This window comes from Crinia signifera, chromosome 12 (assembly GCF_055691185.1).
Source record: "Crinia signifera chromosome 12, ASM5569118v1, whole genome shotgun sequence".
NCBI classification, from domain to species: Eukaryota; Metazoa; Chordata; class Amphibia; order Anura; family Myobatrachidae; genus Crinia; species Crinia signifera.
In genome coordinates this window covers 76,558,654-76,702,832 of record NC_139228.1, presented here as the reverse complement: position 1 = coordinate 76,702,832, position 144,179 = coordinate 76,558,654, and the positions used below count along the sequence as shown (strand labels likewise).

At 44.5% G+C, this 144,179-nt stretch overlaps 1 protein-coding gene across 1 annotated transcript; it reads left to right on the top strand.

The window, feature by feature from the left end:
• The first annotated feature begins 69,024 nt into the window (after nt 1-69,024).
• Nucleotides 69,025-136,253, top strand: LOC146049357 (prolactin-releasing peptide receptor-like). Its single transcript, XM_083165853.1, has 2 exons — nt 69,025-69,411; nt 134,076-136,253. Exon 2 carries the CDS (start codon nt 134,094-134,096, stop codon nt 135,186-135,188), a length of 1,095 nt encoding a protein of 364 aa, XP_083021979.1. The 5' UTR covers nt 69,025-69,411; nt 134,076-134,093; the 3' UTR covers nt 135,189-136,253.
• The last annotated feature ends 7,926 nt before the right edge of the window (nt 136,254-144,179 follow it).

Below are 144,179 nucleotides of genomic sequence, written 5' to 3'. Positions count from 1 at the left end.
CCCCCCGCCGTTAATGGGGGGGCGCCTCCCCCCCCCCGCCGGCCTCCCCACCCGGCCGCTGGTGCCCCCCCCCCCATCGCCGCAGGCTTACCTGTCTGCGCGTCCAGGCTCCCCTCCTAGTTTCAATTAATAATTCTATGCAGACGGACCACGATAAAATGGCCACCCCCATACCGCAGACAGTCTCAGAGAACTGTATGCTTTATGGGGCGGCCATTTTATCGTGGTCCGACTCCATAGAATTGTTCGAAGTCAGGAGGGGAGCCGGGACGCGCAAACAAGTAAGCCTGTGGGGGATGGGGAGCGGGGGCATTACTATAGCACCGCAGCCCCCCGTGAACAGCGCCCCCCCGTGACCGTGGGGGCTGCGGTGCTATAGTTACGCCACTGATTCTTACTTAGAGTTGTCTGTGTTATTGTCAGGTATAAATATGGATGAACTATAAACATAGTGGTTCTGAATAATCAATCAGGGTACCACATTTAAACAGCAAGTACTGGACAAGGAAAAGGTTCTTTATTATGCAGCACTTGTACAGTATATCTGTGTGCGACTGCGTCTCTGGGGTACATTTTCTAAAAAAAGAGAAATTAAAAGAGGGGATTCTGGGGGTTATTTAATATTTCCTGTTATTTCACGGTTTGAGTATTCAATATTCTGCCAGGGAAACGACTGGAATTCACGTCTGCAGATCCGGCTCTTTTGAAAAGCCAAATCTTCTTTCACGAAAATGTTCAAATTAGTGGCCCTTTCCACAGAAAAAGATGTGGATCTGCAGATCCGCGTCTTTTTTCGATTTATGGATTTGTCTCCTAGAATCGTAAACAAATAAACATAGAATAGATGGAATGCAAATGACAATGGACTTTGTAAAATGGACGCCATTTTGCCATGATTCGGAAACATTGAATACCCCCTCTGTCTATATTTCCCTATTGAATCCTAGAAAATGATCAACAGAATCTATGCTATGGGCAACATCACCTTGTTTTATTTTGAAAGCTTTAGGGGCCCAAGCTTTAGGGGCCCAAGCTTTAGGGGCCTATGTATTAACATTATTTTCACTAAAATAATGTGATAATGTTTTCACACCCTTTTTGCATTATTTTAGTTTCACCTAAATGTATTAACTTCGAATTGTCAGCCTTTTCGCAAATTTATCCCCACAAACTAATTATCGCGATATTTTAGTTAGTAGTTTGCATTTCACATAATTATAATGGGAAATGTGAACTACTCATATTTATTAAGCTCCAATTGTAAAATGAATTCGGAAGTGTCGCTAGTGATAATAACGCCACTCCTTTTGGGCGTTATCCATGTTTGTGTATCTACTAGTGTGAACCTACCCCTCTGAATCTATATTCAAAGTGCTACAATGTACAGGTGAAGGTTTTTTTATTTTTGGTAATACAAGTTCCGTTGTGCTCCAACGATTCAGTCATCCTTTGTACAAGTGTCACATCAAATTAATCAGCACAGTCTCCTGCTGTGTCCTATTTACATTGCATTGCAGTTAAGAAACATTTTCTGCAAAAATAAAGGTGGCCAATGCTGGCAGAGGTGCACGGAACCTGGCAGCTTGAGGGGTTCACTGCTGGGACAAAGAGCATCACATCCAACCTGTCTGCACTAATAGACCACTACTTGCAACCACTAGTCAAAAAGAAAAACAAAGCTTACCCCAAAGACTCAATGAGCTATTGGAACTACTGGACATTATCATATAGAGAGAAAACTTTACTATGGCTACCGCAGATGTTTCAACATTGTATTCAATTATACAAAAAGAACAAGGGATAGAAGTGGTAAACCACTTTTTAAATGAAACTTATTATTCAAATGAATTAAAAGAATTTGTCCTAGATGGTATTAAATTCATTCTTTGCAATACTTACTTATTCTTTAATGGCCACTATTATAAACAACAGAAAGGGACCACTATGGGCACCAGGTTTGCCCCTAGCTATGCAAACCTCTGCATGTCATACTGGGAAACGCAACCCGCTGGTCGCCAGACACTTTTTGAAAAACAAACACCATTTGTCTAGTCTAAGGTATAGACTCATCGATTGTATTCCTCCGTCCAAGAGAGGTGGTGATAGGGCCTGACTACTGTTACAAAAAGAAACATGGTGGATCCATCAATTGGACACCATCTCACCACAGGGTTTAAATGAACATTTGCTACTATCTGTGTTTCGTTAAATGATTGCTTACAGTATTGGTCATCCTCACCCGCTCTAGCGGTTAATATGTTTCAGCCCTATCGCCATTGTTACCTTTTATTGCTACTTGGTCTATTTTTCTTAATAGACTCCAGTCACTGTGTCATTATGTTATTTACTGTTACATTTTGATATGTTGATTGCAAACTGTTGGATATGCTGTTAGGATATGTAGCGGCGATTGTTTCAATTTTAAGCATCTTTGTAACTATGGTGATGGTTGTCTAGTCACGGCTGGCACGTCTGTCAATGATGACGTCAGCCGCTTTTGAATTAGGGGACAATGAATGATACGCCTCCAGCCTGTACGTGGTGATGTCTATTTAAACAGGTCAGTTTATGTTTTTTGTATTATCCTGACGACAAATTAAAGATTTGAAACGTTGATCAAACTTTGGCATCCACCTGCATTTCTTGGAGTGAGTCACAAGTGCTCCGCCATTCTCTTCTATACTGTGCTGATTCAGCTGCGGAGGCACCGACGAAGTTCACCCCTGTTTCTAAGAGTGCCGGACCCTACATCACTATATATATATATATATATATATATATATATAATATATATATATATATATATATATATATATATATATATATAGATAACAAGGTAGATCCGGCACTCCACAGTAGGTACAGCTGGTAGCTTGCCCCGGTGCCTTCCACAAACCAAAGGGTCTTCAATACAGCAGAAGCAAGGTGGCACTCGGAGACGGTATTCAATCAAAATGCTGCTTTATTGCAGGTTCAGGTGTATGCACCAACACAGTGTTTCGAGCCGCAGCTCGTCGTCAGGGTACAACCAAACAGAAATACATGTGCACAATAAATACCCCTCAGGGACCCACCCCCATACACAATAATCATCCTCACCTGTGTCAGCCGACCTGCCGCGTCCACGCTGAAGACGCCGATTGCCTGATGGAATCCGTGCGCTTCCGGGTCGCGTCATATGACGCGTTACTCATCCCGGGCGCCACTTCATGACATCAGCGCTGTCAGACGTCTCTGAACGTTGAACACGCAAGGGGCTTGCACAGGGCATAAGGTTGCTATAGCAACTGAAAAATATAAACAAACAGTGAAATCGTGAGAACATAATATAAGAAATAGACAAAAACATTTTAAAATACAGAAAAAACAATAAACATTAAACATTATGCTGCATCGCTATAACAACAATACTAATATAACGGTATGCGTACTCTGCAAACAAGATAATAATATGCATTGGGGAAACTACAAAAAACTGTGCAGCCCATGCTGCTCATTAAGTCCCCTCGTGACAGGGTGTCTAGGGCAAATATCCAGCGGGCTTCCGCTTGAAGAAGGAGCCTACCCCTGTTTCCACCCCTCGCTGGTAAAGGCACGTGATCAATAATTTTTGATCTCAGGCTAGCAACACTGTGTCCCATTAGAACACAGTGTCTAGCCACTGGTTGATCACTGGTGCCCCTAGACAATGCCTGTCTAATGGCGTGGCGATGATTCGCCATTCTCTCCTTAAATTGACATTCTGTCTTGCCCACGTAGTAAAGCCCACATGGACAAGACAGAACGTACACAACATATTTAGTGGAGCAAGTAACTGCAAACTTTATTGGGATTTTCCTGCCGGTATGGGGATGACTGATGAAATTACCCACAAGCAGAGCCCTGCAAGTGGTACATCCCACACATCTATAACAACCAGCCTGTCTGGTCAAAAAATGCACTGGTGCTGCCTTTTTGGTCAATTCGCTTATATCTAACTTTACCAACATGTCATTTAAATTCCTAGATCTTTTGTAAGCAGGCATGATCTGCATCTTATTCAAGCCTGGTAAGGCTTTGTCAGACGTGATTAGTGGCCAGTAATGTTTAACCTGTTTTGTAACCACTGGACTGTCAACAGCATATTGGTTGACCCAAGGTAATTTTTCTTGTGCTCTGATGTTCTTCACAGTGGGGTTTAAAACAGCTTCCCCAGGAATCTCTAAGACTTTCTTTTTAACCATCTCAAGATCTTTCCTTCTGTAACCACGTTGCTTGAATTTGTCCTGCATTACATTAAGGTCGGTCACAGTTTGCTCTGGGTCACTGGTGATCCGCCTTACTCTCAACATTTGAGAGAAGGGTAAGCCCTTACGCAAAGGTAGCGGATGGCAACTCTCGTGTCGCAACACTGTGTTGCGATCCGTTTCCTTTATGTGTATGGATGTGGACAATTTATTGTCAACCAAGGTCATCTTCACATCCAAAAAGTTAACTGTATGTTTACTAATAGAAAAAGTGAATTTAACCAGGCTGGCAGAGGCATTATGTTGTTCAAACAGATGTATCAATGAACTCTCAGACCCCCCCAAAAAAATGAGGAGGTCGTCGATGTACCTTAAATATAGCACTACTTCACCCTTCATAGGGCCCTGTAAAAACAGTTTGTTATCGATATCACACATATAGGCGTTAGCATACGATGGGGCCACTGGGGACCCCATCGCACAGCATAGGCGTTGTCTAAACATAAGGCTATTGAAGGTGATAATATTAATATGTATTAATATTAATAGGAACTACTTAATAGGAACTACTTCACCTTCAAGACTTGTTGATTACACATTATTACATTTATCGGTAGACTGGTTGATAAAACGTTCTTACATTTATCAGTAGACTGGTTGATTAAACGTTATTACATTTATCGGTAGACTGGTTGATTAAACGTTCTTACATTTATCAGTAGACTGGTTGATTACACGTTATTACATTTATCGGTAGACTGGTTGAGTAAACGTTCTTACATTTATCGGTAGACTGGTTGATAAAACGTTATTACATTTATCGGTAGACTGGCTGATTAAATGTTATTACATTTATCGGTAGACTGGTTGATTACACGTAATTACATTTATCGGTAGACTGGTTGATTAAAAGTTCTTACATTTATCGTTAGACTGGTTGATTAAACGTTATTACATTTATCGGTAGACTGGCTGATTAAACGTTATTACATTTATCGGTAGACTGGTTGATTAAACGTTCTTACATTTATCAGTAGACTGGTTGATTAAACATTATTACATTTATCGGTAGACTGGTTGATTAAACGTTCTTACATTTATCGGTAGACTGGTTGATTAAACGTTATTACATTTATCGGTAGACTGGTTGATTAAACGTTCTTACATTTATCAGTAGACTGGTTGTTTAACCATTATTACATTTATCGGTAGACTGGTTGATTAAACGTTCTTACATTTATCGGTAGACTGGTTGATTAAACGTTATTACATTTATCGGTAGACTGGCTGATTACATGTTATTACATTTATCGGTAGACTGGTTGAGTAAACGTTCTTACATTTATCGGTAGACTGGTTGATTAAACGTTCTTACATTTATCGGTAGACTGGTTGATTACACGTTATTACATTTATCGGTAGACTGGTTGAGTAAACGTTCTTACATTTATCGGTAGACTGGTTGATTACACGTTATTACATTTATCGGTAGACTGGTTGAGTAAACGTTCTTACATTTATCGGTAGACTGGTTGAGTAAACGTTCTTACATTTATCGGTAGACTGGTTGATTAAACGTTCTTACATTTATCGGTAGACTGGTTGATTAAACGTTCTTACATTTATCGGTAGACTGGTTGATTAAACGTTCTTACATTTATCGGTAGACTGGTTGATTACACGTTATTACATTTATCGGTAGACTGGTTGAGTAAACGTTCTTACATTTATCGGTAGACTGGTTGATAAAACGTTATTACATTTATCGGTAGACTGGCTGATTAAATGTTATTACATTTATCGGTAGACTGGTTGATTACACGTAATTACATTTATCGGTAGACTGGTTGATTAAAAGTTCTTACATTTATCGGTAGACTGGTTGATAAAACGTTATTACATTTATCGGTAGACTGGCTGATTAAACGTTATTACATTTATCGGTAGACTGGTTGATTAAACGTTCTTACATTTATCAGTAGACTGGTTGATTAAACATTATTACATTTATCGGTAGACTGGTTGATTAAACGTTCTTACATTTATCGGTAGACTGGTTGATTACATGTTCTTACATTTATCGGTAGACTGGTTGATTAAACGTTATTACATTTATCGGTAGACTGGCTGATTACACGTTATTACATTTATCGGTAGACTGGTTGATTACACGTTATTACATTTATCGGTAGATTGGTTGATTAAACGTTCTTACATTTATCGGTAGACTGGTTGATTAAACGTTCTTACATTTATCGGTAGACTGGCTGATTACACGTTATTACATTTATCGGTAGACTGGTTGATTACACGTTATTACATTTATCGGTAGACTGGTTGATTAAACGTTATTACATTTATCGGTAGACTGGTTGATTAAACGTTCTTACATTTATCGGTAGACTGGTTGATTAAACGTTCTTACATTTATCGGTAGACTGGTTGATTACACGTTATTACATTTATCGGTAGACTATTTGATTAAACGCTATTACATTTATCGGTAGACTGGCTGATTACACGCTATTACATTTATCGGTAGACTGGCTGATTACACGTTATTACATTTATCGGTAGACTGGCTGATTAAACGTTATTACATTTATCAGTAGACTGGCTGATTACACGCTATTACATTTATCGGTAGACTGGCTGATTACACGTTATTACATTTATCGGTAGACTGGCTGATTACACGTTATTACATTTATCGGTAGACTATTTGATTAAACGCTATTACATTTATCGGTAGACTGGTTGATTACACGTTATTACATTTATCGGTAGACTGGTTGATTACACGTTATTACATTTATCGGTAGACTGGTTGATTAAACGCTATTACATTTATCGGTAGACTGGTTGATTACACGTTATTACATTTATCGGTAGACTGGTTGATTACACGCTATTACATTTATCGGTAGACTGGTTGATTAAACGCTATTACATTTATCGGTAGACTGGTTGATTACACGTTATTACATTTATCGGTAGACTGGTTGATTAAACGTTCTTACATTTATCGGTAGACTGGTTGATTAAACGTTCTTACATTTATCGGTAGACTGGTTGATTACATGTTCTTACATTTATCGGTAGACTGGTTGATTAAACGTTATTACATTTATCGGTAGACTGGCTGATTACACGTTATTACATTTATCGGTAGACTGGTTGATTACACGTTATTACATTTATCGGTAGATTGGTTGATTAAACGTTCTTACATTTATCGGTAGACTGGTTGATTAAACGTTCTTACATTTATCGGTAGACTGGCTGATTACACGTTATTACATTTATCGGTAGACTGGTTGATTACACGTTATTACATTTATCGGTAGACTGGTTGATTAAACGTTATTACATTTATCGGTAGACTGGTTGATTAAACGTTCTTACATTTATCGGTAGACTGGTTGATTAAACGTTCTTACATTTATCGGTAGACTGGTTGATTACACGTTATTACATTTATCGGTAGACTATTTGATTAAACGCTAATACATTTATCGGTAGACTGGCTGATTACACGCTATTACATTTATCGGTAGACTGGCTGATTACACGTTATTACATTTATCGGTAGACTGGCTGATTAAACGTTATTACATTTATCAGTAGACTGGCTGATTACACGCTATTACATTTATCGGTAGACTGGCTGATTACACGTTATTACATTTATCGGTAGACTATTTGATTAAACGCTAATACATTTATCGGTAGACTGGCTGATTACACGCTATTACATTTATCGGTAGACTGGCTGATTACACGTTATTACATTTATCGGTAGACTGGCTGATTAAACGTTATTACATTTATCAGTAGACTGGCTGATTACACGCTATTACATTTATCGGTAGACTGGCTGATTACACGTTATTACATTTATCGGTAGACTGGCTGATTACACGTTATTACATTTATCGGTAGACTGGCTGATTACACGCTATTACATTTATCGGTAGACTGGCTGATTACACGTTATTACATTTATCGGTAGACTGGCTGATTACACGTTATTACATTTATCGGTAGACTATTTGATTAAACGCTATTACATTTATCGGTAGACTGGTTGATTACACGTTATTACATTTATCGGTAGACTGGTTGATTAAACGTTCTTACATTTATCGGTAGACTGGTTGATTAAACGTTCTTACATTTATCGGTAGACTGGTTGATTACATGTTCTTACATTTATCGGTAGACTGGTTGATTAAACGTTATTACATTTATCGGTAGACTGGCTGATTACACGTTATTACATTTATCGGTAGACTGGCTGATTACACGTTATTACATTTATCGGTAGATTGGTTGATTAAACGTTCTTACATTTATCGGTAGACTGGTTGATTAAACGTTCTTACATTTATCGGTAGACTGGCTGATTACACGTTATTACATTTATCGGTAGACTGGTTGATTACACGTTATTACATTTATCGGTAGACTGGTTGATTAAACGTTATTACATTTATCGGTAGACTGGTTGATTAAACGTTCTTACATTTATCGGTAGACTGGTTGATTAAACGTTCTTACATTTATCGGTAGACTGGTTGATTACACGTTATTACATTTATCGGTAGACTATTTGATTAAACGCTAATACATTTATCGGTAGACTGGCTGATTACACGCTATTACATTTATCGGTAGACTGGCTGATTACACGTTATTACATTTATCGGTAGACTGGCTGATTAAACGTTATTACATTTATCAGTAGACTGGCTGATTACACGCTATTACATTTATCGGTAGACTGGCTGATTACACGTTATTACATTTATCGGTAGACTGGCTGATTACACGTTATTACATTTATCGGTAGACTGGCTGATTACACGCTATTACATTTATCGGTAGACTGGCTGATTACACGTTATTACATTTATCGGTAGACTGGCTGATTACACGTTATTACATTTATCGGTAGACTATTTGATTAAACGCTATTACATTTATCGGTAGACTGGTTGATTACACGTTATTACATTTATCGGTAGACTGGTTGATTACACGTTATTACATTTATCGGTAGACTGGTTGATTAAACGCTATTACATTTATCGGTAGACTGGTTGATTACACGTTATTACATTTATCGGTAGACTGGTTGATTACACGTTATTACATTTATCGGTAGACTGGTTGATTAAACGCTATTACATTTATCGGTAGACTGGCTGATTACACGTTATTACATTTATCGGTAAATAAATGGTTGTAGTTAAGCGCTCACCCTTGGTTTTATGTTGGTGTGAATTAAGTGACAAGATGCTTGTGTTCTAAATAATGGTTTATTTGTCATCAATATATACATGCAATGTACATGAAAAAGGCAGTACAATAACAAGTAATGCAGGTTGTGGGGGTGTCTGAGATGAGTCCCGTGGGGGAAATGGGGGTGCCAGCAGGACCCTTTACCATAAGCCTGGAAGGATTATGTCTCATTCAGTTTTAAGTGCTGCAGCAGTGGCCTGCATTAAGCCCTTGCGGGTATCAGGGGTCAGCAGAACCCTTTTACCATAAACCCTTGGGCTTATGTCTTAAGGAGGCAGCTGTGTGAGTGAGGGAAGGGGGTGTGTGCCCCGTGGGCGGTCGGGTTAGGGCGGGGTAAGTCCAGAAGCACTCCAGCTGCAGAAAGAGTCAATGGTTGGATGGTGCTGGGTAGCGGCGTCCCGCTCCCAGAGATCTTACCCACTTTGTCCTTGTGCAGAGTGTGTGCAGCGGTTTGGTGCTGGGTGTCCCGGACTCGCTCCTCAGGCAGTGGTGAGAAGCGCTCACCCGGCTGCCTGTTGTGTGGATGCCGCTCCGATGGACATGAATGCGGCTACCACAGGTTCCTGACCCGGACGCTAACTTCCGGGTTAGCGTGATGACGTCACCGGGGGGAAGCTGTGCGCTCGACTCCGGACGGAGGAGACTTAGATGCTGCTGTGGTTGTGCGTGTAGGTCCAACGCGTTTCAGCCACTGTGGGCCTTTGTCAAGGATGCTGCATGCTCTGGCTTGAGTAGATTTATGCGGGATGCGGTCATCTATTAGAATGAACTTAGGTCTACAGTCATTAGGTCGACCCCACTAGGTCGACTGGCAGGAAGGTCGACCTGACTTAAGGTCAACATGGGCCAAGGTCGACATGACTTAAGGTCGAATTTGCATAAAGGTCGACATGGGGTTTTTCACTGTTTTTTGAGCCGACATGTGCCGACAGGCGGTATTTCATGCCCTACCATCCACTAGGGCATGGAGGAGGTTATTAAAGCTGTGGCGAGCGAAGCGAGCCACCGTGCCCGAAGCATTGCGAGCGAAGCGAGCAATGCGAGGGTCCGATTCTCATTGCCAACTGTGTCCATGTCGACTGTGTCGACATTCGGACAAAAAAACAGTGAAAAACCCATGTCGACCTTATGACCAGTCGACCTTCCTCATGTCGACCTTTATGCAAATTCGACCTTAGGTCATGTCGACCTTGGCCCATGTCGACCTTAAATCAGGTCGACCTTCCTGCCAGTCGACCTAGTGGGGTCGACCTACTGTAATGACTGTAGACCTAAGTTCATTCTGACAGATGTACCGATTCCATTTATGCTGGATGGGCGTGCCTGAGAATCTGGTCATGGGTTTGATTGGTCTGAGGTGTCAGCGCCTGATAGGATGCTTGTAGCTAGGTGTCACTCACAGGGGGGGGGGGGGCGGTGTTTCAATGTGTATCTGGATCGTGGGGCTGTTAACCATGTGTATGCTGGAGTTAGCCTGTCAGTTTATGCAGTGTTTGTAGAGAGGAATGTTGCTGGCATGTAGTTGGTAATGACAATGATAGATTAATATGTGCAAGTTCCTGTGGGTTGTGAATGGGGCTGTTACCTGCTGTATGTAGATAGCCTGTCAGTTTATTGGGTGTATAGGAAGAAGCACGTTGCTTAGCCTGCAGTTAGGGATGTTAATGAGCCATATGTGTAAATCTTTGTGTAGGTTGATACAATTAGAGGGTTTATGTTGAGTGGTAGAAATTACAGCGTTTCTCACATTATTAGTGTGCACTTAATAGGTTTGTCTGGGGTCAGCCTAAATGGTTGTTATGAAAATCGACGTTGAGTTCTCTAGGGGTAAGTGTCTTGATCATGTAGATCCAGAAGAGCTCTCTTTTGTTGAGAGTGTCCATATGGTTGCCTCCTCTCCAATTTTTTGGGGGGGTCTCTATTCCCATGAAGAATAGGTCCTTGGGGTTGCTATTGTGCTTGATTTTATAATGTAGAGAAACGCTGTGATTTTCATATCCTATGCGAATGTTCCTAATGTGCTCGTAGATACGTTTTTTCAGTGTGCGTGTGGTCCTCCCTATGTATTCTAGACCACAGGGGCATCTCAGAAGGTAGATAACCCCTGTGTGTTCACACGATGTTTGTTTGTGATTTTGAATGTTTTACCTATGGTTGTCTATTGTCCATGATTGGACTTTCTTGGTGGTCTTGTTGGTCATATTGTTGCAGCCTGTACATCTTCCACAGTAGTGGAAGCCTGTAGTGTGGTCGATGGTTGTCTGGGTCGATGTTCTGGGTTTAATGTGGTTATGTACCAATCTTTTTCTGATATCCGGTGCTTTGCGGTAGGTGATTTTTGGTCTGTCAGGTATTGTAAGAGTGAGGTCAGGGTCCTGTTGCAGAATGTGCCAGTGTTTCCTGAGGATGTTGTTAAATTGTTTTGCTGATTTATTGTAGGTGGTAATGAATGTAACCTCATTATTTTCTGTCTGGTTGGGTTTGGGGTTGGTTTGAAGTGTAGTGGACCTGTCGAGTGATGTGATTTCGTTTAGGGCGGTTTTGACTATGTGATGATCGTATAGTTTGTCATGGAATTGTCCCATGAGTTCTGTGCTCTGTGATATGAACTCCTCTGTCTTGGAATAATTCCATCTGATGCGTCGGAATTGTCCCTTTGGGATGTTCTGTAGCCAGGGTCTGTGAGGTGCACTGGTGTAGAGTATGTAGCTATTGACATCTACGTTTTTTCTGTAAGTCCTTGTGTGTATGGTGTTGTCTTCTATGTAGAAACTGGACCGATGTTTTACTGATGTTGGTGGTGAAAGTGAGGTTTCTGTGGTTGGTGTTTAGGTAGTGAGTGAAGTCATTCAGTGAGTCAAGTGTCCCCTTCCAAATGAAGATAATATCGTCGATGAAGTGCCACCATAGGATTAAATTGTCCTTCCAGCCATGCCCAGCCTGTATATGGTCCTCCTTCCACTTACCCATAAACAGGTTGGCATAGCTTGGTGCCACGTTTGATCCCATAGCGGTCCCGGTGGTCTGTAGGTAGTAGGTGTTGTTAAACCATGTGTAATTGTGATGTAGGATGTATTCGATTGCATTGATGATGAAGTCAGTCTGTTCTGGTGGGAGTTCTGTGTCTTTGTCTAGGAAATTTTTAGTGCTTTCTAAACCCTGGTTGTGATTAATGACCGTGTACAGTGACATGACATCGCTAGTAGCGATCCAGTAATCTGTTTCCCAGTGGACGGTTTGTAGGTGGTTGATGATGTCTGTGGTGTCCTTTATGTACGAGGGTAGTGCTTTTACATGGTCCTGAAGGAAGTTGTCTGCATATTGTGCTAGGCTGGAGGTTAGGGAATTGATGCCTGAAATGATGGGCCTTCCTGGTGGATGTGTCTGATTTTTTGGATCTTAGGGAGGTAGTAAAAGACAGGTATGATGGGGTGTTCCTGTTGTAGGAAAAGGTGTTCATGTTTGTTTATGATTCCATTATCTTTGCCTGTTTTGAGTAGTGTGTCTAGTTCTTTTTTGAAATTCTGTGTGGGGTCTCCCTTAAGTGGTTTGTAAGTGGTGGTGTCGTTAAGTAAGCGCTGTGCTTCTGATATGTAATCTTGTTGGTTCAGTACTACTATGCCACCCCCTTTATCTGCAGGTTTGATGATGAGTTGGTCATTTTTCTCCAGGTTTTTGAGTGCTTGTAGTTCTAGCTTGGTCATGTTGTTAGTGTTACACTTGATTGGTTTGTCTTTCATGCTGTCAAGATCCCTAGCAACGAGGGTCTCAAAGGTTTTGATGTGATGTGATTTCATGTGGGTTGGATAAAAAGTGGATTTGGGTCTGAGTTGTGTATGTTTGTATTTGTTGATTGTGTCTGCGTGGTTCCTAATGATGGGATTTGAATTAAAGTATTTTTTGAGTGTCAGTTTTCTGGTGAAGGATTGTAGGTCACAGTAGATGTCAAACTTGTTTGGCTTATTTGTTGGTGCAAATTTGAGTCCTTTTGAAAGTACCTGTTCTTGTACTTGTGTGAGAGGTGTGCTGCTCAAATTGAAGATGGCTGTTTTATCAGTGTTGACTTTGTTGTGCTCGTCTATGTCTGTTCTGGTGTGTGTTGCTTCTGTTTCTTTGGTGTTTTTGGAGGAGCCTCCTCTGCATCCTCTTCTGGTTTTTGTCTTTTTTTGGTGTTCTGTTGGGGTTTTGTTGACTGGGGTTTTGTAGACAGGCCAGTCTGCCTGTCTCTGTGTCTAAAAAATGTTCCCCCCATTTGGCTGTGGATGTGGAGTTCGGAACCGTAGCTGTTGTGGTGTTTTGATAATCTCGGAGTGTTGTGACCCACCCCTGGTCAAAGGACAGCCTTGCCAGGTGTTCGTATTCTGTGTCGTCTACCTCATGCACTGAAAATAAGGAATCACTCTCAAATTCTGGGTAAGTGGTGTTTAAACTGATGTTGTTTTCCTCTGTTTGCTGACTCTCGGTGATGGGTATAACGTTTGTGTTTTTGTCATGTATTGTTGGTAGGTGAGTCCTGTGTTTCTGTATAGTTTGGGAGCTGGTGTGTTTTTATGTTTATGGGAGATGTGATGTCTTTTGTTTGGGGTGTGGGGTATGAGGGTCTTGTGTTTGTGTGTTGGGTGTCCTGTGGTCGGTTTGGTGTTAAGTCTTAAGTGGCTTTTGGTCACTTTGGGTTTTAAGTCCCTGTGTATTTTGTTGATTTTGATTTAGATAATTTGGTCCTCTTTGTTTACGAGTCTCTGTTTGGTAATGTCCTCAATGTCCTTGTACCCTGGTTCCTTTGTGTAGGGTTCTATGAGTTTGTTGGTTTCTTCTATTTGTGTACTTAATGTGTTCAGCTCTGTGTCATGCTTCTCTAGAATGAGTGCAATGAGTTTATGTGAACAATCGTTTAAAGTGTCATTCCATTTGGACATAAACGTGGTGTCTGTGTTTTCTTAATGTGTAGGCCTTTTGGTATTAGATGGTTGCTGTGGTACCAGTGTAGGATGTGTCTGTCCCACCACACTCGTGTCTCTTTTTGAATCAGTGTTTTAAGGTGCCTAAAGTAGGTATGCTTGGTGTGGTGGTATTGATTTCCTCTATGGCTTTAAGAGCCTTCTGACTTCTGGTCAGCCTAATATCAGTTATCCCCATGTATATTGGGATAGTGTGCGTGGTGTTTGGGGAAATGCAGCTGGTAACCAATGGACTTAATTGGTTGGTGAATTTTGGTTATGGTTACAGCACTTTTACCTATGTATGTGGGGGCTGCTTAACAGAGTCGTCCGTGCTCAATTGAAGGGTGAAAAAGTGGCACCTTTGTACTTTAGGACAGTCACAAACATGGGGGCTAATTGAACAGAACTCGGAATGGGGTGAATTTGGTCCCATTCCGATGTTTGGGGGTCGGCGTGTGTGCAAGCACAAGCATGTATTTTGCGAATGTGCAGTCCCCTGCAACAAACGGGCCATTCGTTGCAGGAAGGGAAGGACGGGTGTGTACGGCAGCGGGAATGGGGCTGTCCCATGGGAACGCAGGTGATTTGAGAAGAAAATAAATGTCAGTTTCAACTGACTTTTATTTCTGAAGGCAGGAGAATGATTTATTTGATGATCGGCGACTATCGAATGATTTCTCCTGCTAGTGGAGACATGCAAGGGAATGTCTTAGCAAACATACCCCCTTGCATGGTATCGGGGGGATTCGGGAGAGGGCGTTCAGTGTGGTGGTGTTTCAGTGCTTGGTAAGCAGCGATCTTTGCTGCTTTCTGATCCAACGTGAATTAGGCCCATGTTTTGTTCAATCCTGGGCTGTCTGCACATCCAGCAACTGACCATGCTTTAAATCCAATCTACCTGGCTGCAGTACTAATAAACACTTACAATGCCAGGTATTTTCTCCTCGGAGGAGGAGCAGGAGCACACAGAAGCAGCAGGCAGCCCTCTCAGCCCCTCCTCCTTCTCAAGCAACGCAGAACACCACAGGAGGTGGAAAGATAGAGCGCGGGCATGCATGATGACATAAGTACATTGTGATGTTATCACGTCAAAAGCAGTCATCATTATAAGTAGAGATCAGTGGTCCGGATTCCACGGAATCCGAACCACTCCAAACATAGTCGGCCCGAGTGCCTGCGGCAGAATGCGGGAAGCTGGCGTCGGATTCTCGTGAGACGCCGAGTCTATAAAATCTTGGCGTCCTGCGAATTCGACGCCATTTCACAGTCACGCTTCCTGCTGCGCACAGCTATGCTGTCCATGCTGGTGGCGGGCTTCTGGGGCTGTGCACTGGGGTGTTTTAAAGTGTAGCTGGGGTTGTTGTGCAGAGGGGTGCAGAGACTGCAGAGGGGTGCTGTGCAGTACACAGTCAGACAGAGGGGTGTTGTGTGCCGCAGTGCATGCAGAGTCAGACTATAGAGGGGTTTGGCATTGGGGTGTTTAACATAACTTGAACTTGTCTTGTACTTGTCATCATCAATCACTCAGAGTCATTAGTGTGCAGAGGGGTACTGTGCAGTCAGACAGAGGGGTGTTGTACAGTGCAGAGTAGATAGAGGGATGTTGTGTGCAGTGCATGCAGACTGCAGAGGGGTTTGGTACTGGGGTGTTTAACTTAAACTTGAACTTGTTCTTGTTGTCATCAATCACCAGGTAATCATTACATTAGTGTGCAGTGGAGTGTTGTGCAGACTGCAGAGGGTGCTGTGCAGTGCAGACAGAGGGGTGTTGTGAACTTGTGCAGTGCAGACTATACACCATATACTGTCAGAAGAAGCAGAAGAAGTTTATTGTGTGATTGTTCTGCCTCCATGGTCCAAGCAGTGTTATCCAAGGGCCGTGTGTGTGATTGTTCTGAGTCCAAGCAGCATTATACAAGCTGCGCATTAAAAACAAATTAAATTTAAAAAATCCTAATCAATATTTCTCATCCTTATTCATTCTTTGTGTGTAGTGCACCCATATATACTGTCAGAAGGTGTGTGGTTGTTTTCAGTCCAAGCAGCATTGTCCAAGCTGCGCAGTAGGAACAAATTTAAAAAATCCCAATCAATTTTCCTTATCTTCTTTGGCCTTTTTTTAGATCTGATCGCAGTACAAATTTGTTTGGAAAATGGGCAAAACCATGTGCACTGCAGGTGGGGCAGATGTAACATGTGCAGAAAGAGTTAGATTTGTGTGAGTTATTTTGTTTCTGTGCAGGGTAAATACTGGCTGCATTATTTTTACACTGCAATTTAGATTTCAGTTTCAACACACCCCACCCACATTTAACTTTCTCTGCACATGTTACATCTGCCCCACCTGCAGTGCACATGGTTTTGCCCATTTTCCAAACAAATTTGTACTGCAATCAGATCTGAATAAGGGCCTATGTGTGTAGTGTACCTATAGTACAGTATATACTGTTATAAGGTGGGTGTGTGATTGTTCGGCCTCCAAGCAGCGTTATACAAGCTGTGCATTAAAAACTAATTTTATTTATTAAAGTAAAAAAAATCACTTTTTTTTGCCATTATGTGTTTTCTGGGGCCTAGTTTTTCAAACTGCCATTCTGTCTGCCGCTGCAGTGCCACTCCTAGATGAGCCACGTGTCTGTGCCGCACACTTGTGTGGCTTAGCATAGTTATCCAGCTACCTCGGTGCAACCTTTTTCCCTAAAAACAATATTGTGAGGTGTAAAGTGGTTAAAAATGTTCTGGAACACCCGTCAGGGTTGCCCGCTTTCTCCTTTAATTTTCGCACTGGCAGTTGAGCCTCTGGCTGAATGTATTAGACGTGAAGAAGATATTAAGGGCCCAGTAATTGGCAATACGCCCCACAAAATTAGCCTTTTCGCCGATGATGTTCTATTACTTATTCTGGACCCTGTAAACTCTCTCCCTGCCCTTCACAAAGTGTTACAGGAATACGCAGAAGTCTCATTTTATAAACTGAACACCAGTAAAACAGAGGCCCTCCCTCTGGGTTTCCCACCTGAAATTGTGACTGACTTGAAAGTACGTTACAATTATTCATGTCAGACCCGTTCATTGAGAAATTTAGGAATCAATTTGACCCCTGAAAAACACATTTTAGAGTGTAATTATAATCCCCTACTGAAAGCCTTTGCGGAGCTGACTGGAGACTGGATGCTGCATGATATTTCTTGGCTTGGGAGAATTGCGGCGGCAAAAATGGTCCTCTTGCCAAAACTAATGTATTTGTTTAGATCTATCCCGAGACCCCGCACTAGCTATCTATTCAACAAATTTAACCAACTCCTTGCTAAATACATCTGGAAGGGGGCCAAACCTAAGATCGCTAAAAATATTCTGCTTGGATCTAAAATAGATGGGGGAGTGGCATACCCAGACATCGAAAGCTATTTCGCTTCATGTATGTTGAACCAGACCAGAGACTGGTTCGAAGATAAAGACCACAAACCATGGGTAGCTCTGGAAAGTTCTTACTCCCATCCTATGCCTATTTCAGACCTCCTTTGGCTTCCTCCTTCCTCAACACGGAAATGTACAGCCCTCTGCAAGTCTATAAAAGTAACCATGGACATCTGGCATAAAATTATAGCTTTGGTAGAAGGAGCAAATCTCCCAGCCCCCTTCCTGTCACTAGGGGCCTTGAAGTCCTATATCCTCAACATACCACTAGATAGATGGATTTCACGAGGAGTGAAGACAGTGGGGGATCTATATGCCGGGGATACCTTGATGTCCTTCGAGTCCATCCAGAATAATTTTAATATCCCTAAGCAGGATTTCTTTATCTACTTACAGCTACGGAACTGGCTACAAGCACATATACCTATTTCCAAAAAAAAACATCTTTCCCTGCTTATCTTAAAATAAAGGCGAGCGCCCTCTCTCATAAAGGAGGCATTTCTTGGTGGTACTCACACTCACTTACCATTAAAAATAAACCAAAATTGACCTCTCAAACTTTATGGGAAAGGGACCTGAAAAGACCCTTAGCTGATGGAGATTGGGATAATGTATTTAAATCCTGTTTTAGGATCTCTCGCTGTATTAACCACTCAGAAATGTTTTTTTAAACTCATTCACAGGGCCTACTTCACCCCAGAGAGGCTGCATAGGATTTGGCCAGAAACGTCTAACTTATGCTTGAGAAACTGTGGAAACGTTGGAGATATTTTCCATATCTTTTGGTCCTGCCCGCTCTTGCAGCCTCTCTGGAAGGAGGTGTTTTAAATGCTGAGCTCAATTATAAATCAATCAATCCCCCCTGACCCAGCTATAGCATTACTTCATATTTTCCCACCATATTTTTCGGCTGCTGATAGATACATAGTAGGTCATGTCTTTATTGCCACTAAGGCAATTATTGCCAAACTGTGGAAAACTAACACAATCCCCCCTATAGAGTCTATACACAATAAAATCCACAGCCACTATCTGTATGAGACTTCCGGGGCTGCTTATTCCTCGTCCCCAAACTCGTTGGTCATGAAATGGCTGGGATGGTCCCTTTATAATGATAAGATGGGTAACACGACCATCTACAGCAACCCTCCTGACTTAACTATACTTGGTTCCCCATGATTATGTGCCTCTTCAATGCTTATAGATTTAGATGTTATGTGTAGTTTCAGACCACCATATTTTGATATTGATACGATGTCTGGTTTACAGTGAAATGGGAGATAACTGTTATTTTCCAAAGTGCTGTTCTGTATTTCTGTTCCCCCATTCCCTTTTCTTTCTTTTGTATCCCCTTTTTTATTTGGACAAAAACTTTATAATAAAAACCTAATGCTAAAAAAAAAATGTTCTGGAAAGGGCAGGAAATGAATGTTATTGAGGTTAATGTTGCTCTAGAAAAAAAAAACGCAAAAATTACGTGATTTGGGCGTTTTTTGACAATTTAAAAAAAAATCCAAATCCACATCTTTTCACCGCCTTTCAACAAAGCCAAATCCAAATCTCGGCGACTAATCCAAATCCAAATCTTCGACCCCGGTGCTCATCCCTAATTATAAGGTGCTATAGCTGGGCGGAGCACCAGACTGTCTGTCGTGTCTTTCCACTGTCCAGTCCATCCCACCAGCCAGTGGTGTAACAATAGCCCCGCAGATCCTGCGGTGGCGGGGAGGCGCTTACAAAGTGTGGGTGCCGGGTGTGTGTGTCTGAGGGGCTATTGTTACCCGCTGTTGCCTGCCACATCTGTCTGCCACATCTGTCTCCGCCGGCTCTGAGTCCTGCTAATAAAAAGTGCCACACAAAAAATGGCTTCCCTCATATAGCAGAAAGTTTTTGAAGATGCTAGAGGAGGCAGCATTCTTAAAAACGGTCTGCTGTATGGGGGCAGCCATTTTTTGTGTGCCATTTTTCATTAGCAACAGGAGCCAGGAGAGCCGGGACGAGACCGCAGACAAGGCCGGCGGTGGAGGAGGGAGGGGTAAGGTGGGGAAGTTAACTCTACTTGGGGGGGGGGGGGAAGGGGGAGAGGGAGGGGGGCTTGCTGCAAACATTTTTGGCAGGGGGGAGAAAAATGTATAGTTACACCACTGCCATCAGCGCAACACTGCGGGGCGTGGCCACATTCTGGGCAGCAGACACAGCAGCATCATGGCACTGTGACTTTGTGAGTGACAGTGGCAGCGGGCATAATGTGGCGGTGGGGGGGTGCCAGGAGGATGCATTAGGGTGTGTCTGTGCACACATGGCACACCCTGTGCACACGCCTCTGCCCCTGACATCTTTAGCATATCACCCTTTAAGCCTTTTTTTGTCTAATCTGTCCTCATAGCTCAAGGACTCCGTCCCCTTTATGAGCTTAGTTGTCTTTCTTTGTACTTTGTCCAGTACTATTCTGAATTCTACAGTAGATGAGGTCTAAGCATTGCCTGGTATAGTGGCAAAATTACTATTCTACAGTATGTATTGTATTGCAGCTGAGAACAATAGGATAGTCATGGCTAGCCATCCTGGGCCATGGCCTAAGGAAGATAGATGAGATGGGCTCCTACTGTATATGCACAGAGTATGTTATGTCTATGGAGCTTCTAATCTCTTGCAACAACCATATTTAAACATTATATATTACTATGTATAATATATCAATATTAGTCCCCCAACATTGTTAGAAAATGTGATTAATATGTAGGTTGACTATAGGGTTGAAATTCTAATGATAACTGTAGAGCAGGGGTGGGGAACCTCAGGCCTGGGGGCCGTATGCGGGTCTGAGTGGCCCTCCCACCCGCATGACGGCTTTGCTGGGAGTCAAGTACAGGGGAATTCCTCTTAATCAGCAGCAGCCGGAGACTGTCAGTCCTATTCAGCGGCAGCCGTAGACTGTCAGTCCTATTCCGCGGCAGCCGTAGACTGTCAGTCCTATTCCGCGGCAGCCGGAGACTGTCAGTCCTATTCAGCGGCAGCCGGAGACTGTCAGTCCTATTCAGCGGCAGCCGTCGGAGACTGTCAGTCCTATTCAGCGGCAGCCGTCGGAGACTGTCAGTCCTATTCAGCGGCAGCCGGAGACTGTCAGTCCTATTCAGCGGCAGCCGGAGACTGTCAGTCCTATTCAGCGGCAGCCGTCGGAGACTGTCAGTCCTATTCAGCGGCAGCCGGAGACTGTCAGTCCTATTCAGCGGCAGCCGGAGACTGTCAGTCCTATTCAGCGGCAGCCGGAGACTGCCAGTCCTATTCAGCAGGAGCCGACGGAGACTGTCAGTCCTATTCAGCGGCAGCCGGAGACTGTCAGTCCTATTCAGTGGCAGCCGGAGACTGTCAGTCCTATTCAGCGGCAGCAGCCGGAGACTGTCAGTCCTATTCAGCGGCAGCAGCCGGAGACTGTCAGTCCTATTCAGCAGCAGCCGGAGACTGTCAGTCCTATTCAGCGGCAGCTGGAGACTGTCAGTCCTATTCAGCGGCAGCCTGAGACTGTCAGTCCTATTCAGCAGGAGCCGCCGGAGACTGTCAGTCCTATTCAGCGGCAGCCGGAGACTGTCAGTCCTATTCAGCGGCAGCCGGAGACTGTCAGTCCTATTCAGCGGCAGCCGGAGACTGTCAGTCCTATTCAGCGGCAGCCGTCGGAGACTGTCAGTCCTATTCAGCGGCAGCCGGAGACTGTCAGTCCTATTCAGCGGCAGCCGGAGACTGTCAGTCCTATTTAGCGGCAGCCGGAGACTGTCAGTCCTATTCAGCGGCAGCTGGAGACTGTCAGTCCTATTCAGCGGCAGCCGTAGACTGTCAGTCCTATTCCGCGGCAGCCGGAGACTGTCAGTCCTATTCAGCGGCAGCCGGAGACTGTCAGTTCTATTCAGCGGCAGCCGTCGGAGACTGTCAGTCCTATTCAGCGGCAGCCGTCGGAGACTGTCAGTCCTATTCAGCGGCAGCCGGAGACTGTCAGTCCTATTCAGCGGCAGCCGGAGACTGTCAGTCCTATTCAGCGGCAGCCGGAGACTGTCAGTCCTATTCAGCGGCAGCCGGAGACTGCCAGTCCTATTCAGCAGGAGCCGACGGAGACTGTCAGTCCTATTCAGCGGCAGCCGGAGACTGTCAGTCCTATTCAGTGGCAGCCGGAGACTGTCAGTCCTATTCAGCGGCAGCAGCCGGAGACTGTCAGTCCTATTCAGCGGCAGCAGCCGGAGACTGTCAGTCCTATTCAGCAGCAGCCGGAGACTGTCAGTCCTATTCAGCGGCAGCTGGAGACTGTCAGTCCTATTCAGCGGCAGCCGGAGACTGTCAGTCCTATTCAGCAGGAGCCGCCGGAGACTGTCAGTCCTATTCAGCGGCAGCCGGAGACTGTCAGTCCTATTCAGCGGCAGCCGGAGACTGTCAGTCCTATTCAGCGGCAGCCGGAGACTGTCAGTCCTATTCAGCGGCAGCCGTCGGAGACTGTCAGTCCTATTCAGCGGCAGCCGGAGACTGTCAGTCCTATTCAGCGGCAGCCGGAGACTGTCAGTCCTATTTAGCGGCAGCCGGAGACTGTCAGTCCTATTCAGCGGCAGCTGGAGACTGTCAGTCCTATTCAGCGGCAGCCGTAGACTGTCAGTCCTATTCCGCGGCAGCCGGAGACTGTCAGTCCTATTCAGCGGCAGCCGGAGACTGTCAGTTCTATTCAGCGGCAGCCGTCGGAGACTGTCAGTCCTATTCAGCGGCAGCCGTCGGAGACTGTCAGTCCTATTCAGCGGCAGCCGGAGACTGTCAGTCCTATTCAGCGGCAGCCGGAGACTGTCAGTCCTATTCAGCGGCAGCCGGAGACTGCCAGTCCTATTCAGCAGGAGCCGACTGAGACTGTCAGTCCTATTCAGCGGCAGCCGGAGACTGTCAGTCCTATTCAGTGGCAGCCGGAGACTGTCAGTCCTATTCAGCGGCAGCAGCCGGAGACTGTCAGTCCTATTCAGCGGCAGCAGCCGGAGACTGTCAGTCCTATTCAGCAGCAGCCGGAGACTGTCAGTCCTATTCAGCGGCAGCTGGAGACTGTCAGTCCTATTCAGCGGCAGCCGGAGACTGTCAGTCCTATTCAGCAGGAGCCGCCGGAGACTGTCAGTCCTATTCAGCGGCAGCCGGAGACTGTCAGTCCTATTCAGCGGCAGCCGGAGACTGTCAGTCCTATTCAGCGGCAGCCGGAGACTGTCAGTCCTATTCAGCGGCAGCCGTCGGAGACTGTCAGTCCTATTCAGCGGCAGCCGGAGACTGTCAGTCCTATTCAGCGGCAGCCGGAGACTGTCAGTCCTATTTAGCGGCAGCCGGAGACTGTCAGTCCTATTCAGCGGCAGCCGGAGACTGTCAGTCCTATTCAGCGGCAGCCGGAGACTGTCAGTCCTATTCAGCGGCAGCCGGAGACTGTCAGTCCTATTCAGTGGCAGCTGCCGGAGCGTGGGGCGGCCGCAGCAGGACAATTTGTAAGAGAAATTTTTACATATGGCCCCTGAAGGATTTTTTCCTCATACAAACGGCCCTTGGCACAAAAAAGGTTCCCCACCCCTGCTGTAGAGGGCATAGGTGCTCATAGCCTACATTTTACCTTTCCACATTGCTTTTTTATCCTTTTTTTTAAGACCTTTAAATGTGTTCCTTTTTAATTTGTGTACTTCACAAATGTTAAACTAATTAATAAGCTGTGCTATTTTTCATAAATCATTAAATGCAGCAGGTAAATACTGTAATTATACTTTTTGTATTGAGGGAAATCAGCAGTAATTTCCATGTTTAATCATTCACATAATTGAACAGTTGTATGTGTAGTACAGTCTTGCTGTAATACTGGAATATCCATGTATTAAAAAGCTGTTACTATGCTGTTACTATGCTGTTACATGTTGTACATATGTTGTGAGATCTGGTCAAAAATAAGATTCAGTATTTCCATGTTAATCTTTCTATAAATGACATTTTTTATGATGAGCACACTCTAGGTTTATATAAACATCTATAATTAGTCTGTCTTTGTGACTCAGATTAGTCTTTACAAAATATTAATGCAATAAATACACATTGTAAGCTTAAGCCAACCATAAAATAGACTTGGTAAGAAATTAGCTTTCTTCATGTGGAACTCGGTACAGCGAGTATAGAGGAGGAGCGGGGGTGGTTAGGGGGCGGTCACCTCTGACCTGGTCGGGACGGGGGATGGGGTGTGCGGGCAACGCTTACCTGACTCCACGGGGGTCAAGGCTACAAAGTGCCACCCTCCAGTGGCCGGCGCCCCAGGCAAATGCCTAGAGCTGCCTAGCGGTGGTGCCGGCCCTGCTTATATTAAGGAGTAGCACTACTGCAGGTGGGGCAGATGTAACATGTGCAGAGAGAGTATAGATGTGATGGATTATATTATTTCTGTGCAGGGTAAATATTGGCTGATTTATTTTTGCACCGCAATTTACATTTCAGTTTGAACACAACCCACCCAAATCTAACTCTCTCTGCACAAGTTACATTTGCCCCACCATGCAGTGCAACATGGTTTTGTCCATTTGCTAACAAAATGTGCCCTGCGATCAGGTTTGAATTTGACCTAAGGTCCGCCTATTGGAGGCGCATAGAAAAACTTCATCGCTAATGTATCAAGGAAACTGTATGTTATTATTTCAGGACTTCTCCTACATGGTAGCTAACAAGAGACAAGAGTTCTCCCCTATTTGCAAACATCTCCCCATTTTCCGTTACTATATCCAGCCATACCATCACAGGCGTCCTATGATGTCAAGCCATACGTCTTCAACTCAAAGATCATCACCTAACATGGCTGACACGGACTTAGCCACAGGGATTATTCTTGGTACAGTATCATATTTTCCATCTACCTTACATTCAGGTTTTATAAGATCATTTTATTTATCTTGCCGTTATTGTTATCTTTATGTGACCAGAATGTCTTCATCACATAATATGAATGCTTAATATGTCAAAATGATGTACAGTATATTTATTGCTTTAAATCATTTATAGTTCATTGCCTACTGTTTCTTATTTACTTTTCCAGTGATTTTGCCCTTCTCCCCAGTATTTCTTATCAGGTTACTGTATTATATTGATTTCCCACTGTTTCTTGCAACATTACAAATATAACAGTTCTACTTACGGTTCCAATGGAATATTGCTAAATGTCAGATTTATTTATTACACAGTAAAGTAGTGCACGTTAAACATTGCCCACATAACAGCCCCTCCAGTATTATTAATATTTTCTGCCCCCCTGTCTTCTAATTACAATTTCTGCGCCCCTCGCCTCAGTGATAAATACAGCACCCACTCCACACAGTAGTAAATCATACTTGCCTACCCTCCCGCTTTTAGCGGGAGGCTCCCGGATTTTACGGGAGCCCCCCGCTGCCCCGCAAGCCCCCTCTTACCTCCCGTTTTTTTTGGAGCCCCTCCCATGAAAGACAGACTGCGCATTCGCGCATCTTGAAATGGTGGGGTCGGACCCTCGGGGAATACATCACAGCCGGCGTCGCGAGCTGAGAGGAAGTCGGGAGTAGGAGCGAGTGAGACCTCAGCTGACAGCCAGGGCTCTGCACTGCTGCGGCTGGCCCCGCCCACCACACTCAGAGCAGCAGCCAGGCTCCCAGGGCCGGTGCAAGGCACCGGAGCGCCCCAGGCGAGTCGGGGTGGGGGCGCCCCGGTGCCGGGGGGGGGGGTGTGTACCTGTCCTGCGGCTGTGTTTATAAAGCTTGCGGCAGCAGCGGGGGGTCCCTGCAGTCAAGAAATAACGAGCGCTATCCACCTGGCTACGCGGAAGCACTTCTGTTGTGAAAACACTGGCCGCACGGCGCACGCTGATTGGCTGAATGTGAGCCAATCAGCGTGCGGCCAGTGTTTCCACAACAGAAGCGCTTCCGCATAGCCAGGCGGATAGCGCTCGTTATTTCTTGACTGCAGGGACCCCCCGCTGCCGCCGCAAGCTTTATATACACAGCCGCAGGACAGGTACCCCGCGGCACGGGGGGGGGGGGGGGGGGAATGCCGCCCTCCAGTGGCCGGCGCCCTAGGCAAATGCCTAGATTTGCCTAGTGGTGGCGCCGGCCCTGCAGGCTCCGTGTATCAGGGGCACATGCCCTGCTCCTGCCTCTTCCTGCTCCTAAGCCTGCCTTCAGTAAGCTCAGCTGCCTGCTCCACTACACTACCGGGTCCCTGCACCTGCACAGGAGGGAGAACACAGCCAGGTGAGAGCTGTATCTCCTGGGGCAGTGGGGGCTGTATAAAATGTTTGTGTGTGTGTTATTTAGGAGTTGGCTGTAATTTAAAACAGAGGTTCTAATGGCTTTAATGGTTTAATAATGGCTCTACTATGATTTTCGGGGGATGTGTAATACTGTATAAGTGTGTGTGTGTAATGTAACAGCAGTGTGTGTGTGTGTGTACTGGCTGTAATATGGTGTGCTGTGTATAATTTAATATAATGGTGTGTGTGTGTGTGTTTGTAATGTAATCGCAGTGTGTGTGTACTGGCTGTAATATGGAGTGCTGTGTATAATTTAATATAACGGTGTGTGTGTGTGTTCGTAATGTAATCGCAGTGTGTGTGTACTGGCTGTAATATGGAGTGCTGTGTATAATTTAATATAACGGTGTGTGTGTGTGTTCGTAATGTAATAGCAGTGTGTGTGTACTGGCTTTAATATGGAGTGCTGTGTATAATTTAATATTATGCGTGTTATGTTATGTGGCAGTGTGTGTATGGGGGAGCTGTGCATAATGCAGGACTCGACAAACCCCGGGGCCAGGTCGCCATGGCGACCAGACCCTGCTGGTGACCAGATTTGCCAGGCAGCAGATCACGCTGGGCAGAGTGGTGGTTTGTGTTAATGCAACAGCCGGGCAGAGTCAGAGACAATCCACCTGGCTACGGCATGTGTCAGATCAAGTCCGCAGTGTGGAGATGGCTTGTGACCAATCGGAGCTCGCGCTTCGGGAGCCAAGCAGGAGCAACAGTGGTGGGTCCTGACTGGCTGTCGGACCACATGCTCCAATTGGCCCTAAAGGCGCCTTGAGTTTTGAAATAGCCAATGCCGCAGACCTGATCTGATACAGCCAGAGCCAGGTGGATCGTCCCCCACTCTGCCCGGCTTTTGTCATTACCGCGCATTGTAACGGTGGGGAGGGAGAGAGACGGAAGAGGAGGAGGGGTAATCCCTCATGGCAGATAGCATGTTACCCCTGGCAAATAGCATGCAACCCCTGGCAAATAGCATGCAACCCCTGGCAAATAGCTTGCAACCCCTGGCAAATAGCATGCAACCCCTGGCAAAGAGCATGCAACCCCTGGCATCAAGCAAGTGGTATAATATGTAATGTGTGGCATGTATAATAGGCATTGCGGTGTAATTTTTTGCGCGCCTTCCTGGCTCCTACATTTTGAAACATTTGACAAGCCCTGGTGTAATGTAATAGCGTGTATGTACTGGGTGTAATATGGGGGAATGTGTGTAATGTAATATAGTGGTGTATACTGACTGCAATATGAGGGGAGGGTTGTGGTGTAGATGTGTATTACACATATTTGTTTTCTTTCACATGTTTAGTGCAGTGTTACAGGAAGCAACATCCGTAACTGAATCAGGCCCAAAGTGTTCCAGAGTTTTCTTCTGCCACTGCAGGAAAACCCCATAGTGGCCATAGGTGCGCCCATAGGTGAAATTAGACACGCTCTCTTGGCGGAGCATGACACACCCTCTCAGTGACACGTTGCGTTCTTTTAGCAGCTCAAATCTCCCTGAAACTAGTTTTCAAAAGTAGGCAAGTATGTAGTAAATACAGCACCCAGGCCTCCAGTGTTAGGAGGTATGTATGCAACATATTGTGTCAGGGGAATTACAGTGTGTGGCGTAATGTGTCAAGGTCATTTTTCGATTATTATGCAGATTCCTTTTTTATTTTTATTTTAGTAGCTCTTTAGGTGGTTTATTTTGTTTAGAGCAGCTCACGCTCCAAAAAAGGTTGGAGACCACTGTCCTAGGAGATACACTATTCATTTGTGGTAGAAGGAAATTATATCACTTTAAAAACATATGATATCTGAATCTAATATGATTAAACTGCTCACTTAGACAACTCTTGTTTAACCAGTATCAAGTTAATATTTATACAAAGGTGGATCAATAAATACCTGTGTTAAGAATGAAGACGAAAGATTTTCACAAAAATATTTATTTATTTTTTTAACATAGGGCGGGATGTACTAAAGGGAAAATGCGGTAAATCGGGGGTTTTACCGCATTTTCCTATTTACCATCACCCACCCAGAGGGTGGCGATACCCTATAGAAGCCTATGGGCTTCTATCGCCGACCCGACGTCTGCGCGCCCCTCCCCCCCTCCCGTCCTCCTGATCTCCTCCCCCAGCAGGTGTCACAGCCGGGAGGACATCCGGCTGCAGGGGGGAGGAGGAAACGCAGGGGGACACTGGCAGCCGCCGGGATGTGACGGAGACCCCCGCAGACCACATCAAAGGTATCGCGGGGGTCTCCGTCACCGCAACCCGATGCTAGCTGCATATGTTAGTACATATGCGGCAGCATCACGGCGGCTGCCAGGTGAAGGGCGGCGATGTATATTAATACATCTCGCCCATAATCTCCTATCGCGGCAATACACTTTCCCAACATTCCTGCCATTTCTTTAAACCCTCTAAAAAATATGATTGGTCAGACTCACGTAGGCTTCTGTCTCAGCGATGACCTCCTTAAGCAGAATTTTTTCCCTGCGAGCCACGTTTTCAGGTTAGGGAACAGAAAGAAGTCGCAGGAGCCAAGTTGGGCAAGTACGGTGGATGCGGCAACAATTCATAGCGCAATGCATGCAATTTGGCCGCAACAATTCCAGATGAGGGAGCTGGTGAATTGTCGTGGTGGAAAAAAAAAAAACACCGTAACTATCAATCAATCTGAAATTCGATATGGCGTTGATTGTAAGACGGTAGTGCATGATAGTAATACCAACTTTCCTCAGCAACGCCACCTGTCTTCAAACACAGGTACTTATTAATAAACTTGTATATATAGAATCACAAATCTGCGTACACAACACCATTTCAGCATAATAAACTGTATACATATGCATGGCTACTTGCAATTTCTTGTCTACTGTATTTTCCATATGCTGTTAATCGATTACTTGATAAAATGTTTTCTCAGTGTATGAAATACCTGTCTACTTATGATTTAGTCTCCTGTTAAGTAAGGAACCCCAACTGTTCTTTAAAATAGGACTAGTTTAGTGCAATCAAATATGATTTTCTAAACAGCGCACAGCTAAACTAAGTGATTTATAATCTCATAGCAACTGCTTCAAAATAAAAATATATCTCTTCCCATGGGGAACAATGCATATTCGCTAATTATGATAAATCGTAACGGAGGAGTTATAGTTTTTTTTTTTTATATAACAGAGAAACTATTCAGAGATATGGTAAGTCAAGGGATGTATGACTTCCACTAAGTAATACAATCACAGCATATTCACATTTCAGGAAGTTTTAGCCCAATCCATAAATTGCCATAGGAACAGAAAATGAAGGATGTTAGAGATCATCACCTGCTAGGGTCTTGCAAAGCGAAATCTTTTTGAAGTTTTGCGGCCTTGTTTATTGAGGCTCTCTCCAGAAAGAGTATGAAAGCCTCTGAAGTGCTTTGTGCTGCCTCAACCTCTGTAAACTGCTGGGAATCTTCAAGATAAAAATCCAGCCTTTGCTTTCTGTTTTATGGCTGTATCTAGATTTAACCTATAGGGCACCCTAAGGTGAACTGGGGGTTATGACTAAAATCCATTATTTTTGTTCTCAAGTTGCTCACCAAGTTCAAGGGCTGGCAACTCAGTGCCCTCATAAAATATTTTCAAGATGATCTTTTTTGCTGTCCTGCTACTGACATTGCTGAGTGGCCTTTAATCTTATGCTATCTTTTCTCATAAAACGGAATGGGATTGATCTCATTTGTTACCATTGAAAGCTGAATAATATATAGTTGTGTTTTAACATGAAAGAAACAACACGTACAAAAGCCAAGAAATACACAGATTCTGCTAGTGATGAACAGATTGCTTGGTTTACCGCAGGTCAAAAATGGAGATAACAATCCATAAAGTCATATTATCTTATTGCATTTTCATTAAAATGAGCCTTAGTGACCTTAGCAGGTGTAGGTAACGAATGTCTCTCAATTAATTAAATAGTTCTGAATTTAAGGCATATCGATGCTTTTATCACTTGCCAATTAACTCAAATGAATGAAGCAAACTAGACGTGTTCTTCTAGAGTGCTGCAGGTCTTAATTGGCAAACATTTGGAGATTGAGGTCACAAATAAATACAATGAGGACAACGTTTCAATAATCTCACTATTGGCAACAACTTCTAAATGAGCATAAACCATGAAAGAAACAGGTTTTAAAGTAGAGCTTCAGTAAAATGACATCATGTGTTATTTGTGCATTGCTTTTATATGATGCTATGGGGTTTATTCTGGTTCGGGCGGCTGGGCCGTAAGCGTACGTTCCGTTTTTTTTTTTGATCTGCGCATGCGTACCTTCCGCAATGCGCAGGCGCGACCACTCCACAACGCTCACGGACGGTTGTTTCCGTGCGAAAAAACCTGTCCGCAAGAGTACGGTCATTGTGGGCGGCATAGGGGCGTGTTGAGGGGAGCTGCCGAAATAATGAAGAAAACTGGGCGTAAACATCAGCGTACACGGGGGTGTGCACAAAAAATGTACGCTGCTACAACCGCTCGATCGGCGAAAGCAACTTTCATTTTGGACACAAAACAGGCGGCCGCCACGCCACCTCCAGACCACCCCTACAGATATCGCATGAGAGCGGACGCCTGGGTCTGCTAATTAACGCTGATTACTACTCAAACACATACACCTGAATGTAATAAGCAATGCTGCAGCCTATTAAGTCCAAACCATTATTTCACTACCTGCAAGCCACACACAGCCCACAAACACATTGGAAGCATATCTTTCTACGCTTCTCTACATGTAAAGGTTGGTTTCATTTTAGTTAAGATTCTTTTTAAGACCTGCTTATATATGTCAAGGTAGTTATTTGGTAACCATTAACACACATTCAGTAAGTGTTTTCATATACTTTAAACAGCAGCACACTCAATCTACACAAGTCGACAAGTGTCAACGTTTTCACTCGAATACAAACAATTTTTTTTTTCATTTTGATAAAAATACATAAAACAATAATTGAATAACAATTAGAATAAATCATTTAATTGTCTTAATCATAGTTGAAAGGCTAGATTATGAGGGCCATATATGTGAAGGGTATGCCAGCGTGCACGGACGTACGCTAACTCTCACGATCGGTGACATACGCTGAGTTTTCCATTGAAAACAGGCGAGACCCGTCCGTACAAGGGGGCGAACGCTCAGATAGCCGCAACATGTCCTGTCCGTAAACGGTGGCGTACGCTCTGTTGTACGCCAGTTGTTGGTGTATAAGCTGTGATCCGTCCGTGTACGGTGGCGTACGCTCAAGTGTACGCCACTCCCCTTTGTCGGTGTTTGTGCCCGTCCGTATGCGGATGTTTTGTGGGTGGACTTTCGCTCAACGTACGCTGATACTGAACGTACGGACGTTTGGCCGCCGCAACCAGAATAAGGCCCTATATTTGTAAGAACGTCTAACCCAGAAAATTCCAGAGTTGCATTATGAGTTGGTCTGCGTCTTAGGAATTTTCAGTGAATAAGTTGGGTTTATATGTGCTCTCTGTGTGTTAGACCAGTCTTGAGAAAGACAGAATGTATACAGTATAGTGGCACCTTATGGGTTCATGGATTACACACAAAAGGTGTACACAATATCTTTATAACACCACACAATATACAATACAGACAACAATCAAACTAGGGGTCTGGGTAAGATTTGTATGGAAACCCAATGGTTTATGTACAAATGTGATAGTGGGGTAACTGCACTCATGCAGGACCCATTCTGCATATCTGCAGTAGGAATCCTGCATGATCGCTCACAGTACCCCAATAATTAAAGAGTGATTGAAGTGCTGTGGCGTTTTGGGGTAAAGCAGTAATCAGGAACATTCTACAAAATGAGAGCGGGTCAACTTCACTTGTAGGAACGCTTAGGCCAGTGTCGGCATCATCACACGCACACATAGTCAGCAGCGGGTTTCATCAACCACCATGAAATGTAATAGGGTGCGGTTTTTTAGTTGTCTACAAAATGGCACCATTTTGCACATGTCACATTTGTGATCTGTGGCGGAAAATTGAAATTAATAATAATATGGGGTGTGATTTTTTTATACAAAGTTCGAATTCACATGCAATGTATGGCAATTTTTAGTAACGGAAAACTGTTTTTTTTTAGGGGGTATGCAGATTAAAGCGGAAATGTAAAAAAAAATGGCATGGGGTCCGCCCCACCCCCAAAAGCCCATGCTCTTTGAGTCAGTACTGGTTCCCCAAATATGGGGTAAAAAATCATGGGGATCCCCCAAATTTAATAAATCAGCACCAGGATCTTGGACCGGTCCTAGTTCCCAAAAAACTGGGGGGCCCCCATATTTTAGAATCGGCACCGGGCTCCAACAGCCAGCTGCGTCATGCCACAGCCGGGGAATATTTTATGCAGTGTCCCCCATCCAAACCATGATCCCCTTGGCTGGTCAGCCCTGGATGGGGTACCTGGGGGAGAAGGGACCCCGCAATAAAGGGTCCCCCCCCAAGCTTTACTCTTTCAGGGCTGAAGCCTGGGGCTGTCCCCACCACCCCTTGGTTGTCAAAGTCGAACTAAAAGTCTCGGCAGGCCTCCCCCGCATGCTGGGCCTTGGTGAACCACAAGTCCCAGAATGTGGGGCATTAATGGGCCCGCTGGTTCTTGTAGTTCTACTATGAGAACACTGTAGAAAAAAGGACACACACATAGTACAGTAAAACTATGTACAGTAATATACACGCCTAAACCCGCACTTAACATACTTCCAGCGATGGAGCGGCTCCTCTCCCATCTGAACTCCGATTCCCAGTGACCTCCATCACACAGTGGTGTAACAATGCTGCTGCAGAACCCACGGTGGCTCGGGGAAGCCAACACTGGTAGGGTCTGTGGTGTGCACAAAAAAGCCTGAACTGTTTCTGAGGGAGGGAGAAGACAGCCTGGCGGGTAGCCCTTCCATTGATTAGGGCTATACACAGCGCCTATTGGCAGTCCTGCAGCCCATAGGTACAAACCGACACTGGTCTTAACAGTATTTTTCAGCTTTCGGCAGCTGCCTAGCGGCTCTAGAATCTGAGGGGCACTGCTGAGTCTGTTAAACTTAGGGGATAATTCAGATCTTATCGCATGGGCACAAATTTGCAGCCGCCAGTGGACGGTTAAGATACCACCTGCTAGAGTGAAATCAAACATTGCGAATTAATGTGTATGGCTGTAAATCTAATCACAGCCTAGCAAATGTATCCAAAACCCATTAAAACAGGCTCAATATGAAATTATTTTTACTCGTGGTGCAATGAGAACAGGCATATCCGGCCTGGAGGTGACATCACACACCCTCCCCTAATACAGGTATATCCGGCCTGGTGCTGAAGTCACACACCCTCCCCTAATACATGCATATCCAGCCTGGAGGTGACATCACACACCCTCCCCAAATACAAGCATATCTGGCCTGGAGGTGACATCACACACCCTCCCCTAATACAGGTATATCCGGCCTGGTGCTGAAGTCACACACCCTCCCCAAATACAGGCATCTCCGGCCTGGAGGTGACATCACACACCCTCCCCTAATACAGGTATATCCGGCCTGGTGCTGAAGTCACACACCCTCCCCAAATACAGGCATCTCCGGCCTGGAGGTGACATCACACACCCTCCCCTAATACAGGTATATCCGGCCTGGTGCTGAAGTCACACACCCTCCCCTAATACAGGCATATCCGGCCTGGAGGTGACATCACACACCCTCCCCAAATACAGGCATCTCCGGCCTGGAGGTGACTTCACACACCCTCCCCAAATACAGGCATATCCGGCCTGGAGGTGACGTCACACACCCTCCCCTAATACAGGCATATCCGGCCTGGAGGTGACATCACACACCATCCCCAAATACAGGCATATCCGGCCTGGAGGTGACATCACACAACCTCCCCAAATACAGGCATATCCGGCCTGGAGGTGACGTCACACACCCTCCCCTAATACAGGTATATCCGGCCTGGTGCTGACATCACACACCCTCCCCTAATACAGGCATATCCGGCCTGGTGCTGATGTCACACACCCTCCCCTAATACAGGTATATTCGGCATGGTGCTGACGTCACACACCCTCCCCTAATACAGGCCTGGTGCTGACATCACACACCCTCCCCTAACACAGGCATATCCAGCCTGGTGCTGACGTCACACACCCTCCCCTAATACAGGCATATCCGGCCTGAAGCTGACATCACACACCCTCCCCTAATACATGTATATCTGGCCTGGCGCTGACATCACACACCCTCCCCTAATACAGGTATATCCGGCCTGGAGGTGACATCACACACCCTCCCCTAATACAGGCATATCCAGCCTGAAGCTGACATCACACACCCTCCCCTAATACATGTATTTCTGGCCTGGCGCTGACATCACACACCCTCCCCTAATACAGGTATATCCGGCCTGGTGCTGACATCACACACCCTCCCCTAATACAGGCATATCCGGCCTGGTGCTGACATCACACACCCTCCCCTAATACAGGTATATCCGGCCTGGTGCTGACATCACACACCCTCCCCTAATACAGGCATATCCGGCCTGGTGCTGATGTCACACACCCTCCCCTAATACAGGTATATCCGGCATGTTGCTGACATCACACACCCTCCCCTAATACAGGCATATGCAGCCTGGTGCTGACATCACACACCCTCCCCTAATACAGGCATATCCGGCCTGAAGCTGACATCACACACCCTCCCCTAATACATGTATATCTGGCCTGGCGCTGACATCACACACCCTCCCCTAATACAGGTATATCCGGCCTGGAGGTGACATCACACACCCTCCCCTAATACAGGCATATCCGGCATGGAGCTGACATCACATTTTCATTTTCCTTGGCACCCGCACTAAACTAAGATGCCATCTCTACACTTTCCCCTGAGGTTCTGGAAGGTTGGTATTGGTGTGTGGTAGTGGCGGTGGGAGCAGTAAGTTGAAGTTTTGCTTGGGGCGCTGAAAAACCTTGTAGCAGCCCTGCTGCCAACTATGGGCCTTATTCAGATCTGATCGCAGGGCACATTGTGTTTGCAAATGGACAAAACCATGTGCACTGCAGGTGGGGCTGATATATGTGCAGAGAGAGTTAGAGATTTTGGTGGCTGTGTTTCAACTGAAATCTAAATTGTGGTGTAAAAATAAACAAGCCAGTAACAAAAGAACTCACTTAAATCGAAAAATCTTTTGCACAAGTTACATTTGCCCCACCTGGTTTTGTGCATTTGCTAACAAAATGTGCCATGTAATCAGGTCTGAATTAGGCCCTATGACCAGAAATCTTGGGGCCCGGTACCTTGATATCTCTGCCCCCAACACCACCACCACAAAGACACACCCAGATTTTTATTACATTGAATGTGTTTTTATTATGAGATTAAAATTGATCATTAATATTCGCTATGCAATATAACAGGGCAGAGAGGAGGGCGCAGCATTGTGCGTTGTATGGTTCGCTGGGTTGTGTGATGTCACTTAATGCATTGGTAGTGGGAGTCGGACAGGTGACCAGAACAAGGGGGGTTACTGGATTGGGGTCCATGTAATTTTCCTTCCAGGAACCCAGGTGGGCAGGCAGCACCTTTATAAACTATTGCTAGGGCTGTCTCGGATATGCATATTCTTAGACCTCCTCTTGGTCAGTAGGAAACCCCCATGGGTTGGAGGCATATGCAACCCATGGGGGTTCCTACTGACCAAGAGGAGATCTAAGAATACGCATATCAGAGACAGCGCAATTGTGTACACCTTTCTGGCTATATTGTTTCATATAGGATTGGTAACCCTTGGTGTTCACAGTGTGGCAGTTTTTGGGCGCAATCATATCTTTACTATTCATTGTTTACTATTGCTAGGGCTGCACTACCGCAGCCATGCTTACAGCCCCTGAGCCCCTCAGAGTCTCACAAGTTTGGGGCCTGGTACGAGTGTCCCCTTTGACCCCCCCCTTCACCTGTTCTGTCTATGACCACCACACCAGACTGCTCTCTTTGTCTAAATTCCTGCCATACGGGGTCTGCTTTTGCCAGCTGGAATCTTCTTTAGTGCCATGGGATCTGCTGAGAGACCAGCATCAATGGACCCTTAAGTGGTGGTGGCCTGTGACAGACTGTAGTTTAAAACTGCCCCATTCTTAATCTTGCCCTGGCAGCACATGTACCAAATACAATCATAAAGTAATTTTTCTCGATCAGGATTCATTTAATCATAAAAGGTTAAATAGTAACGTAAAGGTTAATTTAGGAACATTTTTTACAGGGCCTAATTAAGGGTTCCAGGAGCCCTTGGCTAACACAAAAGTGGCGGCCCCCATTTCCCCACCACCAATATTCCCCACTGCTCTTTTTCAGCTCTTAGGGCCAGATTCTCTAAGCTTCAAAAGTGATAAAATGGAGAGTGATAAACAGCCAGCCAATCAGCTCCTACCTGCCATGTCACAGACTGTGTTTGAAAAATGTCAGACAGGAGCTGATTGGCTGGATGTTTATCACTCTCCATTTTATCACTTTTGAAGCTTAGAGAATCTGGCCCAAAATCTGTAACAGGCTCGTACCTAAAATCCATTCATATTGCCACTTACTGCCCTAGCAATGCTGGCAATGGTGGCAGAGGCATCAATCACAGCCTGTCTCAGTGACGCTGACAATCCCAGCAGGCACTGTTGCTCCCACAGGGGTATATTGTATAAGTTACCGTCAGTTGGGATTTTGACAGTCGTTTCTCCGACACCGGAATCCTGACTGCCAGGAGTCCTACAGAGGGTGAGTGCATTGAAGCCCCTTGCGGGCTCGGTGTTGAGCTGCACTCGCCAACATTCTATTCTCCCTCTATGGAGGTCGTGGACCCACATAATGAAAAATAGCCTGTGTAAGTCGGGATTCCGATGTCTGAGAAACAACCACCTGAGTCCCGACTGTTGGTCATTTATCCAGCACCCCTCCTACAATTCCCAGGGGGAGGTCTCAGGAGATCTTGCTGGGCCCCAACTCCAGTGGCACCAGAAAGCGCTTCCATCCCAGCGTAATCTATTGTGCCGGAGCTGTGCCCCCCTACCCCTGCCAGGACCCAGCGCCCTATAGCTGCAGCCTGTTGGTTAACCAGACCCTGATTTTTTATACCATATCGCTGAAACAAAGTGCCCTAAAGTGAGCTAAACTGTGACGTTATGTTTTATTTTTATATGTTTTACTCTCTCCGCCCAAAACTAGAAACTAAAAAAAGGTGCAAACTAATTTCCTATTATAACACACGAGGCAGATAAATGTAAATTCAGGTGAAATATCTGCATTACTGTCTGCAGTAACTAACTGAAATTATTCTCAATGAAATGAAGTAAAGAGGAGCTTAGTCTCAGCTATTCCTTTGCAGAGACCGGAACGGTATTGGTGTGTCAGTAACCATGGAAACCGTAAGTGCAATCTGCAGTTCTATGATGATTACCAATGTTCCTGCATAAGGTTAATTTTTCACGACAAATGTGTCAAATGGCCGCACAAGTGTGTTCTCAGGCTTCCATGGATCAGTTAAACACGGCATTTCTATTTCAGTACAAAGAGTTAAACTGTCCTTCTTCTGTAAATGTGCAAAGTAGCCAAACAAATGACAGACCTGAGCGAATGGGTCAGAACTGTCTAATCCACTTGTTCTGCCTACACAAGGCGGTGTAGTCATATTGTACATCGCGCACAAGCATCCAAGTTGTTCTGAGTGGCTGCAGATGGCCATCGAACATTGATGATTTAAAAATGATCGATGGTCTATGATCAATGTTATATACTGTTGCCATCGATGGGGGAGAATCAGATTGGTTTCCACCATCAATGATGCACAAGCAGATCGTTTTTTTCTTGACACGGAGTTTAGCTCTGGCCCAGACACTCCCACAAAGCCCCGCCCCTGGGCTCTCAGAGCCTACAGAATTGTAAATCAGGGGTGATCATCGGTGTATGAATCTATGGAGATGGTTTCACACCATCGAGATTACCTATCAATAGTACCATTGATGGTGACCATCGATGGGTAACCCACTGATGGCCATCCCGACTACACTTTCATGCCGTCTGGCACAGGCTGGTGATTGGCACAATGGGAGATGCTCAGATGAGAGTGGCTCCAGAATGGATCTTACTGTAGATAATATGTTATTGATAAGTGACCTGCATTTATCCTGTATGGTTATAAAGAAATTGTGGGTGAAAAGATTATTCCAACAACCCCTGCCCAGCCCTTTGGATAAATCAAGCAGAGAAGCAAATGTTATCTCCTTCCCCTCTACTTCTATAAAAATTGTCCTAAGTACTGTATGTGATCTTAGGCACGGAGGTCTGGTAAATGTCATCTCAGGCCAGGAAGATGTCAGGAAAGTCATTTCCTTAGAAATCCAGAACCAAACCTTATCAGAGATAAGAATCAGGAGACACCAAGGGGGGTCCCTCTTATATAAACCAGATCCCCCTCAATTACTTAGGTGTCAGGGTTTTGTTTGTTGAAAGCTAATTGCATAGCTTCAAAGGAAAGGTAATTAGCCAGCCCCTGCGGGAATGACCAGGAGTCCCCATTGTACAGTTAAGATTCCGGAGGTGGAGGCTATGAGGAAGAGCAGTTTGCAGATTTTAAATACGTGACTCACACAAGAAAAATTGTTCATTATCCTTGGAATGAGATGGGTCAGATACTGTACCTGTCCCTCTGATGTCCTAGTACCAGGAGAGATTCCACTCCATCCCACTGTCTCCTGTTAAGCTTAATTGGATTGGTGGGTTTCTATATCCCGATTTTTATTCATTATTTTCTTGTTTTTACCTCTGACTTTTAACTTGTATCAAAATATCTTTTATTTTTTTTCTTGTAACAAGCCTTGTAGTGTTTTAACTTAAATTAAAAATCATAATTTAGCTCCGGTATTTGTTGTCAATCCAGCTCAAGTCTCTGAAAAATTTGCCAGGGCGCTACCATGTAATTAATAATTTTTGGGTGTCAGCAGAACCATATCTGCCGTGGACTAAGCCCAGAACAGGTACTGTGGTTGGTGGCATTATATCCGCTAAAATAGGAGCTCGCTTGGGTATCCAGTAACAGTGTCACGTGGCAGGGATTTACAGATTGGTGTATCTGGGGAATCGCCGCGCCTAGGATTGTGACAAACTGGTGGCCAGCAGTGGGATATTTCAAAAAGTAATTTTTGTTTTATTTGGATAACTTAAGTGAATGCAATTCACTAGATACCAGAACTCAAGGCTTATGTAGCAGTAAAAGTCACAGAAAAAGCATTTTCTGTTCCCCATCCCTGTTTTATTATTTTGGAGAAATAACTACAACAGAATAGCAGCTATTTATAAGAAGCTTGAGAAGAAAAAGCTTATGGTGCTATGCTAGAAGAAGGATCTGTCCAGCAAGGGGCAGACCAAGTAACAGATGATCCAAGCCCTGATCGAAGGAGACCAGCAGCAAGTAGCTGGGGGGTGTCCATTGACTTCCAGGTCTGATGTGGTGGATCAATCGGGTTCCGGAACAGAGGAAGAGGAGCAGCTGACATTGCAGATTGTGGAGACTGACCGACATGGATCGGACACTTCCGATGCTTTTAGTGCCAGCTCTGCCATGGACCTGTATATGCAAGAGGCTCTGAAATATTGGAAAGAGCCCAACACAGCTACAATACTGCAGCTTCTGGTGAAGTTCAAGGACCTAGAGGAGGCTGAAAGGAAAGCTGCCTGAGAGGCAGCCATTGCCAAGGACAAAGCCGACTGCCAGCCAGGGGCTGGCTGGCAACTTTTAGCCTAGGGGGCAAGTCCAGAGCACTGGCCCATAATCAGCCAAGTCACCGCCGGAAGGAATGCTTTTGCGCGCCGAAAAATTAGGGGCGTGGCCTATAATAAGGGGCGTTGCCTGTACCATGATTGTATTGTGTACCTGCAGATTGCACATTTTAGCGAACCTTGTAATACCCATTACACATAAAGCCACATGCCGTAATGCCAATTACACATTATGCTGAACACCATGATGCCAGTTACACATTACGCCCAACACTGCGATGCTAATTACTCAATACACCGCACACTGTGATGCTAATTACACATTATGCTGCACACCTTGATGCCCATTACACCCCATACTGTGATGGCAATTACCCAATGCTCCCCACACCGTAATGTCCATTACGCCCCATACCATGATGCCCATTACACCGCACAATGTGATGTCCACAGTGCCAGATATGCCCCCACAGTGCAAGATATTCCGCCACAGTACCAAATACACATATGCCCCCACAGTGCCAGACACAAATGCCGCCACAGTGCCAGATATTCTGCCACAGTGCCAAATACGCATATTCCTCCACAGTGCCAGATATGCCCCCAGAGTGCCAGAGACACATATGCCCCCACAGTGCCAGAGACACATATTCCCCCACAGTGCCAAAGACACATATGCCCCCACAGTGCCAGATATGCCCCCACAGTGCCAGAGACACATATTCCCCCACAGTGCCAAAGACACATATGCCCCCACAGTGCCAGATATGCCCCCACAGTGCCAGAGACACATATGCCCCCACAGTGCCAGAGACACATATGCCCCCTCAGTGCCAGAGACACATATTCCCCCACAGTGCCAAAGACACATATGCCCCCACAGTGCCAGATATGCCCCCACAGTGCCAGAGACACATATGCCCCCACAGTGCCAGAGACACATATGCCCCACAGTGCCAAATACACATATGCCCCCACAGTGCCAGACACATATGCCCCCACAGTGCCAGATACACATATGTCCCCACAGTGCCAGATACACATATGCCCCCACAGTGCCAGATACACATATGCCCCCACAGTGCCAAATACACATATGCCCCACAGTGCCAGATACACATATGCCCCCACAGTGCCAAATACACATATGCCCCCACAGTGCCAGATACACATATGCCCCCACAGTGCCAAATACACATATGCCCCACTGTGCCAGATACACATATGCCCCCACAGTGCCAAATACATATATGCCCCCACAGTGCCAGATATGCCCCCCACAGTGCCAGATACACATATGCCCCCACACAGTGCCAGATATGCCCCCACACAGTGCCAGATATGCCCCCACACAGTGCCAGATATGCCCCCACACAGTGCCAGATATGCCCCCACAGTGACAGAAACACATATGCTGGGGTGAGGGAGGGGGGGGGGGAGAGCGCTTACCCACTCGCTAGCTGCGGGCCGTGCTGCGGCTGGATCAGCTTCTCCAGCCCTCCTGCGCTGGCCGCGGCTTCCAGAACACGGCCGCGGCTACAGGAAAATGGCCGCCGGCCTCCTGCACTGAGAACATGTCCTCAGTGCAGGGGGCCGGCGGCCATTTTCCTGTAGCCGCGGCCGTGTTCTGTAAGCCGCGGCCAGTGCAGGAGGGCTGGAGAAGCTGATCCAGCCGCAGCACGGCCCGCAGCCAGTGGGTGGGTAAGCGGCCCGGGGGGCATATGGCACTCTGCCCCCCGGCCCAGCCCGCCCCTGCTGCCAGCTCCAGTTGGAGCTAGCTAAACTGGTTCACCAGCCAGTGGCCATAGACACAAATCCCCATCGAGCATGTCAAGATCAATTCCCAGTGAATTGACTTTTGAAAGGACTTGCAGACAATTTCAGTTGGATGCCAGTCTGTGGACCAGTTATTTAACCCCTGCTCTATGAGGAAAAGCATTGAATGCATTCACTAACCTCAGGGAAGTGAATAGGGATTATGCTGAAATTAAAAAAGCATTGCTGTCACAGTTTAACATCACTCCAGAAGAGTACAGGCACAAATTCACGAGAGTAAACCCGCACTGCCTATGATACTTGCTGGACTGTCTGCACAGTTAAAAACCTTCCTGCAACAATGACTGGATGGAGTGCAGGTGACAGACTTTGCTGCGTTAAAGGACCTCATCCTGCAGGAGTAATTCATCTCCCTGTGCCCAGCAGACATCAAAGAATGGGTCCCAGATCGAGACCCGGATTCGACAGAGGAGGCCACTAGCTTTGCGGACAAATACAAATATGTTGATACAGCGCTAGTTTGAGAAGAGATCAATTAAATTGGATATCAGAGCCTCTTCTTTTCCCCTAGGGAATACTTTTTGTTTGAGCCTTGCAGACAAGTATGCTGCTACCCGGATCGCCACTACAAAGAAGAGTTGGGGACCACTGGGGCAGCCAGCCTGGAAAGAAAAGCGACCCGGAGGAGCCGTTATATCACCCATTCCTGCAGCAGTGGCACTCATCTCATCTCAAGTTAAGAGGGTGGGGGAAAGCCAGTTTGGTCCCCGAGCCATTGGTGTTATGTGTGTGATGACCCCGGGCACATCGGTGTTAATTTCCGAGTGAAGAAGAAGCTGGCACCCTCCCCTGCAGGGAGCCAACCAGTGACCCCAGGATGGAGACAGCGAGAATCTGAAATCTGTGGTCATAGGAAAGCAGGTAACTGGGGCTATGAGATACGGGGGGGGGGGGGGCAGATTTGACTTTGGTCCATCCCATCTTAGTGGACCCGGAGAACTTTATTCCCTTAAAAACAATTGCCGTACATGTTGTTGGGGGAATCCACTCGGAAGTAGCCATGGCCCGAGTATAATTAGACTGGGGAGTGGACCGAGGTTTCAGGGAGGTGGGTGCGCTGCCCCTTTTGCCCACAAACGTGTTGCTTGGGACTGACTTGGGCCGAAAGCATGTCACGTATGTAACTGAACCTGATGTTAATGATGCAATGTTGCCACCCTGCCCAGCTAAGCCCATTTTCTCCACAAGAACTTGGTGATGCAGATATTATGCCCCTGTCTAATTGTAAGCCAGCAGGAATGATCCCATGCATTGTTGAAAATGCACATGTTAACTGGAAAATATCTGAGGACGATCCACCAGGTCGTTATAATGGTGTTAATATTGAACATGTGATACTGTATCTTGTACTACTGTGGGGAATGTTGTACCATGTATAAAGAGTGACCCGGTGGGTCCTGTATGCACTGCAGATTAGGGATGTGCACCGGCCACTTTTCCCGTCTTGGGTTCTGATTACCTTCAGGTTTGGGGTTCTAATGGGTTTTGCCAAAACACCCCCTAAGCATTTTGGGTTGTTGGTTCCGATTTTTTTTTTCAAAAAGCATAAAAACTGCTAAAATCGCAGAATTTAATTTTTTTTTTGCTCCTACGCTATTATTAACCTCAATATAATTCATTTCCACTAATTTCCAGTTTATTCTGAACACCTCACATCTCATAATATTGTTTTTAGGGCAAAAGGTTGCATCGAGGTAGCTGGATAACTATGCTAAGCCACACAAGTGTGCGGCACAAACACGTGGCTCATCTAGGAGTGGCACTGCAGCGGCAGACAGGATGGCAGTTTAAAAAACTAGGCCCCAATAAGACCCCTATCTGGCTTGATCGTGTTTACGATGATGTAGCCAAGGAGCAGTGGGCGTTTTGTGCAGCACTGATTTGTTCTGCAAGTGTGCAACTGTTTTTATCAGTTTAATATCTAATAGGACCCTTATCTGGCTTGATTTTGTTGTTATTATTAATACATTTAATCTGATTGCTAAACTGTAGGATTATTACCAGACATCTATCAAAACATTGCCTAATGGGTGGAGGGGAGGGAGGAAATTAATTTGGTAGCAAATGAAAAAGAGTTCCCCCACCTCTCTAGGACCACTTTTACCCCTGGGTTGGAGCTGTATATCAGTTCAAAAACAGGTGGCTTCCTTCCTAATCGTACATGTTCAATTTAATACCCAATAAGACCCCTATCTGGCAGATCGTGTTTACAATGTGCAGCCGAGGATCGTGTTAACAATGTGCAGCCGAGGAGCACGGTGGCCAGAATGTATTCCTCTGACTTTAACTTTAACAGACTGACCACCCTCGTATCCTGGCAAAACATATGGAGGGCTTCATCCACAAGAGCGACATGCTTTGCGGAATCGCTACGCTCCTCCTTCATTTCTCCAGCTGCTTCTGCAACAGCCTTTTCAGGGGAATCACCTGACTAATGCTGGCAGTATCGGAACTGACTTCACGTGTGGCCTGTTCAAACGGCTGGAAAACCTTGCACAACACGGAAATCAGCCTCCACTGCGCTTGAGTCAGATGCAGCCCTGCTCCTCTGCCTATGTCGTAGGTGGCCGTGTAGGCTTCAATGGCCTTTTGCTGCTCCTCCATCCTCTGCAGCATATAGAGGGTGGAGTTCCAGCGCATCACCACCTCTTTTTTAAGCTGATGGCAGGGCAGGTTGAGGAGTTTTCGCTCCCGCTCCAGCCTGCGGTAGGCAGTGGCAGAATGCCGAAAGTGTCTGCAAAATTTGTGGGCCACCGCAAGCATCTACTGCATGCCCCTGTCACTTTTGATGAAATGCTGCACCACCAAATTTATTGTGTGGGCAAAACATGGCACGTGCTGGAAATTGCCCATGTTTAATGCCCGCACAATGTTACTGGCATTGCCCGACACCAGAAATCCCCAGGAGAGTCTAAGGGGGGGGGGGGAAGGGGAGGTAAGCCACTGGTAGATGATCTCCCTCAGTTTCTCTAAGAGGTTTTTGGCGTTAAGCGTCTTCCTGAAACCAGTGATACACAGCGTAGCCTGCCTTGGAAGGAGCTGGTGTGCAGGAGATGCTGCTGCTGCGGAAGGCGATGCATATACCCAGTGGGCTGTCACAGTCATATAGTCCTTAGTTTGCCCTGATCCACTTGTCCACATGTCCGTAGTTAAATGGACAGTGGGTACAGCCACATTTTCCAGGGTACTGAGGACACTTTTTCTGACATCCCTTTACATCGCAGGTATCGCCTGCCTAGTGACGTGAAATCTAGATGGGATTTAGTACCGGGGACACAATACCTCCATCAACCGTCTGAATCCCACTCCACTGATGGCTGACACCGGATGCACGTCTAACACCAACATAGCTGTCAAGGCTGCAGTTATCCGCTTTGCCATAGGATGACTGCTGTCGTATTTCGTCCTCATGGCAAACAACTGTTGGACGGTCAACTGCTCAGTGACTTATGACTTCCCCTCTGGGATGATGACCGACTCTCAGCAGCAGCAGTAGGCATAGCGCTGCAGGATCCTCCGGAGGAATCTCGGATAGAAGAGGAGTCAGTCATGCTGGTGCCATGGCCTGCAGGACTCCCCCTGATCCGGATCAAGGAGGAATTTGACGAGGAGGGAGTTGGTGGTGTGCTTTTTAGGTGCTTGGCTCCAATAGGAGGACCAAGGGATTTAGGTGTCCCTGGACTGCTAGCTGCAGTTCCTGAACTAAACATTGATTTATGAAGGTTCTTCAGGTGACGTATAAGGGAGGATGTCCCTAGGTGGGCAAGATCCTTACCCCTGCTTATTGGAGCTTTACATAAGCTACATATGGCAATACATATGTTGTCCGGATTCGAAAAAAAAAATTCCAGACCGTAGAGGTGGATTTATTGGTCCTCTGCCCAGGCATGACGATGGGCTTTTTCATCCCATGGACAACAACTGGTGCCTCATTTTCCCCTGGGGCCTCATTTAAGCAAACCAACTCTGCATCCTCCTCCTCAACTTCCTCCTCAGCACCAGCTACATCAATATCCTCCTCCTGGTGTACAACATCACCTTCATTATTAAAATCTGGAACTAGACTGTGGGTGATCCTTCCAGCATATGCAGAGGGCGTACTGCAAATGATGAAAGGAGCCACCTCTTCACGTACAGTGATGGGAAGGTCTGGCATCACAACCACCGACACCTTGGGGATTTGGGTTATGTCTTTAGAAGGCAGAGTTGTTTTCTGAGTTTTTTTAGTCAGTGTCAGCCTAACTCTCTTAAATTTATTATAGGGCGGGGGGAGAGGAGGAGGACTTTGTTCGTCATGTGAAGCTGAACCACAAGTCATGCACTTAGGCCATGGCCTTAGCCGTTCCTTGCCACTCCATGTTGTAAATGGCATATTGGCAAGTTTACGATTTACATTTGCTTTTTCGAATCCTTTTACCGAACTTTGGTTTCGATTTTACATCCCCTCTGCTTTCACACTGGGCATCGGCCTTGGCAGATGACGTTGATGGCATTTCATCATCTACAGTATGTCATGACTAGTGGCAGCAGCTTCAGCTTCCACTATGAGGAAGTGGATCCTCATCTTTCCCTATTTGTTTATCCTCCATATTTTAGATCTCCATTATTTCTGTGGAGTTATGTCACAGGACAGCACCACTGGAGTGCAATTACATGCACCAGTAGGTAAGCACCAGCAGGCAGGTATTACACAGGCACCAGATGGTTGATACGGCAGTACTAGGCACCAGATGGTAGATACGGCAGTACTAGGCACCAGACAGGTAGATACGGCAGTACTAGGCACCAGATGGTAGATACACACCCTCCCCCAACCCACTCCTAGAATGGAGTGATGATGGCGGGTGCGGGAGCCGCTATTTAAAGCTTGGCAAGAATCCAGTGCCGGGCGATGATGTTTTGCCCGCGCCCGGATCCAAGTCAGACGGGAAGCTCCGAGCGCTCTGCTTGGATCCGGGCTCGGATTAATGACGTTCATGTGGGCTTGGAACTGGGAAATCCGAGCCCGCACATCCCAACTGCAGATATGTCAGATAGGGATGTGGCCAGGGTAACACTGGATGAAGGGTCTGTGTAGGCAGCTGTGGTCACTACTCGCTCCCAGCATAGGGACAGAGCGTCCAATGCTGCAGCTTCCCACTCAAACCGCCCTCCAACAGAACTTTGTGTCAAAAGAGTTAGGAAAAACACAAGAAAAAGAAAGCCATTGTGGTTTGCAAAAGAAGTAGCAAGTTGGCCTTTAAGAAATTTAAGCAGACGCAGAAGAATGAGGACAAAGAGTTGTATCTTGTTAGACATAAGGAGGCTAAGAAGGTAATCAGATGTGCAAAAGCACAGGCTGAAGAGAAAATGGCCCAGTCAGTGGGTAAAGGGGGGAAAACTTTTTTTAGGTATATAAGTGAAAGGAGAAAAACAAAAAGTGGAATAATTAGACTGAAGACAGAGAGTGGAAGTTTTCTTGAGGGGGGCAATGTAATAGCAGATAATAATAATAATTATTTCTGCTCAGTATTCACTGCTGAAAGAGAGGGGAAGGGGCCACAGTTAAGTTGCAAGTATAGTCAGAAAACTGAGGGAGAGACAAGTACATTTACAGAGGAGAAAGTCCTCACAGAACTCTCAAAACTGAAAGTGGATAAATCAATGGGGCCAGATGGGATACATCCAAGGATACTTAAAGAGCTTAAAGGGGAGCTGGTAAAACCAATAACAGAATTATTCAACCAGTCACTAGCTACTGGAGTAATCCCAGAGGACTGGAAAACAGTGAATATAGTCCCACTGCACAAAAGTGGAAGCAAGGAAGAGGTAAGCGACTATCGACCAGTGAGCCTTACATCAGTAGTAGGGAAATTGATGGAAACACTCTTAAAACAAAGAGTTGTAGAATATCTCAAAACCAGCAATTTACAGGATCCAAAAAAGCATGGGTTTACTAGGGGAAGATCATGTCAAACAAATCTTATTGACTTTTTTGACTGGGTGACTAAAGTAATAGATCAAGGTGGGGCTGTAGACGTAGCTTATCTAGACTTTAGTAAAGCTTTGGACTCTGTCCCACATCGCAGACTGTTAAATAAACTTGAAAGCTTGGGATTGGATTCTAAGATAGTTGAATGGATAAGAGCATGGTTGCAGGACAGAAAACAGAGAGTTGTAGTAAACGGAGTACAGTCAAAGGAGGGAAAGGTTACAAGTGGAGTACCCCAGGGATCTGTACTTGGACCGGTGCTTTTTAATATCTTTATTGGTGATATTGCAAATGGAATTGAGGGTAAAATGTGCCTTTTTGCAGATGACACAAAGGTATGCAACAGGGTAGACACACCAGGAGGGGTAAAACAAATGATTGAGGATCTAGGTAGATTAGAGAAATGGTCAAGAGAATGGCAACTACAGATTAATGACAAAAAATGCAAAATCATGCACTTGGGTCTCAGAAATCCAAAGACTCAATATAGTATAAATGGCACTATAATGGAAACTACTGAGGAAGAGAGGGATCTAGGTGTCACTATTTCAGGGGACTTAAAAGCAGGTAGGCAATGTAACAAAGCAATGAAGAAGGCAAGTCAGATGCTTGGTTGCATAGGGAGAGGTATCAGCAGTAGAAAGAAAGAAGTAATAATGCCACTGTATAGGTCATTGGTACGACCTCACCTAGAGTATTGTGTTCAGTTCTGGAGGCCATATCTCCAGAAGGATATAAATACATTAGAGACTGTACAAAGAAGAGCAACTAAAATGGTGCATGGCCTACATCACAAAACGTACCAGGAAAGACTAAAAGATCTAAATATGTATACTTTAGAGCAGAGAAGGGAAAGGGGGGACATGATAGAAACTTTCAAATATATCAAGGGTTTTAATAAGGTACAGGTGGGAGACATTCTTAACAGGAAGAGGAGCAACAGAACACGAGGACATGCACTGAAACTAGAGGGAGGAAGATTCAGGGGAAATGTGAGGAAGAATTTTTTCACAGAAAGAGTAGTAGATAAGTGGAATAGCCTACCATCAGAGGTGGTAGACGCAAATACAGTAGTACAATTTAAACATGCTTGGGATAAGCATATTGATATCCTTACAAAAAAATAAGGATCAAATATGGTTTGAGGTAACATGTTTAAAAAAAGGGGCAGACTAGATGGGCCAAGTGGTTCTTATCTGCCATCAAATTCTATGTTTCTATGTTTCCTTCCAGCAACCACACAACCACAGACACTTAGCAGGAGTCCACTCCTCACCCAGAGGGCTCAATAGAAAGTGGATCTTTCAAGGATGAATTGATAATGGATCCCTATCTTGTGAGTCTTAGGACTGTAGCAGCATTTCAAGATTCAGACAGTCCCCAGGGTACTCCCAGGCTATACTGGGAGAATGGTTGTTTGTATAGAGAATATGGTGTCCACAACACCCCACCAAGGCAAGTTATGGAACGTCAGCTGGTAATACCCCAACGTTATCGGGAGGGTCTGCTTAAGGTAGCCCATGAAATTCCCCTTTCCAGGCACCTAGGGGTTAAAAAGACTGGGGCTCACATGCATAAGTTCCACTGACCAGGTATGATGAAAGATATAGACAGGTACTGTCGGATCTTCCATACCTGCCAGATAGTTGGGGAAGTCTGGGGATGTGGGCAAGGGCCCCCTCATTCCTTTCCCTGTGATATCGGAACACTTTAAGCGAATGACTGTAGATATTATAGGGCCCCTTGCAGTGCCCAGTAGCTCCGGAAAGGAGTACATTTTACAGTGGTAGATTACGCCACCCATTACCCCGAAGCTGTGGCCATTTCATCTATTAGGGCCAACAGAGTAGTAGATGCCCCTTGCTGCAGGCCCCTGTTTTCAAGTGCAGGTTCATAGTGCAAACAGACCCTCTAACTTTGGACTAGAGCTGTGCTTATTCAGATGGTTTACAATGGGGAGAAAACCCCAGTATGTTTCTAAGCCGAAAGCTACTTCTTCAGGAGGGGACCTATGCCACCATTAAGAAGGTGTGCCTCACCATAGTCTGGGCCCTCCAGAAGCTGCAGTCATTTCTGTACAGTCCCGACTTTGTTATCATTACAGATCACCACCCTTTGCGCTGGTTATATAGAGTCTCAGGTGACAATGGCAAGCTACTCTGGTGGAGCTTAATTTTGCTACAAAATAACTTCATCATTCAGCACTGACAGGGTGTGCACCATGGTCACTGCAATAGTCTGTCACATCAGGGAGATGACAGCTACCCATCCAGGCCAGATCTTGACAAGTGTCAGGGCACAGCTTGAGGTACTGTGGCCGGTTGTGCCCACTGCTCTTATGCTGATTTTAAAAGGGGGAGGTGTCATGATTAAATGCTATTCTGACACCAGAATGGGCCTAACTTTACATAATAATGTCATTAATAAGTGACCTGCATTTATCCTGTGTGGTTATGAAAATGTCCTTTGATACTTTGAGCAGAAAAAGCTCAGGCAAGCAGATGGTATCTCCTTTGTCTAGTTCTAGAAAACTTGAAAGGAACACAATTTCCCTAAGAATCCAGGAAGATACACTTCTCAGAGATAAGGCCCACAAACAGGCTGTTTTCTGACACCAGGGGTCTGTCTTACACAAACCAGATCTCCCTCAACTAGCTACAAGTGTCAGTGCAGGGCCGGCACCACCACTAGGCAGCCTTATGCATTTGCCTAGGAGGGCGGCAGTTTGGAGCACCCCCATCGGAGCATCACCTGCGCACCCCCCCTTTCCTCAGCAGAGAGGATCGGAGCAGCAGCAGGGACGCTGGCAGCAGGGGTAAGTTTCCTGCACCCGGCAAAACCCGCCCCCTCCTACCCGTAGAGCGCCGCAGCACCCATCACCCGGCACACCACCTACCTCCCAAGTGGATTGGGTACTTGTTCCGCAGCTCTCCACATCCCCCGGTAAACCCGCCCGCCTATCACCCGTGGAGCGCCGCGGCAGAGCCCAGGTCCCTAAAAGCGCTACAGCGTCCATCGCTGGTGCCGCAACACCCGTCCAAGTAGAAAATCATTGTAAGTGTATGTGAAACCTATCACCGGGTTGCACAGGTGAGAATTTCTGTTCTTTTCTTTACAGGTTTCCTGTATCAGGCTTAAAGACAATTCTTTGCCGGCTTGGAGCAATTAATTAGTTCACATAAAGTACCATACTCAATGAATACAACATAAATGATAATAAAAGAATTAGAAGATTTTATTAGTCTGGAACTGCAGGAATCTGTCCCCAGACCGAAACTTCCACTTTCTTTCTTTCAGATTGCGAAATCAATAACAACAAATATCTTACCTTACTGCTACAAAGTAACAAGATTATTACGAATGCACATACAATTTACGAAGATTATTACGAATGCACAACAAATATACTAATTTACTACAAAAGTTAAACAAGCAAATACAAGCATTTTATAAGAGGCCTCTTTCTATACCTTTACTATAAACTATTATTGCGCTGTAATTGTGTCTCATTACAATAGTCTTGGAGTGTTCCTATTGTTACTGCAGTAACTTTTCAACTAAACGCTTAGAATTCTCAATGTCTTTTTAGTCTCTAAGGACCCAATCAAAGTTGAGAAAAAGTCACAGTCTGCAGGACATGTTCCATGTGGCATTAAGATATTTAAACTTATTCCGGATATGTTTTACCCAGCGTGAGAATGTTTTACTGTACTTTCCGGGAATATGAAGCAGCTCTAATCTAGCTTCCTGTCTCTCTCTATGAAGTAAAACTGCTACAGAAATATATGTTTCCTTCAACTGACCAGTTAACTTGTTGAGTATCCTCCAAAGACCTGGCTAGTTGTTCCTTTTCCAATATGGGTAGATATTTATATCATAAGTAGAGATCACTGGCTTTACATTCTGCATATACAATCTCATCGGAAGGAATGAGTCTTTAATCTCCTTTGTAATACTTGTAATCCTACTGAGTCCTGTTATATATCAACGTCTTTACAATGCCTTCACTGTGCACAGACTCATTTACTATTAATTCCCTTCTAAGCACTGAACTTAAGGTGGTATAAGTTGATAACTCTCCTGTTCACTATTGCTGCTGCAGGAATTATCAATTCAGCCTGTCTCTGATAGCAGAAGTATGAATTACTGTACTGACACAGGTTTTCTTCCCTCCTGCTTTCCCTCTAGCTGTCAGTCAACCTCTCTGTGAAGACTTTTAGCCTGGCTTTAATCTGTATGGGGGCTGATCAAAATCTGCAATAGGCTGCTCTGGGGGCTGGTTCAGCACTTACCACTCCCCTCACAGCACTGTCTGCATCCCCGATGACTCTGTTGCCGCCTCCGTGCAGCCTCCCTGAATGGCGCCGCCTCTCTATGATGATGCGGCCTGCCTCTGGATCTTCCATGAAGTGCCTGCCGGAGGTCTCCGATCAGCTGCTTAAGGAGCCGCCCGCCTCCTAGATGACGCGGCTTGCTCCTATCAGCGTCTCCTGCACTTGCCCGCTGAGCTAGATGCGCTCCTGCGGACACCGCTGATGTCTCCGCTGCCAATCACCTCAGCCCCTCAGCGATGACGCAGCTGATCTCCTGGGCTTCTCTGCCGGGAACTTCAACTAAAGTCAGCACCGGAGGTCTCCGTGTGGATGCTGGACATGCTGGTAAGTATCGTTCTCACCCCAGCACCGCTGTCCGCTCCCGCTATGCTGCGTTACTCTGCATTCACCATTTCCTCAGGACACTGCGCCCTGTCAGCACCGCTATCCGTCTCCTTTAGGCTGCGCAGCTCTGCACTTAACCCTTTCCTGAGGGGAACTGCGCCACTGGTAACGGCTTTTTCTACTTATATCTTTGTCCTCGTGCACCCATTCTGCCCGCTCTGCCCTCGAGCAGAAAAACTTTATTTATATGTTCCTGTCAGCATGTCTGTTGGTGCTCCCCTGACAGAGGGGACAATGGGACAGTCTTTGCATCAAAGTTCACTGAGCCTCTCAGTAGAACTCGTCCACTTCCCTCTGAGAGGGGTCCCAGTCCATAATAGTAGTAATAAAAGTCTTTATTCTTTCTATGAAAGTCTCTATCGCCTTCTGTAAAGGCACAGCATATATACTGCACAACCCTTAATGTCCCCTATGGGGATGGCACATAACACAAATAGATATGGAATATTACACCAGGAATGACTAGCATGGCATCCTATGCATGTAGAACATCAATATATATACAATCATCACATTTTTCCCCGGTAAAACATTGCATGTCCTCAGGCAATGGACTTTATACATTTTTAAACATCAATATACTACATATATATATATTTCAAACATTGCAAATCATTACATGCCTTTGAATCAAGAGAATTTACATCTTTATCATAAACCCTTATTTACTTTAAACAAGTTTTGATTAGTCTCTGAATCGGAGGGGTTTCACCCCTTGGGGACTTCTAATGAGTACACCTTCTTTTTGGACGAATGGGCCACGTTCCTCGGCCTCTCTTCTTTTCTCTGCAAGGAGTATTTCTCTAAGGCGCTTAAGATATACTGGGTCTTGCATAGGATGGTAGGGGACTTGTGGTATTGCGTCTTCTTCTGTACAATCCTGGTATGGCTCAAGTTGGTTTCTGTGTACTATCTTAAGAACTTGGTGGTCATCTCCATCTCTTTCTTCCACTACTTTCTCGGCCAGTTCATGTCGATGCTCGTGTTCGTTCACCCCATAGGTCTGTATAACTTCTGTCTCCTCGGGGAGGGTGTCAAGCTCCTGATTCGCTGCTCTGTTTCCCCTATCAAAAGGTTGCCGGTGGAATAATGGCGGTGGACTTCGGCACTGGATGGGTCTCTGCGGAGGGAACACTTCTTCCACTCTCTCATCTTCACTTGCTTGGTCTGTATTTATGCCTTTTCCACGAGATTCGGCAGCATCCTCTAATTTTGGCTGGTAAGACCATCTGCGGGACTGACGTCTGTTGGGAGCAAACCGGCTTCCTTTAACTGGTACACCGCCAGGGCCCATCACGTTGGCTGCCTCAGCACCCTTCTCTCCTTCTACCACATCAAATTCAACCATCTCGCCCTCTCCAACACTGCACAGAGATTTCTGAGGGTTGTTTCTCTTTATGGCCGTCTGATGGACAAAGACATCCTCTTTTGTATCATTCCTGTTGATGAAGCCATACCTCTTCCGGACATTAAACCACGTGACAGTTCCTTGTACCTGAGTAGCCAGCACTCTCTTCTCTACCTGGCTTCTCCGGCCATAGATAGTGTGCTGCATAATTCGGTTCAGAGTCTGAGATAGGCTGTACGATTTTTGTGTCAGTGTCGAGATTAGTTCTTCCGGGCAATTTCTTAGGACATTCATTCCAATAATTATGGGCGGTAACCATTGTTCTTTAACGGCCGTAATTAAACATCCTTGATTGAGGAGATGAGCTTGTCCTATCTTGATCTCAGCTTCAAAGTATCCGCAACACTCGATACGTTGTCCATTGCTGGCTAACAAATTCAACCCGGCCGGTGGTGTGGCTATGATACTTTCTTTCCTCCAATGCTTAATGAACTCATCCAATCGAATTGTAGTCACTTGTGACCCGGTATCCAACAATGCTGGTATGCTGACTCCATTCACTTGGATCTCAATGGTAGGGCAACACCCAATGAATTTTGGTATCCATTCTTGCGATGTGGGACCTTCTACTGAAGATTCTCTTGATGGTTGGTCCCGGACCTCGGGAGTTCTGTTGAAATGTTCCGTACTGCGGCAATTTCGCTCAATATGCCTGCTCCTTTGGCAACGCCTGCAGATGGGTCTTCCTTGTTCATCGAATGTATCTGTAGGAAGCCGTCGAGAGCTCCATAAAGCGTTTCTCCCATCATTTCCATAGCAGGGTTCTCTCTCCATCTGCCAGGGTCTCTGTAATGTCTGCGTCTCTTTTAAGGTTCTTAATTCTTGACAAAGATCCGTCATTCCTTGTGTCAATTCAGCAATTTGCCCTTTCATTTCTTCAATGGGGTCTTTAAAGGCAGCAGATTGAACTTGCTGAAAAACGGTTTCAACAGGTGCGTTCACGGTTCCCTTTTTGGGTTTATCGCCTAAAACCTTTACCATCAACTCCTTGAAGGCCGCAAAGCTTATAGGTGATTCTTGACGATATAACATCTTTAACTGTCCTTTGGTATTAGCATCGTAGATTCCGTCAAGAAATTGATTGGTTAAAGTTTCATCTTCTTCAATCGGTTCTCTTGGGGCACACAACTTTATATCCTGCAATGCCTCATGTAATTCTACGGCATATTCTCGTAGCATTTCGTGCGGTTGTTGCTTTCTAGAATAAAACTGTGTTTTGAGTTCTGATAAAGTCTTCGCATCGAACACTTCTGCTAACTTTTTCAATATGTCCTTTGCCGATTTCTTTTGACTTTCCGGCCACGACTTCACTTCCCTTTTTGCAAACCCCTTCAGTTGAGCCAAAAGGATCTCCACTTGTTGGTCTTCATCTAACCTATATACTTGGAACATGGTCTCGATTTGTTCCCTGAAGTCGCGAAACGCATTGGTTTCAGTCGTCCTCATATCTCCAGTATAAGTGGGAAGCCATGGCGCCCCCAAGTAATAGGGCATAGTTATCACTGCCGGTTTACGTGGCATTGAATTTATTCTAGCCGCTGCATCTCCTTGGTTCTTGTTGCCAAGCATATCTTCTTGTCTCTCCTGACTATCGTCTTGAGACATTTTGAGTGACGCTGGGTTGGGTTTTCTCCGATTTTGATATACGTATCCTGTTCGTCAGACGCCAAATGTGAAACCTATCACCGGGTTGCACAGGTGAGAATTTCTGTTCTTTTCTTTACAGGTTTCCCGTATCAGGCTTAAAGACAATTCTTTGCCGGCTTGGAGCAATTAATTAGTTCACATAAAGTACCATACTCAATGAATACAACATAAATGATAATAAAAGAATTAGAAGATTTTATTAGTCTGGAACTGCAGGAATCTGTCCCCAGACCGAAACTTCCACTTTCTTTCTTTCAGATTGCGAAATCAATAACAACAAATATCTTACCTTACTGCTACAAAGTAACAAGATTATTACGAATGCACATACAATTTACGAAGATTATTACGAATGCACAACAAATATACTAATTTACTACAAAAGTTAAACAAGCAAATACAAGCATTTTATAAGAGGCCTCTTTCTATACCTTTACTATAAACTATTATTGCGCTGTAATTGTGTCTCATTACAATAGTCTTGGAGTGTTCCTATTGTTACTGCAGTAACTTTTCAACTAAACGCTTAGAATTCTCAATGTCTTTTTAGTCTCTAAGGACCCAATCAAAGTTGAGAAAAAGTCACAGTCTGCAGGACATGTTCCATGTGGCATTAAGATATTTAAACTTATTCCGGATATGTTTTACCCAGCGTGAGAATGTTTTACTGTACTTTCCGGGAATATGAAGCAGCTCTAATCTAGCTTCCTGTCTCTCTCTATGAAGTAAAACTGCTACAGAAATATATGTTTCCTTCAACTGACCAGTTAACTTGTTGAGTATCCTCCAAAGACCTGGCTAGTTGTTCCTTTTCCAATATGGGTAGATATTTATATCATAAGTAGAGATCACTGGCTTTACATTCTGCATATACAATCTCATCGGAAGGAATGAGTCTTTAATCTCCTTTGTAATACTTGTAATCCTACTGAGTCCTGTTATATATCAACGTCTTTGCAATGCCTTCACTGTGCACAGACTCATCTCCTATATATTTGGCTACATCTGTCACTCAAAGTGGGTGTCTGTGTCTATAACGCTCTGTTCCTGGACTTTCCTCTTAATGTGTGATTGCCTTCATCTGTGCTGAACACCTTTCTGAGAAATTAACCTGTTTAAAACAGGTGATGGCAATCATACATTAAGGGGAAGTCTAGAAACAGAGCATTGTGTCCCTCCTGGAGAGGGTCATGTTGGGAGGTATGTGACAGAGAACCAGCCCAGTGAGCCCACAGACAGTGCCAGACACCCACTGCCTTCCCATGTTGCCCAGCACTGCTACTCCACAGCCACCAGGTGAGCGCCCCCCTCCCGCGATTTGCGGCAAAACCTCCCCCCCCGCGTGCCCCCCCCCTCCCGCGATTCGCGGCAAAAACACCCGCTCCCCCGCGACCCCCCCTACCGCGACTCGCAGCAAAAAGAACCCCCCCACGACCCCTCCCGCAATTCGCGGCAAACCCTCCCCCGTGACACCCCCCCCCCCCCCCGATTCGCGGAAAACCCCCCCGCGACCTCCCTCCCGCGATTCGCGGCAAAAAGAACCCCCCCGCGACCCCCCCTTGCACGATTGGCGGCACCCCCCCTGCGACCCCCCTCCCGCGATTCGCAGCACACCCCCCCCCCCGCAATTCGCAGCAGCCCCAGGATTAAATGGCACATGCAAAACACTGACATGGCTATGGTCGACAATGAAAAAGGTTGACATGAGTTTTTGAAGATTTATTTTTAATTTTTTTAATTTTTTCATATTCATTGTCATGTGTCGACATGGACACCAATGAAGTGGCACACTTATGTCAACATTTACATGTGTTGACCTTTCTGTGTTGATTTTTTTCTTGTGGCGGTTCGCGTCACACCCCCCGCAACCCCCCCTCCGGCGATTCGCGGCACCCCCCCGCGACCCCCCCCCCTCCCGCAATTCGCGGGAACCCCCATGAACCCCGCTCTCCCTCGATTTGCGGCACCCACCCCCCGCAACCCCCCCCCTCCCGCAAATCGCGGCACCCCCCGCGATTCGCGGCAGCCCCAGGATTAAATGGCACATGCAAAACACTGGCACGGCTATGGTCGACAATGAAAAAGGTTGACATGAGTTTTTGAAGATTTATTTCATTTTTTGAATGTTTTCATATTCATTGTCATGTGTCAACATGGACACCAATGAAGGGGCACACTTATGTCAACATTTACATGTGTTGACCTTTCTGTGTTGATTTTTTCTTGTGGCGATTCGCGTCACACCCCCCCGCAACCCCCCCTCCCGCGATTCGCGGCACCCCCCGTGACCCCCCACCTCCCGCAATTCGCGGCAACCCCCCACCGGAACCCCTGTGAACCCCGCCCTCCCGCGATTCGCGGCACCCAACCCCGCGACCCCCCCCTCCCGCAATTCGCGGCACCCCCCCCCGTGATTCGCGGCAGCTCCAGAATTAAATTGCACATGGAAAACACTGACATGGCTATGGTCGACAATGAAAAAGGTTGACATGAGTTTTTGAAGTTTTTTTTTTTCATTTTTTGAATGTTTTCATATTCATACTCATGTGTCGACATGGACACCAATGAAGTGCCACACTTATGTCAACATTTACATGTGTTGACCTTGCTGTGTTGATTTTTTCTTGTGGCGATTTGCGTCACACCCCCCCCCACCCCCCCACCCCACAACCCCCACTCCCGCGATTCACGGCACACACACACACACCTCCCCCGCGATTCTCGGCACCCCACCCCGTGACCCCCCCTCCCGTGATTCATGGCACACCCCCGCGACCCCCCCTCCCATGATTCGCCGCAACCCCCGCCCCGTAACCCCCCCTCCTGCGATTCGCGGCACCCACCCCCGCGACCCCCCCTCCCGCAATTCGCGGCACCCCCCACGATTCGCGGCAGCTCCAGAATTAAATTGCACATGGAAAACACTGACATGGCTATGGTCGACAATGAAAAAGGTTGACATGAGTTTTTGAAGTTTTTTTTTTCATTTTTTGAATGTTTTCATATTCATTCTCATGTGTCGACATGGACACCAATGAAGTGCCACACTTATGTCAACATTTACATGTGTTGGCCTTTCTGTGTTGATTTTTTCTTGTGGCGATTCGCGTCACACCCCCCCCCACCCCCCCCGCAACCCCCACTCCCGCGATTCACGGCACACAAAAACCCCTCGCGATTCTCGGCACCCCACCCTGTGACCCCCCCTCCCGTGATTCACGGCACACCCCCCGCGACCCCCCCTACCATGATTCGCCGCAGCCCCCGTAACCCCCCTCCCGCGATTTGCGGCAACCCACCCCACGACCCCCCTCCCGCGATTCTCTGCAATCCCTCCCCTCCCGCGATTCGCAGCATCCACCCCCCCACAACCCCCCCTCCTGCAATTCGCGGCACCCCCCGCGACCCCCCCTCCTGCAATTCGCGGCACCCTCCGCGACCCCCCCTCCCGCGATTCGCGGACACCTAAGTTGCAATACAGGGCATCTTTCATACAATTCTAACCATATTTCTCATATACAAACGTTCACAAATTAAGGGGGCGCAGCCCCTTACGACGGTGTGAAGAGCGCCCGTAGGGCGCGATGAATCACCTAGTTTACTATTAATTCCCTTCTAAGCACTGAACTTAAGGTGGTATAAGTTGATAACTCTCCTGTTCACTATTGCTGCTGCAGGAATTATCAATTCAGCCTGTCTCTGAAAGCAGAAGTACGAATTACTGTACTGACACAGGTTTTCTTCCCTCCTGCTTTCCCTCTAGCTGTCAGTCAACCTCTCTGTGAAGACTTTTAGCCTGGCTTTAATCTGTATGGGGGCTGATCAACATCTGCAATAGGCTGCTCTGGGGGCTGGTTCAGCACTTACCACTCCCCTCACAGCACTGTCTGCATCCCCGATGACTCTGTTGCCGCCTCCGTGCAGCCTCCCTGAATGGCGCCGCCTCTCTATGACGATGCGGCCTGCCTCTGGATCTTCCATGAAGTGCCTGCCGGAGGTCTCCGATCAGCTGCTTAAGGAGCCGCCCGCCTCCTAGATGACGCGGCTTGCTCCTATCAGCGTCTCCTGCACTTGCCCGCTGAGCTGGATGCGCTCCTGCGGACACCGCTGATGTCTCCGCTGCCAATCACCTCAGCCCCTCAGCGATGACGCAGCTGATCTCCTGGGCTTCTCTGCCGGGAACTTCAACTAAAGTCAGCACCGGAGGTCTCCGTGTGGACGCTGGACATGCTGGTAAGTATCGTTCTCACCCCAGCACCGCTGTCCGCTCCCGCTATGCTGCATTACTCTGCATTCACCATTTCCTCAGGACACTGCGCCCTGTCAGCACCGCTATCCGTCTCCTTTAGGCTGCGCAGCTCTGCACTTAACCCTTTCCTGAGGGGAACTGCGCCACTGGTAACGGCTTTTTCTACTTATATCTTTGTCCTCGTGCACCCATTCTGCCCGCTCTGCCCTCGAGCAGAAAAACTTTATTTATATGTTCCTGTCAGCATGTCTGTTGGTGCTCCCCTGACAGAGGGGACAATGGGACAGTCTTTGCATCAAAGTTCACTGAGCCTCTCAGTAGAACTCGTCCACTTCCCTCTGAGAGGGGTCCCAGTCCATAATAGTAGTAATAAAAGTCTTTATTCTTTCTATGAAAGTCTCTATCGCCTTCTGTGAAGGCACAGCATATATACTGCACAACCCTTAATGTCCCCTATGGGGATGGCACATAACACAAATAGATATGGAATATTACACCAGGAATGACTAGCATGGCATCCTATGCATGTAGAACATCAATATATATACAATCATCACATGTATACAATAGGAAAGACATCAATATCAATTATACCTATTGTATACACTTACAATGATGTTCTACTTTTATAGATTCATACAAGTATCAAACCCCTGATGAAGTATCATAAAGAGATGAAACGCGTTGGGTACTTGGTATGATCCCAGTCCCAAGAGAATACTTCTATTTCAAGAGTATCTCCTTTTTTATATAGGTTTTAAAATAAATGTTTTATATTTAAGAAGAAGTCTTGGTTGATAATTTTACAAAACGTGGAAAGACTGAATTCATTGTATTGTTGAATTGTATATGGGCGCTGATTATCACTATTGATTTGTGCATTGGATTGGATAATATCGAATATTAGTTAAAATCGCGTTGCATCGCATCGCATGCCATCGGGTGTATGGCATGCGATGCGATTCGATTAAAAAAACTAATTATCGGGGCACCGTGCTAGTACACAAGTACCAAAAAGGTTATTTTTCACATTTTCTTAATGGCTTTAATATTGCTAGATATTATAAACACGCATGTGTGCTTTTTAATGTACTATTAGTTCAACCCAACATCTAAAGAGTATTACTGCAATTAGTACACATTTGTATCATCTACTACACAGCTGATGTACAGCATTTAACTTGAAAACAGTGGATTATAAACCTATTGAGGTAGAGGAGCGCTAACTACTCCTGTTAACAAGCACTTGTTCAGGCTTTAGTGATTATATAGATGCCTGAGTGCGCCAAACACTCAACCATCTGAATTTAAGTGGAGGGCATTGGAACAATATATATGAGCTGAGTTGAAAACGCATTAAAAAGCGCTATAAGATGTGGCAAGAATCCAAGTGACATTGGACAGCTTTAACTCTTACTGCTGGCAATTCTGGACTTTACCATAGAGCAGAATATCCCTTATATATTATATTCCCATGCCAATGCTGCAATGACTTGTCTTTATAGTGCACTGTGGTATTTGTGCTAACTTTACACTTATACTCATTATTACACAGGTATGTGCATACCTCCCAGCATGCCCCTCTCCAGGAGGGACACATTGCTATGTTCCTGGGCTTCCCTGGTAATGTATGATTGCCAGGGAAACGCCTGTTGATTGCCTGTGTTGAAACGCCTTTCTTATCTATTAACCTGCTCAACACAGGTGATGGCAATCATAAATTAAGAGGAATGTGCAAAACAGAGCATCCTGTCCTTCCTGGAATGGGCCATGGTATATGTACTATAATTGACATGTATGTGTTATTAATGTAGGTAATTGTGCATGTAAAGATAATATTACCAACAATGTGCCTCAGTCAGATGCTGAAGTGTCCATTTGTGCATTTTTGCTAATATTAATCTATTTATGCAAATATGGCTACAAATCCTTACTAGGAGTATACTGTAGCTGGATGTCAGACTTAAATTGGCCACACATCAGACCAACTTTCCTCCAACCATCCAACTAGTACCTTGGATGGAATAAAAATATGGTACCGGATGGGAGTAAATGTAATATTTACTCAAGATCTGGAAAAGGACAAAAACTGTCACTCAGACACACGGTACTGTAGTTGAACCTGTTTGATTCAAACAATTTGACTGAATGTTTTTGTCCATTTTCCTGGGTTTGTGAGCACATTTCTGATTGTCCTTTGCTCCCATCCAGTACCATATTTTTTATTGTATTCAAGCAACTAGTTGGATGGTTGGAGGAAAGTTGGTCTGATGTGTGGCCAGCATAAGACCATTAAACATTTTTTTTGTATATTGTTCATCAGAGAATGGCCTTGAATGGGAGCTATTACCCTCTCCAGGAGGGAAGTCCAGGAACAGAGCATTCTGTCCCCATGTTGGGAGTTATGTGTCTGAGTTCAGAGCCACTTATTTGCACACCTGTGACACACTCCAATTACATTTCTGAGATCATGGGTGACATTTAATAGGGTGCGATTTTTTTTATTTTGACGATTTTTTCTGCAAAAACAGCTGTTTTTGCACATTTTCTGAAAACCGCACATTTTATAGGATGCAATTTGCGGCAAAAAAAAATCTCACTTTTCACCACAAATTCGCACATTTTAAAGGTGCGATTTTTAGTAACACTAAAAATCGCATTCAGATGTTTTCCCATTATAAAGTATACAAATCGGCAATTTAATGGGATGCGATTTTTAGTAAAGGTGAATTTGCTGAACCATGCACAGATCATTGTGATCTGTCTATAGTTAAGTTGTAAAAAAAAGGGTTAAAACAAAAAATTAAAAAACAAAACAAAAAAACAATGGTGTAGGGTCCCCCTCCTGAGCATAACCAGCCCCAGACTCAAAGAGCCGGTCTTGGTTTCATAAAATCTTGGGGCAAAACAAATAGGGGTCCCCAGGATTTTATAAAACCAGCACCAGGCTCAAGGGCCGGTCCTGGTTCCCAAAATATTTCAAGAACCAACATCGCCCAATGCAGGGCAGGGGTCCTTGGGACGTGGGGACCCCCCAAAGAAAGGGTCCCCCCTCCAGAACTTGCATGCTGAAGCCCGGGGCTGTCCTGGATGCCCCTGGGCGGTGGGCAACGAGCTGATTAAAGTGTAAAAAATAAGGAAAACTATTGTGTATTGCTGTGGCACTACAAGTCCCAGCAAGCCAGCACCGCATGCAGGGACTTGGAGAACCACAACTCCCAGCATGCGGGGCAATAAAGGGCGGATTCGGATTAGGGCTATCGGGACACCCTCTATCCGAACCGCTTTCTGATCTGGGGCCTGAGCACCCAAGGAAAATGTTAAGCACCCACCAGCTCTGACAGAGTCTGTGGCTCGCGGGAGGCTCTGCGCAAGTTCTTAGTGTTATGCCGGCTTCAGGCGTGAATAGCTTGAACTTTTGTTTTTAACGGAACCACAAGAAGCTGCAGCACTGTTTCTATCCCCCCCCCCTCCCCATGTGAAGTGTAAAGATTCCGTCTCCAGCCTGAAAGCCGGGACCACGGCTACAGTAGCCAGCGGGGAGTCAGCCTGCATTTGATTTATGTCACAGCTGAACAACAAAGGGAACGTGGTGCCTAAGAACGGGCAGGAGATTTGTGGATTAACCCTGCCTGTACCCATTGTTTCTTCCACGGGACGGATTGTTCTTTAAACAAGTACTGGACTTCTTTTGTGAGTGAACATTTTTATTCATTTCATTAGTGGATATTTTTTACAATATTTCTTTTTAAACACATTAAATTCTGCTATACTAGTACAAACACCAGACTGAGCCTCTTCTAAACAACTAACCCTAAGCGCCTGTATTATATATTTCTCCAAACCTTCCTGCTTTTTATTATTGTTTGCCGGCTGATTGAACCAGCTGGAAATCTATTCAGGCTGCTGGGGAAAGGCGCGCTTGATTAGACTACACATTTCACCGTATTTTACAAATACTACACTTCCCAGACTGTATATACATGTCTGTATTACAGAGGCCACACCCACTTTTCTGAATAGGCCATGAGCACCCACCAGCAAAAACATAAATCGGCACCTACTGTATGTCATAAATCCCCAAGGAGAGTCCTGATTTTGAGATTTAAGGTGTCAATATTGTACACCAGGAGATGATATTGATGTAGCTGGTGCTGAGGAGGAAGTTGATGAGGAGGATGCTGCTGATGGTGATGTGGTTTGCTTAAATGAGGCACCGGGCGAGACAGTTCTTGTCCGTGGAAATGGCCATCGCCATGCCTGGGCAGAAGACCAAAAAATCCACCTCTTTGGTCTGAAATTATTTGTATCTAGATCCGTCTTGTTCTATGTAGCTTATGTAAAGCTGCAATAAGCAGGGGTAAGGATGTTTGCCACCTAGGGACATCCTCCCTTATGCATCACCTAAGCTGGTTAATAAATCCCTGTTTAGTTCAGATATTGTGGCCATGACCGTAAGCTGTGTAGAGACACCTACTGTAAATCCCTTGGACCTGTTGTATCCAAGCGCCTGAAACAAACACTAGCAAGTCACTCCTCGTGAATTTCCTCCTCAATCTGGATTGGAGGTAGTCCTGCAGGCCATGTCACCGGCATGACTGAATCTTCTTCTATCTGGGATTCCTCTGGAGGAACCTACAGTGTTACGTCTACTGCTGCTGCTGCTGTTGCTGCTGGGATTTGTTCATTATCCCAGATGGGAAGTCAGAACACCTCTACTTCTTTAAGCAATGGAGCATCCAACAGTTGTTTGTGATGAGCACGGAGTACGACAACAGTCATCCTGTCGCAAAGCAGATAACTGTGGCCTTGACAGCTATGTTGGTGTTAGACGTGCGGCCGATGTCCGCCATTGGTGGAGTGGGATTTAGATGATTGATGAAAGTAGTGTGTCCCTGGTACCAAATCCCATCAAGATTCCACTTCACTAGGCAGGCGATACCCGGGATGTACAAAGACATCTGAAAAAGTGTCTTCAGTATCCTGAAAAATGCCGTTGTACCCACTGTCCACTTGACCATGGACATGTGGACAAATTGTACAGGGCAAACTAAGGACTATAAGACTGTGACAGCCAACTGAGTAGATGCATCGCCTTCCAAGGCAGGCTACACTGTGTATCACCAGTTTCAGTAACACAATGCTGACAAGCTCTTAGAGAAACTGAAGAAAATCATTGCGCAATGGCTCATCCCACTTAGACTCTCCAGGGGATTTGTGGTATCGGACAATGCCAGTAACATTGTGTGGGCATTACATATGGGCAAATTTCAACAAGTGTCAATAAATTTGGTGGTACAGCCTTTCCTCAAAAGTGACAGGAGCATGAGGGAGATGCTTGCGGTGGCCCGCAAAATTATGGTACACTTTCACCATTCTGCCACTGCCTGCCAAATACTGGAGTGCCAGCAAACCCTCCTGAACCTGCCCTGTCATCCCCTCAAACAAGAGGTTGTGACGCGCTGGAACTCCACCCTCTATATGCTGCAGAGAAGGGAGGAGCAGCAAAAGCAAATAGCTTAGTGGGCACCCTGCTAGGAAACATGTACCATTAATGCTTTGGCTATGGGACCCATCAGGTGTCTCCCCTGGCTGTGGCATTACCTCACTGGATAGTGGAGCCCTGTGCTGGTGTTGTTTCATCAAACCCCCCCCCCCCAGATTTTTTTATAGTAATACCCCTTACACATTAGGCCACCGAATCTCTAATGCCAGTTACACATTATGCCATGCACCGTAAATCTTATACATACTAGGTGATTCATCGCGCCCTACGGGCGCTCTTCACACCGTCGTAAGGGGCTGCGCCCCCTTAATTTGTGAACGTTTGTATATGAGAAATATGGTTAGAATTGTATGAAAGATGCCCTGTATTGCAACTTAGGTGTCCGCGAATTGCGGGAGGGGGGGGTCGCGGAGGGTGCCACGAATTGCAGGAGGGGGGGTCGCGGGGGGTGCCGCGAATTGCAGGAGGGGGGTTTGTGGGGGGGTGGATGCTGCGAATCGCGGGAGGGGAGGGATTGCAGAGAATCACGGGAGGGGGGTCGCGGGGTGGGTTGCCGCAAATCGTGGGAGGGGGGTTACGGGGGCGGGGTTGCGGCGAATCATGGTAGGGGGGGTCGCGGGGGGTGTGCCGTGAATCACGGGAGGGGGGGTCACGGGGTGGGGTGCCGAGAATCGCGGGGGTGTGTGTGTGTGCCGTGAATCGCGGGAGTGGGGGTTGCGGGGGGGGGTGGGGGGGGGTGTGACGCGAATCGCCACAAGAAAAAATCTACACAGAAAGGTCAACACATGTAAATGTTGACATAAGTGTGGCACTTCATTGGTGTCCATGTCGACACATGAGAATGAATATGAAAACATTCAAAAAATGAAAAAAAAAACTTCAAAATCTCATGTCAACCTTTTTCATTGTCGACCATAGCCATGTCAGTGTTTTCTATGTGCAATTTAATTCTGGAGCTGCCGCGAATCACGGGGGGTGCCGCGAATTGCGGGAGGGGGGGTTGCAGGGTTGGCTGCCGCGAATCGCGGGAGGGCGGGGTTCACAGGGGTTCCGGTGGGGGGTTGCCGCGAATTGCGGGAGGTGGGGGGTCACGGGGGTGCCGCGAATCGCGGGAGGGGGGGTTGCGGTGGGGTGTGACGCGAATCGCCACAAGAAAAAATCAACACAGAAAGGTCAACACATGTAAATGTTGACATAAGTGTGCCACTTCATTGGTGTCCATGTTGACACATGACAATGAATATGAAAACATTCAAAAAATGAAATAAATCTTCAAAAACTCATGTCAACCTTTTTCATTGTCGACCATAGCCGTGCCAGTGTATTGCATGTGCCATTTAATCCTGGGGCTGCCGCGAATCGCGGGGGGTGCCGCGATTTGCGGGAGGGGGGGGGGGTTGCGGGGGGTGGGTGCAGCGAATCGCGGGAGAGCGGGGTTCATGGGGGTTCCGGTGGGGGGTTGCCGCGAATTGCGGGAGGGGGGGGGGTCGCGGGGGGGTGCCGGGGTGCCGCGAATCGCCGGAGGGGGGGTTGCGGGGGGTGTGACGCGAATCGCCACAAGAAAAAAATCAACACAGAAAGGTCAACACATGTAAATGTTGACATATGTGTGCCACTTCATTGGTGTCCATGTCGACACATGACAATGAATATGAAAAAATTACAAAAATTAAAAATAAATCTTCAAAAACTCATGTCAACCTTTTTCATTGTCGACCATAGCCATGTCAGTGTTTTGCATGTGCCATTTAATCCTGGGGCTGCTGCGAATTGCGGGGGGGGGGGGGTGCCGCGAATCGCGGGAGGGGGGTCGCAGGGGGGGTGCCGCCAATCGTGCAAGGGGGGGTCGCGGGGGGGTTCTTTTTGCCGCGAATCGCGGGAGGGAGGTCGCGGGGGGGGGTGTTTTTTCCGCGAATCGGGGGGGGGGGGGTCACGGGGGAGGGTTTGCCGCGATTCGCGGGAGGGGGGGGGTCGCGGGTGGTGGTTATGCCGCGAATTGCGGGAGGGGTCGTGGGGGGGTTCTTTTTGCAGCGAATCGCGGGAGGGGGGGTCGCGGGGGTGTTTTTGCTGCGAATCGCGGTAGGGGGGGTCGCGGGGGAGCGGGTGTTTTTGCCGCGAATTGCGGGAGGGGCGCGCGGGGGGGGGGAGGTTTTGCCGCAAATCGCGGGAGGGGGGCGCTCACCTGGTGGCTGTGGAGTAGCAGTGCTGGGCAACATGGGAAGGCAGTGGGTGTCTGGCACTGTCTGTGGGCTCACTGGGCTGGTTCTCTGTCACATACCTCCCAACATGACCCTCTTCAGGAGGGACACAATGCTCTGTTTCTAGACTTCCCCTTAATGTATGATTGCCATCACCTGTTTTAAACAGGTTAATTTCTCAGAAAGGTGTTCAGCACAGATGAAGGCAATCACACATTAAGAGGAAAGTCCAGGAACAGAGCGTTATAGACACAGACACCCACTTTGAGTGACAGATGTAGCCAAATATATAGGAGATTATGCCACAAACTGAAATGCCCATTACACATTGTGCTATACATCGTAATGCCCATGACACTTTATGCCACATACTCCTTAATGCTTGCTACATATTATGCACACACAGTTATGCCCTGACAGGGTTTTTTTTTGCTTATTGAAAGGGTTGTGTGTGTTACATTCTCTTTGCCGGGGGGGGGGTAATGTTAACATTGGTTAGTGCTGGGTGCTCTGAAGGACGCTAGAGGTGCAGGAGGACCTCTAGCATCTGTCTCCAACAAGGGGGAGACCATCTTTGGGGGGCACAGGTTCTCTCTCTGCATGCTGACAAAGACTCTGAACCCTCCTGGCACGTTGCTCGGCCCATGTGTCCCATATCCTGTTCCCAAGCAGGCACAGCAGATGAGTGAGGAGAGAAGGTTGGCCGCGCTCCTTCTGTCCTCTTCTGCTCCTAGACCTCACACACCACTGGAGCTGTCCTCGCAATGCCCCTGTTCACAGTACATTTGGTTGCCACACTGCAGGGAGAGGCACAGTGAAAACAAGCAGCAGTTAATAAATCCCTCAAATCTATGACTGTATGACTTCCTCTGTAGCTCACTGCCCCTTTACCACAATATGTATATTTATAAGGGATTATATCAGCTTGTTTTTCAAAGCTGGGAAATTGCTAGAAGTAATTCAGTCCCCAAAACACACACCTGCATCAACCTACTTGAATTGAGAATTACATTAGATAATACACAGGAATCAATTAACAACAACAGGAACAACAACACTGTTGCAGGATTGCTATAAATAACACTGTTCTAAGCTGGTAGCATTAGAAGCGTTTGTCCCTTCATATTACTGTACATACTTTAGCAATGCAAACTAAAATAAAACACATTATTTTAGCTCCTCTAATAATGACCAAAAATGTACTTAATAAAGGACATCACAAAATATAAAACTCCTTTGGCTTGCTAAGTATTAAAACAATATTCCCTGCAAATACATGATCAGTAAGAATTAGGAAACATTTAGGGGATATCTATTTTTGTGTATATGAATTAACTGAGCTTTTATGCATTCAAATTCTGAATCGCACAGTATAGAAGAAATAATATGTGTTGACTTTTTTGAATTTAAAAAAAATAAGGTTTAATTAAAACTAAATGCAGTTCGATTAAAGCGGAGATGGATGAGGACAAAGACTACTGCAATCAGCACCAAAGCTCTGGACAGCTCAGTTGACAATACTCTCTCTCCCTTTCTAATGTGTGCATTTCCAGTACTGTGAAGGCTGAGTACAGGATCTTGTACCTCTAATGTCTGCAGCATTATATACATCGCAGGCACACAGGACTGGAGTTTAATTAGACTATATGTAGCCCTGAATGGACAGGCAGCTTTCACACCAAAAGGATTGTTCTGTAAGAAAAGAAGGAATCTCTGTCTCTACAAGCAAAGCTGTGTTGCTCAAAGTCTGTGAAGAGCTGATCTGAAGCATTGTGGTGGATGCTGTCACAGTGACCACATCTTTCAGGCATCAAGTTTCAAGTGACAGATTTACCACCTATATTTTCTGAACTTATCTTAGAGAAGACACAATCACACAACACTGCTTCTGCTTACTATGTAAGTATGGCACCAACAGGTGTTTTTCTTTTCTATGTTGTTTCTATCTCGAAGGTTCAGTAGCTGTCTCCGGTTCTTCTACAATATAAACTTACTGTTGGAAGAGGTTGTTACAATTAATGATAAGAACAGATTATATACTAGTTGCTTAAATATAAAAATGTTGCAATAAAAATAAAGTATCTATCTATCTATCTATCTATCTATCTATCTATCTATCTATCTATCTATCTCTCTCTCTCTCTCTCTCTCTCTCTCTCTCTCTATCTCTCTCTCTCTCTCTCTCTCTCTCTCTCTCTATCTATCTATCTATCTATGATTGATTACAGATAGCTAAGTATTGAAGGTCTGTATAGAATGTGCACACCGGACATACTGTGTCTGTTTATCTGGAATTTGTAGCTTTTGATGTACGTACTGATCAAGGCTTGAATGAGTAATATTTAATGAGCTAGAGATACAGATGGAGGCGGCGTTGTCTTTGCAGGGGATGGCGGCAGAATCGCCAGCCGCCATCCCCCGCCAGCCGCCATATGCTCTGCGAAAGGGGACGCGCGCACACGAGATGCGCGCGCGTCCACTTCCGACGGCGATTTTCCCCGGGTTCCTGCTGGCTTGCCGGCGGTCACCCGGGGTCCCCACCACCTCCCCGCACCCCCCCCACCGCCTCCCCTAACCCTGTCCGTCTCCCTGAAGCGGAGATGGACAGGGTTCCCATCGCCTCGCCGCCAGGAAACTGAGACGCGCGTGCGCGTAAGACGCACGCGCGTCTCAGTCAGATGGATGCCGGGCTGCTGGCGGATCGCCAGCGGAGACAGTCTTGCGATTCGCCAGCAAGAGGGAGCCCAGCTCCATCTGTAGCAACAATTAAACAGAAAAGTATATTCAGTAAAGTAATTAAAAATACATGGAGTAAAAATGAATTTTCAAAACATACAACAACCGTTTCATTTGTGCAATTTTCAATGTATAAGAGATAATGTATTTTCATTAACTTAATAGATTTTACAGGTTGCTAAGCTAGCCTCATAAATTGATATAAATGGGCTAGAGTGCTTAGAGTGTTAATTTGTTTTAGGTTGTCTTGTTAATTGTTTGTACATCTAGATGATTAACTAGCCATGTCTTGAGAGAAAACAAATGAATGACCTGTAACACGTAATACAAAATGGAAATTCTTTTTTTTATTCGTTGAAATACACCAATCATAGCAAGCGATATATAATGCACCTTGAATCCATTCATAGGGCAGTGCAAGTATCAGGCTCTTAAAGTCTCTGGAAGTAGTGTAAGCATCTATAGCATTCATTATTCACACTCATTATTCATACACACACCGCATTTACTCTAAATAGCTAGAAATAATATTGTATTCCCGGGAGAGGCTGTATTCACTGAAAATTAAATAGTCACCTCGGAGATTCAAATGACATTCAGTGAGCACAGTGCATGCAACAAGCACATCAGTAAAATATAATTACAGTACTAGCCTTTGAAGTGCGTGCGATTCTCTTTGGCTTTTTATTTGGACATGGGATTTAGAAACAAGGATGCATCCGTTAAAATGTCAATAAAAAAGTGCTGGTATTAAACTTAGCAATATTAAATACCAAAAAACATCTCCAAAATGTTTTTCATTAGAGTGTGCCCATATACAGATACCACCAGCGCCCGGCGGTAGCCAGCCCCCGCCAGCACCCGGCTACCGCCAGGGGCAAGCTTACGAGACGCTCATGCGCCCCATGGCTACGGAGCCTGCCAGGGGTCCCCTCCGCCTTCCCCGCCGTCACTGCCGGTGCCCCTTGCCGCCCCGACCTCCCCCCCGAACTGGGCAGTGTCTCCCTGAAGCGAAGATGGGCAGGGAGACGCTGCCCAGCCGCCGTGATACTGGGATGTGCGTGAGACGCACGCGCTTCCCAGTCCCTATCGCCGGCGATCGACAGTAAAAGGGATCTGGCAGGTTCCGGGCAAAGATGTAGCCTGCTACATCTGTACTACACTAATACTGCTTCCAGATCACAATGACGGGTCAGACCTGGGATGTTGATCCCAGGTCCAACATGGCTACAACCTGGGTTCGGCACTTTCACACTAAACCCGGGACGCCCATTGTGCAGAGGGGCAACTTGGGTTTAACCCGTCGATCCAGGTTATAAGGTGTGCTTTCACACCGCACCTCAACCTTGCAGCAACCTGGCAATTACCCAGGTTTTTTGTGTAATCTGAAAGTAATTGGCTAGTACAGTACATCTGTGACTGATTGCTGCAATTCCCCATTCTGGCAGTGACTGATCAGAGAGATAAGCCAATATGTTGGATTTCCCCGATTTGCCAATTGCAGGAAAAAATGTTCGGGATTGGTCAGCAATGACATTGTACTGTTGAATCCCCCCCCCCCCCCCGATTTCCAGATGGATTCCCTATCATCGATGCCGCTGATCAGCAACTCGGATCTCCAGCAGAATGGTGAATTGGGGCTGTAGATGTGTATCCCACATTACTTTGCATTTACTCTTTCGCATGCAGGGTTAATACTGGTTGCTTTGGCATTTAGCTCACAAATGCTGGATCACTTTATTATTACACTGCAATCTAAATCTCTTTGCATATGTTATACAGTTGTGCTCAAACGTTTACATTTCCTAGCAGAATTTGTGATTTTCTGCCCATTTGTCAGAGAATATGAATGATCACACACAAAGTTTCTTTCACTCATGGTCAGTGGTTGGGTGAAGCCATTTATTGTCAAACAACTGTGTTTACTCTTTTTTTTAAATCATAATGACAACAGAAACTACCCAAATGACCCTGATCAAAAGTTTACATACCCTGGATATTTTGGCCTCATAACATGCACACAAGTTGACACAAACGGGTTCGAATGGCTACTGAAGGTAACCATCCTCACCTGTGATCTGTTTGCTTTGCTTACAAGGTCAGTGAGTTTCTGGTCTCCTGATAGACCCTGGCATCTTTCATCCAGTGCTGCACTGACGTGTCTCTGAGTCATGCGGAAAGCAAAAGAATTGTCAAAGGATCTGCGGGAAAAGGTAATTGAACTGTAATGTAATCTCTCTTGCCAACGAGCATGAAACCCCTATTACCACTGGTAATGAGCATAACACTCCTGTCATTGAGCATGAAGTGCCTGGTATTGAGCAAGAAACCCCTAGCAATGAGCATGTAGGTAAGTTGCATAATAAGTTGTATAATATGTAATGTGCATCATGGTTTGTGGCACAATGTGTAATGGGCATTAAGGGGCTCTAGCAGCACAGTCTGTCTAAGGCACGCTAGCTGGCACAGTGTGTTTGAGGGGCGCTAGCTGGCACAGTGTGTCTAAAGTGCTGTAGCTGGTGCAGTGTGTCTAAGGGGCACTACTTTTGGCATAATTTGAATTTGTACTATTATGTGGTTATGCCATCACTTTTTTTTTGTATCAGTTGAAATTCCACCCACAATAGCCACAGTGAGGGGCGCTAAAATCTATGTTTGCTTACCAAAAAAACCGAGGCTCGGGACGGCCCTGGACATGAGAATGTTGACATGGTCATACTGTAATTCACCAAATTGACATTTATTATGTTGACACTGATGAAACATGGACATGATTAGAATGTTGATTAAACATCGCTGGTGGTCTGTTGCTGATATTTTTGGTATGGTGGCTCAAGATGTAATCTGTTTCCCAATTCCAAAAACATTTTGCAGTTACTGTAGGTTAATTTAATGTGTTTTGCAAAACCACTTTTTTTCTTGATCTGATCCAAAATGACGTTTATTCGATATATCCTCCAACAACCAAATAGGATTAGGAGAATCATAAAATAAAGAAAATAGATTTTTTTTTATAATGACGTTACATTCTAATCTCCTGGTTGTATGAAGAGAGGAGGGGGCCCATGAACAGTCTATGTCGGGGTCCCTTCTTGTGTAGTTGGCGATGCAGAGTATACTGTCCATGTGCAAGTCTCTGGGAAAATGGCAGACTGTATAGACTTTACTGCACATGTGGCCAACGGCCTCTGCAACATTATCTCAGTGATTTGTGCTTCTCTGCTGCTGCCAATACAGGATTCTGGAGATTTAGAAATTGCAGAACATGGGTATGCGGTGTGGGCCTCCCTGGACCCAGGAGCTCATACTCAACACACCCTGCACCTATTCTAGATACACAGTACCTAACCCTACTTGACCATTTGACTATAGACTTTACGACAATTAGCAAATCACCGTATTATTATGGGAAACTATGGTTTTATTACAAAATGAATAACTCTAAATTACTTGGCCAAAAAAAAACCAGATAATTTTTCAATTATTTTTTGCACATTGTACCTTTATTAATACAGAAATGTTATCCTTGCAGTAGATAACCACATTTCAATGATTAATCTTAGGACAGAGGTACTGTACTTGTCCTGCTAGTCTGCAAATTGTCAAATCATATAGAACTATTACTGCAGCATAATGTAATTCAATATTAAAATTAGCAATAAGATTTTTGGGGGTACTTTTGTGGTTTCACGGCAGCAGTTACACCGTCAGCGTAGCGTCCTTCAGAATCAGTGTAGTGTTCCCACGGCCAGCGTAGTTAGTGTAGTCAGTCAGAAGTAGCATAGTCAGTCAGAAGTAGCGTAGCGTAGTGTTCCTGCGGCCAGCGTAGTTAGTGTAGTCAGTCAGAAGTAGAGTAGTCAGTCAGAAGTAGCGTAGCGTAGTGTTCCTGCGGCCAGCATTGTTAGCGTAGTCAGTCAGAAGTAGCGTAGCGTAGTGTTCCTGCGGCCAGCGTAGTTAGTTTAGTCAGTCAGAAGTAGCGTAGTCAGTCAGAAGTAGCGTAGCGTAGTGTTCCTGCGGCCAGCGTAGTTAGTTTAGTCAGTCAGAAGTAGCGTAGTCAGTCAGAAGTAGCGTAGCGTAGTGTTCCTGCGGCCAGCATTGTTAGCGTAGTCAGTCAGAAGTAGCGTAGTGTTCCCGCAGCTGCTTAAGCCTCCCTGTCAGATCCAGCGTAGTCAGTCAGAAGTACTGATTGTACTGTAATGTGTTAAGTTACGTTACGTGAAGCTGCCACACAGCCGGGGATGGGGGGTGGAAGGGGACGTGCCACCGAGCAGCCGGGCAGCACTGAACCTAAGTTCAGACATCAGCTCAGCGGAGCTGCCTGGCTCTAACCAGCGGCAATGACGAGAATTTACTTGCAAGTCTGGGCACTTAAGGCATTACCCGGAAAATTGTCGGGATTACCACTGAAGGGGTAATAGGAGTCCCTGAGGTTGACTGGACAGAGACACTGGAGTCAATTCTCTACTGGCAGATGTTGGGTCAGGTTACCCAAACAAACACGTTGGTGCCCATTCAAAGGTGCCATTGGGAGATTCTCCAAGTAAGACACCAGAGCTTTCCTCAACTCAAGCAGAAACAACCAGGAAGACAGGGATCCAGATGCAGAAACAGAAGCAGAAAATTCCAGCTGAAAGCAAACACCCTGCCCGGCTTTACACGGGACGAACCAGACAGCCTCCGGCATGTTAAGGAACAGGGTCTGAGGTCTCTGGATTTTGTGACAGATGATAAGGGAAACCATACAAATGAGTCTAATAACAAATAGGATCACCAATTGCTGACATTTTAGGGTTGCACTCAGTAAAGCCAATGCAAGGATGTATGTGCTATTTAGCTGAAGGTAAATCTCAGTCTCTTGAATAGCATTTATGTACGATTTACAAATTTCAGTCCAATTCCATATGGAAGTATCATGCACTAATGCTGTGATTATAGATACAAATAGATTAAGTGCTGTTAATAATAAAATGTTTTTGCATAATGTCTACATATACTGTATATAGCCCATTTTTATAGATGCTTTTGTTACATAATCCCATATTATAACTATGTAAATGTGTGATACCAATAACTCTCTGTGGTACTTGTGTAATATATGGGCGCCCGATTTTTTAATCACATCGCATCGCATTGCATGCAATATAGTGGCATACAATTCATGCGATTTTTCATTGTTGTGCTCGCCACACTATATAAAATCAACTCCATGCGTAGTTGGATAGTGGGGGTATGAAATCACCCATGGGTGACTATACAATAAAAAATCTGGTCTTTACAATGAAAGTAGTGGCATGCAATGATAAAATCGGGCGCCCAGATAATACACAAGTACCCTCTCTGGATAATGAGAGATTTACTGAGGTATGTTTTTCCCATATCCCAGTGTTGAAACAATTATTTAGATTGCTAAAAGAAATACTGTAGTCCAATTATAGTCTAATAAGGGATCTACGGGTCAACATCTGGGGCCAAATGTAATAGGGTGTAAGAATCAGAAAGTGGGAGTTTGGGGGAGATTTTCCCTTTTTTTTTTAACCGGCAATCATTTACATGGTAAAATCCACCTGGTTATTCAGTGTAAATGATTGCTGCTTTAAAAAACAAATGGGAAAACTCTCCCCAAATCTCTCACTTTTTGGGTCTTACACCCTATTACATTTAGCCCCTGATCTCTTTTTTTCTCATAGTCTATGAAAAAAATTACCATTGATTTCATAGCCCCATAAATGTAAAAATATTTCCCATACAAAATGTATTTAAGTACCAGTGGCGAAACAATAGCACCACAGCCCCCGCGGTCGTGGGGAGGCGCAGTGTAAGTGCGGGCGCCGGGTGGCTGCGGTGCTATTGTAATGCCCCCGCAGCTTTACCTGTCAGCGCTGCGGTGGTCCCGGCTCCCGTCCTGGCTTCATTCTGAGCCTATGGAGACGGACCATCATAAAATGTCCGCCCCCATATAGCAGACAGTTCTCTGAAACTGTCTGCTGTATGGGGGCGGACATTTTGTGATGGTCCGTTCTTCATATCAGAATGAAGCCAGGACGGGAGCCGGGACCACCGCAGCACTGACAGGCATCCCAGCTCCCACCCGCTGCCCGCATCGCTGACAGGCGGACTCCGTCCTGGTATGTAAGTATATTTGTGGCTGGCTGGCAGGCAGGCTGGCGGGTGGGTGGGATGGGGGGCACCAGAACCCTTTGGCGGGGGGGGGGGGGGGGGGGGCGCAATATATGAAGTTACGCCAATGTTAAGTACAAATTGTAATGTAAAATACGAATTATTCGGTCTCAAAAAAAAAATTACATTTAATAAACTTCAGTTAAATGTACGATGATCGTCTTTTCAGTAGTAGTCCAAATGCAAATGTTTGTTACCCAATGTGAATAGAATTGATATGATCTTGCTATACAGTGATTGAGGAGGGAAGCAGCTAGATAGTGCTCCTGTTAGTCATCATTGTCATTATATATGAAGCAACTGTGGCCTTCCATCACCTGCAAAGGGTAGCCAGTACTAATTGGACTTCCCCTGTGATATAACAATAGAAATGGCATGCCCTGTGTCACAACTTTCTAGGATATCTTATGACATACAGTATGGGAGATTTAGAGTTTGCGGCTTTTATTCACTTTAAAGAATTTATCTCCTGTGAATATCCAGAGGAAAATAGGAGTAAAAGAAAACTTGTAAAGAATATCTGTATTCTCTCTAGCTGTTCTAAAGGATCATCTCATTCATTTACAGTCTGAGGGAGGTTCCTCATGGGGAGATCCTTTTGTTACTCTTCTATGGAGAATTATTAGTCTTGGCACAACCAAATCATTTACCTTCAGTGTTCCTCAATTATATCCTGAGAAAATTAATAGGTACCGCCACCATTTATTGGCAAGGAAGCCCAGGTCCCCCTTTGGGTAACAGATCTGCCCCATTTCTACTACTTGTTCCCAAATAGGCCAGTGAGAAGTAATCATTTCTTTCCAAAATTCTGCAACATTAGAAAATCAAAAGTTCTAAGAATGTAAACATGAGATAAAAAGAACAAACCAACACTGGCAGCAATGAGAAAAGTGACAGAAAAATGTCTGCCGCACCATCTTTCCGGAGATCCGCGCATGTGCTGATTGCTCTAGAGCTCAGACGCTACTGCACAATGCGCTGCTCCCGACAGAGAGGAGGGAGCCTGGCCAGAGGTGGCTGCACATGTGCTGATCGCTCTAGTGCTCAGACCCTACTGTGCACTGCGATGCTCCCGACAGAGAGGAGGGAGCCTGGCCAGAGGTGGCTGCACATGTGCTGATTGATCTAGTGCTCAGACGCTACTGCACACTGTGCTGCTGCCGGTAGAGAGGAGGGAGCCTGGCCAGAGGAGGCTGCACATGTGCTGATTGCTCTAGTGCTCAGACCCTACTGTGCACTGCGATGCTCCCGACAGAGAGGAGGGAGCCTGGCCAGAGGTGGCTGCACATGTGCTGATTGATCTAGTGCTCAGACGCTACTGCACACTGTGCTGCTGCCGGTAGAGAGGAGGGAGCCTGGCCAGAGGTGGCTGCACATGTGCTGATTGCTCTAGTGCTCAGACGCTACTGCACACTGCACTGCTGCCAGCAGAGAGGAGGGAGCCTGGCCAGAGGAGTCTGCACATGTGCTGATTGATCTAGTGCTCAGACGCTACTGCACACTGCACTGCTGCCGGCAGAGAGGAGGGAGCCTGGCCAGAGGAGGCTGCACATGTGCTGATCGCTCTAGTGCTCAGATGCTACTGCACACTGCACTGCTGCCAGCAGAGAGGAGGGAGCCTGGCCAGAGGAGGCTGCACATGTGCTGATTGCTCTAGTGCTCAGATGCTACTGCACACTGCGCTGCTCCCGGCAGAGAGGAGAAAGCCTGGCCAGAGGAGGCTGCACATGTGCTGATCGCTCTAGTGCTCAGACCCTACTGCACACTGTGCTGCTCCCGGCAAAGGGGGAGCCTGGCCAGAGGAGGCTGCACATGTGCTGATTGCTCTAGTGCTCAGACCCTACTGCACACTGCACTGCTCCTGGCAGAGAGGAGGGAGCCTGGCCAGAGGAGGCTGCACATGTGCTGATCGCTCTAGAGCTCAGACCCTACTGCACACTGCGCTGCTCCTGGCAGAAAGGAGGGAGCTTAGCCAGAGGTGGCTGCGCATGTGCTGATTGCTCTAGTGCTCAGTGGCGGAACTCCCGGAGGCAATGGAGTCATCTGCCGCCGGGCGCCAGCATTTACAGGGGGCACTGGCTCCATTGCCTCCCAGGAGTATTGCCTAATGTTATGCAGCAGCAGCGGGCCCCCCCGGTATCCTTATTACGGTATGTGCAGTGGCGCAGCGCCCTCCCTCACCACTGCTCCCTGTCACCTTATTTGCTACTCACTGCTCTGCGGAAGTCACCTGACATCCGTTTGCGGCATAAGCAAGTGAGAGCCGGTGACGAGGAGCCGGGAGTTGGCTTAGCTGCCAGATTCTCCCCTGCTACCGCCGGGTTCCTGTCCGCTGTCGGCTCACACCACCGGGCATCCACAGGTGGTGTGCCCGGATCTCCCCTACTGCCGCCAGGTGCCTGCTAGTTGTCGGCTCTCCCCCCTGCTGCTGGATCCCTGCCGGGCGTCCACATGTGGTGCGCCCGGCTTTCCCCTGCTACCACCGGGTCCCTGCATACTGTCGGCTCTTCCCCCCTGCTGCCAGATCCTTGCTGGGCGTCCACATGTGGTGCGCCCAGCTCTCCCCTGCTACCCCCGGTTCCCTGCCAGCTGTCGTCTCTCCCCTGTGATGCCGGATCCCTGATGAGGGGCCACATGTTTTGCAGCTGGCTCTTCCCTGCTGCAGTGGAATCCTTGCCGGACCTCTCCTCCCTTTCGCCGCTGAATCTCCACCACGCACCCATCAAGTAGGTTAGTGGAATGCAGCTTATAGTTTAATGTCCCTGACTCCCCTCAAAATATGGGGTTAAAACTTGATATGCATGCTATAGTGCATTGCTCTTATCTGTGCCCCTACCACCCAGTGGTTTAATGTTTATAATTTATTAATATACAGTAGTTGCTTGTGATTTTTAATGTTCAGAACCATCACTGGGACCCTACTGTCACTCTTCCTGTCTCTTTCACTGCTGTCACTCTCCCTATCTCTTTGTCCCTGCTGTAAATCCCTATGTCCCGCTGTCACTCTCTGTCCGTCCTTACTGTCACTATTCCTGTCCCTGCAGTCACTCCCTCTGTTTCTCCATATGTATATATATATTTTTTTGGGGGGGGGGGGGGGGCACCATCATTAATTTTGCCTCTGGGCGCCTGGGACGAACTTACGCCACTGCTAGTGCTCAGACCCTACTGCGCACTGCGCTGCTCGCAGCAGAGAGGAGGGAGCCTTGCCAGAGGAGGCTGCACATGTGCTTATTGCTCTAGTGCTCAGACCCTACTGCGCACTGCGCTGCTCCTGGCAGAAAGGAGGGAGCCTGGCCAGAGGAGGCTGCACATGTGCTGATCGCTCTAGTGCTCAGACCCTACTGCGCACTGCGCTGCTGCCGGCAGAGAGGAGGGAGCCTAGCCAGAGGAGGCTGCACAGGGGTCTCCTCTATTAAAATGTCCTTCGGCAAATGTATCAATCACCAGCAATTAGGCCTGAATATCTTTGTCAATTACTGTACCACTGCTTATCAGGACCTGAAGAGAAATGTTATAACAGCCATCTATTAATGTTGCATAGCTGGGTATGACTTTCAGAAAACCACTGTCCCAACAAAGAGACGCTAATGATTGTTGTATCAGTATTTTGCATTTGTGAAGTCTTCTCATGTGCACAGTAATGCTGCCCATAACTATCGCATGCAATCCTTCGATTTCGACCACATCCTTTTGATAAATCTAATTATTGTATTCACATTTTGTGTACCATTCAACGCAATGGGGGGTCACACCGCTTGAATCTCGCACCTCATGATGTATTGTTCTGCGCATAATATTTATTGAATTGTATGCGATCGAATGCTGTTTTCTGCACATTCGATTTTTCTAACTGTGACTTTTGGTTCCTGAAGATTTAACCTCGCTTCCTGGCCATTCCTCTTCCACCCACTATGCCCACATCTGTACGATAATCTGGTGTGTTTTTTACACAAAAGTAGCAGCAGACAAACAACAGATAGATCTCTAAAGATCCCTCTCCTTATCTGTGCATTCTGCCTGAAGATGGCATAGCGGTCAAGCTAAAATAAATATTGTGCTTCAAACATCTAAAAACATGGGGTCTGATTCAGACCTGTTCACAGCCTAGCGAACAGGTGAACACTGATCATTGCCTGCCCACCCTCTGCTACCGTGCAAGAAAAAGTGTACGCGAACACATACCCTTGCATATGGTTGAATGGAGGAGAAATCATTGGATGGTCGCTGGTCGCTCCATATCCTAAAAGGAATATCTCATTCACCTGCTGATCATATTTCCCATACCTCTAATCGAAAATTTAGGTCAGATTCACAAATATTCAATTGTTAGATAAATTCACAAAATTTAAGCTGGCCAAAATTTAAGCTGGATCTACAGATCGATTGTCAGATTGGGCTGGTTGGAACAAAAACCTGGTGTTATCTGAATGACAGTTTGGAAGTTTTCCAGCATTTCCAAGCAAATGGTCAACTGTCATTTGCTCTCATCCATTACCAGGTTTTTTTCCTTCCACCCAGGTAGGACAATCGATCTGTAGATGTATGGCCAGCTTTACACCATCTTCAGACTTTTATCCATTCTTCAGATGGGAGCATGATCTTTGCAAATGCCCCCTCCATTCTCCTGTTTGCTGTGTCAGGCAGGGGAAACTAAGGAGTGCGAATTCTGCAGATCCCTCTCTTATTCTTTTTGGCTATGCCAGGTAGGGAGGATGAGGAGAGGGATCATTGCAGATCCTACCCCCATTCTCTTTGTCTGCCCAACCACCTCCTCCTCCCCAACACCCTATCTCCTGGCCAGGTCAAGAGACCCCCAGCTATCACCCCATTCCATCTACTCTCCACAATAATGAATGGTTAGCACCAAGTTCTGTTCCTAATAGCACAGTGAGACCGAGGCCTGACAGCTTGAATGGCATAGCTGATAACGGGACCTGCACTGACTGAACTGATAATTGCCAGGCAGACAAAATGTGGACACCTATCCGCAACAGCCATTTATTTACTGCGACTGCTATTTTTCACAAGAGGTGTTCCAAATCATCTTAACTGATACTTCCTCTGATAGGTAATGTATGTCACAAAATATATATATAATCCACCGAAAATCCACAAGAGCATGACGGATCCTCCTGGCCGACCTATTATTTCGGCCAGGGGATCTGTCCTGCAACCTCTTGCACAGTATGTGGATCACCATTTACAGCCTTATGTGCTACTTACTCCAAGCTACCTGAGAGACACTGGTGATCTGTTGGACAGCCTCAAAACCCTCCCACCGATTCCAGCACATGCGATTTTAGCCACAATGGATGTAGCTTCGCTATATACCGTAATTCCACATGTCGAGGGGTTGGAGGTTGTGAGACAGACACTAAGTGATCCCAATTGCTCTGGCACACCCACTGAGTTCCTGGTTGAACTGACTTCACTGGTCCTGACCCAAAATAATTTTTTGTACAAAGATGAATTCTTTTTACAATCAACAGGCACGGTTTTGGGGTCTAATTTGGCCGCAGCCTATGCCAATTTGTACATGGCCAGATATGAACATGAACATATTTTTCCCAATTACGCATCTAAGATCTTTTACTACCGTCGTTATATAGACAATGTCTTTTTGATATGGTTAGGTACCGATGGGGACCTGAAGGACATGCTTTTTTCTTTAAACAGCCTAGAGACACCCATTCGCTTCACTTTTTCTTTTAGTTGTGTTGAAATTAATTTTTTGGATGTAACCCTATTCCGTGAAGCACATGGTTTAGGTTCAAGATTTTATCGCAAGGATACCGACAGGAACTCTTTGTTACATGCAACAAGCTTTAACCCGCCCCATCTAAAGGAGAATCTCCCTGTTTCCCAGTTTTTACGTGTTCTGAGGAACAATTCCTCCCTCAGCACCACTGAAGATCAACTCAAGGAAATGCACTCTAGGTTTGTCGAATGGGGGTACCCAGAGATGACACTCTCTCGGTGCCTGTTGAAAGCCAAACAAAGATTCTACAACAGCACTCCACTGCCAGCAGCTGACGCACGTCCCAGGCTAATCTATGCCAATACATTTGATACCAGGGCACATCACAGAAAAAATAAATTGGCTAAACATTGGCCTATTATTTCTACAGATTAAGCCTTCTCCGGTATAAGCCCAGTGCCACCAATGTGTGCGTACCGGCGTGGAAGAAATCTTAAGGACCTACTAATGCGGCCGCTAGTACAGCCTAGTAACAAATCAGACACCTGGCTAACATCATTATCCAAGAAAGGGTGTTACAAGTGTAGTGACTGCACTACATGCAGATCACTCAGCATCGGTCCCACCTTCACCCACCCACACAGTGGACGAAAGATTAGCATCAGATATCGCTTACATTGCCGCATGGACCATGTAATATACATTCTCATCTGTCCATGCGGACTTTATTATGTTGGTCTAACGAAGAGAGACTTTTGCGAGAGAATGGCGAATCATCGCACTTCGATTCGAGCAGCCCTAGAGTTCAAATTTTCTGACAAACCAGTTGCTAAACATTTCGCTAACATGGGACACAGTGTGGCAAGTCTTCGTTGTATGATCATCGATTTTTTTCCTAAACCCACCAGGGGAGGTGATCGATATTTGATGCTCAAGAAGAGAGAAGCTCGTTGGATTTTCAACCTAGATACGATATCCCCTCGAGGACTCAACGAATATAATCCACTCTCAATTTTTTTGAGATAACCTAAGTAACCTTGTGGTCTTCCAAGATCTGTGTGTGTTTTTTTTAAGTTTTATGATAAATTTTTGCCTTGTTTCCTTTTAGATTTTTTTGATTTTTGAAGCTAGAGTGGGTGTCTCTGGGCTGTTCTTTCTTTTTTTTCTTTTTTTCTTGTTTTGTATTTATGAAATTGTCATTGAGATGTTATGTATGGTTTAATGATCATTTTTGTCATCATTGGCACAATACCGATGGTATAAACATCGTTTTGTTCCCTACTACCGATGTTGACAGGGACTTGGATCCCCTGTACACCGCAGGGACGTGCAGTCAGGGGAGGCAGGGGAGGCAGAGCCTCCCCTGTCATTAATGTTTAATATAATAATACAATACAAAGAAAATACTTATGACACATATTATGTGTCATAAGTATATGCTTTGTATTATTACAATCATTTTTACTGTTTAAAAAAAAAAAAATATTAGCTTAGGAGGCACCAAGAGCGGTGCCTCCCGCTGTACATATTAAAGTAACAAACACAGGGGCGGGCAGTGGGCAGGGCTGAGAACCGAGCTCAGTTAAAAGCTCGTTTAAAAAAGATGCATAGGCGGCACCTATAGCAGTGCCTCGGTGACAGGGACGTGCATTCTGCCTATATGAAAGCACACCCCTGTCACTGAGGCAGAAGTGATTGGACACAGTGGCGCTGTCTCAGTGACAGGGGCAGCTTTCATAAAGGCAGAAAGCGCGTCCCTGAACCATGGCCAGTGGCGGGCTGGGCCGGGGGGGGGGCAGGGTAGCATATGCCTCCTGGGCCACTAAGATTTCAGTGTCCTTGGGCTGGTGGTATGTGTCTAGCGGCCGGAAAACATACAGAGGATGTTACCCTGCCGCTCAGGTTGTATTACATGGAAAATCTGCGCCACTGATCAGGCAGATCGGCGGTGTCATTATTCTTATTGGAACCCTGTGCTGCCGTGCATAGCCCCTTAGTTCTGTCCGTAAGGGGGTGGCGGAAGTTTATCAGTTGTGGGCTAGCCATGCTATAGCAGGGATGCAGGGACATCGATACAAGCTTCTGCTACCGCTCCAGCTCCTGGGTAGAGGGCTTGTCAGAGCCTGAGTGTGAGATTTGACAGCCTCCCGGATCATGTCAGAAGGTCTTATGTCCCTGTAAAGAGCGGAGCCAGAATCCCATTCCTTGATGACATCGGCAGCCTCCTCCTCATAGCCGTCCTATGTCCACTGTCCAGATGACCGACGTTGGCAAAGAGGTAGCATCAACATTTTATATACAAAGCTATATACCGGTAATTAAACACATTAAATATATAATGTAATGTCCAGCACTTAGAGTGTAACAACTGTTAAAAATTGTTACAATGCCTTTCTTCCAAACTGTAACATACTGTATATAGGCAATGATGTGAGTGTCCTGGAGTCCCATCCATGTACAGTATGTGGTCAGAAGCATTGACTGACCATCTGCGCTGTGCCTAAAGGTGTGCACACACACCAATATCAGCTGCGACAGGGACGCAGTGCATACATATTTGCCAATGCTGACGAGCAATGGTTGTGGAGGGAGTGGGGGCCATGCAGCATGGCCCTCTTTAACGATCCACTCCTTCATCTGTGCAGACGACAGAGGGGTCATTACCAACCCACAGGTGCGCACATCTGCCTTCGTGTACAGCATACACACTGGGTGATAATACTCATTTTATCACCCAGTGTGTATGCTGCACACAAAGCCAGATGTGCTAATGGCTAAAATGAGCAATATTGGTCATTTTATTGGTCAGTATGTACAGCGCTTTATACTTTCTCTAGAAGTGCTGAAATGCTGCTCTTTACCTATTGGATACATACTTGCATGAGCTGTGCACTGCTTTTGTTCCTGGAGATCAGAGTGCCTGTTTATTGGATTATCCTGTATATAACATTAAGCAGATATGAATTCAATAGGTAAAAAGTGGCACTGCAGCAGACTTAAGGCTAGGGCAATTCACCTGCTATTTGGGCATCCTTGCAATGTGCTATGGCAGCTGCCTGGTGGTCTGTGCAATGCGCCATATATATTAGTATATACAGTACCCTACAGTATATATGGATGTATACCATACGTAACAGCACCCCATCTATAAATACTGTAAGTGCAGCACCAGCTGCTGTTTAATCGTTGCTGCATACGAGGGCGGAAGGCAGAACGGCGGCGGTGGTGTTAGGCCACTTGCTTGTGTTGCCCCCCAGGCTGAAAGTTGCCAGCCAGCCCCTGACCATGGCTCCTATAGGTGAGGTGCCGCTTATAGCAGTGTTTTTAAAGGTGGACGAGCCGTGCAACCGCTGCACAGCTCGTCTGCTGCCTTCTATTGCCGGGTGTGGGGGGGCGGAACTGGGCTGAGCCGAGCTGCCAGCTCCCGCTGTTATCTGGCACCGGCACCCGCTCTGCTCCCCATTACCGTCCGTCCGGGGACTCACTGCCCGGCGCTCGGTCCTGTGCCTGGGTGCCTGTCCCAGGACGGGACGCTGCCGTCACAGCTGCTGTGCAGTCTGCTGCCTTGTATTGCCGGGTGTGGGGGGCGGAGCTGGGCTGAGCCGAGCTGCCAGCTCCCGCTGTTATCTGGCCACCAGCCAGCACCGGCACCCGCTCTGCTCTCCATTACTGTCCGTCCAGGGACTCACTGCCCGGCGCTCGGTCCTGTGCCTGGGTGCCTGTCCCAGGACGGGACGCTGCCGTCTCAGCTGCCGTGCAGTCTGCTGCCTGCCTGGGTATCCATAAGCGGTTCCTGGGCTGCCGCTAAACGGTAATTTGTGTTTGCGTATGAAGGGTGGGGGCTGTGTTTTTTTTCTAAAGTGGCATACTGTAGGTTTATTTGTGTTAGGAGGGTGGGGGCTGTGTTTTTTTTTTTTTAAGTGGCATACTGTAGGTTTATTTGTGTTTGTGTTATGAGACAGACATGTGTGTTTGTGTGGTGACAGAGGTGTGTATCTGTATGTATTTGTGTAAAGTGACAGGTGTGTGTTTGTGTTAAGTGACAGAGGTGTGCACTGTTTCTGTGTGTTTTTTAAATTAAGTATATTGGCCCAATGTACTGGCCTCTGAGTTTATTGGCTGTGCGGGGTGCTGGCTGAACTCCGAGGTTCTATTAAAAAGGCAGACATTTACAAGGCAAATCCATGCATTGATTGACCTTTTAAATAAAACCTCAGAGTTCGGCCATCACCCCGCACAGCCACTGAACTCAGACGCTAGTACTTTATTTAAAAATATACTTATTTTACACAAACACACAGAAACCATACACACCGCTGTCACTTTACACAAACACACACCTCTGTCACAACACAAACACACACAAGTCTCAGTGGGGTGTAGACAGACAACTGAAGCAAAATGGTACTGCGCAAAAACAATGAAATGGGCTGCTGGTTATAAAGTCCGGTCTCCAGGAACCGCCTTCCCAGATGACGGTCGATGTAGAACAATAGAGGTGAGTACCACGAGGGTACAGATGGAAACAGACTTCACTACCAGCGCTCTCTAGATTGTATCTACCACACCTCCCTTAGGATGAAGTGGCGATCCTCTTCTCCGAATTAGAATATACCAGAGAATGGTGATCAAAGGATCCTGTATCGCACTCCAATTCTCACCCGTCCAATCCCATAGGCGATGTATCACATAGGAGGAAGGGAGAAGTATATAGTGCAATACCACTTATTTTATTTAAGCACATCAAACATACAAATCAATGATATAAAACAAAATCCAGGAGTAAAGGAGAAGCAGTGGAGTTTTTACCAGAGATGGTGGAGAACCTGGCAAAAAGTTCTCTTAATGGGCATAAGCAGGTGACAGATGTAAACCCGGGTGGTCACTGCGTCAGTCCAGGCAAGAGATGACTCCTTCTCCAAAACAACCAGTCCAGAAAGTGCAGCTGCTCCGACGCGTTTCGGACACCAATGTGTCCTTTTTCAAGGAGTGTAGCTGCATCCATAATTCCACCCTTTTTATAGTGGAAACAGTTCCCAAATGTCCAATCAGCGGAAGCTGCCATTCCTCCTTGTGCAGACTTCCGGTAACGGCCGGCGACTTCCGGTCGCGGCCACGTGTATGTACACACGCGCCCCACTTCCGGAATCGGACAGTAACTTCCGGTTTCCAGTTAGGCGTTAGTATGCCCCACTTCCGGTCGCGGCTCCGTGTACATCCACGTATGCCCCACTTCCGGAATCGGGCAGTGACTTCCGCTATTCAGTATGACACGGGTATGCCCCACTTCCGGAAACGAGTGTGTCAGACCATATCGACCAATTGGCAGATCCCACGTATATCATCAAGAGTTTGTTTACATCTCCATGGTAACTCTGACAACGGGTTGTGTGTGATGCTTCCATACTATATATGGTTCATTTCACTTCAAGCATCAGGCGGGTCAGTCCATTTATGTTCACAATAGGATCATGGCCCTTATGTATATCACTACAACGGTGGAAATGATATAAATTAGAATAAAATAAACACACAATGTATATAAAGTCCTTTTCAACATGTGGACACAATAAATATATATAAGATCAGTTAAAAGTTGGATCAATTAAAAATTGGATAAAAGAATGGTAAATAGATAATAAGGGGATACAAATTAAGATCACATTTTTATAAAAACCATTTGACTTCAAAATCTGCGTTCAGACCTTTGGGTTTAAGAGTGTCAAATTTATATATTTGTCTCATCTCCTCTCTAGCAAGACACGTCCCTATGTTTTTGTTTCTGGGGCCAGTCTGGGCAATTTTTATACCAAAAAATCTCAGGATACCGGTGGTGGAGGATTTGTGTACGATTTTAAAATGCTGGGAGAGGGAATGAGTTTCTAGCCCTTTTTTGATATTGTTGAGGTGTTCACTAAGTCTGATTTTAAAAGGGCGGGAAGTGCGTCCAATATAAAATTTGTGGCAAGAACACTCAATTCCATACACTATATTCCTAGTGTTACACGTGATAAAATCATTTAAAGTGCATTTGATTCCGTTAATGGTTACATCAGAGATTTTGCTGGTGCCATTGCTATTGACCTCTCTACATGCTTTGCACATACCACACCTGTGGAAGCCCTTGGTAAGTATTCTCCCTGGACGTTTCACCATAGGGAGGGAACTACTGACCACTTTATTTTTTATGCTTGGAGCACGTCTGTAAATAAAACTGGGACGAGGAGGTAGATATTCGCCCAAAATGGGGTCATGTTTTAAAATGTCCCAATTTTTTCTAAAAGAGTGTTCAACGATTTTGTATTGAGCGTTATAGCCGGTGATGAAGGACATTTTGAAGTCTTTTTTTTGTTGAGTATCTTCATGGGCCTTGGTCCCTAATAATTCGTCCCTCTCTATTGACTCAACCTCCGAGACTATTGAGTTGATTTTGGAGGGGTTATACCCACTTGAAATAAATTTTCCTGCCATTGCATCGGCCTGTTCTTTAAACGTTTCCTTTTTTGTACAGTTTCGTCTCAGACGCTTGAGTTGTCCCCCCGGGATGGCATCAAGCCAGTTTTGGTGGTGACAACTGGACTTGTGGATGTAGGAATGGGTATCTGTGGGTTTTGAGAATGTTTTGGTATCCCATTTGTCTTCCCCTTTCTCAATAGTTATGTCGAGAAAGTCCACCGATGTCTGGCTTTTATTAAAGGTCAGTTCAATATTGCACTCGTTATTATTTAAAAACGTACAAAAATTATTAAGAACCTCCTCAGTGCCCCTCCAGAAAAATAAAATGTCGTCAATATAACGTACCCATGACACCAGGTTCGCCCCGAGCCCCGACCAACACCAAACATGGGTCTGCTCCCACTTACCCATGAAGATGTTGGCATAGCTGGGGGCGAACCTGGTGCCCATGGCGGTACCCACCTTTTGAATGTAAAAGCTTGATTCAAAAGTAAAATAGTTATTCTGAAGAATAAAATCCACCCCTTCAGTTAAAAATTCTTGCAAGTCAGTTTCCAAAGTGCTGTTTCTGAGATAGTCTTTTACTGACTGTATACCAATGCGATGATCAATGATAGTGTACAGGGATTTTACATCCGCTGTAACGATCCACATCTCTTCTTCATATGGAATTGTAGTTAAAATGTTAAGAAGATCTTTAGTGTCTTTTAGATGGGATCGATTAGTTAAAACAAGGGGCTGGAGATAAAAGTCAATAAATTCCGATAAGTTCGACGTAATGGAGTTTGTCCCCGAGACAATTGGTCTCCCCGGGGGATGTGTGAGACTTTTGTGAATCTTGGGGAGAAGGTATATTACCGGAATGGTGGGTTCTTCATTTAATAAAAACTTGACCTCGGTTTCCTTTAAAATACCTTTTTCCTTATATTTGGTAAGTAAAATAGAGAGGTCTTTATGTATCCTCTCTGTGGGGTCCATGCGGATTTTTTGATAGGTATTAGTATCCCCTATTTGGTTTAAAACTTCTTTTATGTACCATTCTCTTTCTAAAATGACGATTCCCCCCCCCTTATCCGCTGGTTTAATAACGATCTCATTATTGTCCTTCAGCGCCTTCAATGCATTCCGTTCCTTCAAAGTTAAATTATATTTGCCCCCTTGGACATTAATTTTCCTGATATCCTCCTGGACCAATTGGGAGAAGGTTTCAATATAATTCCCCTTAATATGAGCAGGATAGAAAATCGATTTGGGTTTAAATCTATCGATAACCATATCAGTAAGAGTCTCCTCTGGTCCTTTTTGTAGGAAAAACTTCTTTATACAAAGTTTGCGGACAAATTTGTGAATATCCACAAAGGTATCAAATTTGTTTATATTGGAGGTGGGGGCATATTTCAATCCCTTGTTGAGGACAGATAATTCACAGGGGGTTAGGACATATGAACTTAAATTAAAAATTTTAATTGGTCCTGTTTCCAGGCTATCTCCCACATTTTTTGATTTTGTCGTTCTAGTGTGTGCCTTTTTCTTGGTTTTTCTTTTGGTATTTTTGGGCTTTCTATTTCGTTTATGAATACCCGCCCTTTTTCCCCTTTTTGTGGGTCCTTTAGAATTGTCTATCGGTTTGTTCTTGTTTGATCTAAGGTTTCCCCTAAAAAATGCACCCTGTTGAGGTCCCTTCTTAGGGGCAGATATTTATTATGTGTGGGTAGAGGACTCTCACGGTTGTTACTAGAGTGATCTATCTCTTCACGAATCCTACGATTGGTTGATCGGGGTAATTCATGCTGGTATCTCTCTCTCTCTTCCGAAATTCTCTCATTTCTGTGGTCATTATCTCGGTGAGGTCTTCTATCCACTCTTTCTTCTCTTCTGTATCTCCTTTGTCTCTCCGTTGTAACAGTTCTCCAATTATCATTATTAGTTCTATGGTCTTGGGATCTGTCGTCCCTATATTGGTTCGGCCTGTATCGAGACTCTCTTTGGGGGCTTTTGTGCCGTCTGGGTGAGATTTCTCTCCGGTGGTATCTATCCTTTTTTAAGAATGGTTTTCTAGGGTTTTTAGGGGTATTACGGAGGGGAGGGGGGGATTTCTCTTCTTCTCCTGTTCCTCTGGACTCTCTCATGTCTCGTAGAAATTTTTTCACTTTTCTATCGATGAGGGTGTTCTCTATTTTACGTACATTCCCTAAGGTTCTTGTTTCTGCATCCTTAAATTCCTGATTATCAATAAAAGGTTGTACAAGATCTTTGAACTTGGTTATTTCTAACTCCAATCTTTTTAATTCTTTTTTTCGCTCAGAAATAATTAATTCTATCAATCTGAAAGAACATTCCTCAATGATTTTATCCCATTTGTCCCTAAATTCGTCACTTGCACTCTCAAAAGACGCCGTTTTATTTATTCTTAGGCCCTTTGGGATAATATGGTAGGAGAGGTACCTCTCCAAGGTCACTGTCTCCCACCATATTTTGGTTTCTTTTATGAGGGTCTGTTCTAGATTCCTCATGACAGTATCTAGGCTGACATCTAAAATGTCAATTCTTTCTTCATCTTTGAATATATTTTCTAAGAGGGTATTCCTACGGTCTCTATATGAGAACATGTTATGCAGCAAAACCACAGGAGCCCCAGTTGAAAACGGGAAGCAGAACAATTCACAGTGGGGTGTAGACAGACAACTGAAGCAAAATGGTACTGCGCAAAAACAATGAAATGGGCTGCTGGTTATAAAGTCCGGTCTCCAGGAACCGCCTTCCCAGATGACGGTCGATGTAGAACAATAGAGGTGAGTACCACGAGGGTACAGATGGAAACAGACTTCACTACCAGCGCTCTCTAGATTGTATCTACCACACCTCCCTTAGGATGAAGTGGCGATCCTCTTCTCCGAATTAGAATATACCAGAGAATGGTGATCAAAGGATCCTGTATCGCACTCCAATTCTCACCCGTCCAATCCCATAGGCGATGTATCACATAGGAGGAAGGGAGAAGTATATAGTGCAATACCACTTATTTTATTTAAGCACATCAAACATACAAATCAATGATATAAAACAAAATCCAGGAGTAAAGGAGAAGCAGTGGAGTTTTTACCAGAGATGGTGGAGAACCTGGCAAAAAGTTCTCTTAATGGGCATAAGCAGGTGACAGATGTAAACCCGGGTGGTCACTGCGTCAGTCCAGGCAAGAGATGACTCCTTCTCCAAAACAACCAGTCCAGAAAGTGCAGCTGCTCCGACGCGTTTCGGACACCAATGTGTCCTTTTTCAAGGAGTGTAGCTGCATCCATAATTCCACCCTTTTTATAGTGGAAACAGTTCCCAAATGTCCAATCAGCGGAAGCTGCCATTCCTCCTTGTGCAGACTTCCGGTAACGGCCGGCGACTTCCGGTCGCGGCCACGTGTATGTACACACGCGCCCCACTTCCGGAATCGGACAGTAACTTCCGGTTTCCAGTTAGGCGTTAGTATGCCCCACTTCCGGTCGCGGCTCCGTGTACATCCACGTATGCCCCACTTCCGGAATCGGGCAGTGACTTCCGCTATTCAGTATGACACGGGTATGCCCCACTTCCGGAAACGAGTGTGTCAGACCATATCGACCAATTGGCAGATCCCACGTATATCATCAAGAGTTTGTTTACATCTCCATGGTAACTCTGACAACGGGTTGTGTGTGATGCTTCCATACTATATATGGTTCATTTCACTTCAAGCATCAGGCCGGTCAGTCCATTTATGTTCACAATAGGATCATGGCCCTTATGTATATCACTACAACGGTGGAAATGATATAAATTAGAATAAAATAAACACACAATGTATATAAAGTCCTTTTCAACATGTGGACACAATAAATATATATAAGATCAGTTAAAAGTTGGATCAATTAAAAATTGGATAAAAGAATGGTAAATAGATAATAAGGGGATACAAATTAAGATCACATTTTTATAAAAACCATTTGACTTCAAAATCTGCGTTCAGACCTTTGGGTTTAAGAGTGTCAAATTTATATATTTGTCTCATCTCCTCTCTAGCAAGACACGTCCCTATGTTTTTGTTTCTGGGGCCAGTCTGGGCAATTTTTATACCAAAAAATCTCAGGATACCGGTGGTGGAGGATTTGTGTACGATTTTAAAATGCTGGGAGAGGGAATGAGTTTCTAGCCCTTTTTTGATATTGTTGAGGTGTTCACTAAGTCTGATTTTAAAAGGGCGGGAAGTGCGTCCAATATAAAATTTGTGGCAAGAACACTCAATTCCATACACTATATTCCTAGTGTTACACGTGATAAAATCATTTAAAGTGCATTTGATTCCGTTAATGGTTACATCAGAGATTTTGCTGGTGCCATTGCTATTGACCTCTCTACATGCTTTGCACATACCACACCTGTGGAAGCCCTTGGTAAGTATTCTCCCTGGACGTTTCACCATAGGGAGGGAACTACTGACCACTTTATTTTTTATGCTTGGAGCACGTCTGTAAATAAAACTGGGACGAGGAGGTAGATATTCGCCCAAAATGGGGTCATGTTTTAAAATGTCCCAATTTTTTCTAAAAGAGTGTTCAACGATTTTGTATTGAGCGTTATAGCCGGTGATGAAGGACATTTTGAAGTCTTTTTTTTGTTGAGTATCTTCATGGGCCTTGGTCCCTAATAATTCGTCCCTCTCTATTGACTCAACCTCCGAGACTATTGAGTTGATTTTGGAGGGGTTATACCCACTTGAAATAAATTTTCCTGCCATTGCATCGGCCTGTTCTTTAAACGTTTCCTTTTTTGTACAGTTTCGTCTCAGACGCTTGAGTTGTCCCCCCGGGATGGCATCAAGCCAGTTTTGGTGGTGACAACTGGACTTGTGGATGTAGGAATGGGTATCTGTGGGTTTTGAGAATGTTTTGGTATCCCATTTGTCTTCCCCTTTCTCAATAGTTATGTCGAGAAAGTCCACCGATGTCTGGCTTTTATTAAAGGTCAGTTCAATATTGCACTCGTTATTATTTAAAAACGTACAAAAATTATTAAGAACCTCCTCAGTGCCCCTCCAGAAAAATAAAATGTCGTCAATATAACGTACCCATGACACCAGGTTCGCCCCGAGCCCCGACCAACACCAAACATGGGTCTGCTCCCACTTACCCATGAAGATGTTGGCATAGCTGGGGGCGAACCTGGTGCCCATGGCGGTACCCACCTTTTGAATGTAAAAGCTTGATTCAAAAGTAAAATAGTTATTCTGAAGAATAAAATCCACCCCTTCAGTTAAAAATTCTTGCAAGTCAGTTTCCAAAGTGCTGTTTCTGAGATAGTCTTTTACTGACTGTATACCAATGCGATGATCAATGATAGTGTACAGGGATTTTACATCCGCTGTAACGATCCACATCTCTTCTTCATATGGAATTGTAGTTAAAATGTTAAGAAGATCTTTAGTGTCTTTTAGATGGGATCGATTAGTTAAAACAAGGGGCTGGAGATAAAAGTCAATAAATTCCGATAAGTTCGACGTAATGGAGTTTGTCCCCGAGACAATTGGTCTCCCCGGGGGATGTGTGAGACTTTTGTGAATCTTGGGGAGAAGGTATATTACCGGAATGGTGGGTTCTTCATTTAATAAAAACTTGACCTCGGTTTCCTTTAAAATACCTTTTTCCTTATATTTGGTAAGTAAAATAGAGAGGTCTTTATGTATCCTCTCTGTGGGGTCCATGCGGATTTTTTGATAGGTATTAGTATCCCCTATTTGGTTTAAAACTTCTTTTATGTACCATTCTCTTTCTAAAATGACGATTCCCCCCCCCTTATCCGCTGGTTTAATAACGATCTCATTATTGTCCTTCAGCGCCTTCAATGCATTCCGTTCCTTCAAAGTTAAATTATATTTGCCCCCTTGGACATTAATTTTCCTGATATCCTCCTGGACCAATTGGGAGAAGGTTTCAATATAATTCCCCTTAATATGAGCAGGATAGAAAATCGATTTGGGTTTAAATCTATCGATAACCATATCAGTAAGAGTCTCCTCTGGTCCTTTTTGTAGGAAAAACTTCTTTATACAAAGTTTGCGGACAAATTTGTGAATATCCACAAAGGTATCAAATTTGTTTATATTGGAGGTGGGGGCATATTTCAATCCCTTGTTGAGGACAGATAATTCACAGGGGGTTAGGACATATGAACTTAAATTAAAATTTTTAATTGGTCCTGTTTCCAGGCTATCTCCCACATTTTTTGATTTTGTCGTTCTAGTGTGTGCCTTTTTCTTGGTTTTTCTTTTGGTATTTTTGGGCTTTCTATTTCGTTTATGAATACCCGCCCTTTTTCCCCTTTTTGTGGGTCCTTTAGAATTGTCTATCGGTTTGTTCTTGTTTGATCTAAGGTTTCCCCTAAAAAATGCACCCAAGTCTGTCCCTTAAGAGGCTAGCGCTAGTTAGTACATTTGGCTGCATGGTTTTTTTTTAAGTGAAAAGGTATGTGGGCATATCCCATGGAGGCTTGGTGGAGCCAGCGACGACGGGTCTGTGCCGAGTGCTGGGTCCAGGAGCTGCTTTGCCAGGTCTCTGCTGCTTATGCAGGGGGCAGCTACCGCACCTGCCTGTCAGTGCAGAAACAGCCCGAACCCAATGCTCCCCACAGAGCCTGGTAGCACTGGCTCCACCAAGCCAGTGCCACACCAACCACAAACCTCACCGCACGTCACTGGTACACAGCGGTTGTGAACAATCCTCAAGTAATTGTATATTAAGTCATCCTTTAGAATAAATTCATACTAATGTACATAAAAACAAAAAACAAAAATACATAAAAATACATACAAATAAAATAAAAAAATTCTAAAAACATTACAAAAAAAAAAAAAAATATATATATTTTTTCCAGTTAATCTGATTAACATGTAACCCATGTTGCTACTCCAGTGATGACATTAATTATTGCTTTAGTTAAGATTATTTATCTATTTATTTATTTACCTTGATATTATTTTGAGCACGGTTTATTTGTATATGTTTTCTGATATGACCTACGCCAGTGTGAGTGCTGCCACTCGGGCTGGCTTTTTGTACCATCCCGGGCTATGCAACATCCACCCTCTACAGCGTTAGGATGCTTATTTTAGACATGTGGAACAAAGTATGTCCATGATGCTTGTTGGGACATTCATACAGCCTGCAATATCAACCTGTGGAACGCATGTCCTAACATGGCGCCCACTGTGACACGCAAGCAGATAGAGCTTGTGCAGATGAATCTAGTGATTTCAGTATGAACGGCTCCACCAGCATGATCTGGACGTGCTCGACACGCCCCTATGCTAGCTCTATGCGCTCCCTGTAGACTGTGGAATGCACAGATGGAACGCATGACGCACTTCCTGTTGTACGCACTTCTGGGTTCGGAGCAGTGCCGCAGCATGGATTCTGCACTTTCTTAGGTAACTTAGACATGTTATATATTTTGGTTGCTGTATACTGTGTTTCACTTAGATACCATGTGGTAGTTTGAACAGGACTCTTGTGAGTAGTCCTGGAGCTGTTTAGATGTGATTGCATAGCCTGTGTTAGGTAACAGGGAGTGATGAGGTCACTTCCTGTAGACAGGTACTTAAGCTGGCCCGGTGAGGCAGTACAGGTGTGTCTCCTGTTTGGGATTGATGCCAGGTTGGTTGTCTGATGGACTTGAAAAATGGCTGTACTATATCCTGATGATGGTCCACTTGGGACCGAAACGTAACGTCACGTCGATGGTATGTCAGCTTATATTTGCTAATATGGAATAAAATCCAGTTGAAATTTTACTACAATGGTGAGTGCCCTTTCCATATATATATAGATAAACCCGGTCTTCATTATAATATGTCTCCTTTAAATGGTTTCTTTTGTTGTGGCAAGCGTACAGTGTGCCAAAATGGTATGAAGGGCACAAAAACAATTAAAGATAGAAACGGGAAAGAAATCCTGATTAAAGGTACACTAAACTGTAATTCCACCTATATTGTAAATTTGTTAATTTGCCCATGTGGCAAAATATATAGGTCAAACAAAACGAGTGCTGAAGGTTTGGATACCAGAGCATTACCGAAATATTAAGAACAATATGAAGAATGTCATCGTAGTGATCCAACAGGTTTACAATTTATGGCATTAGAACAAGTTAAGTTAAGCGTGAGAGGTGGAAATAGAGACAAACAGTCGTATTGGATCTATACCATTAACACGTTAAGCCCAGCTGGCTTAAATGAAGGGATAGAGATATCCCCATCTATGACACACAGTAATTGCTACTATCCATACTGTATATCAGAAATGTAGTATTGTTTCTTTTAGATACTTGTGGTAACATTTATGCTATTAATGGTTTGGACTGTACTGTAAATTTGATACTGCTTTCACATTGCAGAAATGGGTAATGACACGGTATTCTTAAATGGGACTTTAAAACTGGTCTGAGCCTTGAGACCTTTCACATTGCAGGTGAAAACCGTTTTAAAAATCATTTAATACCATTCAAACATTCAACCAGTTTAACCCCCAAGGGACACGTTTCAAGCCATTGAAATAGAGCTGTTCAAACTGCCAAAAAACGGCTTTAAAACGCGTAGGACTCTGCTTTTTAACCGTGTTGAAATACCGGTTAACTTTAACCGGTAAATCAACTTTGGCACTTTCACATTGCCTTAAACGTTTTAAAATGGAAAAAAAAACGGCAATATACCGTTTTAAAAGTGCGATGTGAAAGGGGTATTAGTGTGTTTTTCTGTCTAAATCAATGTATGTATAATATTTTATATTGTAATTTCATATTGGATTCTTCTGTGGAAGCAGTGTATATGTAATGATATTTTAAATAGGACGCATATGAGAATATTCTGTCCAAGTAGAATGACCGTGAAGATCTATGTCCCAAAGAGGATCTTTTAAGTTATATGCAATGAATTGAGATTTTAAGGATGTAAATGAACTATATGCAAAGGGTCAGACTTTGTACCCGACCATTGTGCAGTGGTTACGGTCCCATATAAGGAGGCTACTGACCGACGCTAGGCCAGCCCTCTGACGAAGTTGATTATGAAATGCGTAGGGGCGTGGCCTAGCATCGGGATCATCATTCGTATTGGAAAGCTGAGCAGTAGTAAGTGTAACCGGCTCCAACACTATGGTTCTGCGCACTGAATCTATGCTGTAAGATTGCGGTGATAAGAGCCGCCAGCGTTGGTACGTTACCCACTACCTTTCCTTGTCTGTCAGATGTTGGAATAAAGTATATTTGTTTTTAAACAGTCTTATGCATTATCAAGCACCCAATCTCTTTTCTCTAGAAATTTTTGACCTGTTGGATACGGGTACAACCAAATTTGGAGAACAGAGCAGCTGGGTTTAATTACCTAAGTGCAATCTGAATTCATTCTGAGAAGGATTAAACTTTATGAACTGTCGGATTGGATGTTCCACATTCTGCGCACAGTTTTTTGTCTGTTTTATATATTTATCTATATGATCCAAAGTAGTAGGGTCCGGCACTCACTAATAGTAAAGTTGCTGCTGAGGTGCCTTCCCAGGAAGCAGCAAGTGCTCCAATATATTGTAAAATAGAGCAGGCGGCACTCACCAGTCTTATTTGCAGTATTTAAAATAGCCTTTATTATCCGACGGAGTTTAGGGAGTTACCCCGTTCTCAAGGACATACAAGTGCACAATAAAATGATTACATAAAAATAACAGACACAACCCGCCCACCGTGCTAATCAGGCAGCACGTGGATTGAACAGTCACGGCGATGGATAGCAGCGGTAACCAGCATCCGGAAGTGGGTCCTCCTCCTCCCACCGCACCATAGCAACGTAGCATGCTCAGCCAGCGTGTGCCCGTCACCCGGAAGCAGCGTGGACCCGGATCACCTCATTACCGGTCAGCTGACCCACCTCACGCATCTCCCTACAGCATCCTGGCGCATCCTGCGTTGTTGCCTAGCACCCTGCACCATCAGAATACCTTAAAAATAAAGATAAGAAAATATGATTTCAAAATAATACATTCATAAAAAACAGTCACAATTACAAACAGATATTGTAGTCATTGGTTGTTATATTATAGGGGTTACACATTAACTAATACCCAATGAGACAAAGGCCGTCCTAAACTACATAAATATGACAAATACAGTGAAGACAAATTAAGTAAAAGAAGAAATAAACTAGACAAATGTATGCAGCAGCATAATGTAGCAAAACATCCATGTGTAGGGGCAAATTATTTAAAGAAAATACTGGCGTCCCAAATTTTCATTAAGACCCCTTGGGGCTAATGTTTGCAAAGAGAATATCCACTTTCACTCTATTTGCAACAATTCCTTTTTTCTGTTGCCCCCCACAAAAGGAAGGGGGTACTTCATCAATGACCATAGATCTTATACTAGCCACACTGTGGGCAAATTTAATACAATGGAGGGCCACTGGCTGGTCACTGTGTCCGCACATTAAACCCTGATGGATGCCTGACATATGTAGGGCCATACGTTCCTTAAAGGTTTGTTGGGTTTTCCCCATATAAGTCAGGCCACAGGGACAAGTTAGTAGAATATTGATTCAGCCATGGGATTTTGTTGGTAACTAGCCCGTCCTGTTTCTTAGTCCTCTCTAATAATTGTGATTGTGGGATATTTGAAACTTTATCCTTCAAAATCAATAAATCATTACGGGGGTAACCCTCTATCCATGAATCTCCTAATCATAGCATCCAATGCAGGTTCTACTTGTTCAGCATCTGATGTTATCCTCTTTTCTCTCAACAATTGAGCGAAAGGTAATCTCTTACGTGTTGAAGCAGGGTGGAAACTCTCATTTCTCAACACCGTGTTTCGATCCGTCTCCTTAATAAACAAAGAAGTTTGGATCTGTTGAACACACACCTCAATTTTTACATCCAAAAAGTGTATGGTTTTCAAATCTAGTGTATGTGTGAATTTTACAACACTTGCAGACAAATTATGTAATGAGAGAAAGTTGCTCAGCTTCTCAGGCTCACCTCCCCAAAAAATTAACAAATCGTCAATATAACGACAATAAAATAATACTTCAGGTTTTAAAAATTTGTGTTGCAAAAATAAATAGTGCTCAATATGGTACATGAAAATATTGGCATACGCCGGGGCCACTGAGGACCCCATTGCACAGCCAGCTACTTGCAAATAAAATTTACTGTCAAACACAAAATAATTACGGGTCAAAATGAGACTGAGCAGCTGCAGCACAATCTTTACTGGCGGCCCTGTGTAATCATTTGCGGATTCAATGAAATTACATACCGCCTCCACACCTGCATCATATGGTATGCAGGTGTAGAGGCTAATAAAGTCTGCTGTACACACACATTGGTATAACTTCAACGTATCACTAGATTGTAATATTTCGAAATCTTTCAATACCCTGGCATATTTTGTACCAAAGGGTAAAGAATACTGTCAAGGTATACTGCTATAGGGTGAAATAAGGACCCTTGCCCTGAGATAATGGGACGGCCCGGCGGGTGTCTAAAGTCCTTATGGACTTTCAGTAGTGTATAGTATAACGGTACTACCAGATAGTCCACCCTAAGTGCATTACACAGATGACTACTCACATAGCCCTCCCTGTTCGCAAGTTGTAATAATGAGTCCAATTCTTGCTTGAAGTCAACAGTCGGATCTTTAGGAAGGCGTCTGTAAACGTTAGTGTCCGCCAATTGCTTGTAACACTCAATTTTATAAGTTTGGGGTCACTTGGAAATGTCCTTATTTTTTTAAGAAAAGCACTCTTTTTATTAATGAAGATAACATAAAATGAATCATAAATACACTCTATATATTGTTAATATGGTAAATGACTATACTAGCTGCAATCATCTGTTTTTTAAAGAATATCTACATATGTGTTTAGAGGCCCATTTCCACCAACCATCACTCTAATTATACATTCTAATGATACAGTGTGTTTGATAATAGCGTTAAAAAAACGAATGGATTATTAGAATACCCTTGAAAACCCTTGTGCAATTATGTTAGCACAGCTGAAAATGGGTTTGCTTTTTAGGGAAGTTATACAACTGGCCTTCCTTTGAGCATTTGGAGGCGAGCATCACATTTGTGTGTTCAATCATACTTTCAAAATGGCCAGAAAAAGAGATCTTTCATGTGAAACTCGACAGCCTATTCTTGTTCTTCGAAAAGAAGGCTATTCCATGAAAGAAATTGTCAAGAAATTTAACATTTTCTACAATGGTGTGTACTACTCCCTTAAGAGTACAGCACAAACAGGCTCTAACCAGAGTAGAGAGAGAAGTGGGAGGCCCTGGTGAACAGCTCAGTAAGAAGACAAATACATTAACGTCTCTATTTTGAGAAATAAATGCCTTACAGGTCCTCAACTGGTAGCTTAGATATTAAATAATATCCGCAAAATGCCAGTGTTTGAGGTGTTTGGGTGACACAGATAAACATTTGTGAGAAGTGAAAAGATGCTGGAAGAGTGCCTGTTTCCATCTGTCAAGCATGATGGAGGTAATGTTATGTTCTGGGGCAGCTTTGGGGCTGGTAAAGTGGGAGATTTGTACAAGGTAAAAGGAATTTGGATAAGGAAGGCTATCAATCCATTTTGCAATGTCATGCCATACCCTGTGGACAGTGCTTGATTGGAAGAAAAGGGGGGTATACCTGAGATTATGTGGCGCAGAGTAGAACAAGCGTCTAGTGGGGTGTTGTGTCAAGCTGCTCCAACTGAAGGGGTGTCAACCCCTAAAAAGGTAGAAACAAAAATAAATATATGTGGAGCGCTAAAAGTAAGCGGATTAGCTGGATGTTACAATATAAGTAACAGTATTTATTAAAAATAAGCAAAAATACACAATTAAAATATCAAGTATATATAAGAATATCAGTTGCAGTGCGTGTACCGATACGTAAGTAATAGACAATAAGGTTGTATACTTATAATAATAATAATATCTTTATTATCATAAAATGCTCACATACATGAACATTAGGCGAAATTCAGTTGTGAACAATACAAAAGATGAGAAAAAGACAATAAAAGTAGAACAATATGCAAATCAAGATCTATACCCGGAAAAAATTCCGACTAGGAATTTAAAACACGAATTGCTGTTGGAAAGAAGCTCTCTCTGTATCGTTTGGACTTACACAAGACTGAACGATAACGCTTATTGGAGGGGAGTAAGAAAAACAGATCGCTACTAGGATGGGAAGAATCCCTCAAAATACTGTTAGTCTTCTTGAGAAGCCGGGATTTGAATACATGGTGAATACTTGGCAGAGCAACCCCCACTATTTTGCTTGCCACTGACACCACTCTCTGGAGGGCTTTACGATCAGCTGCGGAACAAGAGCCGAACAACACCACAATACCGAAGGTGATTACACTCTCGATAACACCAGTATAAAAATTCACCAAGGTTCTTCTGCTCATACCAGCCTTAGGAAAAACATACGCTGGTGGGCCCTTTTTGTTGCAGCATTTATGTGGGCACTCCACAGAAGATCTTTGGAAATATTTATGCCCAAGAATTTGAACGAGTCTACTGACTCCACTTGTTTATCATTCAAGACCAGCGGGCAGCTTAGGGCTTTAGAAGACTTCCTGAAGTCAACTATCATATCTTTGGTCTTGCTTACATTAAGGACCAGACCGTTTTCCTTACTCCAAGACTCCAACCTCGATATCTCCAACCTAAAGGCGGATGCTGGAGTTCTGCTTATTTGTGTTGGACTCCTATGGAAATGGTGTGCTCATTTTCCCACCGGGCGAATTTACCAGGTGCAGATTGGGAGAGTCCATATACCATGCAGGATACTTGGATAACGCTGGAGGATGGATAGCAGTTGCCAAATAAGAGAGATGTCCTCATGATTTGTGTGATATTTGTATTCCACAATGATGGTGTCCCATATGCTGGTAAAGTGTTGGGAAGGGTTCCAAATTTGTAGCCCCGGGGTGAGGAAGGAGATCTGTTGTAGCAGAGGATCCAGTACAGCCTTTAGAGTCCAAAATCAATTAAAAGATGCAAGTTCTGCCTAACGTGTTTCGTCGTAATCTTACGACTTTCTCAAAGAGAAATATGTATATGATTTTTGCTGTTTTTGTCAATTTTTTTAAATCAATGATTATTGATTTATGCAATGGGGGTTTGACCCTGAAAGCGCTTCCAATTATACAAAGTGACTACCTCCACAAAATTTCCCCTGCTAGTGGGAGATGAAGACAGAAACCAGAAAGTGAAATGTGGAGGGCGCTACAGAGATTTCCACCACCTTGTCAAGTGCTCAAATTAGGCAGATAGACAATTTAACATTCTTAATGGTAATTTATTAAAAATATATGGATAAAATATTGACAATTCGTGATCTTTGAAACCGCAACGCGTTTCGTCTCCGAAGAGACTTTTTTAGGGGTACACTGTGGGTGGTACAGAATGCCAAATGAATAATTACATATACAATACCCTAAAATTAAAAAACGATTTCATAAATAATTTCATGTAAAATAAATGATTTGATACATACCAAGAATGGGCGGTATGTTAGGTCTAAGACCAATAACAGACTTTCTTTGTTTTAAAAATATCGGAGAAATCTGTGAAAAACGTAAACCAGAGCATGTGTCATAGAATGATTTGAATGAGGAAGTGAGAAAAAAAGAATCGAATAAGAGAGGAAGGAGAATGCGAGGAGAAGGCAGGAGAATGCGAGGAATAATGTAAAGGGACATACCCAATGACGTGGAACCTTTATTGAAGGCCCTTATAAAAGAGGCAGGGCACTTCTGAAGAATTGGAGGAATATAATACCTGAAAGAGGGATAGTCGAGGGTACTTTCAATACTCGAGATGATGTGGTAACATATATCTCAGAATGGGTAAGTCCATTAGAAAACCCAAAAAGGACCACACCTAATAGGGTCTTTTAATATCACAAAAATATATAAGTCTTGACAACTACTTAGCCTCATAGCGTCTATAAAAATTGTATATGGGCCTTAATGGCGGTAGTAAACCAAAATGGTAATCAGGTGTTTTACATAATTATGGTATTACATAGAATGGTATTACATAGAATGGTGGTTTGCTGAAGCCGCACTTAATTAAAGATTAAACATGCCCATGGTGTCAGGAATACGGAACCATGCCTGACCCATGGAAAACCCATGTCATAAATCCATATATTCCTCTTCTATATTAGAAGGGGCAGTGTGAAAAAGGGGTACAATAAATAATGGAATAAACCGATGTGTAATAATTGGGACATAGAATAAGTTCAAAGTATAAGGTTATAGGGAAATGAAAAAATATATATATGTGGCTGTGGTATCAAATAAGCAACAAATACAATAATCCAATTGATATTAGATGTGGCTGTAGTATCAAAAATGCAACATATGTAGTAATCTAATTAACATTAGACTCCAGGTCAGAGACAATATGCACAAGATGCAGTAATATCATTAACATTAGACACCAAGTCAGAGACATCCCAGCGGCAAGCAGAAAAAAGTGGAAACATATTAGATATTTAACACAATTGGTAACAATTTAAAGAACCTTTTTCAGAACCTCAAAATAATTGCTGGCTGCCTTTTCATATTCCACCATTTTTTCATCTCTCTATATTGCACAATTGGGTCACCCCCTTCCCTCCCTTTCCTTAATTATAGTTTCTATTTGATATGAGCATCTACTCTTATTATACGAGCTCACAATATGCACGTAAAGATCTATTAGAGCACGGCTTCTTTTTAGCCACGCTTTCATTTGGAAATCACTGGCAGTGTTTTGTCCACCGCATAATGATACTGTATGTTTGTATATAATCTTAGGACTGTATTCTAATATAAGTTCATACAGTTATGCACTCATGTTTAATAGAAAAAAAAAAAAAAATCTTTAGCATAAATCCTACTATATTTTTTTTATGATTATTGTTCATGTCTTTATATGCACTGATGACCACCACACTGTTGTATATAGTGGCTTTAGGCTTTTGTAAAGTCAGAGCAATTGATCTTGTAAACCAGGACCTCATATGAACATTGTGTTTAACCAGAACACAATGTATTGTTTCACATTCAAACATATTCACCACTACACACTAGTTTATCTCCAGATACACTTTGAATTTTACAGTATCTCTAGACATATGCCATAGGCTCATCATTATATCTAAAATTTTCCACCTATAGTGTCAGGTAGGCTTTAGTAAATAAACATGTTCGCAGTTCATTCGCTGGCCGCCACAGATGCGGGCTTTTACACTGACAAATAGAAGTTAGCGTCTATGGAACGCACGAAGCGCCCGTGGATTGCATGACGCATCCATACATGCGCACTAGGTTCTCCTCTCTGGGATTACCCAGGTACCCAGGAGCGCGACACCCGGAAGTCGGGTGGAACGCATTTAGCGACGTTGGAACGCACCATTTATTTCCCACACTGACGGGATCGTTCTTTCAGCTCTGATCACGGAGCATCACATAGGGACATTATATAGGTCCACGCTCCTAGTATGTGAGGAGGGGGCTAGTGTGCTCCTATGTAAAGTCCTCATTTAGACCATATATCGACCATGCATTATATTTAGTCCATTTCTGACCGGATATGACGTTTTCGGCCCTCACATTGCTACATTTTTAAATTGTTACCAATTGTGTTAAATATCTAATATGTTTTCACTTTTTTCTGCTTGCCGCTGGGATGTCTCTGACTTGGTGTCTAATGTTAATGATATTACTGCATCTTGTGCATATTGTCTCTGACCTGGAGTCTAATGTTAATTAGATTACTACATATGTTGCATTTTTGATACTACAGCCACATCTAATATCAATTGGATTATTGTATTTGTTGCTTATTTGATACCACAGCCACATATATATATTTTTTCATTTCCCTATAACCTTATACTTTGAACTTATTCTATGTCCCAATTATTACACATCGGTTTATTCCATTATTTATTGTACCCCTTTTTCACACTGCCCCTTCTAATATAGAAGAGGAATATATGGATTTATGACATGGGTTTTCCATGGGTCAGGCATGGTTCCGTATTCCTGACACCATGGGCATGTTCAATCTTTAATTAAGTGCGGCTTCAGCAAACCACCATTATATGTAATACCATTCTATGTAATACCATAATTATGTAAAACACCTGATTACCATTTTGGTATACTACCACCATTAAGGCCCATATACAATTTTTATAGACGCTATGAGGCTAAGTAGTTGTCAAGACTTATATATTTTTGTGATATTAAAAGACCCTATTAGGTGTGGTCCTTTTTGGGTTTTCTAATGGACTTACCCATTCTGAGATATATGTTACCACATCATCTCGAGTATTGAAAGTACCCTCGACTATCCCTCTTTCAGGTATTATATTCCTCCAATTCTTCAGAAGTGCCCTGCCTCTTTTATAAGGGCCTTCAATAAAGGTTCCACGTCATTGGGTATGTCCCTTTACATTATTCCTCGCATTCTCCTGCCTTCTCCTCGCATTCTCCTTCCTCTCTTATTCGAATCTTTTTTTCTCACTTCCTCATTCAAATCATTCTATGACACATGCTCTGGTTTACGTTTTTCACAGATTTCTCCGATATTTTTAAAACAAAGAAAGTCTGTTATTGGTCTTAGACCTAGCATACCGCCCATTCTTGGTATGTATCAAATCATTTATTTTACATGAAATTATTTATGAAATCGTTTTTGAATTTTATGGTATTGTATATGTAATTATTCATTTGGCATTCTGTACCACCCACAGTGTACCCCTGAAGAAGTCTCTTCGGACACGAAACGCGTTGGATCTATCTATGCGGTTTCAAAGATCACGAATTGTCAATATTTTATCCATATATTTTTAATAAATTACCATTAAGAATGTTAAATTGTCTATCTGCCTAATTTGAGCACTTGACAAGGTGGTGGAAATCTCTGTAGCGCCCTCCACATTTCACTTTCTGGTTTCAATGATTATTGATGTTTAAATTATTTTAAACCGAACCGAAATCTAAAAATCTAACCAAAATACTTGAGGGTACTGCAGTTCTTGAAAATGAATACCAAACATGAAGATGAATCAAAAATCAATTCTGGAAATGATCCTGTATCCTTTTGGTTTTAGATTTCTCCTCTCTGATGTACGTAACTTCTGTAATTATATATGAGATTGTAAACAAAGTATAAACATACAAAGACCATTCTAAACTGAAGTCTGGCAGCTTATGTTTTCCAAGCTGTACTAACTCCAGGGAATTGCTCTGTACCAATAAGTGTAAAAATAAATCCAACTCAATTATTACTGTAATTATTAACAATTAAGGATCATTAGAATATCCTGTTTTCTGTCCTAGCAATTACAATTTCCTATGAATCATTAGCTCCTAATTTTACCAAAATAGACCCAATTGAATGAACAATATGAGGAGATAGAAATACTTATATAGTTATTATAATGGTTGGCTTTTTATGATGTTTAAGGCAGAAACTATGCAACTCTTAATTGAGAGTGGTAAATCCTAGCAATCCATATCTTCTGTCAGCAGTTTAGTAAAATCTATTATTATTATAAAATTAAAATGTAGTCTGTCCAAATGAGCAAGATTATACATTAAAAAGGATAGTTTCATACAGAACTGGCCATGAATCGGAGTCAGGGTGAGACGTCTCTCTCTTGTAGCCAGCCGGAAGGTGACTTATTAAAGCTCCCGCTGAGAAAACATTTTTCCAGTAGTTCATTATCGTAATATTACTTTATTGTCAATGATAAAGTCAACATTAACCAACAATATATTCTCCCAGGAAATATGGATTAGAACTGGTTAGATGCCTTTCATTCCTTGTCATTCTTGTATAAATCAATTTTTGCCTGTGTGTTACTAATCCTGTTCTCTGCATTGCAAGAGTAATAAATACAGCCATGGTTTGAAAGTTAACCCCTTGCACCTCTTGCAGTGAAACTGATCTGATAACTTGCGTAGAGGTTTCTCAAAGGTCTATTTACTTTCTATATTGCATTCATCTATACTTTGTATGTTGATCTGAATTAATGTTAATCATATACTTGGTTTTCTGTATGTGAGATTAAAGGCTACACCATATCTTTGTTCTACAGAAACCCCATTCCCTATGATCTCTGAAGGATGGTAATGCCAAAGAGTACTGTAAAACTATTACAGACCAAGCAAGAAATGAATTAAACAAACCCATGAATAATGAAATGGCATAACCCAATATTTCCATAAAAAAGATTTTGTACGTGCAGGATGATGTATTACATTATCATATCTGTATCTTAGTTCTTTATGGTACCATTACTAGGTTTGTGATGTTCTATATTGACGCTTACAGAATATTCTTGGATAATTCTTAAATACTTATATGATTTACAATTATTCTCTGGAATTTTTAAACTTCTGTATAGTGTAGGTTTTTATGTACAGTACACGGTTAGATTGGCTGTTTCCATACACAACCCCAAGCATACTGTACAAACACAACTAACACTAAAATCAGCTAATGGTGCCCAAACACTTATGAGATATTGCATACAATCATTTGATTTCGACCACATCTGTTTGATAAATCAAATGATTTTTATGCACATTTTGTGTACCATGTGTGTCACATGGCACCGTGGCAGGCCGCGGCGGGTACGGTACTCACCCGTCCGTGTTCGCCACTGGCTTGCATGCGTTCTGCGGGTGTCCAGGGGTGGTCGGCAGGTGTTGGTCCAGTGTGGCAGCCTCATACACAGTGCTGGGAGACCTGGGTGAACTGCGGGCCGGATAAGCATGTGCCGAGGCCGGGGCTGCCATCTTGGATAAGGGCAAATCAGTTATTGGCCAGGTTGTGGAGATTTCCTATCACACTGTTCAGTGGGCCTATGGCAGCAACCCTCTTGCTATAAGGAGGGCCTGCTTAGGGCCTTCTGGGTTAGTGCAAAGTGTTCCTATGGTTGTTCACTTCCTGGAAGCCTCCTGACTATCATAGTGCCTAAGCTCACAGCCCTGTCTGTCCGGTTCTGCAGCACCCTTCCACTCTCCAGCATCCATTCTGTCTGACCGCCTGCCTCCAGCCTTCCTGGCCTCGTTGGACCCGGCAGCATTCTTCTGTCTCCGGTAAAACTTCCCATCTCCTCCCAGTGCCTCTCTCACCACCGTCTGTTTATATTTTTCAAGTAAACCTCGCAAGGACTTTGCCATTATTTTTGTTACAGACTGTATCCACTTCCCTCCAGGTTCTCAAGCAAAGACTGCTCCTTTACGTTAATTGTTATTATTATTATTTATTCGTCAAATAAGTATTTGACATATTTATGTTATCCCTATATGAGTTATTTTATTAAACCTGCACATTTCAAACCTCCATCTTCTGGTCCATCCTCAGTCCCTGAACCCCACATAACTCCATCAACATCACCAGTCGTGACAATGTGACGCGATGCGCGGGCCTGCTGTTCGAATCTCACGTCGATAGATATGTGCTGCTCATATTACCTATCAAATTGCATGAGCGATCGCATGTGATTTTTAACCACATGTGATCACTCATATGCAATCAGCGGGTGGCAGACAGAGGGAGCGGTTCCAGTGGGCATTGGGATCGGGAAGAGGGGGCCAGAGGGAGTGGCTGGTCAGCGGCGGTGGCAGAATTGGAAAAACAGTTTAAAACACTGTAAAAACCACCTGAATATGAGGCCTCTGATCCAGCGGGCATTGGGATCGGGGAGAGGGGGCCAGAGAAAGTGCTGGCAGCTTCATTGGGAGCATAGCTCTGAAAAGGAGCGCTGGTGGGAGATGGGAGAGGAGGCCAGAGGGATCTGCTGGAGGCGTCCGTCACATCACTGAAGGTGACGGGGGTCAGCGGCGGCATAATTTGAAAAACAATTTAGGCACTGTAAAACCACCTGAATATGAGGCCTCTGATTGGTTGAAAGAGCTCTCTCTCAGCCAATATGAAAGCCGCCCAGTGTTTTAAACAGTTTTTTTTTTTATTCTGTCACTGCCGCTGACCCCCGCTACTCCAACCAGGGCCATCTTTCCCATTGGGCACAATGGGCACTTGCCCAGGGGCCCTAGGACCTAGGGTCCCACCCCAATGGGAAAGACGGCAGGGATCCAGGCGGAAGGGATCAGACCCTACCCGCTGTTAGCAGACATCTGTAAGATCTTGCCGCTGCCTCAGTGCCAAAATCCGGCAGGCTGCTTAAAGAGTCCAGTCCCCGGACACCTCCATGCAGATGATGCAACAGGTACAGTATCCTTCTCTCTGGGTGGAGTCTAACCAGGCTCTGTGCGCTGGGAGGGTCGCGGGAGACGCTGGGTTTGGGATGTGGGATGTGTGTCTGCAGCCTGCCACAGCGGGAGCCAGGCTCTGTGCGCTGGGCGAGTCGCGTGAGAGCGGGAGATGCTGGGTGTGGGACGTGGAGCAATGTCTCCCGCACTGCTGCTCCAGCCTGCCCCCGGTACTCCAGTGATGCCCGCACTGTGTCTGCAGCCTGCCCCCGGCGCCTGCCGGGAACCCGGGGCTTCCCTTCCCACCTCCTGCATCTGCTGGGGGTCCCCCAGGCCTAAGAAATGCATAATATAATAATGACGTGTCCCAGGTTGGGCGGGGGGTTGCTCCTGGGCAGACTAATTCACGGAAGGGGGGCTCCTGGGCAAACTTATTCACGGGGGGCCCAGTGAATTAGTTTGCCCAGGGGCCCTAACTACTGTAAAGATGGCCCTGACTCCAATGCTCCTTCACAGTGCTATGCTACCCAGCCACCCGCCCTTTTCCAGCACCCAATGTGGCATCGCAGATGGCATGTGACGGGTGCTGAAAGAAGGCACTTTAGGAACTATAAGATGCGATCGGATCGGAAGAAATGTTACCTCACTGAAGGGGACATGAATCATCCAATGGTCAATGTTTTTCAACTTGAAGGAGAGACCACAGGGAGTGTTTGCAGTGGCGTAGCTATAGCACCGCAGCCCCCGCGTTCGCGGGGGGGCGCTGTGCATATGGGGGCGCCGGGGGGGCTGCGGTGCTATAGTAATCCCCCCGCCCCCCATCCCCCGCAGGCTTACCTGTCCACGTGTCCCGGCTCCCCTCCTGGCTTCAATCAATGCTATGGAGATGGACCACGATAAAATGGCCGCCCCATAAAGCAGACTGTTCTCTGAAACTGTCTGCGGTATGGGGGCGGCCATTTTATCGTTGTCCGTCTGCATAGAATTAATCGAAGCCAGGAGGGGAGCCGGGACGCGCGGCGGACAGGTAAGCCTGCGGCAATGGGGGGAGGGGGCATGGGGGACACGGGCAGCCGGGGGGGGGGAGAGGGGGGCGCCCCCCCATTAATGGCGGGGGGGCGCCCCAAACAAAGCTACGCCACTGAGTGTTTGATCTGCAAATACGCAAAATAAACTAGTTGAATAATGTAGAATAGTTGAAGAGATGCTATTGAAATCCAGTATTTGCTGTCTGAGAAATCAAAAGGATTTTGAAAAACATTAGGACATTCCTGGGTAAAACTATTTTTGAGCAACTTTTTCCAATCCCAGTCAGCATATAAAGCTAGATGGTACTCTAGAACTGTTTAGCCAGGGCAGTAACTAGGGGTGGGTGAGTGATGCAATGCCCCTTTACCAGGAGACCACTTCCTTTTCTCAGCACCAGCTTTCCTGTTTAGAATAACATGACCAAGGGCACGGGGCACCATAATCTCTTGTGTCGGTACTCGGTGTAGTTGTCCAAAACAATCAAAACTTTTAAATGTAATTTCAAATAATGTCCTAGATAAAGTAAAGGCAGGGCCGGTGCTTGGGTGTCCGGCGCCCTCCTGCAAACAATACATTTTGCGCCCTTTCACATTGCCATTGCAACAAGCTGCAGCCCGATTGTGGGAGTGTATGCAACATGCAATCCTATGGAGGATCTCGGATCCATGTACATGTATGCATACACCATCTCAGTGCTGTGTCCGCAAAATGTTGCAGGCACTAAAGGTGCCCATATACACTGCGAGAATCGCATACGGTATGGGCTAGATCGCATTGCATCGCACGGCATGCATGCAATGTGTGTGCGATGCGATCCGAAAGCAGTACAAAAGGTATGTGCAGCACTCGTGACTGAGAGGGAAAGGAGGGGAGAGAAGGAGGAGATGGAAGAAGAGGGGAGGAGATAGAGGGGGCGGAGTGTTGAGAACTGGCAGCAGCACTGGCACAGCACACTGAGAAGAGGGAAGGAAGGGGAGGCGTAATTTGTTTGACATCTGACAGGCGCAGGAAGCAATGGGTAGGGGGCGGATCCAGACATGTCATCCAGGCATTCACAGACAGCGCTACATGCCTCAGAGCAAGTGTCCGTGAGGAAGCGGGGGCAGGTCGCAGGAGGAGGACAGTGTGTGCACGGTGCAGGGAGCAGCTCTTTATACTGCCGCCCGCGGTCAGACAAGCGTTGCGGGCGGCGTGCAGGAGGCAGTGACAGTGAGGGCTGAGGCAGCTTTAGCAGAGCAGGGAGGGAGACAGAGCCTTTTCAGCATGGCGCCTCCCTGCTTTGCAGGAGCTGCTGAGTGGGTAGCGCCGGCCCTGAGTAAAGGATTTCAGTAAAGAATTTAAAGTTGGAATAATACATTTCCAAGATATTCCCTCAAAAATGTTTTCAGCATCAAATGAATATAATTATTTAGGTGTGATATTAGTGAAATACTAGGTTACCACGATAATTAATGTGTATTTGTAAATCTAGAATATTGTAAAATATTATCAAATATTGAAGATGCAGTGTTAAAATATTGACACCTCTTTTCTATAGTCTGCTCCATCTCCTTGCTGGATTTTCTAGCGGAATTTATCAGCTGCTTGCTGAGAAAAATGTGGGTATTTTGGGGTCATTAAGAAATGTATAAATGAATTGCTGCACATTTTGGAGGCTGTATAAGTGCATTATATAAGTGCATTAAAATAACATTTTTTAAATGTAGGAAAATTGTTGCTTGAGGTCTTAATTTGGCTGCAAGATTGTTATAATCCCCCTTCCCCTGTGTTTTATAATAGATGGCCTTGAATTCTACCTGAAAATAAATTTAGCATTGTTGTTGGTGTTATGTATTATGCAAGATCATTTTAAATCTGTGCACTGCAAAATGTTAATTACACTTCTGGTAAATCAAGCACAACGAATACACGAACCAAATATGCAAACATTTATTGTCATAAATCAGTTAAGACCCACCACATCTTTTTCATGTCCCTGTTTTGTATTTTTATGCAGGGTATCCGTATTTTAAAGACCTAGAATCTTGTAATTAATTGTAGAGTTTACCCATGGACTGCAGTTCCCCAAACTACAGATTCTTTACTATCTCATGAGCTCTGGCTCCAGTCATGTGCCTCTCCCTCCATGGCTACCATGGACAGGATTGCTCCACTTTAAAAGTGCAGGGCAGTCACAGCCAGGAGAAGAAGACAGTCTCTCTGTGAGTTCTGACCTTGTGAGATGGAGTTAGGTATGAAGTAGCGTCAAACACGCAAATCTTACTCCGGGATACAGTATCAAAGGGGATCTAATCCCCCTGTGGGACTCCTCCCCCTGCAGGACTGCCAGTCCAGAGTGTAATTGTCACACTCTGTTATATTGTGTGAATACCTGGTACTCTGACATCACCTTGTCAGCTGATCTCAGCAGCCTATCACACCCCTACAGCTGAGTGATACTCCCTGTGAGAATTCCCACTGGTGCCAGAAGCAAGGTGTTATTTCCCTGAGCTACATGCTGTTCCTTGTCTCCCATGTCAAGTGAAAGATTCTGTAATCTGGCCCAGAATTGCAGTTGCTGTAATTCCCTGCACTCCAGCTAAGTACTTGTCTGCAAGTAATCAATCCTGCAAATACCTGTTCACCAAGCTCATCCTGCAAACTCCAGTGTTACCTGCCTATACAGCTGACTGCAATCACCATCTGCACAGTACCTGGGGAGATCCACTCTCAGTTTGCTCATTCAGTCTCTGTTCACTGCTTGTTGGTTTCAAGCTCATACCTGAAGTCATCCAGTGCTGCATAGTATTATCAGTGTCCAGTGTCTCAGGTACTCACACCATTCCAGCATTATACCTGTGTGTATCCAGCCTTCTGATTTACTGTTACCGACCTGGCTATCCCTGTGACCTGCAACTGCTAAATCCTTATCTGCACTACACTCCCTGATATCTGGTACTGACCTGGCTATCCCTGTGACCTGCAACTGCTAAATCCTTGTCTGCACTACGCTCCCTGATATCTGGTACTGACCTGGCTATTCCTGTGACAAAGAACCTGCTCAATCCCTGTGTACCTCCAGCCATCTGTTATTTGCTACCGACCCGGCTATACCTGTGACCTGCACCTGCTAAACCCTTGTCTGACTACTGCTACTTCCAGTGTAACCAGCACCTGTACGAGAAGCCTGGGCAGAGGGCCGCGACCGACGTGCCAGGTGCCGCAAAAGCCCAAATCCCGCTTGGAGGGGTCACTGGCAGAAAACCCCTGGCACGGTTAGACTCCGCGCCTCTGCTCAGGTACAGTCAAATTCTCACACAGGTAGTGTCCTCCTCTGTGATCCGTGACAGATTGCTTCTGGCCTAATAAAAATGGACACTGCTGGTCAGACCCAGGTGACAGACCTTCATGTGGACTTAATGAAGATATGTGAGAGGTCGCAAGCATCCATGTTGCATTATTTAGCTGATTGTTTTACCATGGCTTCTCAGTCCCAAAGACTTTTTGCTGACTCAGTTAATCCTTGCATTCCTCCAGTCTTTTCCAATGAATTTGCTGGTAATCTGAAAACAGATGACTCAGTTAAAGGGACCACTCACAATTATTCACAGACCTTCCAGTCACCAGGTATCCAGACTTCTGTGAGACTGAGAGTTTTTGGGCAGATGTTAGAGCAGCTGCAAAAGATATTAATCAGGATTATTCAGTTTCTACCAGAACTTTTTGAAAAAATGCCTGATTCCATTAAAACCCCAGCGCAAGGCACTGCATTTAAGGAGTCTGTTGATTTAGGAGCCCTAACAACTGAGATAACGTTCTCTGGACAGAAAAGAGAGAGGCATCAGAGCTTTCTAAGGCCCAAGTTGTCGGAAGCTGAACGCCAACGGCGCAAGGAATTGCAACTTTGTCTTTATTGTGCGGGTCCTGATCATTTCATTGAGAATTGCTCCCTGCGCAAATCCAGGAATCAGAGTAATGGCATCAGTGATAAAACATCTCGAGGGTCCTCATCAGTTCCAGTTTGCACCATTCAGACTATGGGTGTTAAGGAGAGTGTCCAAAGAGGAATTCAAGTTCAAGATTGGGGTCCTGTGACAAAAGCACCCAATTACAGGTTTGGACTTCAAAAGAGAGTTTTCAAATCTCTTAAAGTCAGTGGGAAATCTGTTCCTGCAACATCAGGAGGAATGACCGATGTTTCTATCGATGATCGGTTCCAAGGCCAAAAACCCGATTCTGAAAACCCTGAAAAGGGTGTTACGTCAGTCCAGCCCCAAGAGGGGGCTCCGTCAGTCCAGCCCCAGGAGGGGGCTCCGTCAATCCAGCCCCAGGAGGGGGCTCCGTCAATCCAGCCCCAGGAGGGGGCTCCGTCAATCCAGCCCCAGGAGGGGGCTCCGCCAATCCAGCCCCAAGAGGGGGCTCCGCCAATCCAGCCCCAAGAGGGGGCTCCGCCAATCCAGCCCCAAGAGGGGGCTCCGCTAATCCAGCCCCAAGAGGGGGCTCCGCCAATCCAGCCCCAAGAGGGGGCTCCGCCAAACCAGCCCCAAGAGGGGGCTCCGCCAAACCAGCCCCAAGAGGGGGTTCCGCCAATCCAGCCCCAAGAGGGGGTTCTGCCAATCCAGCCCCAAGAGGGGGTTCTGCCAATCCAGCCCCAAGAGGGGGTTCTGCCAATCCAGCCCCAAGAGGGGGTTCTGTCAAACCAGCCCCAAGAGGGGGTTCTGCCAATCCAGCCCCAAGAGGGGGTTCTGCCAATCCAGCCCCAAGAGGGGGTTCTGGCCTTCCAGCCCGAGGAGGGGCCTCAGAGCATCATACCCCAAGAGCGCCCTCAGAGTATGGTGTCCCAAGATGGATCATTGAGTGGCATGCCCCAAGATGGATCATTGTGTGGCGTGCTCCAAGATGGATCAGTGTGCCATGCACCAGGAGGGGTCACAGTATGCCATGCCCCAGGAGTGATCTCCAGTCCCAGTAGGGTATCTGGTCTTGTAGACCTAGGAAGGGCATCTGAATTTGTAACTCCAGAAGGGGTGTATGATTTTTTTTCTCCAGGATGGGCAGCTGAGCTTCTAATGCCAGGGGAGATGTCTGAGTTGGCAGTTTCAGGAAGTGACTCCAGTGCCTCCAGTCCTAGTTCAGTTCTGTCTATACAGTCAAGTGGAAACCTCCCAATACTGGGTCCCAAAAAAGAAGTAAAGTTTTCTGAAATGAATAATATTCCAGCAGTTGTGGACTCTTCATTTGATTCTCTGCCTAGAAGTTTAGAGGATGGTCGACCATCCGTTTATTTCTATGGAGATCTGGATCAGTTTTATGCATTGGTTCGTCAATATCTTGCCGATGTGGATTCGGGATTGCTGACATCGCTTTCTTCTTCCAAGGTTGTGAAATATTTCCTTTTGGCCTTTAGGGGTAAGGCTTTGGATTGGGCTAACCCACTCATAGAGACCAAGGATCCTATTTTAGAAGATCTCTCAGCTTTTACTGAAGCAGTTCTACAAAGGTTTGCTCCAAGAGCATCAAGATCTGTACCAGGTCCACAGTCTGCTATTTTGAGACTCGGGGTTGCTTCCTTGGTCTCTCTTCATGACGACTCCTCTAGGTATTCTGGTTCTTTGGATTCTTCATCCATTTCTGATACTACTGTCAAAAAGAAAAACATGGTTCTAACACTAGACCAGGACTCTGATTCTGATTTTGATCCCGTAATGGATGAAGCACCGTTTCCTGGTGGTCCTATATTTCGGAAAGCAGTTTTTGTTGAACCGGAGATTCCACCTCTTCCAAGTAGATCAAGACGTTCCCGAGGAGGGAAGAAGAGTCGTCGAAAGCATTAATTGCTACCAGTCCAAGGGGTGTCCGGAGGCCACCCATTCAGGGGGGAGTAATGTCACACTCTGTTATATTGTGTGAATACCTGGTACTCTGACATCACCTTGTCAGCTGATCTCAGCAGCCTATCACACCCCTACAGCTGAGTGATACTCCCTGTGAGAATTCCCACTGGTGCCAGAAGCAAGGTGTTATTTCCCTGAGCTACATGCTGTTCCTTGTCTCCCATGTCAAGTGAAAGATTCTGTTATCTGGCCCAGAATTGCAGTTGCTGTAATTCCCTGCACTCCAGCTAAGTACTTGTCTGCAAGTAATCAATCCTGCAAATACCTGTTCACCAAGCTCATCCTGCAAACTCCAGTGTTACCTGCCTATACAGCTGACTGCAATCACCATCTGCACAGTACCTGGGGAGATCCACTCTCAGTTTGCTCATTCAGTCTCTGTTCACTGCTTGTTGGTTTCAAGCTCATACCTGAAGTCATCCAGTGCTGCATAGTATTATCAGTGTCCAGTGTCTCAGGTACTCACACCATTCCAGCATTATACCTGTGTGTATCCAGCCTTCTGATTTACTGTTACCGACCTGGCTATCCCTGTGACCTGCAACTGCTAAATCCTTATCTGCACTACACTCCCTGATATCTGGTACTGACCTGGCTATCCCTGTGACCTGCAACTGCTAAATCCTTGTCTGCACTACGCTCCCTGATATCTGGTACTGACCTGGCTATTCCTGTGACAAAGAACCTGCTCAATCCCTGTGTACCTCCAGCCATCTGTTATTTGCTACCGACCCGGCTATACCTGTGACCTGCACCTGCTAAACCCTTGTCTGACTACTGCTACTTCCAGTGTAACCAGCACCTGTACGAGAAGCCTGGGCAGAGGGCCGCGACCGACGTGCCAGGTGCCGCAAAAGCCCAAATCCCGCTTGGAGGGGTCACTGGCAGAAAACCCCTGGCACGGTTAGACTCCGCGCCTCTGCTCAGGTACAGTCAAATTCTCACACAGATAGTGTCCTCCTCTGTGATCCGTGACAGTAATGTAGCATTATAAAGGTGGAAAATGAGTGTTTAACATTAGTAATGACAATTATTTTAAAACACGAAGCCACGATTTAATGCAAGGGTAAAGGGTATATGATATAAAATATAGCAGTACATGTGGTATGTGTGTGTGGGGCTTGGCAGTCACTGTTGTATTACTTTTTTTGCCCCAGTACATCATAAGAATGACCAAAAATAATGGGCCGTAGCATCCCAGCTCCACTGCAGCTGGTGGGATCTGTCAGTGAAAGCTTGTTGCTGGTACCCAACAGCATAGGTGCCGATTCTGTGGGTGCTCAAGGGCCCAAGCACCCACGGAAATTGATGAGCACCCACGGGCCCGAGTCCCGCTGCTGGGCCGCCATATTAACTTTGCTAATTTGCGGCTGCAGCACCCACATTGCCGGACCCGCCACCTGGGAAACAGTATGCCGGGAAGAGTGTATTCTGTCCGCGGAGTACCTGCACTGTGGGGGAAATTTATGTACCTGCACTGTGGGGGCATTTATGTTCCTGCACTGTGGGGGCATTTATGTACCTGCACTGTGGGGGCATTTATGTACCTGCACTGTGGGGGAAATTTATGTACCTGCACTGTGGGGGCATTTATGTACCTGCACTGTGGGGGCATTTATGTACCTGCACTGTGGGGGCATTTATGTACCTGCACTGTGGGGGCATTTATGTTCCTGCACTGTGGGGGCATTTATGTACCTGCACTGTGGGGGCATTTATGTACCTGCACTGTGGGGGAAATTTATGTACCTGCACTGTGGGGGCATTTATGTACCTGCACTGTGGGGGCATTTATGTACCTGCACTGTGGGGGCATTTATGTACCTGCACTGTGGAGGCATTTATGTACCTGCACTGTGGGGGCATTTATGTACCTGCACTGTGGGTGCATTTATGTATGTGGAACTCTGTTGTCGTAATTTGAATATTGGAGACAACTGTGCTCAATAATATAAATTGGTATTATTTTGTGGCCACACGCCTTCCCCATAAAGCCACTCCTCTATATTTTTGGCTTGAGCACCCACCAGCAAAAACATAAATCAGCACCTATGTCCCACAGTGCCTCTTGATGATGGCACTCGGGCACCTGACACCCATACCACCTGCATCTATTGTAAGGACTGATAATCCCCCTTAGCACTCTCACCTGTTACAGGCTGTAGCTTTACCCCATACATCACAGCCTCGGCCTGTGGCTTTACTTTCACACAGAAAAAGAAAATATAAGGAAAGAAAGAAGATGCTAAAAGAAAGGAAAGGTGAATGATAAGAAGAACTGGAGGGATTTGGAAATTATAGAAAGAAAGAGAAAGGAATGAAAAACATTTGACAATTCATATTAGGCTTAAAATGATCCTTTCTTTGCAGCCATTTGGACTTTTCAAGTGTATGCTCCACTGAATGGAGACATTATTTCCTCCCTTCTTGACAAGACAAAGCAGGAAAATAGTACAGCATTATGTCTGCTGCAGCTGAATATCCAGCAGTCAGAGCTGCAGCCACATCCTGTACTTCTCGGCAGCACTTCACAGAGGGCCCCCCAAGACCTCTTACTTATAAAGATATTGTGAAGGGAATTCCCGGTACAGATCGGGCACATCGCATCGCATCGCATGCGACCATCGGATGCGATGCGATGCGATGCCCCGATTTTTCCATAGGAATCAATGTTAAAATGGACTGAGTCCATTTTAACATGGAATTCAATGGGAAAAAGGGGTCCTTTTCATACCCCTACTATCCAAGTGGGCATGGAGTTGGATATAAACCTGTGGCGAGCGTAGCGAGCCACCGAGCCCGAACACAGAATATCGTCCGCTCGCCACGCTTCGGGCTCGGTAGCTCGCTACGCTCGCCACAGGTTTATATCCAACTCCATGCCCACTTGGATAGTAGGGGTATGAAAAGGACCCCTTTTTCCCATTGAATTTCATGTTAAAATGGACTCAGTCCATTTTAACATTGAATCCTATGGAAAAATCGGGTCATCGCATCGCATGCGATATGATTGTATGCCTTAAGTTAAGGCATACAATCAAAAAATTGGCAGCCCAGATAATACATAAGTACGGGACCTCTCCTTGGATTGGGGACGTCACGGCCTCCCACGCTGCCACTGCGGTTGTCCGTGTGACCCCTTTCCTCTGGATACCATCTACTCAAGGAAGATGTTATTCTCAGAGACTGCTCTGCGACTGCACTCTGACTCCACTTGCGGTATTGAACGCAGGAGCTGGATAATGCCAGCCCGTATCTCACTCTGGTGCGCTAGGTCTCAGCCGGCTGTAATCAGCTATGCGCCTCCTGCTTCCCCCGCGTCTGGTAGTCAGGTTACTTGCGGATGGGTGGTCTATGCGGGACTGTCTGTACACCTGTCTGACCTAAGTCCCACAGGCGTCGCTCAGCTCACCGCGTACAAGTGATCCTTCTCTCCTCTCCTGCTATCTCCTTAGTTCCTTATCTGCGAATGCAGTGAACCGATCATAAAACTCCAAGCTTCTGCCACCAACGCGTTTCTACCCTCACTGGGTCTTTCTCAAGACCTTGACAGAGACAGAGACAGGTTACTTGTTCCCAAGATAACCCAACACACAGATCCCCAGGACAAAGTTTGCTTCACTGGCACATTCTGCCAAGAGTGGAGAGAAATCCAAGATGTGTTGAACAAACATTTAAATATTCTCAAAACAGATAAAGATCTGGAGGAAATCCCTAGTGACAAAGTAGAAATCAGTTGGCGACGTAGCAGCAATCTTTGAGATATGTTAGTGCACAGCCACTTTGAAAAGAAAACAAAACCAAAAATCAACAAAAAGGGATTTTTCAAATGTGGAACCTGCAAATTCTGTTCATACATGACACCACAAAATTCATACATTGACAGATTTGGTAAAAGGTGGAAAATGAACCAATATATTACGTGTGACACTGCAGGGGTTGTTCACAATCTTGAATGCCCCTGTGGTAAACAATATATTGGCAAAACACGAAGGCCCCTTAAGAAAAGGTTGGCAGAACATCTCCACAGTATTCGCAACGCGAATCGAGACCAAAAAAAATTAAGACCCTTACACCAGTGGCAAGACATTTTTTTAAATGCCACCAAGGGAACCCCAATGGTCTAAAAGCATATGGCATGACACAAGTGATCATGAATATTCGCAAGGGGGATTGGGACAGAGAAATTCTCAAACAAGAAACCAGGTTGATATTTCTCATGGGAACTCTAGCCCCTAAAGGTCTGAATGAGGAAAATAATTACACCGTCTTTCTGTAAACCTCATCTGGCCCTCTGCGCATTTTTAGGGCACACTCGGTTACCCCTATTTATTCGAATCTATGTCTTCCCGTGAACCTATACATCAAGTCTCCTCAAATACCCAAGTCAGTCCATTCTTTTCCTCGTCTTATACAAAAAGATTTGTGGTATAGGTAACATGTGACATCAATGGCAATTTCTCCAATAATTTATCAATTATTTCTACCCCCCCAATAGTACCACATAAGATTAAATTTAGGGTTACCTAAAGACTAATAGAAGGAAATATATGATATCAACTGGGTAGCGCCCCTATAAGCCAACTCTCCTATTCTTCACACCCACACTACCTTGTGTATACCACATTTATATCTAGTATCAACTACATGTGCACCCTAAGTGTTTCCCTACTTTTTAAATATGATTTATTTTCCCTCATGTCTTCACCACCAACAATATCAGATGAGGAGGGTCCATGCACGTTTTGGTTTTGTGTCACACCAGTTTTTTGTGTTTTTATCGTTTCATCACATACACTTTCCGACAAATGCCTCCTCCACTACCATAATAATGTAAGCACGACACACTTAGATACTAATACCCCCACATAAGTTTAACCAACAATTTCACACATAAGCACCTTTATGAAGTAATCACATTTCCAAAGCTGAGACATTCCACACACAGTTACATCTGTTATCAGATTATTTTCTATATCCCCGTGTCACGACAAATGTTCACCTGTCACTAACATATTCACTAGTCGCAGCACCATACCCTTATTAGGGCACAATTAGCCCAAACTACTATATTTGTTTATGAATCCATATAAATTATTTTTTCTTAAGTCTTGCTATGGTTACTAAATGTGGATATAGCAAATATAACACAGATAGAATATATCTACTCAACTAATTGATGCCATTATGTGGTTACAATGAGTGCGTGCTGGATTGGGCTAAAGTGACAGCATACATTACAGATGCATCAATTTACCCCTGTTCTTTGTGTCGCTCACATACCAGTCGACACTGAAATATATTTTTTACCTTTTAAAAATTCTCCGGTATAATTCTTCCTAGAAGGGGAGGTTACCAATAGCAACAATATGCGTAAGTCACAATATCCTCACCCATGTACTTTTAATTTTTACATATATTTTCTTACATGCTGCTCATATCACATACCAGTCGACACTCGAATATATCTCTCTACTCCTTAAGATCTTTGACACAACTGTCTCCAAGCAGGAAAATTCATAAAAAAGACTACCCCATTACATGCATGAAAGTTACCAACGGCAACCATATGAGAAAATCGACTATCGCAGTATCTGTACTTGTAATCTTCACGTATATTCTTGTGTCGTTCCTATAAGTCGACATTTCAACTCAATCACCCCTGGAGTTTTTTCTCTAGCAAGAAACTTGGCACATTAGAACATTTCAAGAAGGATTGAAGTTACCAATAGTAACTCCGGGAAAGTCTTATTCTTCCCCCTTTCTTTTATAAAGATGGCAAACCAGTGCATTGAAATATTATAGTACAGCTATACTTGCCCATGCCCCGCTATCCACTTAAAAGCATGGCTATCAATGACCATAGCTCCTCCGTTCATATGTTTCTAGAATGTGTAATAATGTGTACTAAAATGATTGTTGCAAAATTTGTGTTAGAAAATATGCTGATATAGACAGTGATATATAGGCAGGCAGAGACTGGAGGTATAGTACGGGAGGATAGCTGCCCGTACTAAACTATCTGACAGCCGGCTAATGCTACTAAGACTAGCACGCTGCATCCCTGGAGCGAGTGAACGGCATATCATATAGCCGCCACTCAGAACTCACAGTGCGGACAATAAGAACCGCTGCAAGTCCGTATTAACGGACAATAACTTATTTATATTCAAACGGCAGTTATTTAAAAGCATTATAACTAGCAGGGGTGCAAGCCGGCATTTCAGATAAAAAACCGCACTTACAGCAGGTTTATTATAACATTCGTTCAGCTAAGAAAATACACCTATCACTTCTCACAGTGAATCGGTATCTAGGTATCATAATTAAAATACACTAGAGATGTGGGAATAGCATAGATTGGATGATTGGCAGATTAGATATGTACACACTATCCAATAAATCACGATAATTGCACAAAGTGATAATGTTATATATGGAACAGTAGCCCAGCACAAGTGAAGAGGCTATAAACTGTTCAAATCCTGATAACAGTACACTGAGGTGCAATCTAAGCTATTAAAACATCTTGATTTTGTATGTATAAACTCTGACAAAAACAGAGATTGGAGGTTTTCATACACACTGTCCAATAAAGGAGTGACAATTACATAAATATGCTGTTTTGAGTGGGGTAATGGCTGATAAATATAAAGCGCTACATTATATGTCCCTTAGCTCAACAGCATTGAATAACTAGGCTATATAACAGTTTTCACACACTCTAATACTGTTTGAATGGGGTAACAGCTAATTAAGATTAATAGGCTGACAAATTGATATCCCCTAATTCAGCAGTAGTCATTAATGTGGAACCTGAATAGCTCCTTAAAATAGAGGACATAAAAAAAGCACTGTCCTATAATCAGTGACAGATACATATGAGAACACTGTTTGAAGTGGGGTAATTGCTGAAAAGTACTAAGCAGCAGACAAACCTAATCTCCCTTATTTAAAACAGTTCTCTCCTTGGTATAAGTCAGAATACCTTGTTCTCTTATAATCTAAAACATAGGGGGGTGTGTATACGTATTCATATGCTTTATTGAAATCAGCAATCGGACGATTGATGGTACCAGTACACACTGTCCAATCCTCAGACAGTACGAAATGTACATATATTGACAGATGTCTTCTCGCTGAACCGCTCTGCCAAACTATATCTGCATATACCTATACAACACTAGTGAAATATCACGGTTATATAATAAAAGTGATAACACTTCTGAAAGTGACAGTTATTGGAAACTATTGGCACTATCACCTGTCTACCGTAAATATTGACAGTTGCCAGAAACTGTAAATACTGTCACCCGTTTTTTGCAACAATACACTACAAAATAACACATATCTTAGACAAATAATCTGAGACTTATAGTGTGTACACACGGTTCGATATGGCTTCTGATGTTGACGATATCGTCAACATCGGAAGCCATATCGCATACATATCGCATACTGATTGTATGCATTGTAAGGGCTTCCTAGCCCGATGCGCGCTCCCGTTTAAGGAGAGATCGGAGGGGAGATAGAGTGGGCAGCACACTCTATCTAGCACAAATCGCAAGCATATCGCATGCATCGTATGTGCCTTGCGATATGCTTAAGATGCGATGTGCTATACGATTTCCAGGGCCCTGTCAGTTATCCTGTTGTTAAGTCAAAATCGCTTAGTCAAAATCTTAAGCAAATCTTAAGGCACATAGGAAATCGCATAGTAAATCAAATAGGAAATCGCATAGCAAATTGTATGGTAAAAAGTCAAAATCTTAAGCATATCTTAAGGCATATCTTAAGGAGTAGAGAAAAAAAAAAAAAAAGGGAAAAGTAAAAATCGGACAAAACATCGAATCGTACATCGGATCGCACAGAACATCGAACCGTGTGTACACACTATTAGAGTGTGTACACACGGTTCGATGTTCTGTGCGATCCGATGTACGATTCGATGTTTTGTCCGATTTTTACTTTTCCCTTTTTTTATTTTTTTCTCTACTCCTTAAGATATGCCTTAAGATATGCTTAAGATTTTGACTTTTTACCATACAATTTGCTATGCGATTTCCTATTTGATTTACTATGCGATTTCCTATGTGCCTTAAGATTTGCTTAAGATTTTGACTAAGCGATTTTGACTTAACAACAGGATGACTGACAGGGCCCTGGAAATCGTATAGCACATCGCATCTTAAGCATATCGCAAGGCACATACGATGCATGCGATATGCTTGCGATTTGTGCTAGATAGAGTGTGCTGCCCACTCTCTCTCCCCTCCGATCTGTCCTTAAACGGGAGCGCGCATCGGGCTAGGAAGCCCTTACAATGCATACAATCAGTATGCGATATGCATGCGATATGGCTTCCGATGTTGACGATATCGTCAACATCGGAAGCCATATCGAACCGTGTGTACACACTATTAGTATCCTAACAGGATAAAAAAGGAACATACAGGGAGATTCTAACCCTGCGAATATAGAACGGAGTTGAGCAGTGGCCATATTATTTTAATCTTATTTCTGCTCTTTATTTCTTTCTAATTTTTAATATTTCACCGAATTTTATTGCAAAATTATTAAAAGTTAAATTTTATATAACATTAAAGGACCTTCAGTGCACCTACATTATACTTTCTTTCCTTGTTTGTGTTATAATGTAAGACCTACTATCAGAGAATGCGGCTACTATTAGCAACCAAGAAGCGTATATTCGCTTTACAAGGTTCATAATTACGAGGCGTTGGTGATATATGCAAAGCATAAATACACGGTGACCACATACAGATATGGCCAAGTACATCGTGGCTGCGTTGCGCATAAAGTGCGCTATGCAAATCGCGTATGGATCGCGCCTGCTTCTTGCGCTATAGTCCCATTATAGATCGCGTTATAAATGTAACGTAATCTTGTAAATGTAACCTGCAGTTACACTCATTGACCACCAGATGTCACTTTTCCCAAACAGTACAGCGCATGCGTAAAAATCTCTTCTACAAAACAGTGGCTGCCACGACTTTACACTACGGATTTTGTCCTTACTTTACGGGCAGTTTTTGTATTTTATTCGCAGAAGCAGCTACGTACGGTCATTTATGTAATTGGTATAGAAGCCATGCTAACCTTTGCTATTGCTGGATGACTACTTAAAACATTATTTGAGGACCTACAGTATCATACTTTACACTACGGATTTTGTCCTTACTTTACGGACAGAGTTTTTGTATTTTATTCGCAGCCGCAGTGACATATGGTCATGTATGTAATTGGTGCAGAAGCCATGCTAACCTTTGCTATTGCTGGATGACTACTTCAAACATTATTTGAGGACCTACAGTATCATACGGAGCATGTCATACAGTACGTACTGTACTTTATGGGGCATGTCTTATATTGGACGTTGCTGTATATCACACACCAAGGGAGAGAAGATAATCACAGGTAACAGTGGCCTAGCGGGTAGAGGCACTGCTTCACTATGTCAGTATCAGTAGTTCGATCCTCAGTTGGTTACAATATATTTTCATTTTTTAAACATACTTTTTTTTTTAATTTAAATCAATAGTTACAGTATTTGGTGCTTATCAAATTCCTTCGGACTTTTCCACAAACAAAAATTCACAATGGCAGGCCGCCATGTACACGATAGTTAATACCCATACATACTGCGGTACAGAGAACGGTTTTTCAGATAACGTTTTTTTTCACAAAATAGATTTAGCTTTTCAGGTAAAAGTCCTTGCTTTGAGGACCGTGTTTCGGGATTAAATTCGCTTCTCCAGCTTTTCAAGGCTACACATGTCCCTGGTTCAGAGTGCTACTGTGTGAACATAGAAGCCATGCTAACCTTTGCTAAACAGCCACGACTTTACACTACGAATTTTGTCCTTACTTTACGGACAGAGTTTTTGTATTTTATTCGCAGAAGCAGCTACGTACGGTCATTTATGTAATTGGTATAGAAGCCATGCTAACCTTTGCTATTGCTGGATGACTACTTAAAACATTATTTGAGGACCTATAGTATCATACTTTACACTACGGATTTTGTCCTTACTTTACGGACAGAGTTCTTTTATTTTATTCGCAGCCGCAGTGACGTACGGTAATTTATGTAATTGGTGCAGAAGCCATGCTAACCTTTGCTATTGCTGGATGACTACTTCAAACATTATTTGAGGACCTACAGTATCATACAGAGCATGTCATACAGTACGTACTGTACTTTATGGGGCATGTCTTGTATTGGACGTTGCTGTATATCACACACCAAGGGAGCGAAGGTACTCACAGGTAACAGTGGCCTAGCGGGTAGAGGCACAGCTTCACTATGTCAGTATCAGTAGTTCGATCCTTAGTTGGTTACAATATATTTTCATCTTTTAAACATACTTTTTTTTTTTTCACAATGGCAGGCCGCTATGTACACGATAGTTAATACCCATACATACTGCGCTACAGAGAACGTTTTTTTTTCGCAACAATAGATTTCTCAAAACTCAGACACAGACCGACACCTCAGACAATAAGATGTTGATTGCAGTCATACAAAATACAGTATGTTTTTCTGCATCTAAACCGTGTAGAATTGCTACGGATCGTCTCTTAATCTCTTGCCTGTATACAAGCACGAGATTGTACCTGTACACCTGGACTATTCATTCTGCTGAATCCAAAGTCAAGTTGTTGCTGCGTTCCTCTTTCTACCAAGCTTTACCATCATACTGCCTTCCGCAAGAACAGTACAGTATCTTCTCGCTGGAGCAGTAAGTATAGTACAGTCATTTGTACATTTTGACTGATTGCTGCATTACAGTATACAGTAAGCAGCCAGGCTCCTACGAGGACAAAATGGTCCCTGCGCGGAAGCGCTCGGTTCCCACCTTGTCCCTGAATGAACCTGTTTCCCTTCTTTCCCTACTGTTCAAATGCACCCGGTGCAGAATACTGTATACAATCGCCTGCTGTGTATACTGTATTCAGATACTGCAGGCTGCCGCTATGGGTATTGTCCGTAAATACTAGAGTCTGTTTCGCAGACTCATTTCGCAGACTGAGGAGCAGATTTATTAAGCTTGGTGAAGTGATAAAGTGTCTGTTTTTTATCACCGGCCAATCAGCTCCTAACTGTGAAGTTACAGGCTTGCTTTGAAAAATGACAGGTAGGAGCTGATTGGCCGGTGATAAAAACCAGACACTTTTTCACTTCACCTAGCTTAATAAATCTACCCATCAGTTACTGTCATCGCTAGTCGGGGATCTGCGGCCCATACACACCAGGCGATTTTAACACACTGTATAATATTCTAAATGGCGCTATCTCTACTGCACTGCACTGAAAGTGGAAGCCATCAAAAATCACAATATCTCTACTGTATACAGTAACTGAGGGGTAGATTTATTAAGCTCGGTGAAGTGAAAAAGTGTCTGGTTTTTATCACCGGCCAATCAGCTCCTACCTGTCATTTTTCAAAGCAAGCCTGTAACTTCACAGTTAGGAGCTGATTGGCCGGTGATAAAAAACAGACACTTTATCACTTCACCGAGCTTAATAAATCTGCTCCTCAGTCTGCGAAATGAGCCTGCGAAACAGACTCTAGTATTTACGGACAATACCCATAGCGGCAGCCTGCAGTATCTGAATACAGTATACAGAGCAGGCGATTGTACAGGTATACAGTATTCTGCACCGGGTGCATTTGAACAGTAGGGAAATAAGGGGAACAGGTTCATTCAGGGACAAGGTGGGAACCGAGCGCTTCCGTGCAGGGACCATTTTGTCCTCGTAGGAGCCTTGCTGCTTACTGTATACTGTAATGCAGCAATCAGTCAAAATGTACAAATGACTGTACTATACTTACTTCTCCAGCGAGAAGATACTGTACTGTTCTTGCAGAAGGCAGTATGATGGTAAAGCTTGGTAGAAAGAGGAACGCAGCAACAACTTGACTTTGGATTCAGCAGAATGAATAGTCCAGGTGTACAGGTACAATCTCGTGCTTGTATACAGGCAAGAGATGAAGAGACGATCCGTAGCAATTCTACACGGTTTAGATGCAGAAAAACAAACTGGATAGTTTGACAATTTTAGAGTCTGTAGCTGAATTTATGCTGGCAGAGACAAAGGAAAACCTTCACGGCTAAATGCTGATAGGTGCATTTGAATTATGTACAATAGCAATGAAACAAAAGGAAGGCAGACTGCAATTACCATACTGTATTTTGTATGACTGCAATCAACATCTTATTGTCTGAGGTGTCGGTCTGTGTCTGAGTTTTGAGAAATCTGTTGTTGCGAAAAAAAACCGTTCTCTGTAGCGCAGTATGTATGGGTATTAACTATCGTGTACATGGCAGCCTGCCATTGTGAATTTTTGTTTGTGAAAAAGTCCGAAGGAATTTGATAAGCACCAAATACTGTAACTATTGATTTAAAAAAAAAGAAAAAGTACCTTTAAAAAATGAAAATATATTGTAACCAACTGAGGATCGAACCACTGATACTGACATAGTGAAGCTGTGCCTCTACCCGCTAGGCCACTGTTACCTGTGATTATCTTTGCTCCCTTGGTGTGTGATATACAGCAACGTCCAATACAAGACATGCCCCATAAAGTACAGTACGTACTGTATGACATGCTCCGTATGATACTGTAGGTCCTCAAATAATGTTTGAAGTAGTCATCCAGCAATAGCAAAGGTCAGCATGGCTTCTGCACCTATTACATAAATTACCGTACGTCACTGCGGCTGCGAATAAAATAAAAGAACTCTGTCCGTAAAGTAAGGACAAAATCCGTAGTGTAAAGTATGATACTGTAGGTCCTCAAATAATGTTTTAAGTAGTCATCCAGCAATAGCAAAGGTTAGCATGGCTTCTATACCAATTACATAAATGACCTTACGTAGCTGCTTCTGCGAATAAAATACAAAAACTCTGTCCGTAAAGTAAGGACAAAATCCGTAGTGTAAAGTCGTGGCTGCTTAGCAAAGGTTAGCATGGCTTCTATGTTCACACAGTAGCACTCTGAACCAGGGACATGTGTAGCCTTGAAAAGCTGGAGAAGCGAATTTAATCCCGAAACACAGTCCTCAAAGCAAGGACTTTTACCTGAAAAGCTAAATCTACTGTATTTTGCGAAAAAAAAGTTCTCTGAAAAAACGTTCTCTGTAGCGCAGTATGTATGGGTATTAACTATCGTGTACATGGCGGCCTGCCATTGTGAATTTTTGCCATACTACTAGAGAAGGAGATCACCAAAAGAAAACTACGATCGATTAGTTATCCCATCTACCCCAATAGGAAGCGCAGGGTTTCTATTTCTTATTTTTTCACACTAGGGGGTGTCTAGTCCCCCCAAAAAAGTACTAGAGAAAAAGAAAAGGGTGTGGTGGAGCGCTAAAATTAATCTATAAATCGAATCAATTGGGTAGTACCATAATATAATTAATATTAATATGCGAGGTTCTTATTGTTTTCAGGAGATGGCGTTATTATACATTTATTTATATAGCTTACTGTAGAGGCTCTGGGTTCCACTGGCGTGGTTCCAAAAACGGCACTGCAAGGACTTCTTAAAAGGTAGTAGATTTTATTACCTCAACGTTTCGGGGATCGGTCTCCCCTTCGTCAGGAGGTCCTGACGAAGGGGAGACCGATCCCCGAAACGTTGAGGTAATAAAATCTACTACCTTTTAAGAAGTCCTTGCAGTGCCATTTTTGGAACCACGCCAGTGGAACCCAGAGCCTCTATTCTACTATATTCTGGCACGCAGGCAGCTGACTTCATTTGTGAGAGTGCCGGTCCGTCCCAACTACCTATAGCTTACTGTATATAGTTTTAAATTTTTTTATATGATTAAGATGATCTATGGTGGATTAGAGGTGATTAGAAAGTTTGCCAATTTTTTCGGTTAGCTTATAGTATATTTTATTTAAGACAAGTTTAACCCCTGCAGTGGTAGTCCTGAGATCTTTCTTGGCTGTGCTTCAGTGCCCAGACTGGCAAGTTCGGAAAATTCTCGGGATTGCCGCTGGTTAGTACTAGGCCACGCCGCTGAGCTAAAGGCTGAACTCAGCTTCAATGCTGCCCGGTTCAGGCAGCTCGGCGGCACAACCCCTTCCCCCATGCCCCCTCCCCCATGCCCAAGACGTCGCACAGTGTGCGACATGTGATGTCACGCTGGGTTGCTGGGGGCAGGGCTGGGGTACCGATGGGCAGGGCTGGGCAGCGGCTGACATAGTGCTCAGCGGCGCTGCCTGGCCCTGGGAGACAGCGTGGTGGGGTTTTCTTAGGTAGTGTTCCCTCTAAAAAAACTCACAAAGTGGGGAGCTCTACCTAAAAAAAAACACACCACTGAAGGGGTTTAACCATACATATTTTTTATTAAATTAAAATATTTAGTGTTTCATCTACTGTTACAGTTTGACTGTTACACAAATCAAATCAGAAATTGTTTACAAAAAAAAATAGGGAATAGTACTGATGGCTGCGGGTTCTTGTAATCAGCGCCAATAACATCAATAGGCTCTGGCTTTATCATAGTAACTTCATTGCTTTTTTAAAGTTTGAGTGAAACTATCAGATCATAGGCCAAATGTAAGAGATTTTTAAAAGCAGCAATCAATTACATGGCAAAATCAACCCGGTTTTTCAGTGTAAATGATTGCTGTTTTAATAAAAAAAAAAAGGAGTTAAATTTCCCCAAAATCTCTCACTTTTTGATTCTCACATCCTATTACGTAAGGTATCTCAGAAGCTTTAATGGGTCATGTGTAATTGTAAGATGTTTTTTTTTTCTACGGAACAGAGCTTGAAGTGCGGTGGTATTACAGCGGAATGGCATATTGCCACTTTGATCTGCAGACTCTATCATCGTAATTTTTTTTATATCTGGGTAAATACCCATACTCGGTATGCTCTTCCCCAATAATAGACACCTGATGCTTGCAGAAAGGCACCCTGGCTGCTCTGTGTGGGAATCCTGGTGGTGTCATCAAGGCCTAGATGTTTGCTACACAGTCAGTGTGCAAGGAAAAAAGGGACTCGAGGAGAGTTACAGGGGCCACTCCCCTCAGGCCGTATGTATTTAGCTTTGAAAAGTGATAGAATGGAGAGTGATACATGACCAACAAATCAGCTCCCAACTGTCATTTTTCTAACTCACACTGTAACATGGCAGCTAGGAGCTGATTGGCTGGTGCATTATCACTCTCTTATTTATTGCTTTTAGGGCTTTGTACATCTCTTCAGGGTTCATGGACACTGTTTTCCCCACTGCCTGGTTGGCACTGGCAGACTTTGGGCATGATCGTTGGGCTCTGCCACACTGCTTTCACTCATTAGCAATTCCATTAGTGCCCATCAGCTTCACCCAGATGTGAGTGGCAAACTCAAAATCTGACATTTGCTTTGTCTCCAGTTATAATAGAATAATATTTGTTCTCAGTCTCTACCAGTGCCAACACTTTTCTGTTCGTCTTTAAGGACATTCTGCTTTATCTCTAGCAGTGTCTTGGGCTGAGCTAGAAATGCTAAATAATTATAGTATATAGAAAGAACACAACTAGATTCATTTATGTGACATCTCATCTGCTACAGGTGGAAAGCGGGGGGGGGGGTCACAGATGGAGTGACTCTTGGCTTAGCATAAACTGAATTACTGGACTGTAGGGGGGGGGCATACACTGACTGGGGGGTAATGTTTAAGGAAGGGGTGTGCTCAGGGTCGTAACTACAAGTTGTTTAGTGGGTAGATGCAAATAACTGTCATAGTTTCCAGATTACCCAGCAAGTCAACTGTCAAAATTTCCAGAGCACGTAGGTGATGCATTGTAAATGGCAAGCCACATTACATTACCAATATTTTTCTGCAAGTCTATGGATCAAGTCCTTTTGTTTGGTATACAGTACGATGTGCCCTGCATGACAACAGCATATAAATATGTCACCCATCAACGGTGTCCTGCTATTTATATATAGATAACGTAGAAACACATCAACATGTTGCACATTTGTTAAACGGACATCAATCAGAATCAGAATCAGCTTTATTGGCCAGATATACTTGTGTATACTAGGAATTGGATTTGGATTGCTGTGCAGCAGCCAGGACGCGAACAAGTAAACAGTGACAGTACAGATATATATCAAAAGAACAGATATGCTCTAGGTGTATCCTACTGAGGGACACGGACATGGGGGACATCACGCAGGCAGCCATTCAGCGCCACCAATTGGTGACTGCAACAGCCAGGTAGATAGACAAGTAAAAAGACTCAGTGTACTTATTTTGGGTAGCGGCACAGATCTTAGGCAGTCATCAGCGGCGCCATCTTGAGGTTGCTACTCACAGGCAGCAGTGGAGTGAAAGCCAGTGTGGGTGGTGGTGTGGGGGGAGAGAGTCAGTGAGGCCTAGGAGAGTCAGTGAGGCCTCGGGCCGAAGTAGGTCTACCGCAGATGCCCCCGATTTCTGGAACCATACCTCATCCTTGGGGGTCCTCCCGGGCTGCTGTGTTCACTGGCTTCACAGTCCACCTGAGGGCTTTCAGCCGGAGCCTGCATGCCGGGAGTCTTCTCTGCTGTATAGGCCAGCGTGGTCCTCTCCTGTAGGCCAGGATCCTCCTCTGTGGGCTGGGATCCTGTGTGTCCAAGGACCTTGGTTTGGGCCACGGCTGAGGGGTGGGCCAGAGTGCTGGGAGGGAGGTGTGGCCCATGGGCCGCTGCTGTGTTTGTGCATCTGGGTTCTCCGTCAGCAGATTTCTCACCCCACCAGGCCAGTGGATCCTCCAGGCTGCGAGACTCCCCGCATCCACCGCTGGGTGCCACAGCAGGGATCCCATAGGCTGGTGCTGCGCCCATCTCCAAGCCTGAGGGACCGCGTCCGTCGCTGGGGGCATGGTGGCATCCTCATCGCCACTGCAGCCATGGGGCCTCCAGAGTGGATGGCCGTTCACTACCCGCTGGAGCGTCTCCTCTCCGGGGGCTGAGGATGCGAGCTCCACGTGCATGCAACCATCCTCAGCCCTCTCCGGAAGACAAGACAATTGAGTGATAACCTCTCATAAACTGGGTTTTCTCAAGCTAATATTCCAAGATGTGTTTAATAGACAGTTTTTTTACAATTTGTAACAATAAAACTTTCATTTAAATGGAAAATTATAAAGTTTATGCTTATAATTAATGACACTAAATTGCAATGAAAAGCAGACTATAATCATTCTGAATGTTACTGTTTATTTTATTGTTCTTTTACTAAGAATCTTGATTGTATTCTTAATGTATTATTTCCATTTCAGAAATGCAGAATTTTGAAGATGATGAACGGCAAGTTGACGAATGAGTCCACAGAGAATGCATCCCAGGTGTTCTCAGGTCTGGATCTCCTTTTTGACATGAAACCTCTTTTCATTCCCTTATACGCATTGTTGGTGACAGTAGCATGCCTGGGAAACTCTGTTCTCATACTTCTCATTGCCTTTACCAAGAAGCTTCACAACACCACCAATTTCCTTATTGGGAACCTGGCAGCAGCCGATTTGGTCATGTGTATTTTCTGCGTTCCATTGACAGCATCCTATGCTTTTGAAATCCGTGGATGGTTGTTTGGGAAATTCATGTGTCACTTTGTCACTTTAATGCAAGCTGCAACTGTGTTTGTGTCTGTACTGTCCCTGACTGCCATTGCAATAGATCGGTATGTTGTAGTTGTGTACCCTATCAGAAGGAGAATCGGATGTAAGTCATGCTTTTATATTGTAACTGCCATCTGGATGGTGTCCATTGGAGTTTCCTTACCAACATCCATGCGTACTCACTATCTTGATCTCAAAAGTGTTGGCCATGATATGATCATTTGTGAGGAATTCTGGAAGCACCAAGAAAAACAGAGACTTCTCTACTCTTGCACAATGCTTCTATTGTCTTACATGCTACCACTTTCTGCTGTCACTATATCCTATTGTGCCATTGCCTATCACCTTAGGAGGAGGAATGTTCCAGGGGCCACATCCCATAATCAAGATAGGTGGTCTAAAAAGAAGCAAAAAACTTTCCGTATGCTCATTATTTCAGTCATGGCTTTTGCTATATGCTGGCTGCCTCTTCAAGTGGTCAACCTCATTCGAGATATCGATGAAGAGTTTTTTATCTTGGATAAGAATTACATCAATGTTATTCAAGTTACCTGCCATCTTATCGCCATGAGTTCCGCATGCTATAACCCATTTATATATGCTTCTTTGCATGATAAATTCCGCTTTCATCTCCGAAATTACTTCTACCACCAAAAGAAGAGAGCCAGAACCATGTCAAGCAAGAACTCAAGACTCAATACTTGTTCAACACTGGCTGATGTTCCCATGGTCCTCTCAGATAAGATGACATTTACAGGGAGATGCTCTTTTAACTAGAAACATTTAGCTTTGTGTTTTCATTCACATGTTCATTGCTGCTTACATTTCTTTATAAAGTCAAGTGACTCATAATTATTGCTTGAAAAAATGATGCTTTAATCTTGATGCTCACTCAATTGGTCAACATGATCACGTTATACAGTACAATCAATATACTGTACATTTTACTTATAAGCTAATTCTCTTCACAACAAAACCAATGGATTTTACTCAGGGACTTGGATACTATAACGAGATAGTTTCCCGTGACTGAGAGTTCATCATTTACATGTTTGTATATTTAAGTATTGTGTATGCAGAACATCTATGTATTTAATTAATAAATGTTTAAATAAAGGGAAACGTTGGTATTGTTTCAAAACCATAGACTCAAATACATTTTAAGGAGATTGTATTACTTTTACAATCTGTATTCATTTTACAATCTTGATCATAACACACTCATAGCTTTCCATTTTAGTGGATTCATTAAAAAGGTTGTCGATGGGGTAAATTTACTAAAACTTCTAGGAATGAAAAGAGGTGATGTTGCCATAGCAGCCAATTACATTATGTCCATCATTTTTAGGCTCAACATCGCCTCTTTAAAATTTGAAAAGCTTTAGTAAAATCACCCTTAGTACAGTATGTGTACTTTACCAGAGATACTGTAGGTGTACTGTAGTTGCAGTCTGATTTTTTCATGAGACAATTTGTATAAGTGTTTAAAAAGCCTTATTGTTCTGGAATTGTCTGCATTGTGAGGTTATCATGTTATTATCTCCTCTGTCCTCTTCAAAATATCAGACACGATACATACAATAAATTATATTGTCATGAACAGGTGGCTTTTGACATCGCAGTTCTGTATACTTTAAGTAACATGTGGAGGGGAAGTCCCATACCAGCATAGGCGTGCGCAGCACATTTTATTAGGTGGTGCACTGTGAAAGGGGTGTGTCTAGCACCACCTATTGGGCGTGTCTAGCACCACCTATTGGGCATGTCTAACATCACCAATCAGGTGTGTCTACCATCATCTATTGGCACTCGCTACAATATAAAACGTCTCTCAGCCGCACCATAATCTCCTGCCTATTTCAGTTTTAATCTTCTAATAACTCTGTGTAACAGTTCATGCAAATAACACAGGTATGTAAATACTCTAGTACAATTAATAATGCAAAACACGCATCATTGATTAATGGGTGCTTATATTAATGGAATACAGCTCTAAAAAGCAAAGGACTTTGGTAAATGGTATTGGTGGGAGCAGGGAGTGCACAGCATAAGGGAGTGCCGGTGCACACTTTACACTCAATGTACACACATCTATGCACACCAGCACATACATTTCGGATGAGAATTAACTCCTTTTACCTTAATACATCCTGTACTAACCTGGGCATAGGGGGGATACAAATAGAAACTATGGGCCTGTAATACAGAATAGTGAGGAATGGGTAAGCAAGAGATTTGAGGTTGAAGAAAGGGGGGTTGGGGAGAAAAACTAGATTCAGTAAGACATTAGTAGAGAACACAATCAAACCTTAAGGGAAAAAATAAATAAACGTAAACTGAAATGCTTGCTGGCTAATGCAAGAAGCTTGGCAGGAAAAATTGGGGAACTGGAAACTGTGGTCACAAGGGACGATTATGATTTTATTGGTATAACAGAAACATGGTGCAATGAGTCGTACAATTGGGCATTAGACATGGAGAAATATACCCTCTTCAGAAAAGACAGGGAAAATATAAGGGGCGGGGGTGTGTGCCTTTATGTAAGAAATGAGCTCAGGGATAGATGAAGATAATATGGAGGCCATGTGGGCAGAGATAACTGAAAATAACAGAAAAACCTAATAAAATTTTAATAGGGGTATGCTAGAGACTGCCGAACGTGTATGATAAAGATGAGTTTCTACTTTTGAACCAAATAAAAAAAAACATCAGATCAGGGGCAGGTACTAATTATGGGGGATTTTAACTTTCCAGACATTAATTGGATAAATGAGACATGTAAGTCAGCAAAAAGCAGTGGGTTCCTAAACTTACTCAAGGATCAGTTTATCACACAAACGGTAGAAACTTTAACTCATAACAAGGCATTATTGGATTTATTATTAACAAATAACATAGATTTAGTTTCAGTGACCGCAACATTGTCTCACTGGAAATCAACTTCTGTAAACTACAACATACATGATCGGCTAAAATATAAAATTTCAGAAAAGCTTACTTCTAATTAAGGGAATCTTCAAAAGAAATTGAGTGGGAAGCGGTATTTGAGGGGAAGAATGCAGAGGAAATGTGGGAAACACTAAAAAATGTGCTCAAATCATTAACTATTAAATACATCCCAAAAGTCAATAAGGGTAAATTCAATAAGAAATAGCCATCATGGTTGGACAAAAAAGTAAGGACAGCAATCAACAATACAACAAGAGCATTTACATTTTATAAGGATAGCGTGAATGAGCAGGCGTTCAGCAAGTACAAAGGTGTTTTGTAAAGGGGTAATTTGTAAAGGGGTAATCAAAGAAGCTAAAAGGGATAGTGAAGAGCGCATAGCCACTGAGAGCAAAACCAATCCTAATACATCAATAGTAAACGAATAATTAAAGAACACATAGGCCCATTAACCAATATCAATGGTAAAAGCTTTACAGAGGATAAGGGAAAAGCAGAACTGTTAAATTAATTCTTCTCAACAGTGTTTACTAGGAGAGAGCAGATAGTGGAAGGTACAGGTACCACAAAATGGGCGAACAAGCCAGATCTTAATATTGCTTTCACAACTGATATTATATATTAATATATTAATATTGCGGCTCAGCAAAATAAAAAAAAAACAAATCACCAGGCCCAAATGGGATTCATCCTAGGGTACTAATGGAATTAAGAGAGGAATTAGCGACCCCTCTCTATTACGTTTTTGATAACTCACTTGCATCAGGTAAGGTACCAAAAGACTGGAGAATAGCAGAGGTAGTGCCAATGTTCAAAAAAGTAAAAAGGGATGACCCAGCTGATTACAGACCTGTGAGTTTAACATCAATAGTGGGTAAATTATTTGAAGGATTTTTAAGAGATGGTATCCAGAAATTCTTAGACCTTCATAGTTTACTTAGTATCAACCAGCATGGGTTGGTGAAAAATCGATTATGCCAAACCAGGCTTTACTAGGCTTCTATGAGGATGTCAGCAAAAACCTTGATAATGGAAACGCTGTAGACGTGGTCTTCATAGATTTTGGTAAAGCTTTTGATACAGTACCACACACAAGGTTGATAAATAAAATGGAGGACCTGGGATTAGGTATAAGAATTTGTAGATGGGTAGGGAACTGGCTGTGTAATAGAGAGCAGAGAGTGGTTGTGGACAGCGCCGTATCAAATATGACACCAGTACTAAGTGGAGTGCCACAGGGTTCGATACTAGGGCCTATTTTATTTAACATATTTATTAACGATATTGGGCTGGGATTACTCAGCAATGTATCCATCTTTGCTGATGACACAAAACTGAGCAGAGTAATTAGATCAACCGAGGATGTCTCTGGCTTTAGAATTATCTTAATAAACTAGATGATTGGGCAAAAAAGTTGAAAATTAGGTTCAATGTAGATAAATGCAAGGTTATGCACCTTGGGAGACATAACCAGTGTGCTAGTTATAACCTAAGCGGGGAGTCCAAATAGACAACAAACTGGGGTGTAGTGCTCAATGTAATATAGCAACAAACAAATAGAATACTGACTTTTATAAAAAGGGAGATGGTAACTAGGGACTCAAAACTAATTATGCCTCTGTACAAATCTTTGGTTAGACCGCATCTAGAAAATGGATTACAATTCTGGGCCCCACACTATAAAAAGGACATCATAGAACTGGGAAAAATCCAAATATCCAATATAAGGAACTGTCAGACGCCCTTTTTACCGCAAGGAAGGACTCTAGGACGCGTGGGCACGAGTTTAGATTAGAAGAAAGAAGATTTCGTTCCCTTAGAATGAAAAAAATGTTCACGGTCAGAGCAGTCAAACCGTGGAACTCTCTTCCTGGAGAAGTGGTGTCGGCAGACACAATAAATACGTTTTAAATAAGGTTGGACAAACATTTAATGGTTAAAAACACCCAGGGGTACAAATAAGAATCATAACCTGTCTTTAAAAATATCAGAATACACTACATATAACAAGGGATAAGCTAACAAAACCTAGGTTGAACTTGATGGATGCAAGTCTTTATTCAGCCTTATCTACTATGTAACTATGTAACTATGGGCCTTATTCTAGTTCACTCTTTCTGACAAAATCCTTCTTAGATGGACAAAACCATGTGCACTGCAGGAGGGCAGATGTAAAATGTGCAGAAAGAATTAGATTTGGGTGAGTTATTTTGTTTCTGAGCAGGGTAAATACTGACTGCTTTATTTTTACACTGCAGTATAGATCTCACTTTGAAGTAAAACCCCACCCAAATCTAATTCTGTCTGCACAAGTAACATCTGCCCCACCTGCAGTGCAAATGGTTTTGTCCATCTAAGAATGAATTTGTCAGAAAGAGTGAACCAAAATAACCCCCTATGTCAGTGGTTCCCAAACTTTTTGAATCACGGCACCCTGAAGTATCAGAATTTTTTTCACGGCACCCCTAGGCCAAAAGTTGGTTACTAATTTCAGGAAAAATATTGTGATTTAAATGTTTTCCTTAGGTCCACTTACGTGGTGAGGAACACGATTCACTTCTGTTTACCCACATATTTTTAATTGGAAGCCACAAGCACTGATTTTGCCTATTTCATTGGCCATAAATAACTTGAATTTATTCTGAACCACCAACCTGAGGCACCCCTTCAAGTGCTCCGAGGCACCCCAGGGAGCCTAGGCACACAGTTTGGGAACCACTGCCCTATGTACTTCCGGTAATCCCCTTCCTCCATCTCTCAAGACCAATTACGGTTTTACACAAGTGTTAATGAAGACTCAATATGATGTGTTTATTGCATTTCCAGGACAGAGAAAGTGAGAATAAGGGTGGATGATATGTAAGGGTAAAATAAGGCCATGCCAAGTGGATATAACACAATAGCAAAACCAATTAATATGAATTGGGTACATAATGCATATAACAATAATGTTCTAGTAGATTTAGGATTTCTATAGACAAAACATAGGGCCTTATTCTAGTTCACTCTTAGAGGCAAATTCCTTCTCAGATGGACAAAACCATGTGCACTGCAGGGAGGCAGATGTAAAATGTGCAGAGAGAATTAGATTTGGGTGAGTTATTTTGTTTCTGTGCAGGGTAAATACTGACTGCTTTATTTTTACACTGCAGTATAGATCTCACTTTGAAGTAAAACCCCACCCAAATCTAACTCTCTCTGCACAAGTAACATCTACCCCACCTGCAGTGCACATGGTTTTGTCCATCTAAGAATCCTGTCTGTTTTTTGTTTCATCCGACAGTACATTGAAAATCAGTATTAAATATACTTGCTGTTGATTGTCGAAATTCCGCAAATTGTCTGAAACAGCCCCGGATTGTTGGAGAAAAGCTTTGAATTCAACAATCCACGGACATTTCCGACAAAGCAGATCTGACATGAAAAAAGTCGGATCTGACACCCTTCAATGCTTTCGCTTTTGTTTACTTAAATGAGCAGTGGAATGCCGCTCCTTGACCATACACCCTACCCCCACACCCCCAACAGGAACTTGTTACCATCACCTGTCCACCAGTCAGGGCCGGCCACTAGAGGGTGGTAGTGAGCTGCAGGCGCTCACAGTCCCCCCCTCCCCCCCGGCTGGACAGCGCTCGCAGTCCCCCCCTCCCCACTGGCTGGACAGCGCTCGCAGTCCCCCCCCTCCCCCCTGGCTGGACAGCGTTCGCAGTCCCCCCTCCCCCCCGGCTGGACAGCGCTCGCAGTCCCCCCCTCCCCCCTGGCTGGACAGCACCCACAGTCTCCCCTCCCCTGTAGCGGCCGCACACCACCTACCCCCCCTTCCTGCCGGAGCTAGTCTATCGGCAATCCACTGCCCCCCCAGGCTATCAGTGCCCATTGGGGAGGGGGGCGGGTGGGGGGGGGTCGCCTTGGGCGCTAACAGGGCTTGCACCGGCCCTGCCACCAGTTATACACTGCACCATCCCAAGTGTGATATAAGCTCTCCAGTGAGCTTATGGTAAAAAGGGGTCAATTGACACCCTCATCCCCATACCGGGCTCCCAGGGATACTGCAGAGACGTATCATCGCAAACAGACCCACAAGGGTACTACGACCACCACAAGAGACAAAATGTTTTTACATGTTTATTCCCATTTGTAGTTAAATAACAATAAACACCATTCTTTCTCACTTCTCTCCGCCTACAATACTCCACCTACAATACACTACGCATTTTCCTTTTCACCAACATTAACCCACTAGGTGAGCGCTTAACTAAAAAAGAGATTTTGGTAAAGTTTTCCCATCTTTTTAAAGCGGCAATCATTTGCACTGCAAAACCAGGTTGATTTTTGTAATTGATTGCCGCTTTAAAAAAAAAAAAATGGACAAAGTCTCCCAAAATCTCTCACTTTCAGTGTTCTGGTGCTAAAAGGTTTCCACTTTCAGATACTCCTACTTTATATCTGTGGTTGGTCCATGTATACTCAATGCGTGGAGCTTGCACTCCTCTATTCTCGTCCAGGTTGTAGAGAAGGATGACCCGCTTCCTCTGAGTTTTATCAGCCGAGTCTGATGGCTGTTGCTTAGAAGTATTAAAGGATGCCCGAAACTGCATGGTGGTGGGTCCAGTTGCCTGTAAACTCCTTTGACCCAGACAGTGGATGGAATCATGATCACAATAGCAGCAGTATTGTATATAATAGGATATTACATGAGCTGCGGCCACACCATGCAGTATAAGGGACAGAGCAGAGCTGCTGTGTGGGCATGACCAGTGATAGAAGCTACTCCTACCAGGTCTGTTGTATGGTCTGGTGGCCTGATTGGGCACTCATATTCACAGAGAAACTAGAGAGCAATTAGAATTATTAGGGTTCTCTGAGGACTGTTAATGAGAAACACTGGTAGAGTAGCATACTGTATACAGATGTGTCCACATACTGTACATCTAATCTCCATGCAATACAAATTCCATTATACATAACGTGTGATCTCCGTGTGACTCTGTATGTCCTCAACTTCTCTGTTTTTGAGGACTATTTCCATCCTGTACTTTGGTAAAACCTTTGTGAAAGTTTGCCTAGTGAAAGTTCCTATCATGTACAGGTGTGGCTCAAAGGATCTACAGTGTCTAAATCCAAGTCAGTAGGTTGACCATGAATGGTTGACAGGCACAAGGTCAACATGGCTCGCTCCGCATGACTCACTCACATGACTCACTACCGTGACTCATTCTCCAAGGCTCGCTCTCCATGGCTCACTCCTCATGCTTTGTTCATGATGCCGTGCTCTGCTATCACTGCACCACTAATCACACTTTACTATTCCCAATCATAATGCATATGGAATGTAAAACTTGAATAAGTCCAAATAAAGAAAAAACTAAGTGAAAAACACGTCAACTTTTTTATGTTGCGACCACTGCTTGTCAACCAATTGCTTGAGTGGAGCATTTTTGGATGCCAGCAAATTGATTGTCAACCGATTATCCGGATACCATAATTTACCACTTCCCATTCTCTGCTCAAAAGTATACGTTTTGGGCTTCATTCAGATGTAGATGTTGATGCAGTTGTGACTGTATGCTAATTCGGGAAGAATCTTACCTGAAAATATGGACACCCACAGCTGTCTCCACATTTACTATCGAGAACATACAACTGCAGAACCATTGGTACAACCATGCAGATCAGCTCATCGTGTGGATTCTGAGTGCATCTGATGAGTGTCTCTCCCGGAAAGCAGAGGTTTCTCCAGTAGCAAGCTAGATCACAATAGTTAATTTATGCACAGAAAATGCCATCTGAACAGCCATGATGCACCTGACAACTTCTCATTACCACCAAATACTGTCTACCTTTCACTCATTTTGCAACTAATCCCTCCTTTCAACTGTCATTGCAATTCAATTGCTGCATGTGCACAGTGCGGCTTAGATGTAAAAACATCGACCGATTTGTGTACTTCAGACAATTTGCGACTGGATCTGAATGAGGCCCGATAAGATAATTTAGTCTATTTGGTTACATTCCGTAGTGTAGTACATGTACCATTTGTGTTGTCTCCTTTACAGTCTCTAAGGTATGTATGTCCTCTTGGACAGGGTCAGTAGATGAAGCTGCAGCTCCATATAAAAATAGGCCCATGATCATGACAGCAGGATGATCACCAGACAAACACCAGCTGACCACGTGGTTGGCCATAAATCGTAAGTGTTAACATTGCATTCCTATATACAATTTGTGTACTGATATATACTTAGCGGCATTGGGGCGTATAATGTATGGGTTCTACATGCCTACATGTGTTAGCCTCACCTCCTTCACTTTTAATAATAGGTCTGTGTATATTTTTAGCTCCAGGCCCATTGGGGGTTATTCAGGTTGATTCGCAAGGCTGCGAATTCGCAGCCTTGCGAGTCCACCAAACCCCGCCCGGCGAACAACCGCCCCCCTGCCGCCCCCTCAAAGTGCAGCTTTGCCCGAACAGCTGCGAATGGATGTTTTGCATAAACAATCCATTCGCATGGCTCGGGTAACCGCCCACATCTTTCGATGGTCACCGACCATCGAATGATATTTAGCGTGCACGCATATATAAGTGACTTTTCAGTTGCGTATATATGCGTGCACGCTGGCGTGGATACGGCCAGGCAGCTGACATCCGGTGATGTCAGCCACCCGCCCCCCACACCCGCGTCACTGCCTCATTTCCATGAGAACGCCCAGCGTTCTCATGGGAACGCCCATGGAACGCTGGGCGTTCCCATATGGTAGTGGTGCAGCCCGGCGCCTCCCGCCCATCTCCGCCCCCCCCCCCACGCCGAAAGGTCGCCA

What these genes read in the sequence shown, in the direction of transcription:
- LOC146049357 (XM_083165853.1), top strand. Translation starts at nt 134,094, where the DNA reads ATGATGAACGGCAAGTTGACGAATGAGTCCACAGAGAATGCATCCCAG.